This window comes from Melanerpes formicivorus, unplaced genomic scaffold (genome assembly GCF_026170545.1).
Source record: "Melanerpes formicivorus ecotype bairdi unplaced genomic scaffold, bMelFor1.0.p_v2 SCAF_45, whole genome shotgun sequence".
NCBI classification, from domain to species: domain Eukaryota; kingdom Metazoa; phylum Chordata; class Aves; order Piciformes; family Picidae; genus Melanerpes; species Melanerpes formicivorus.
In genome coordinates, this window is record NW_027142397.1 from 2,234,524 (window position 1) to 2,368,646 (window position 134,123).

Below are 134,123 nucleotides of genomic sequence, written 5' to 3' on the forward strand. Positions count from 1 at the left end.
TGCTGAGACCTTGGGGTCCCACTCTGCGTCTGTAGGGATGTAGGGAGATGCCTCTGGTGCCGACCAGCAGCACATGGCTCTGCTCCAGGATTTGTCCCCTCTCCCTCATTAAAACCTTCCCCCAGCCGAAACCTGCCTTTCCCCTGACTTTTGATAAATTATTCATCTCCCAGGAGTTGTTTTTCCCCCTCTCCGAGGCAGAGAGGAGCTGCAGACGCTGCTGGAGGCTCCCGGCACATCCGGGGCTGTGGGAGCAGTGGGAGCTGCGGGAGCTGCAGGAGATGGGAGCTCAGCCGCTCCCCGGGCCCCAGCTCCTGCCCCTGTGCAGCTCAGGTTTGTAGGAGAATGGGAATGGGGGAGCTGAGAGGAAGAGACTCTGCCGGGAACGCAGCCGGGGAGCGATGCGAGCGCTGCCCTCACCAGCTCCTGCCCGGTGGGGACCTCCCCGTCCAGCCCAGCCCAGCCCAGCCTAGGTGCCTGCCACGCAACCAAGATGTGGCTGTGCCCCACATCAAAGGAATGACGAAAAGCAAACAGTGGAACACAAACGTGGCTCTACCAGACACTGGAAAGGGAACCAACCTCGTTCAGGGCTCCGTGGTGAGCTGCCTGGAGGAGCTGAGGATGCTCCAAATCCCTTTTGCCTGCAGGAGCTCAGCTGGGATCATCAGATCCATTTTTGATTCACTTCTGCTCTGCCAGAGCTTCAGCCACAGCCTCCTCCTGCCAGCGCTGGGAGGTCTTTCTTTTTATCTCCATCAAATTGATTGTTTTCATCAGGTCTTTGGTCATTTTCCTTGTGGGCTGAGAGATCTGACAGAGCTTTTAACTACCACACAGCGATCAGCTCCTCCCAGTCCCTGCTGCTCACCCTTGGCTGCGTTAACAACCAGCGCCAGAACAATTAGATTTTGGCTGGGTCTGAAGAGCCCCTCGGGAGGCAGAAGTGCTTGAGAGACACTTGAACGTTTCCTCTCCACGAGATGAGTCACTCTTGACACCACCGAGTTGTTGGGTGTTTTGCTGAGCCCTTTTCCCCCCACCCCCCTCTCTCCTCGGGAAAGCAAAACCCTTCCCTTTCGCAGCCTGCTTGGCTCTGGGGGTTGTTTTTATCCCCACTCAGCAATTCCTGGGACTGGGAGCTTGGTGCTGCAGCCTGCTCATGAGAGCTTTGCCATACTGGACCTGTTCCTGTTCCTGGCCTGGCCAAGGTGATCCTGCTCTGGCAGGAGCCTTGGACTCCATGGTCTCCAGGGGTCCCTTCCAACCCTCATCGTTCTCTGGTTCTGAGCTGCTGTCACAGTGCAGCTGCCACCAAAAGAATCGTTCCCAGGGACAGCCTTGGGAGCCTGCTGCCTCCCCACAGCCACCTCTGTGGTGCACAACACCTCTGGGGGAAGAGGGGAGGGTAATTAGTTGTCCCCCATAATGAGTGACTGCAAGGCAGAGGGAGGCAGGCACCAGGACTCGCACAGGTTTGACCTCCTGGCTGCTGCCACTCCACAGCTTTCCATCCTTGGTTTCAAACAAATTCTTCCCAGTGAGGGTGGTGAGGCATTGGCACAGGCTGCCCAAGGAGGTCAGGGATGTCCCCTCCCTGGAGGTGTTCAAGGCTGGGTGAGGCCTTGAGCAGCCTGGGCTGGTGGGAGGTGCCCCTGCCCGTGGCAGGGGTTGGAACTGGCTGAGCCTTGAGGTCCCTTCCAACCAAACCCCTTCTGTGATCTATGAATCTATGAAATCCAGAGGCTGACCCTGGGAAAACTGAGGTCTGGCTGTGTGGGCAAACAGCTCCTGACACAGCAGCCCATGGGCTGGGGGTGCTTCCCAGCACACTGGCACAGCTCAGCCCTGCTTGCCTGCAGTCCTTGTGCCCCACAGCCCTAGCCCCTCTGCTCTCCCCAGAGCCCCCATGGACAGCTCTCCGCTGCAGCTCCCACTCTCCAACCAGCAGCTCCTGTGGCATGGCTCCAGCTCTACCCCAGCCTGGTTTTCCCCTCTCTGTCCATCATTTATTAGCTCTGGTGGCTCCAGCACCCAACCCCTGTTCCAGGAGCCTCCAAAGAGGTTTCCCCCCCCCAACCCATCCCCATTTCTGCCCACTTCTCCACTCTGCTCTCCCACCCTCCTGGTGTTTCCCTCCACTGCTGCCCATGGAGCTCCCCCTCGGCAGCTTCAGAGCCAGGACACTGTGACCCACCCGGGGCTGGCATCCTTATGGAAGCTCTCTGCCAGGGAATAACCTCCACAGCTGAGAGCACCAACTCAGCCCCTTAGACACACACAGGGAGAGCAGCTCCCCATCACCAGCAGCTTGAGGACTGATTGAACCTGGCTTTTGGGGCTCTCTGATGCCACCCTCCCCCCAGTGCCTGCTCCTGCCAGGCAAGGACGTGGCTCTGACGGCAGCCCTGAATCAGCCTGAGCGGAGGGAACCCATCTGGGCCGTAGTAATGCATCCATCTGGGCCTGGGGGAAGGGAGAAGCCTCCTGGCAGCACTTGGAAAAGCTGCTTCAGAAGGAACTGCAGGAGAAGAGCTTGGTGAGGAGCAGCAGCAGCCCCAGAAAGGCCAAATCCTGCTGGCACAGCACCTGCAAGACATCAGTGCCACGGCCCCTGGGGGACGGAGGTGAAATCCAGGGCAGCTCCTTCCAGGGTGGCACAAGGACAGCACAGAGAGCCTCAGAGACACAGCACCCAGCTGTGGCACCCAAGGGGGCTGCTCTGCCAGGGCCTGTGCCCAGAGTCAGGGCACCCAGGAGGGATCCAGGTGCCCACTGAGAGGGGATGTGATCACTGCTCAGCAAGACAAAGGGTGGGGGGCAAGAGGCTGGGGCCAGGCTCTGCTCAGTGATGTCCAGGGGAAAGGGACAAGGGGCACAAGCTGGCACCCAGGAGGTTCCACCTGAACAGGAGGAGAAACTCCTTTGGTGTGAGGCTGCTGGAGGCCTGGAACAGGCTGCACAGAGAGGTTGTGGAGTCTCCTTCTCTGGGGAGCTTCCAACCCCCCCTGGCTGTTTTGCTCCTGGGCAAGCTGCTGTGGGGGCCCTTTTGGAGCAGGGGCTTGGGCTGGGTGAGCTCCAGAGGCCCTTTCCAGCTCCACCCTGCTGGGACTCTGGGATCCTTTGGCACCTTTGAAACCCTCCAACTTCAGGCATTCAGCATCTCCACTCAGACCACTCCAACCACTGCTCCTCCCCCACCCAGTTAATCATTCACAAGGTGAAGAGGAGCTCAGCCACCACTGCTGTGTGGCCTGAGAGGCAGGACAGGGAAAAGCTTCCTGGCTGGCTGGAGCCAGACACAGAGGTGCACACCCCAAATCCTGAGCCCTGGACAAAGGCACTGCTGGGGCAGGAGTCAGAGACCTGTGGTCTGCAGCCAGGAGCAACCACCCCACACAGCCCCCAGGGGCAGCTCTGCCTCTCCTCCTGCTGCAGGTCACAGCAGGCTGGGATCAGCCTTTGTCATCCCAGCAGAGGGATTTGCCAGGATCAGGGAACCCAGAGGCTCCACCTGCACCAAAGATTAAGCATTAAAGCCCCAATGAACAGCATGAAAAGCAAGGATTAAAGCTCAGACCTGTCCCCTCACCCCTGCCAGGCACTCACCTGACTCCCCCCTTACAAAACCACCCTGGGTTTGGAGGGGACAGGGGGGAAACCCCCACCCTGGGATGGGGGAGCAGCACAGGCAGGTCCTGCTGCTAGGAGGGGACAGAGTGCCCCAGGGCCACCCACCAGCTGCCATCAGCAAGGCCCAGTGCCTGCTGCAGGGATCCTGCTGACTCAGAGGGTTCCAAAGCAAAGCCCCCAGCCAGGAGATCTGCCTCCCACACACTGGAAAGGCAGGAGAGGCACAAATCCCTCCAGCAGAGAGTGGTGTGAGCTGGGTCTGCACCTCACACACTGCCAACTGGAGGGTGACTGGGGGCAGCCCAGCACCAGTCCAGTGCTGCCTGTAACTGGGGATGAAGTCTGGCAGCACAAGCTTGGACTGGACTCTTTCAGGACACTCCAGCAGTGATCACAGCCTGGGAGGCCTGGCTTGGTGAGGCCTCCCTCAGGAGCTGTAAGTACCAAGGGAGAAGTCAGCACCAGCTCCCTCCAGCTCCAGGAGGGTTTGACCTCCCCAGGGGCACATCCCCAGCACCACTGCTGTGGTTTTGGTGTCTCAGAAGCTCCCTGGGCAGTGCTGCTGAGCAGAGAGAACCTCAGGCTGTGCTTTACTCGGGAGAAGAAGAGACAAGACAGAGCCAAAGGCCATTGCAAAGGAGACATTTACTTGTTCAAGTGATGCCCAAAGTGGTGTCAACCCCCTCAGCAGGGGCAGGGCTCCACTGCAGAGGCCCCCTAGAGCTCCAGCACAATGCAGCTGTGTCCTTGGTTTTCTTCCCAGAGGAGTCTCCCACCATGGCTCCACAGGTGACTGGTGGCCACCTCCCTCAGGGTTCAAGGCCGTGGCTCCTCCTTGCCCTTGTGGTAGTCAGGAGGAGTGTACTTCCCTTCCTTGATCAGCTTGTCCCTCTGGGCCAGGATGGTTTTCAGCCTCATAGCCTGGGGAAGCACACACAGGAGGGATGGAGCAGGCACACAACAGGGTCACAGCAGTCAGGGAAGAGCTTGGATGGTTCCCAGCGCAGGTCCTGGCAGCCCCCCAGAAGCTGTGTGCATGTGGCACCCACACTAACCCTGCCCTGGGGCTCCTCATGTGGGCTTCAGCCTCCTGCCAAAGGCTTTTTGGGCTTTCAGGCTGTCACAACACATTTTGCTGCTGCTGGCACCTGGGGTTTCAGCCCACAGCTGACCAGGCAGCAGCTGCTCCCGTGGCTGCTGCAGCTGAGGACTGGCTGTGGCTGCTGGAGAGGAGGAGGGCCATGAAGGCAGGGAGGAAGGCTCTGCAGAGCTCTGCTTCTGCTACACCCCACACCACCCCTGGGGCAAAGGGCTGCTGCAGGACCAAGCCTCCCCCCGCAAGCTGAGAGCTGACAGCTGGGAGGCTGCCCCCAGCAGCACTCCTGGCAGCTACTCCCATCCCCTGCCCCTCTCCCCAGCCTGCACCAGAGCCCCAGAACACTCTCAGGTGCTTGGCCTGGGCCCTCAGCCCAGCCTGCCCCAGCACCTGGGGGGCTCCCAGCACCGCCCCGGTGCCCCCCTGCCTTCCTCCCGCAGCCCTCCAGCGCCCTGCCCCCTGCCTTCCTCCCGCCTCCCGCAGCCTCCAGCGCCCTGCCCCTGCCTTCCTCCCGCAGCCTCCAGCGCCCTGCCCCCTGCCTTCCCCCCGCAGCCCTCCAGCGCCCTGCCCCCTGCCTTCCCCCCGCAGCCCTCCAGCGCCCTGCCCCTGCCTTCCTCCCGCAGCCCTCCAGCGCCCTGCCCCTGCCTTCCTCCCGCAGCCCTCCAGCGCCCTGCCCCCTGCCTTCCTCCCGCAGCCCTCCAGCGCCCTGCCCCTGCCTTCCTCCCGCAGCCTCCAGCGCCCTGCCCCTGCCTTCCTCCCGCAGCCTCCAGCGCCCTGCCCCTGCCTTCCTCCCGCAGCCTCCAGCGCCCTGCCCCTGCCTTCCCCCCGCAGCCCTCCAGCGCCCTGCCCCTGCCTTCCTCCCGCAGCCCTCCAGCGCCCTGCCCCTGCCTTCCTCCCGCAGCCTCCAGCGCCCTGCCCCTGCCCGGCCCCGGGCCTGAGGCGCTCGCAGCGCCTGCCCTCGGTGTGAGCTGCACCCGGCCGTGCCCCCGGCCCTCACCAGCTTGGTGCGGTGCATGCACTCCATGAAGTCCTCGTACTCGGGCTGGCACTCGCGGCGGGCGCGGGTCTGGCCCAGGCCGTGCCCGCACTCGATCCACTCGCGCTCGAAGGCGTGGCAGGCGCCGGCGATGCCGTAGGGCTGCGGCATGCTCTGCCGCACCAGCCAGCGGTCCACGTCGATGCCCAGCTGCCGCTGCAGGTCCCAGAAGGGCATGGCTGCGCGCTCGGCCCCGCGCTCGGCGCCGCACGGACGCTGTCACGACCCCGACACGCTCCGGGCCGAGCCCCGCGCCCGCCGCCGTCCTTCAGGAGCCTGCCGCGACGCCGTCAAGAGCGCCGCAGCCGCGACAGCGCCGCGCTTTACGGCGCCGCCGCCGGGACCGGCGCCTCGGGAGCCCTTGCTCGCTGCACCGCCCTCTAGCGGCCTGGAGGAGAGGCCTCCTGCCGCGCCCCGACGACCCCTGCCGGCTGCTGCGGCAGCCCACCCAAGCTTCCCCAGTGCTGCCGGCCTCTTCCCAGAGCTCCCAGTGCATTCCCAGACCTCCCGGTGTCCTCCAGAGCTCCCAGTGTCCTCCCAGTGTGCTCCCAGTGCTCCCAGTGTCCTCCCAGAGCTCCCGGTGTCCTCCCAGAGCTCCCAGTGTCCTCCCAGAGCTCCCGGTGTCCTCCCAGAGCTCCCAGTGTCCTCCCAGTGTGCTCCCAGTGTCCTCCCAGTGTGCTCCCAGTGCTCCCAGTGTCCTCCCAGAGCTCCCGGTGTCCTCCCAGAGCTCCCAGTGCACTCCTACACCTCCCGGTGTCCTCCCACAGCTCCCAGTGTCCCCCCAGTGCTCCCAGTGTCCTCCCACAGCTCCCAGTGTCCTCCACAGCTCCCAGTGTCCTCCCAGAGCTCCCAGTGCACTCCTACACCTCCCAGTGTCCTCCTACACCTCCCGGTGTCCTCCCAGTGCTCCCAGCGTCCTCCATAGCTCCCAGTGTCCTCCCAGTGTCCTCCCATAGCTCCCAGTGTCCTCCCATAGCTTCCAGTGTCCTCCCAGTGTCCTCCCAGTGTCCTCCCAGTGTCCTCCCAGTGCTCCCAGCGTCCTCCCAGTGCTCCCAGTGTCCTCCCAGAGCTTCCAGTGTCCTCCCAGTGTCCTCCCAGAGCTCCCAGTGTCCTCCCAATGTCCTCCCAGGGCTCGTCTTACCCCAGGGCTCCCAGTGCCCCGCTCCAGTGCTGCCAGTGCCCCCACTCCAGTGTCCCAGCACCCCCCTGCTTCAGGGTCCTCCCAGTTCCCCCAGTCCCTGGTTTTCAGGGTCTCACAGTGTCCCCATTCTTTGCCTCTGTGATCTGCTGATGCCCATTGCCCCCCACCACAGAGCAGGACCCCTGCCCACACGCCCAGGGCAGTCTGGGGACAAGAACTCAGGGACTGGGAGAACCCAATCAATCCCCAAATCCCAGGGCTCCATCCAGATGCCTGAGCACCGTCCGAGGTTTGGCTGAAGGATTTCCCCATCCCTAACGAGCAAAGCCTCATTAGGCAGCCAATTGCTTATCCCAGACAGACTCTCCATCACCTCCAGCATGGGGTAGGGGAGGAAGAGCCAGGAGGGCTCCTCACAGGACAGCCCTCAAAAGAGGCACCCAAACCTGCTCTGTAATCCCGCCCCCCAGGCCCACCAAACCCCTCCGGTCGGCACAGGCACCGCAGGAGCAGGAGGAACAGGATCAGGATTTATGCAGCACACTTCAAAGCCCTGGCTGTGGGCTCCCCCTGCCGCGGGGCGAGGCCAGGGGCAGGTTGTAGCCCGCCCCCAGCCCCCAGGAGCGGAGCTGCTCAGATGATGCTGGCTGGAGCGCAGACCGGCGACACGCAGAGGCTCTCGGCCATCTCCCAGCCGCAGGACAGCGGCGTGCAGATGCTCTCCCCGCTCGTCTTCTGTCTGGGGTGGCTTCCCCTGGAAGAGCTGCAGGGTTTTCCTGCAACAGGAGACACCCAAGTGGGGAGCAATGGGGGAGCAACAGGGGAGCACCCCCTCGGGCAGCGCTGCAGGGCAGCTCAGGGGAGCTCAGGGGCTCCGGGGTCCCCCCAGTCCCACCTGCAAGGCCAGGAAGGGGCTGCCGAGGCTTCCCCAGGCACAAACCAGCTCAGGTCTGCCAGTGCTTAAAATCCAGGAGTCTGGCCCCCAAGGCTGGGGTTTTATGGACACCTGGAGATCATCCAGTCCAGCCCAGACTCCATGTGGCCCTGGGCAGCCTGATCTAGTTGGAGGTGTCCCTGCCCACTGCAGAGGGGTTGGACAGGATGACTTTCCAGGCTCCCTTACAACCCAGTGCAATCTGTGAGCCTGTGAACAGCCTGCTCCAGCAGGGCACCTGCAGCAGCTTGCCCAGGGGCACAAGGGCCAGGAGGGTTTGGAAGCTTTTCACAGAAGGAGACTCCACAACCTCTCTGTGCAGCCTGTTCCAGGCCTCCAGCACCCTCACACCAAAGGAGTTTCTCCTCCTGTTCAGGTGGAACCTCCTGGGTTCCAGTTTGTGCCCCTTGTCCTGTCCCTGGACATCACTGAGCAGAGCCTGGCCCCAGCCTCTTGCCCCCCACCCTTTATCTCTTGCTGAGCATCGATCAGATTCTCTCTGGGGCAGCTCTTCTCCAGGCTCAGCAGTCCCAGGGCTCTCAGCCTCTACTCTGAGGCCAGGTCTTCACCCCGAATCTCCAGGTTCTGGGACTTTCAATTTGATCCTTTCCCTTGGGCCAAGAGGCCAGGTGGAGGGGAAGACCCCATGGCACGGGGCTGAGCCCTGTCCCCTCCCCCTGCTCCGGCAGGAGCATCTCTTACCAGGCCAGGCGGGACATGGCGTAGGTGGTGTGCGGCTGGGGCCAGCCCGCGGGCAGGGCCGCGGCTGTGCTGTAGGCTCCCATGCCCTCGAAGATGAGCCACTCCCCCACCTGCAGCTCAGGCAGCTCCAGGCCATCAGCGATGCGATCCTCTGGGTGGCCTGGGGGGCCCCAGAGGCTGCTGCTGTGTAATGGGAGCTCTGGGCAGGGTCTCTGCAGGGGAGAGACACGATCAGAGAATCCTCTCGGTTGGGAGAGACCTTTCAGACCATGAGTCCAGCCATCAACCCAGCACTGCCAGGGCACCACTGAACCATGGCACTCAGCACCACTTCTACACAGCTTTACAATCCCTCCAGGGATGGGGACTCCATCACTGCCCTGGGCAGCCTGGGCCAGGCTTTGGCAACCCTTCTGGGGAAGAAATTGTTCCTCATGTCCAACCTAAACCTCCTCTGCTGCAACTTGAGGCCATTTCCTCTTGTCCCATCATTTGTTCCTTGGGAGATGAGACCAAGCCTCACCTGGCTCCAGCCTCCTTTCAGGGAGTTGCAGAGAGCCAGGAGGTCTCCCCTTAGTCTCCTTGTCTCAAGCTAAACAGTCTCAGTTCCCTCAGCTGCTCCTCCCCAGCCCTATTCTCCAGACCCTTCCCCAGCTTTGTTGCCCTTCTCTGGACCTGCTCCAGCTCCTCAATGTCCTTCTCGGAGTGAGGGGCCCAAAACCAAACCAAATACTCAAGGTGTGGCCTCCCCAGTGCCCAATGCAGGGAGACAATCACTTCCCTTCTCCTCCTGGCCACACTATTGCTGTTCCAAGCCAGGATGCTGGTGGCCTTTTTGGCCACCTGGCCACAGAGTGGCTCACATTCAGCCACCTGTCAACCAGCACCCTCAGCTCCTTTTCCACTGGCAGCTTTTCAGTCCCTCTGGCCAAGCCTGGAGCACTGTAGCAGGTCATTGTGACCCAGCACAGGGTGGTTGTGACCTGAAGAAATTTAAGATGGAGCAGCCACAGGCCTAAAGGCTGTCCCATTGTCACAGTGGCCTGCTACACCTCCACCTGCTTTGAAGGTTTCACCTCAGGAACCCAGGGATTCCAGCTACAGCTTTCCTGGGGCATGACTGGTAGGTTGGCTGTAGGTTAGCTGGCAGGTTGGCTGCTTTCACAACAGTGCTGTGCAAGTACCAAGCTGGTCCTTCTGCCTTCTTCCAGGCTCAGTCTGGATGGGTAGCTTGCTTGGTGTTCTGGTGGTGGGCTTGTCTTCGTCATTTCTCCATGCTATTCCTGGCAGAATGAACCCAGGACTGCAGGTTATCCTCTGAGATGCTGTGCCACTCACTGTGCAGTGCTCAATGCACTCACCTCCCATCAGACAGCAACTGAAACAGCCTCTGCTCACAAAGGAGAGGGGTTGAGGGGGATCTACTTGTCCAACTTGAGGAGGAAATGGCCTGAAATTGTGCCAGGGAAGGTTTAGGTTGGAGTTAGGAAGAATTTCTTTGCTGCAAGAGTGGTCAGGCACTGGAACAGGCTGCCCAGGGAGGTGGTGGAATCACCATCCCTGGAGGCATTCAAGAAAAGTGTGGACATGGCATTTTGGGACATGGATTGGTGACCATGGTGGTGTTGGGTTGATGGACTCGATGATCTTAGAGGTCTTCTCCAGCCCAAACAATCCTATGATTCTATGACCATAGCCCCACAGCCCCACAGCTTCTGCTCTCCTCTGGCATGGAACCTGGGGCCAGCCACGATGGAAGGAAGAGCAGGGTTGGCTGAGGGAATGCAGCACAGTATGAAGGACCCACTGGGGTCTCCTCAAGCTGGGCCAGACCCTCACTCACCTTGTGCAGCCGAGGTGTGGGGCAGGGGCTGTCGAACAGGAGGCAGCTGAAGGCGCCGTAGATGCCATCGCTGAGGTGATACATGAGGCTCTTCTTGCTGCTGGACTCCTCCTCTGGAGGGGAGCATGGAGAGGGCTTAGGGGGGCTCAGGTACCTGGTCAGGCCTATCCCACTATCCCACCTACCATCAGAGCCAGGCTGCTCTGCAGGAGCCTCTTCCCTGGCAGTGATGCTGGCAGCCAGGGTGAAGGCAGAGCTGACGTAGAACCTCCCGGGGGTCGCAATGACCTCCACCCCGCAGCCCTCCGGGAAGTACAAGTCCAGGGCAGAGTTGATCGTGGCAGTGACCTGGATGGGAAGAAGATGTTCCCTCTTGGTTAACTTTACCCCTCTGTAGGGAGCCAGGCCCAGGGAGACCCTCCAGCCTCGCTTTCTGCCTGCTGAGTGCAGGTGGTGGGAGCTGTGGTACCTCTTCAAAGCGAGCTCTGGTGTCCTCGGTGCCAGGGAATCCCCCTCCGATGTCCAGGAGGTGCATCTGGTGGCCCAGCTCTGTGCCGATCTCAAAGGCCACCTGTGCTGCAGCTACAGACTGAGTGATGGCTTGGGGCTCCAGCCCACAGCTCCCAAGGTGAAAGCTGGAGGCACAGTCCCTGTATCAGCAGGGTCCCCTTGTCCCCAGAGAGCAGTGCAGGGACACGGCCCTGGGGTGGTGCTCACCGGTGGCAGCTCTGAGCCTCCCAGACACCATCCCAAGCCACCCTGCTTGGCCCTCTGCGCTCCCCAGACCCAGGAAGAAATCTTTTACACTGAGGACAATGAGACCCTGGCCTAGGTTGCCCAGAGAAGTGGTAGATGCCATATCCCTGGAACCATTCCAGGTCAGGTTGTTTGGGGCTCTGAGCAACTTGCTCTAGCTGCTGATGTCCCTGCTGGCTGCAGTGGGATTGGACTGCAGGACCTTTGAAGGTCCCTTCCAAGCCAAACCAGTTGGGGATTCTGTGTCTCTACCATTCTATGACCCCTGTGTTGTTCCAGCAAAGCAGAGCTCCCCCCAGTCCCCTCCACCAGGGTCTGAGCACCCCTATGGAACAAGGCCCATGTGCTGTACCTGACTCCCACCACCTCCACCGCCTGCTCCTTCGCTGTCTCGAGCAGCTGCCGGCAGGACCCGAGCGTGGTGCCAAAGGCCATGGGATGGGCAGAAGGGCAGGAGTCAGCAGTGACACCCAGCAACATCCTGCAGAGCAAAGCCATGCTGTGTTCACCCTACAGCCACCTCCCCAGCTTCGACATCATCTCCCCCATTGCAGTGAGGCTGCTGGACACCAACCTGGCATGAGGGTGGCTCCTGGCCACCTTGCTCAGCTCCACCTCATTGTCAAAGGTCATCAGCTGCACCCCGTGGCTGGCTGCATGTTTGATGTGGGCAACCTGCTTGCAGGGGCTGCTGTAGAAGATCTTGTCAGCAGGGACACCAAGGCTTAGAACCCGTGTGAGCTCTGCCTGCAGGGACACCACGTGTGTGTGGGCAGGTCCTCAGCAGCTGCTCAGCACCGGCCCTGGGCCTCAGCCAGCTTGCAGCACTGCTGAGGGCAAACCGCCAGCGGTGCAGCCTGCCCTCTTCCAGGGACAACCTGCAGGAGCTCAAAGGGATCACAGTGGACTTTGTCCTGGCAAGGGGCAGGCTCCAGCAAGATATTTATGAGCAGCAAGAGAGCAGGAGGAGAGACAAGAAGTAGGTTAGCAGGTGTGGGAGACGGACACACAGACAGCTGAGCTGTCACAACTCTTTGCACTTTCTCCTCCTGGTGACATGTCCTGGCTGATTAGGAGCTCAACTTTGGCTCCTGCCTGGAAGTCTGGCAGGAAATCACAACCAGGAAGGAGCAGGGAGCTTTAGGCTCAGCCTTCAAGCTGCCAAGAGCTGCCAAGAGTTGGAAGGTTGTGGCAGTGGCACCCCAGGGATGCACCTTGCCCAGCCTGCCAGCTAGGACACCACTTCCAGAGAAAGGAATGCTGGTCACAGGGAGCAACCTGAGCCACCAGAGAAGGCAGAGATTTCTCTCAGCAAGGAGCAGAGGGAGACTCCTGCCCCTGTGAATGTCAGTTTGGGGGCAATGGTCTCCTGAGGTGCACTAAGAAGAGTGTGACCAGCAGGATGAGGGAGGCTGTGGAGTCTCCTTCTCAGGAGGCTTTCAAAACCCATGTGGCTGTGTTCATGTGTCACCTGCTGGAGGTGACCCTTGAGCAGGGGGTTTGACTAGATGATCTCCAGACGTCCCTTCCAACCCTCACCATTCTGTGATTCTGGGAACTTAGGGAAGGAGGCTCAGCTCTGCCACTCTCCCACAGATGCCCAAAAGATGCTCACCCCAAGCTGTGCTCCCACAGCCCTACCTTGTTGGCACAGGCAAAGCCTGTCCCCAGCTCAGCCAGCAGCCGGATCACTCCTTCGCTGCTGTTGCACTTGACTGGGAAGTAGGGTTTCACCCTGGGCAGGGCCTTCAGGAAGAGCAGGTGTTTCTTCACAATGTCACCAAGGTCTGCCACGAAGAAGGCTTGCTGGTCATTCTAGGAGACAGCCAGAGTGAGCAGAAGTGTCCTCACCACCACCTCTGTCAAGGGGGCAAGCAGAGCACCGTGCCCTTACCGCCTGGCACAGCTCCACCAGCAGGTTCTCCAGGAGGTCTCTGGTGGTGAAGCCCTCCTCCACCATCATGAAGTTAGATTCCTTCAGGTACCCATTCATGGTTGAGGTGTGATAATGTCAGGTTAAAGCTTCCCTGTGTCAGGTATAGCTTCTAAGTATGCAACACACTGGAAAAAGAAAGGGGCTATTAGAGGCAGGGCCCAGAAGCTCCACCAGCATTCACCACCCCCAGGTGCTCCTCACTCCTCTCATGGCAGCATGGCAGGAGGGCTGCATCTGGATGAGCTTTCAGGTCTCTTCCAACCCAAACTGTTCTATGAGTCTATGGCAGCACTGCAGTGGGTTCAGCTCTTTGCTGCTCTCCTGCCAACCAGCATCTGAGCTGGGAACCCTGCTGTGGATCAAAGCATCTTTTCCAGGGGGAGGAGGCACATTTCTCTGCAGCTCAGAGCTTTGTTTTGGCACAGAGCAGCCCTGGCTTCTTCAGCAGCAGCTCAGGCACCAAAACAGTTAACAACAGAGCCAACTTCACTGCAAAGCAGATGGCCTATATGTGCCAGAAGATGGTCCTTCAGGCTCTGGCATGTAGCTGCATCTGCTCTGTGTTGCATGGGGTGAAGTTATCTCATGGTTTCCAAATAGCTGAAGTCTCCTGGATCCACCCTCCCAGCAACACAAGCCTCAAGAGAAGGGAGACACCTTTAAAGAGCACAGCACAGGCCATTTGCCAACCTGGGGATAGACTGATCTGTGCTGTGGTTGCAGTTTCACCTCTCTCCTGTGACACAAGGTGTTGTGGGGCAAGGGGACAAGTGGAGCCACAGGGTGTTCCCTGGCTCACACACTTAGCAGAGCTTTAGCTTGAAGCTCACACAGTTAACTTTAACTATCTCCTCCCCTGAATCCACACCATCCATAGCCCAGGGAGATGATGACCCAGCACAGGATCTCAGGAAACATTTCCACTCTAGTAGCCCAGATCTAGCTCCAGGGCTCTTACAGGAACATGGTCTGTCTGATCTGAAGTGAGCTGGAGACAGAGGTTTCATTTCTGGCCCATCACTTGCTCCTCTGCAGAGACCTACTTACAACATCTCGATGGGCACCAGGGGAAAGACCACACTTGGGTGTTGTAATGCATTGAGCAAGCACCACCAGTGATCTCCAGAGATGGGGAAGGGGGAGAAAAGCTGAGCTCTTGAAGCTCTTATTGCTTCATACCCAGGAAAGGAAAGCAGCTCCTCCAGCCTCATCCTCCCCTCCCCGAGGACATCACAAACCAGCACCCAGCCTGCAATGGCTGGGCACGAAAACGATGAGGCATTAAGTGGGTCATTCCTGCCAGCCCCAGCCTGGGCCACCCCCTCCTTACCCAGGCCCAGTGCCTCCCTCCTGGGTGACTAGATGTGCTGCCAGGGGGGCACCCCGAGGGGGGCTGAGCTCCTGCAGCACCCCGAGGCGCAGCTGTGGCTGGGGGTCCGAGGTCTCTGGGGAGAGGCCATGCAAGGGGTTACGAGGGGAGAGGGGCACTGACAGCAAGATGCCCTCCACCCAGCACCCCCAAAACTCAGCATCTGCAGGCATTCCTCAGGCCAGCCAGCCCCCCCAGCAGCCCGCATGCCCCCCCCCCCCCCCCCCCAGTACCTTAGGAAGCATTTAAACGGAGTATGCCCATGGGTCTCTGAGAGAAGGAACCGGTCCCAGCAGCAGCCGTTCGTCCTGCCCCGGTTCCCTGCCTGCCCTGAGCCCTTCAGCTACCCCTGCAGAGGCTGGGGGGGGGCGCTCCGCACCCCTTGCATCCCAGCACTCCTCTTCCTGCTCTGCCTCACAACCGTGGCCATGGCAACTAAACCAAACCACTCCATTGGCTGAGCTGCCTCTGACCATCCTTCATCCCTTTTGGGGACTGCTCTCCCCCTTTTCAACCCCTCCCAGGGCCCCCGGCGGATACCCCAGGTTCTCACCGAGTCCCCACCGTGCCGGCAGCCCATCCCCAGGCTGACAGGGATGTTGTGAGCCTGCCTGCAGCCTGGGCCTGCGCAGGGACCCTCAGGGGGGAGAGAGCCAAAAATACCTCAGCGAGGCTGCTGCCAGGGAAACGAAGCTTTCTGCAGATGAAAGGCTGAGCAGCTCCTGGATGGCTGGGACACAGGCCAGGGGAAGTATTTGGGAAGACATCAGGGATTCATTCTGTCCTTGCTGTCCCACTGCCAGTGTCAGTGGGTTCCCTAGCAGCAGAACCACCCCTGCCATACATGCAGATGCCCTGTCTGGTCAAGCAGTTCTCTCTCTGCCTGCATTTATGCACTTGGAAACAGTTCCACTGCTTCATCTCACAAAGCACAGGCTGGGCAGGGGAGTTATTTTCTCCTTGTTAATTTGCACCCTCTCACATGTTACACGCTCCATGTGTGGAAGGCTGGCAGCCCCCACTGTGGAGGTGAGAAGGACCAATTTATCCTGTACTCAGCACTGTGGTTTTGGCTCTGCCATTGGCTCTCCTGGCAACCAGGGCCAGCAAAGCTCTTGTCTCCTGTGAGATCTTGGCCTGTTTTCCTGGTTCTCTGGCCCAGCACTCTAACAGAACAGAATAGAATAGAATAGAATAGAATAGAATAGAATAGAATAGAATAGAATAGAATAGAATAGAATAGAATAGAATAGAATAGAATAGAATAGAATAGAATAGAATAGAATAGAATTTACCAGGTTGGAAAAGACCTTCGAGATCATCGAGTCCAACCTATCATCCAGCACTATCTAATCAACACTATCTAATCACCACTGTGCTGTGCAGGATTGGAGGGAGCTGTGCAGAGAGCACTACAGCGGGAGGAGGGGAGAGCGGTACCAGGCTCTGGCAGTGCGGGGCAAAGCACGGCAGCGCTTGCTTGCTCCTCCGCCCACTGACAGTGACCCACGCCCTCGCTCCGCCCACCCCGCCGAAGCCCCGCCCACCCCGCTCTAACCCGGCCCATCGCCACATGACTCCGCCCACGGGATTCGCGGTCCCGCCCACGAGAAGTGCGTCCCCGGCGTCACCGCCCGTTGGCCGTAGGTGGGGCGGGGCGCGGCAGCGCGCAGACGGCGGCGGCCATGGCTCCGAGCGCACAGGCAGGGGGTGGCCGTGGGCAGGCCCCCGGACCGGGGCTCCGGCAGGGTATCCGCGCTGTTCTGTTGGGGCCACCGGGCGCCGGCAAGGGCACGCAGGTGAGAGGAGCACTGAGGAGAGGGAACGTGTCTATGCTGGGGCTTTTCCCAGCAGACCTGCGGGCGGCCCGGGCCACCTCCCGGTAGCGGCCGGCGGGACCGGGCCGCCTGGTCCTCACTGCCCTTGGGCCAGCGTCTGAGCCAAGGCCTGACGGGCCGCGGGAGGCCGGCCTCACTTTCCCCGATGAGGGACTAGTGTGTGCGGTTTGGCCCTGCTCCGGAGGACCCCGAGGCTCAGGCCTGTGGTTTCGTCGTCCGCAGAGCCCCGTATGCCGGGGCCCTTTGTCCCGACTGCCTTTCCTCGGGTCTTCTGCGGGGCTCACATGCCCTAGCCCCGCTCCCGAAGCAGCCGGCCCTCGGGGCTGCCCACCGGGCCCTGCCACGTGCTGACCAGTCACTGACCATGGCGTTGCTGCGAGGGGGCGACGAGGCCTTACCGTGGCGGGGGGTCCTGGCTCCGGAATCGTTCCGGCGAACTCACCTCGTGTCTGTCCTCTCCTACAGGCTCCGAAGCTGGCCGAGACCTATTGCGTTTGCCACCTGGCCACTGGGGACATGCTGCGGGCCATGGTGGCCTCAGGGTCCGAGCTGGGCAAGCGGCTGAAAGAGACGATGGATTCGGGGAAGCTGGTGGGTAGTGGGGAGATGTGCTGGGGGGTGGAGATGGTCTGGCAGCACCTGGAACGAGAACAGGCGAAATCCACCTTGCAATGAGAAGCCTCAATGACAAAACTCAGGCAGTGGAGGAAGAAGGATTTCAGGGTGAGGGTTTCCTGCAGGAGAAACATCCCATAGAAACATCTCTCCTGTTCAAAACTGCTCCTTACCAGCAGCCTGTGTCCCTGGGTTGTTGTCTTTTCTGCCACAGGGTGGGATCTAGCTGCCTCTTCTGTGGCTCCTGGACACTTGAGGTGAATGTTTATCCTTCCATCAGCCTCAATATCCTCATTTCACCTCCTCAAAGCCAAAGCTCCTCACATGATGTTTGGACTCCTGTGGGGTGGAAAACTTTGCTCAGATGGTTCATCTGTGCTCCAGCTCTTGAATAAGTGGTGTTTACCTGTAACTGCAAGGTGAACACAGAGTCAGTGTCGCTGTGAGAGTTACAGAGGGTGAGAGAGGACATTTTGGATCCCCAAGAGACAAGAGTTGGGACCTCTGGCACAATTATCTTGCCAAAAAGGACTGAAACATCTTGAGGAAATTTGAGGGCCAGTGAGTGGCAGTGACTTGCCCCACAGCTGAGCAGCCTGGGGCAGACTTTTGGCAGTGTTTCCAGCTGTCGTGGGCTTGTAACACCCCACAGAGAATCCACAGGCCCTGGGCAGGGAAAGCAGCCTGGCTCATCTCCAGCATTTTACTCAAAAGTTGGCATTGCAACACCAAGCCTGCAATATCCCAGCTGGTTGTGAAAGATAGGGACCTTATCTGGTGAGGCTGGTGGTGTCTGCCACGTGTGTGTGTGGCAGGCAGCGCCAGGGCTGCTCCACAGGTACCTCCTCACAGCCTCCTCTGGTGCTGTGATAACTCAGCTGGGAGCACAGCAGCTTCAGGATGGGGTTTTATGCTTGGTGATGAAGAAATAATCAAGAAAGCACAGCAGTGCCTTGGTTCTTCACCCAAACTACCCCCTCCCAGCCCATTTGCTTCCTGCTGCAGGGCTCCTGTTTACGTCTGCTGGTGCCAGTCTGGTCCCAGATCCTGCTGGGTCCCAGCTGCGTGTGCTGGAGAGAAACAGCACTGCTGGGGAGAGCTGCTCTGGAATAAACAACAACTGTTGGGGCTGCAGCATCTGTGAGGACTTCTCCAAATGCTGCAGTGTAGAAAAGGAGCTAATCCCAGTGGTGTGCTGAAATGGGGATACAGGGAAAACCAACCAACCAGCCAGGCCAGAGCTTGTCAGCAGCTTTTGGGCAGTTACCTTCATGCAAGGTTTATGAGAGTGGAGGAGCTGCTCGCTTGCTTTGCCCTTCCTGGCCAAGCCTGCCTGCTGAGAGGGAGCTGTGGGTGAAAGTACAAAGTAACAGATGATGTTGATATTTTGTCTTCTGATTTGGTTGGAAAAGAAAATGCAATAACCTAAGGAAGTTGCCCTCTTTCAGTCATCTTTGCAACCTTTGTAACGCTGAGGTTACAGTGTCGGTCCAAGTCCTGGCCAGGTGGAGTGTTCCAGGGGTGAAATGTCTCACTAGCTACCTCTTGGTGTTAACACCCAGGGCAGGGAGTGTTTCCCTGGCACGGGCAGGTCCAGGCATGCAGCTTTCACCCTGTTGGAGCCATGCCCTGCGCTGTGGCTCTGCCCCTGCAGCTGGGAACTGCTGTACCAAGGGGTCTGACGCAGCCTGGGCACTGCTGGCGGGGGGGAAAGCCTGTGTGTAAAACTGGGGTGTCCCTCCTGACCCTGTGGCTGTCTCTCCTCTCTGCAGGTGAGTGATGAGATGGTGGTGGAGCTGATTGAGAACAACCTCGACTCCCCTCCCTGCAAGAATGGCTTCCTCCTGGACGGCTTCCCACGCACGGTGAAGCAGGCTGAAATGGTACCTGAGCTCTGCTTTGGGGGCTGCTCTGACTTCTTCTGCCCCTCCCCTGGGGATGGGGGAATCCCTTGGTTGTGCCTCTTCCCTCTGAGCTGTGTGTTTTCTGTTGCAGCTGGATGAGCTCCTGGAGAAGAGGAGGGAGAAGCTGGACTCAGTTGTCGAGTTCAGCATCCCTGACTCCTTGCTGATCAGGAGGATCACTGGCCGGTACATTCTCCTCCCCCAACCCCTTGGTGCACAGGGTGGGCTTCCCTAGTTTAGCAGAGGGCATCCTAATTCTGGACCCTTGTGTCCTCCTCAGTGCTGTGCTGGTCTCTGTTAGATTTCTACTCTGCCTGCCAGCCTGGAACAGAGATCCTTTGTTGCCCTGTGAATAGGGGTTGTTGATAGGAAGCAGCGTCCTTGGTGACCCAGCTTAGCCTTTAAGCCTGGTGTTGACCACTGATGTCTTGGTGTTCTTGCTTCTCTGGAGCTATTGCTGCTCTCTTGGCAGGATATCACATGTTGGGGCACTGCTGAGCACCCTGCCCAGGGTCAGTTGTGGCTATGCAGGCACACAGACCTCTCTCCTGTTGATATCTGTTACCCTTGCACCTCCAAGATCCAACCTGCTTCCCCAGTAAAAGGGTGAAGTAAAAAGCCTTTCCCCAGCTCTTCTTTAGTCTGGAGAAAAGGAGGCTGAGGGCAAACCACCTGGCGCTCTACAGCTCCCGGAAAGGAGGCTGGAGCCAGGTGGGGGGTGGGCTCTTCTTGCAAGGAACAGGAGACAGGACAAGAGCAAATGGCCTCCAGCTGCTCCAGGGGAGGTTTAAGCTGGGCATTAGAAGGAACCACTGAAAGGGTTCTCAAAGCCTGGCACAGGCTGCCCAGGGAGGTGGTTGAATCCCCATCACTGGAGGTGTTTCAGAGGCAGAGCTGTGGTGCTGAGGGCCATGGTTTAGCCCCAGCCTTGGTAGAGTTAGAGAATGGTTGTTCAATGATCTGAAAGGTCTGTCTTTGCCAACCAGAACGATTCTGTGATCCCTGGTGCAGCTGCCTTTTTCAAGTGCCTGAAGAGGCTCTTGGCACAGAAATAGCCACAAGAGATAGTGGGGTTTTTTGGGTCTTAATGGAGGCTGATTGGGTTGTTGCTACTGCAGATGTTTCTGTGCTGCTGAGTGGCAGGTTCAGGAGATCTTGTCCTGGCACTGGGCTACTTTGCTGACATTTGCTTTCTGTCCCAGGCTGATTCACCCAGCGAGTGGCCGCTCTTACCACGAGGAGTTCCGGCCCCCCAAAGAGCACATGAAGGACGATGTATGTGAGCTCCCCAGGCCACAGCCTGGCCTTGCTTTGGGTCTAGCTTGATGCTTTGCAGCATCCCTGAGGAAACTCCTTCCCTTTCTTCTCTCCCTGCTTTCTGGGGAGCGTGGGGAGCTGCCTGGACAGCCAGCGGCGCTATGGGGAGTGAGGCCTGGAGGGCTGAGTGAAGGGCATGGCCCTTCTGCGGAGCCAGCCCAGGCTCTGCCATTCTCAGAACTTGCTGGCCTCTGTCCACAGCTGAACCTGTGGTGTGTTGTGACCTGTTTCCCTCCTGGGAAGCAGCTGTAGCTGGTGTCTGCTCTCAGGGCTCCTTGGGCACTCTTCAGCAGGCAGAGTGGTGCATGGGGGGATGCCCACGTCGCTGAAACCTTCTCTCTTCAGTGGCTGCCCTGGGCTTGCTCTGCTCTCCTTTGCAAATCACCTCTGCAGGTCCTTGCTGGAGAGAAGAGGGGCTGGGGGAGTGTGCCAGGCTGCAGCTAGCTGTTGACTGTCCCCTTGCCTGTCCCAGGTCACCGGAGAGCCCCTGATCCGCCGCTCGGACGACAATGAGACAGCCCTGAAGACTCGGCTCAAGGCCTACCACACCCAGACCTCGCCCCTGGTCTCCTACTACAGCAAGCGTGGGATCCACACGGCGGTGGATGCCTCCCAGTCTCCTGACGTGGTGTTTGCCAGCATCCTGGCAGCCTTCTCAAGAGCAACATGTAAAGACCTGGTTATGTTCATTTAGGGCTCTGTCCCAGGATGGGGCTCTCCCTTTTCTCTCTGTCTCTCCATCTCTGTCTCTCTGGGGTCGAGGGAGGGTGAAGAGCTAAGCAGAGTAGAGGAGGGGCCGCGGCCCGAGGCAGGGCCGTGCTGATTGTCCATTAAAGAAGCTGTTAACGGTCTCTCGGTACCTGTGAACGTCAGTCTGTCTGCCCGTGCTGGAGATTTGGCCTCTAGAGGTCGCGGCGAGCCCAAGCACCAGCAGCCCGCTGCCAGAAATGAGCTTCTGCACTCCCTTGGGTGCAGATTCTTTTGTTTTATTCTCTCCTGAAAGAAGCTGTGCTTGCACCTCCTCCTGCTTGCTCCACACAGGACTTGGGAGTACTCTGGAGACAGGGACTGAGCAGTGTGGGAGGGGGAAGGACCTTCAGAGGGTGCTGGATAGGTGAATCAGGAGATGAAAGGGGAGGTTGCTCGTGGGAAGCATGTGAAGGGCTCTGTGTGTGTGAGAGAGAGAGCTGTGGGAGGCACAGCCTGGCTGTGCTGCTGCTGCTCAGGGCTGGGTGAGAATTTGATCTCAGTTGGATGTGTTTTATTCTCTGTGGGATGGCAGGTGAGAGCTGAGCACTGCCTGGCTTCCTCCTGTTCTGATGGGGCTTGTGGGGCAGAAAGGGTGGGTGAGAGCTGGGGGGTTTCAGTCTCTCCTCATCTGTAGGCCTCCAATATGGTAAATATTAGAGAGATGCTTTTGTGCCTTTCTTTTTCTAACATGAAGTCTCTGGTCAGAGTCTGACAGTCTCTCTGTGTGGCAAGTTGAGCTCTCCTGAGGGCAAGGAAGAGACTTGGGGTTTTCCTCTTTACTTTTTGCCTTGGCTTTTCCAACTAGGTGAAGACAATGTTGAGCTTCTCCTGATTCTCAAGGTCTAAATAAAGCCTTACTGGAACACAAATGATTTTTCTCAAGGCCTGAGAGGCAGCAGCATTAACCACTGGCTTCATGTGCCCTTGAGCCAACGACCTTCCTGCTGAGCTCATGGAAATGTACTTGTTTCTTGAGCAAACCAAGCTGCTCTGCCAGGCTGCCCCTTGGAGCACACCCTGTGCAGGGTGGTTTGTGCCCCAGCTTCTTGGCCTTGCTTGCTCTGTGCTGACCCTGGAAAGCTGGTGGTGACCTTTGCCCATGCTGGATTTCAGCCCTTCCTAGAGGACCCTGCTGTACATGCAGATTGGTCCTGATGAAACTTTGTCCTTTGGCCTTCTGTGTGTGTTTACTGACTTGGTGTTACTGAGTGGCCTGCCCCTGTGCCCTGAGCTGCTGTGGGCTGCACATCCAGAGCAGATGCCTAATCCTCAGCAATCCCTTGCTCTTTTAATCATTTCTCTTTTGTCTGAAAGTCTCCTTCTGTCCTCCTACATCCTCTCCGAGGAAACAACCTCTTCCCTTCCAGCCAACACCAGGAACTGAAAGCAGTTGACTTGTTGCTGTTGGAAGCAGGTGACTGTGGGGAGAGAGGGGTTGAAAGCAGATGGTGCTGCTTCTGCCAGCAGCCCTCTGAGACAGTCCCCAGATGGTCCTTGCCTTGTCCATGGTTTACCTGCAGCAGGGTAGCCCCAGGAGATGGGGATGGGATTGAGCTGCCGTGCTCCAGGGTAGTGGGGAGGACTGTGTGTGTTAGAGCTGCCCCAGCATCTCAGTGACTGTAAAATGGAGTGGAAGCAGCTTTCATTTTGGCTGCTTGAGAGAGTCAGAGCTGCAGCCTTCCCCCTGCACTTTGCCATCCTGGCAGGAGAGCTTCCTGCCCTGGTGGTGTGCCTGCATTTGGTCAGTCCTTTACTCCACAGCAAGAACAGTTTGTTCTGCCACTCTCCATTTCTTTCCCCTCCTTGTGCTCCCCTGGCATTCAGCTCACCAGCCTTTTTCTGCCATGAAACCATCATTCATTTTGGGTTTTTTTTCCCCCTAAATATTTTTTTCTCTCTCTCTTTGTTCCCATTTATTCCAGCTGAGTGACTCCGTGATCCAGATGAGACACCACCAAATGCTGCACACTGCTACATCACCCACTGCAGCCCTCCCCTGGGTGCAGGGGAGGAAGGGAGGGGGCAACTGGGATGGGGAGATGATTGATGGGAGAGGGGGGGAGGAAAAAAGGGAAGTGGTAGACAAGGGGCTTGGGGGCTGATTTGGTTGGGTTTTGTTTGGCTTTTTGTACTCAGCAGAATCATTGTGAAGAGGAGATGACCTCCCTTGGAATCGCTGCTTGGGAGAGGCAAAACAATCGCAGAGAGCTGAAACTTGAGCAGCTGCAGGCTGTTGACCTGTCAGGGTAGGGCTGAATGCCATTGCAGGCTTCTCTGGGCCTTTCAGGGCTTGCCTGGTGGGCTCCTGGTACTCTGAGGCCACTGCAGGGTTTGCTGTGATTAATGAGTGGTGGTGGTGTTGTGTGTCTGAAGCTGTTTCCTGTAAGCCAGGACCAAAATGAACAAATGACTCACGGCTGAAATGGAAAGGGAAGAGATGCCATGCTCCTTTCCTGGAAGTTTTGTTTTTCTTGTTCTGCTGCATTCCTAAACCCAGCACAGAGACTTCTTCAGGTTTCTTTGCTGCTGAACAGTGGGGGCCACAGCTCTAGTCCAAGCCTGCCTTACTTGGCAGAGGAGTGGCTGCCTCTGTGATCTTGACCAAGCTGGAATTCACACTGAATGCTGGAGCAATGCAAAAGAGACTTTCTTAACCAAAAAAACCTAATAATCAACCAACACTTACCTGGGGTGGGGTGGGTTTTGCATTTCTTTTTAGATCAAATGGTGCCTTGTCTAACCTCTGAATCAATAAAATAACCCTTTTTACATTTTGTCTGTTGCTGTGTCCTCTTTGACCTGCAGACAGCATTGGGAGATGAAGAGGCAGATGACAGACAGCCTAAGCCAACTAGCAGTGGAGCTGGGTGGATCCTCAGGCCTGATCCTATCTCAAGGATGTTGTTCTGTGCAGTTGGAAATGTGCCTTGTAATTCCTTTTTATCTCTCCTTTTTTCCCCTTGCTGAGTGTGTCCCAATGCTTTCTGTCACCATAGCAATGGTGTCTTGCTGCTTTTCTCTTTCCTGTTTCTTCCTGTGTGATGTTGAAAGCACTGAGCCCCTGCCTAGCCTGATCCTTTCTGGCCACAGCTCCTTTCAGGTGTTTTTTACTGATATCATTCCCAGCCTTCTCCCCCTCCACCTCACCAGTGCTTGCAGGAGCTGATGTCATTTGATTCTCTCCTCCTGCAGAAACTGGAAGCCACATCTTGTGCCTTCTTTTCTGCTCCTTTGCTTCCTGCCTTTTGTACCTCGTTGCTTCCTGCCCCTTCTCTCTAAGGTACACAGGGCAAAAATCTGCCCTAGCACAGGGAGCAGAACCATTCCCTGGCCTCCATTCATCCTCCTGCACAGGGATCCTGCTCTGAGGTGCTCAGAGGAGGGCTGCTCTCAATATCCTGATGGAGGCTCATTTTTCTGCAGTGCCCTTGGTACCACCCTTGCAGCCCTGCTTTGCTTTGGGTGTTGTGGGCCAGGCTCAGAAAGGGTCAGGCTGCATCTGCCCATTTCCTCCAGAAATGACTGCTTCCTTAGCATAATTGGGCTCTCCTCCTCCTCAGCCATTCAGTCTCTCTGTGTTCTGGTGGTTTTATTACCTCCTTGTACCTCTCATTAGCATTCTCTCTCTTGATGGCAAGCTTGTGCCTCTCTGCTGCTTCTGATGTTCTTTCCTTCTTTCTTTTGATGGTGGATGTTCAGCTCCACTCTTCCTCGTTGTTTGGCTTTGTGTCCTCTGCTGCTTGCCTGCTATTGTCTTAAAAACCTGTTCTGCCTGCTCCTCCTGGCTTTCTAGAATGTGGGATGGGAGAAGTCTTGGCTCCTCTGAGCTGGGCCTCTCCTGTTTGATCCTTACCTAAGTGTGGAGTCTAGAATATGGGATGGAGAGATCTTGGCCTCTCCAGGCTGGGCTTCTGTTTGATCCTTAGCTAAGTGTGGAGTGTGAAATGGATGGCTGGGCTGCTGTGGGGAGGCTGCTGTGGGGAGGCTGTTTAGCTCTGAGCCTGTATCCTCTGTAGCTGGATCTGTTCTGTGACCCATCTCTGTGATGTTGCCCTTGAATGTTTTCCACAGCATGTGATGCTCTGCAGGTGCTCTAAGTTCCTTCTGTTCAATGATTTCACTCCAGCAAGCTGCTTATCAGGCACTCTTTTGAAAACTGTTCATATTTCATACACACAATTATCCAGCAACTATAAAAGGAGGGGAAAAAAAAATGCCTATTTATAGCACAAGGACCAGCATCAACTAGGACACTGAATCCTCCCTGCTAGAGGAAGTGACCTGTTCTGTAATGCAGCAATATTTCTGCTGAAAAGAGAAGAGCATCTTGGAGGGGGGGGAAGGGAGGAAGGGATGAAAAGCCCTGGGCCATCTCTTTCCATTTAAACCAACACTGTGCTGCAGTCCTACAACTCCTGTATCTGCCCTTCTGCCTTCCTGCTGAAGCCATCTGCAAAAGAGAGATTGCAGGAAAAAACCTTTCACTGTGGGTTTGTGGTTGGTGGTAATGAATCCACTGACTCCTGATGGTCTGGTTGGGAGCTGAGCTTGGGTTTCTGATCGATGCCTGATCTCTGACCTTGAGCTGGGAGAGAGGAGAAGCCACTCCAGAGTCCTGGCTGTGGGCAAACAGCACAGACCCTTCGTGTGCAGAGGGTTTGTACCATGCTGGTGCATGTACCCAGCCCTGAAACAAAGAGCACGTGGGGCTGAGGAACAAAGAACAGGCTGAGAGCAATGAATGGAAGGGGTGGGAAGGTGGGAAGGGCGCTGGTACAGCACCGGGGAGGGTGGTGGTGCCTGCTGCTGAGAAGCTGAGTGCTTGCATCCCATGACTGCCTCTGCTCTCCCTTCCAGGTATGAGCCACAGCTTCCCCTAGGGCCATACTGGTATCGCTGGCCCTTGCCTGCTGCTATTTCCAGTCGTCACCTTGTCCTTCCCATGGTCTCCAGGCTCTCTAGGAAGAGCTGCAGTGGAGGAGCAGAGGATGGGATTCCCTCTCCTTGTCGCTGTGGCAACCGTCGGGCTGGGGAGCAGCAGAGGGGGTGCTGGGGAGGCTGCGTGGCCGCGGAGGGCTGTGCTGGGCGGCTGCGGAGGCAGGGCCGCGCTGACATCACAGCGAGGAGGTGGTGCAGAGGGAAGGGGAGTGGGAAAGGGAGAGTCGGGAGACTGCGGAGGGAAGAGAGCTGCATCGGGAGTGGGCTCCAGAGAGAGGTAAGAGATGCTGTGGGATCAGGGTGGGCTCCCTGGTGGCCTCTGCATCCTCATAGCCAACGTGCTGGAGTGGGCTGGCTCCTGGGCAGCAGCAATGTTATACAATGCCTTGGGAGCCTGGCACAGCAGGGATTGGTTCTTGGACAGTGGGATCGGGTCGGAACCTGGCAGGCTGGTGTAGAAACTGCAGGTGTGTCCCTGACACTGCTGGGAAGAGCCAGGAGTACCTGCAGCTGCAGCAGGGGCTCAGGAGATGGGGAGCAGCTCTGGTGCCTCTCTGGGGAAGGGGACCAGAGTTCCCTCTTGGGATTAGAGCAGGAATCATGGAGGGAATGAATCAGAAGTTTGCAGACCCAGTCCCCTGAGCTGCATCTGGCTAACAGGAGGCTGTAAGCAGAGCTGGTGCACTGGGGCTGAGCCCAGCAGCCTGCATTTGGGGTGGGAATCCTGAGCTGCACATCTCCAGCAGCCTCTCCACTTACCCTGCCCATGTGGCAAGCGATGGTTCTGGGGGAGGCAGCCAGGAGCACCATCACTGCTGGGAGCTCTCTGCATGTGGATCCTGGGGATCTGCAGACCTGGAAGGCAAAAAAAAGTCCTTGAAACAGCTCTGGATGTCATATTGCCTTTTGGCATCGTGGTTGCATAACAGGATCCCAGCTGCTAGCAGAGAGAGCGAGGGGTGACGGTCACCTCTGTGCCCTGCAGCATCCCAGCAGCACCCAGGAGCTCTGCTGGCCCCGGGCTGGGGCTGGGAGGTGAGGGGGTAGCATCTCTTCCTAATCCCAAAGCTGGGGTCCCTCTCTAATGCTTGCAGAAGCTGGTGGCTTTACAGCTGGATTCCACAGCAGGGGGTTGTAGGCACTCACTCCACACCTCCAGGCAGGCTGGGCAGCAGGGCCCTGCAGCACGTTGGCAATCTAGGAGCTCACAGAATGCCAGGTTGGAAGGGACCCCAAGGGTCATCTGCTCCAACCTTTCTAGGTGATAGTGGAGTTGAAATGAGCTGGCTCAGCACCCTGTCAAGCTGAGTCTTAAAACTGGCCAATGTAGGGGAATCCACTGCTTCCCCTGGGAGATGATTCCCTTCTCTGACTCTTCCCATGGGAAAAAAAGATGTTCTGGAGTCCAGTGGGAATCTCCTCAGCAGTAATTTTGTAGCTATTGTCTCTTCCATGGCACTCCTTGTAAAAAGGGAGTCTCCATCCTCTGGGTAGCCACTAAGCCTTCTCTTCTCAAGGCTGAACAAAGCCAGCTCTCCCAGCCTCAATCCATGCCAGCCTCTTGCCCCTTGGGATCCTTGATGTGTATCTGAAAGCACATCTGGGATCCAGAAGCCCATTACTGGTAACCCCTGAGGGTGTCAGCAAGCAGTGCTGGAGTGGAGGGGGAAGAAAGACAAAGCAGAAGCTCAGTAGGGCTGAAGAAACCTAGTTTGAAATCTGTGGCCAAGGAGAGGCCAAGGGTCCTGTCACAACCATTTTGCTGAAATGACTCTCAGACGTTTCTGGTTGGCATTTACAGGGCTGGGGGCAGCAGTGGGGCCAGGGAGCAGTGCAGCCAGGAATTCCTCAGAGGACATGAGAGAGCAGCATAAATAAGCTTTCATTAGAGAAGGCTGTTGCAGTGAGCTGCACCAACCTCTCCAAGGCAAGGCAGGCACCGATGCAGGGGCTACAGAGGGTGTTTGGGAGTGGCCCAGGGTGGCCATGCTGCTGCTGCTTCCGTGCTAACCCTGCAAACAGCAGCAGCTTGTGCTGCTGTGGAGACTTCTGTGGGAGCCAGAAGCACTTGGAGGCTTTGAGGAGCAGGCTGTGGTGTCATCACCCAGGTGGCTGTGTGGCCAGCTGTGTTTGTGCCTCTGACAGGGGCAGGGGAGGTGAGGACCTGGCAGCAGCTCTCGGGGCTGCACAGGGCAGCTGTGCTGGGAAGGAGTCAGCTCTGGATGGGCCTAGGTGCTCCTGAGTGAGACCTTGCTGGGCACTGCCTGATCCAGGCTCCCAAGGGCAGTTTGGGAAGGTGCAGGGAGGAGTTAATGCTGCAGATTCTGTCCCTGGTTCTGCATGACCAGCACCTAGCTGCTGGGGCTGCTTCTAAGTCCTGTTTGCACTTGATTCATTCAAGGTTATTTGAACTTTAGTAGGGAATGGCACCAGAACCTCCTGCAAGCAGAAAGGCCAAGCCAACCCCCCTAGCCATTGAGCTTCTCCACTGCTCAGCTGCCTCTCCTTTCTGTTCCCCCTGTACTTGCCTACACTGCAAAAGGGATGATCATGTGAATGTTACACAGCCTGGCATCTGCACATCAGCTGAAGCAGCTGAGCCTCTGCCATGTTCCTTGTGCCTTTCTGTGGCCCCCACTCCACAGCCATGCTGCTCTATCTCTGCCTTTGGTCCCTGCCACAGCAGATCACTGCTAGACAGACAAAAAACCCAGACACACAACACAGGGGAACTTGTGCTCTGTGGAGTGTTGGTGCCTGCCTGCAGCGCACACCTTCCTAGGAGAAGAGGGCCAGGGACCTTGTGAACCTCTGCAGAGCCCTGGGACACCAGGAGGAGCTGCCCTTGTGCCAGTGTCCAGAAAGGGCTCTGGGAGCTGAGCCAAGTCCTGTGAGATATTTAATCCTTCCTATTCCACAGTCTGTGTTGGCCATGACTCCACTGCAGTGAATGTTTTCCTTTTGCTTTGGTACTCAGAGGTGCCTACCTTGTGTTTGTTTTCACTCCTTATCTGGTACCACTGAATGCAGGCAGGGCAGGCAGCACAGCAGCTGAGTCAAGGACAACGGGTTGCCGTGTTCCCCCTGCTGCCTGGGCCTCCCTGGAGTCCCCTCTAGCCTCTCCCTAAACACAGGCTGAAATTTCCTTGTGCTGAGGTAGCTGTTTGCTCAGTAGTTGAGGTTACTTTGAGTAATCAATAGTTCCCTGCTTCCCAACGGAAATATCCCTTCGGCCAAATCAGCTTTTCCATCCTTGCTGGAAACCTGGCCTTAACTCTCAGCTCTGGGGACATCCAGGTGTGTTCCCAACCTACCTGTGCAGAGCTCTCCTCCTTGTCTCCTGCCAATGCTGCTTTCTCTCTGAAGCTGAGCAAGAAGGGCTGGAAGCACTTGGTGACATTTCTGGAGGAGTTTGGCTCTCTTCAGTCTCAGCAGCTCTCGGCTCTGCCCCAACAGCTCACTCTGTGCTTGCTTCTCTAAGGAGGGCAGTGAGGACAGAGGCAGTGGGATCCTCCTGGCCAAAGGCATTGCTGATATAAATCCCAGTCCACAGGTTCCAGGAGGACTTGGCTCAGCTGCTCTTCCCAGCAGAAGATAAAGTGCCCCTCACACAGCAGGTCCTGTAGCCCAGAGACCCAGGGCTGGCAGACAAGCTGCCCCCAGCAAGGCTCCCTGGCTGCAAAGAAATTTTCCTTGCAAACAGGCAGAGGCATCAACTCCCCAGAGCTGCATTTGCACTGGTTCCACCCCAGCAGCCAAAAGCTGGGCTGTGGCTCCAGTTTCCTCTGGCTGAAGAAGGCCACAGGGTTTGCTCTGCTGCTGGGGCAGCTGAAACGCCCTCAGTGTGCATTGTTAGAGTCTCTGCACCATCCCTGTTATTTCCAAACCCGAAAAGGTCACAGAGACCCAAGAGAAACCCACTTCCCTCCTTCACTGGAGCTCCTCTTGCTGCCTCACACATGCTTTTGTTGCCATCTCTGGCTTGCCAAAGGCAGGAACAAACACTGGGGTTTGGCAGGGTTCAAAGCCTTGGCTTGTCGGATGGGAAAGAGACATTCTTGGTCCTCAGCCCGGGGACAGGGCTGTGCTCCGTGGCCACTGCCAGGTTCTCCAGCTGCAGTTTTGGTGCTCATCCCATGCTAAGAGCACTTTCTTACGTGTCTGGGGATGGGCAGCACCTCTGGGTGCATCCTGCAGGAGATCCAGGGAGAGTGGGTGGGAAGAGCTGGAGCAGGACCCAGAGCTACGTGAAGCCCAGCATGTGGCTGTGGTTGAGCTGCACGTACGGTGGGAAGGGCACCGCAGGCTCCTGCCCTTCCCACATAAGCAGGGGGGCAGGGGAAGGCAGAGGGAGGGCAGGGGTGCAGGGGCAGGCAAAGGAGAAGTTAGACTGTCTCTGCTCTGCTTGAACAGGACTGCTGTTGCCCCCTGAGAGACTGCAGGACTTATGCTGGGGAAGGATTCTGTAAGTGGGAGATGGGTGGGAGGCACTTGGCAGCTCCTGCTGTTCCAGGGGCAGGCACTGGACTTCTCCTGGTGCTCAGGGGAACTGGCAGGGCAGCCTGGATCAGAGTGGGCAGGGCTGGAAAGAGCAGAGATGGTCAAAGCTGCTGCCTCCCTGTTAGCATGATGCTATAGAGCAACAGCAGGACCTGATTTCAGAGAAGCATTTGAGGTCTCAGCACATGCTGCACACCCCAGAAACCTCCTACTTGATGTTCTGCTGTGCACAGTCCAGCCCTCTCAGGCAGCACAGGGGCTAGGTCTGCTTGAATCCTGGCTAAGGAAACCCACAGGAGGCATCAGCCCCAGGGAGGGAAGAAGGTTTCTCATGGTGGTGAAGGGATGAGGGAGAGGAGGGAGGGAGAGGAGGGATTTCCTGGCTGTGGTAAAGGGGGGCTCTGCTAGAAGAAAAGTCAGAGAGAATGGGCTTGTGGTCATGGTCACAGGCTGGGGGATGGAAGGGTTAGTGGCAAACCCTGGCAGAACCCAGGAATGAAGGATGCACCAAACTGCAGCCCCCTTCTCAGGTCAGCCAACTCGTTCTGCTGCAGGGGCAACAGCCCTGGACTGAACCAGGCTGAGGGCAGGGGCTAGGCTGCCAAGGGCCAGGCTGGGGAAAGATTTCACCTGAGACAAGGAAACCCTGCTCAAGCTGATTTTCAAAGTGAGACACTCATCCCTTTCCCACCTGCTTAGTGCTGGCTCAGCCCTCTGGAAAATGACAGAGGTTTTCCTTGCTGTGGGGCCAAAGGGCTGTGCTGGGAGCACTCTGCTGCTCTCCCATCCTGGCTGCAGCAGGAGGTGCTGCTGGCAGGCTCCAGATCACTCTTCTTCCCCCTGCTGACAGCTGTTGCTGGTTATGAAAATGGGAACGTTCCCCAGGCCGTTCTCAGCAGGAACTGCCCTTTCCAGGGCTGACCACATGGGGCTGTTTCTTCCTCTTCCCACCTCCCAGCAGTAGTCACAGATCTGGGTACATTCTAGTCTTGGCAAAGCACTCCTCTTCCCTGCTCCTCTTCCTCACACAGCACACAGGAGAGGCCAGTGGCCTGTGAAGCAGGGGGGGACATGTTTGTTCCTTGGCCTCAGATCAGTCCAATTTTTGAGTCAACTCTCTTCCCAAAGCACAAAGGGGAAAAGAAGAAACACTGGGCCCAGTCCTGCTGTGGGGGTTATACCCCAAGCAAGTAAACCTTGTTCCTAGCACAGATCCTGACAGCAGGCAGGCACCATCCCCTCTCCCTGCAGAGCAGGTGGAGGTCTCACAGCAGAGCCTGAGGGACATCATGACTCCTCACAAGAGGGACGTGAGTTCTTGTCACATCTGATGCAAAGTGTCCACAGCATGGACAAGGGAAGACTGGGCAGAGCTTAGTGAAGACAGGAAGGAGGCAGCTGGGCTCAGTGATACTGGCAGCTGTGGGTGTCCCAGTCTTGGTGGAGGGGTCAAGCACCTCTGCAGTCAGCGAGAGACTGTGCAGGAGTTACCCCAGACTGCAGCTGCAGGGTAGGAAACCTCAGGGTTCAGAGCTCGAGGCAGCTGCTAAGAGAAAAGAGCAGAACTAGCAGGAAAGGGAAATGACTCCACAGCGGCATTCTTGCGCTGGCCTCGCAGCAGCCAGCCCCGGCCACTCCCAGAGCACCGACGGCACAGGAGGGGGTGGATCCTACCCGGCAGGTCGAGACTTCCCCGGAAAGCCCAAATGGTGCAACTGAGCTCATTCAGAAAGAAGTTTGCTGGCTAATGCCAAGGTCAGTGCAGGAAACCTATTCCACTTTTGTTGTGAGCTAAGGCAGGAAACTGAAAACTCCCCAGCTGGTTTTAGGAGCCCAGGCAATGAGCAGCAACTGCCCTGGTTCTGAGTAAGTGATGAGTGTGCTAGCACCAAGCTCCCTGCACCCAGTTCCCTCCCCGACCCCTAATGGGTTTTGTTTCAGAGCTCAGGGAAATTTTCTGTCACCAGCCCCGAGTGAAAAAGTTGGTGAATTGAGGAGGAAATGCAGCTTCTAGAGGTGCTGACCTTTGGAATTGCTTTAAGAGTTGGTTAAGTCAAATATAACTGGTTTGGAAATATCCTGATGGTTTTATGAGCTTCAATAACGTCTGTACTTCTGTACCCAGTCAAGGGTCACCAGACTGCCTCAAGACATGGCCAGATCCCCTCAGACAGATAAAGAAAGAATTCTCTTCCTGTCTTTCCCTCTCCTGATGTGATTGACACTGCTCAGTTTCGGTCAAGCACAGAACTACCCCAGGCCAGAGCGGCGCAGCTGACGTTCTGGGCGCACCACAGCCCTGTTCCGTGAAGCCCACGTTGATGTGAGAGTGAGCTCTGTGTCTGGCACTCCTGGAGGTGCTGAGGTGGTGCTCTGGAGACTTTGCCTCCAAGACAGAGGCAAAGTCAGAGAAAGAATCACCACATCTGTGTGGAGCAGACACAGGGTGAATGTCTCAGGTTTCTCCCCACCATGGCAGTAACCTCCTGGCAAGTGAGGGAGTGTGGATGAGTCTCTTGCCCTGCCAAGATGAAAGCAGGCCCTTTAACTTGTCTTATCCCACTTCTCCTGTCCTCAGCCCCAGTGCAGAGCTATGAAGCCTGGGTGGTGGCTCTGAGAAGGTTTCACAGGGAGCACCCCATGGCCATTGCTGGAGGGGCTCCAGGTAAGGAGAGGCTCTGCTGAGGATAGCTGTGCTCTTGTTCCTGGAGGCCAAGCAGCCTTAGGGACAGGTCACCACCTGCCCATGACAGCAGGTCCCTCTGGTGCTCTGTTCACTGGAGCCTTCTCCCACCAGCAGGTCACTGTGAGCCACGGATTAGACCCTGGCAACAGGGACACTGCAACATGCAAGCCCCCAGACTGCCTGCTCCACTACCCAGCAAAATAGGTCGTGCATCAGCAAATGAAAGAGGACAGATGGTGTCTGCTAATGCAGCTTAGTTTATGGCCTGCAGGATTAACTCACTGCTTGTCATGGCTGCAGAAAATAGGAAATGGGTGGGTTGGGAGGAGGAAACGTGTGGTGTGCCCAGCCCCACCTGTGCTTGTAGGATGCAGCAGCTGGAAAGGATGGCAGAGGTGCTGGGAGGTTTTGAGGGGCTGCTGAAGTGCTGCCAGTGTCTCTTTGGAGGTCTGGCCACTACAGCCAGTTTCTCATACTGAGCCTTCCAGCTTCCACACCCCCACTACAAAGGGCAGCGCTGGAGGGAGAAGGATGCTGAGCCATGCAGGGATCTCCAGCAGGGACAGGGACACTGGCTGTGGTCTACACACCAACAAGAGCTGTGCCAGCTGCAGGGCAGCTCCAGTTCAGCCTTTTGAACTCCCAAGCACCCACGTGTCTGCCAGAGTGAGACACAAAGCTGAGGCAGAAGCCTCAGGTCTTTTCAATGCCTTCTCTGTGACACACTGTTCTCCTTTCCTGGAAACCAGGCCAGTGCATCACTCTGTTCTCCTTGCAGAAATCAAACCCTGTGCCAGTGCTCTCCTAGCTTCTCTGTGTCTGCTTTCTGGAGGGCAGAACAAACCTCCCTCAGTCCTCCACAAATAGATCTCTTGAAGATTTCGCCTTGTTCCTTGCTGGCCAGGTTTGCTCACAGCCTGCAAGATGCTGAGCACCCCAGAAACCCACTGCCATCAGGGGAATGAGGAGAGAGGAGAGGCTCCAGAGCCAGTTCCTGCCCTGTCATGCCATCTCCATGCCTCTTGCTGATGGCACCTGGCTCTCCTGCCCATTGCTGTCAGAGGTGTTTGTCCCCTCAACTTTCTTCTAGCCACAAGCAGCTGTCACAGACACTGGGGTTTTCTCCAGTGACTAATTTGCCTGTGTCTATGCCAACACCAAACACACAATTGTCTGTTTAACAGCTCAGGTGAGGAGGGAGCCCTGGCTGCTTCCTCACATTGTAAAGGCTCAGCCCAGCACTTTCCCTGATGGCAGCACCCTACTGCTCTAAACCTTCTCAGTTACAAATCCCCTGGCATTAAGGCTGGCAGGTCACCAGGAAGAGTGAATTGAGAGTGGGGATCGTTGGTAACTCCTCTCCCCGAAGCTGCAGAGGACAGCAGGTGGAGAAAGAAACCAGAACAGCCTGTGCTTTTATTACAAAAGGAAATGCTGCTTTTGTGGAGGGGCAAAGCCTGGCAGGTTGCTATTCTAAGTAGTTGCTTAACTCTCCCTACCTTTACGTCACCGCTGAAGTCCGTGGCAGATCTCTCTGCGCCTCCTTGCACTGCGAGCGTGGCAGCAGCCAGGCCAAGGCTGTGGCCCTCCTGGCTGGCTGAGCCCTGGGGGAGACAGGATGGGGAGCTCCATGGGCACACACAAGCCTCCAAGTTCTCCCCCCTCACAATCTCCCCACCTCCCACCCCTTTCCTTCAGCTGCTGACAAGATTTGCCGTGTGTGTAGGCAGCTCCCAGGCTTACAAGATGATTCCCTGCTCCCCCACTTCCATCCACAGGCACGTTCGGGATCTCAAGGGGGGGGAGCAGAGCATTCCTCTGTCTTCAGAGGATGCTTTCAGAGAGCTCCATGTGGGAACTCTCTCCCAGGATTTCACATGCCAGCATCTTCCTCGGAAAGCCACAGCAGGGAGTGGAAGATGGCTGTGCTGTGCCTTGTGGGTGTTAGGAGGGAGCAGAGTGGGATGGGGAGGTGGCGATGCAGCCACAGAGTCAACCAGAACAAGCCTGGCAAAGCTTTGCATTCCTGATCCCAGGGCTCCCTTCTCCTGCCTTTTGCTCTTCATTTAAGAGAATGTCAATCCTTGTTAAGTCCAGCAGAGGAAAAGGGAGTCAAGCAGAGTCATCCCTTCCTTCCCTGAGCACATCTCAGAGGGAGCAGGAGAAGCAAACAGCACATGAACTAACCAGATCAGGCCAGAAAGCGTGTGCAGAGCTGCACACTGGGGAGAGCCCTCCCCAGCCACTGCTGTCCTCCCTGGAGAGACATAACCAGCCCTTAATGACATCTCCATCTGAGAAGTGATCAGAGTGCATGTCATTACAAACCAGGGCTTCCCCAAGGCCCTGGCAGAAAATGACCCCAATGAGCTTCAGCTCTTGGCTACACAGCTGCTGCCTCCTGAATGCAAAGCGTCTCTCACCCACAGAGCTCAAAGCTCTCAGGGCTAAGCTTCACTGAATCTCTGACAGACCAAAATGCCATCCCAGCTCTGCACAGGGGAGCTGGAGCTGCTAGAGGAGGAATTAAGGGAGGTCTGCATGCTCCTGGCCATGACTTTGCAAGGCAGGAAGCTGGGAGTGCAGGAAGCAGAGATGCTCACACTGCATCTCTGGGAGGTTTTGTGCTGCTTGGGTCTGTCTATCCTTCTCACCTTCATCTGGATGCTGTGTCTACAGCAACCTCTCAGGTTGTCAGCCTGTATTTGGCTGTGCCCCTGCCCCTCAGGTCACAGACCCTTGAAGCTATCATTGCATTTTGGCACTGGTGAATCCTGGTGCATCTGGGTCCCTTTAACAGCCCTGGCTGTCCCACAAGAGCAGGACCAAAGGTCTCAACCTGCCCAGCAAGACCAGAGCTGAGTCATTGCAGAGTGCCCCTGCCCTGCAACAAGGAACAATCCCTGGTGGAAAGCTGTTCCCCTCCTTCCCCCATTTCATGGTGGCTGTGGCTATTTCAGAAAGCAGCAGCATGAGCTGCTCCAAACTCCATCTGCTCTGCAATGCCTCCTGTGACCCATGAGCAACCACTGGCCCAGCCCTGCCTGGGTAAAGAGGGAGAAATCCCCAAGAAACCTGTGTACTTCTGGAGAAAACAGCCTGTTCCAGGGAGGGGTTCACACCTTGGTGCCAGAATAACCTGGAGCTTTCAGGCAAATCGAATCTGTGTGTGTCCTGAAATAGCTCTTTCAACATCCTCCTGCATCCTGGAGGGCAGTGGGCAGTTTTTACCATATTTGTGCTAGCTGGGTAACCAGGAAAGGGCAGGGAAGGGCAAAGAGGACATGCTAGGACCCAGAGTTTCTATTTTATCAGCTGCAAGCCAAAACCACCAGGCCTGGCAGCACCCCACCACAGCAATATCCCTGGCCACAGCACGCCCCGGTCCCTCCATGCAAATGCTCCCAGTCTGAGCACTGAGTTTCGCAATCCCTTTCCCGGCAGTCAGCCTCTGCTTTCACTCTCTGAATTACCGAGGGGAGTTTTTGTTACATCACCAGAGGCTCTTCCTCCTTGCAGGCTGTCACTCTGCTGTGCAGGGGGATTTTGGGGTGTGGGTGGCTGGGGTGTTTCTCTGGAAAGTGTCCTTGTGCCTCCCAAAGGCAGGTTCAGCCCAGCCCAACCTCCTCAGCCGCTCGGTCCAGGCTGGGGACAGCGCTGGGCAGCGTGGGTCGGCTCCAGCTGGTGCCATGCCCCACACCACCGCTGGAAGCCTTGCTGGGAGGCAGCACTTTCAGGCAGCTTGCAAAGTTGCCTCTGCCAAATCCTGCTTCCATTTAAGCGGTGGGGTTGGAAGTCAGCAGCCTTGCAGCTTTCTGCCAGCGTAAGCAGAAGCAAACTTGCCTCTGGGAGCTGGGATTTGTGGAGCAGCTCACTGAAGCGTTTGAATTCCCCTCCCTTTCCTAGCTGTTTTTTCCCCCCTCCTGCTGTTCTCTATTGTTTATCTTTTCAAATATCCCCTCAGATAAACGGTCAGACTGGTGACAGTTTCCCTGCAGCCCTAGGGAGGGGCTGAGTTAATCTCATTCCCCAACCAATGACTTTCCAAGAAACCTATTTCCTGCCCTCCCTGGCAGCTCCCTTCCCTGCCCTCTCCTTCCCAGCTCCAGGTCCTGACTGGTTTGCTGGGATATTTTTTTCCCCCAGTTTGAATCAAAACAAACTACTGGATTCAAACTGAACATGCTGAGCAGGAGCCTCTGCTCCTGGCAGGGGCTGTGGAAACTCACCACAGAGCAACACCTCGGCCATGGAGAACTTGTTTTCAAGTAGCTGGTATGTCTGGACCACAGTGGGGGCAGGACAGTTAGAAGCCTGTGTTTCTAAGCTCCATCACAGCACTGAAGTCCCTCAAATATAGAATCATGGAATTGTTTTGCTTGACAAAGCCTTCTAAGATCATGGAGTCCACTCAACAACCCAAACCCACCATGGTCATTAAACCACATCCAAAAGTGCCATGGCCACAGGCTTCTTGAACACCTCCAGGCACTGGGACTCCACCACCTCCCTGGGCAGCCTCTGCCAGTCCCTGGCCACCCTTGCAGGAAAGAAAATTTTCCTAATATCCAACCTGAACTTCCCCTGGCACAATTGGAGGCTCTTTCCTCTCATTCTATCACCTGATACCAGGGAGAAGAGACCAACCCCCACCTCTCTCTAACCCCCTTTCAGGGAGTTGTAGAGAGCAAGGAGGTCTCCTTTCAGCCTCCTCTTCTCCAGACTAAACAACCCCAGTTCGCTCAGCCATTCCTCACAAGACTTCTTCTGCAGACCCTTCACCAGCTTTGTTGCCCTGCTGACTTGTTCTCCAGACCCTTCACCAGCTTTGTTGCCCTGCTGACTTGTTCTCCAGACCCTTCACCAGCTTTGTTGCCCTTCTCACTCATCTCCAGACCCTTCACCAGCTTTGTTGCCCTGCTGACTCCTTCTCCAGACCCTTCACCAGCTTTGTTGCCCTGCTGACTTGTTCTCCAGACCCTTCACCAGCTTTGTTGCCCTTCTCACTCATCTCCAGACCCTTCACCAGCTTTGTTGCCCTTCTCACTCATCTCCAGACCCTTCACCAGCTTTGTTCCCTTCTCACTCATCTCCAGACCCTTCACCAGCTTTGTTGCCCTTCTCACTCATCTCCAGACCCTTCACCAGCTTTGTTGCCCTGCTGACTTGTTCTCTAGACCCTTCACCAGCTTTGTTGCCCTTCTCACTCATCTCCAGACCCTTCACCAGCTTTGTTGCCCTTCTCACTCATCTCCAGACCCTTCACCAGCTTTGTTGCCCTACTGCCAAGACTGCACAGCTCAGGAGCAGGGAAGATGGCTCTGAGGATGGCTCTGCAGTCATTGTGAGCCCCCTCAGACTTCCTCTGGCCTCCTCCAGCCCTGTTTGTGTGACGATTCCTCATCTAAGGGAATGAAGAGTCATTTCTGCCCCGTCAGCAGGTTGTGAGCTGATGCCTTTCCCAGGGACTCCAGATGGTTTTGCTCTCTGCCTCTCTGTTTGTGTCGGCACTACTGGTAATTCAGGCCTGTCTCACATTAGCTTTGGAGCTGAAACCTTCCCACAATTAGTTACAGTCTGTGCTCTTGCGCTGCAGAGGACGCAGGGCTGAGCTGTCAGAGAGCTTGTCTGGGGGATCCATCCCACACACAAGTCCTGTTCAGGTTTCTCTGTTTCAGTCAGGAGTGTGGTTTTTTTGAGTGAAGTCATCAGCCCAAGATGGTCCTCTGCCACAGATGGGGAGTGACAGCCATTTGAAGACGCCACATACCTGCCTCATCACAGACTGGAGCAGCTTGTTTCAGTCTCATCTTGCTTTACACCAGCACAACATCTTTCCTTTCCTTCTCTGGGCTTCCATTCCCTCCAGTGAAACAGGGAGAGGATCTTTCCACTCACACCACAAAGTGGCAGAGGAATGCTAAGCATCTTCCCACCTGCCCATGACCTGCTAGGGACCAGAGCTCAGCGACTCAAACTGCCCACAGACACCCTGGTATCATCCCTGCCTCTCCTGGAGCAGAACTATTTGGCTCCCTTGCTAAATTAGCTTGCTAATGACAGGGTTCTTTGTCCCAGGAAGGAACTTAACGTTCTGAGGCCAGTTCTAAACATGATCCCAAACTTCCAGCTGGGCCAAAGCCGTGTGTATCATGGAGCACAGCAGAGGTGAGAGAGAGCTGACAAATATCTGAGGAACATAAGCTCTAGGGAAGGACTTGGGTGCAGCAGGCACCAAGCAGGGAGGGGGCAAGCAGACACAGAATTAATGAAGGTAACAGGAGAGCTGAAGGGTGTTAGGAGAGGAGGAAGCTTCATCTGTGTGCTCTTATGCAGGTGATTTACTCCCTCTGTACCTTCATTCAGCAGTCCATCAAAGGGGGAAGCGTCATCATTATCTCAGCTGCACAGACAGGCACGGGGGCTTTGCCTACAGCAAGTCAGGCAGTGAAACCCAGGTGCTTCCGACTGTCAGCCTGGGTTTGCTTTGCTAAACCTTGTTCTCCATCCCAGAGGCACCCAACGGGGCCCTCAGCAGCCAGGAAGGAGCCTGCTAATAACTATGCTAATGGATTTTGCTGAGAGGAATGATTTCAGGAATGGTGATAGCTGGGAGACAGTGATGAAGCCACACTTGTCACATGAATAGCTACAGTCTGTCCAGTCGGGAGCTGAGAGTCTTCAGGGAAAGCAGCCCCTTCTGTGCTGATTTAACATGCGCTTCACAGAGCCGGCAGATCTTTCTGCTTCGCCTCCCCTGCATAATAAGCAGCAGCGTCCTTCCCCTTTGCTTATCTGCCTCTGAAGGGGAGATGAGGCTGGCAGACCCCTGTGGGCATGGGGGATCCCGGGAAGGAAATGCAGGCTTTCAAATTTCTGCATGACTGCAGCAAGAATGTGGGTTATAGTTTCAGTGCCTGGGTGTAAAAGAGGCTAAAGCCTGCAGCAGGGGTGAGTAAATCACACAGCTCCTCGCAGATACTGCCAAGGAGAGGCAGGGACAAGACAGGGATGAGTGAATTTAGAGGGGCTTCCCGTGGTTACAGACCCCCTTCTTCAACAAGAGACTCATTAAAAACCAGACTGCCCCAGGCAAGAGCCATCCACCCTCCCCAGGAGAGCACCAGGGTCTTTCACAACTCACCAGTAGTGCCAGGCATGGGACTGGGTGAAGCCTCTGGCAGGGCTGAGGGCAGGTTGCTGAGGGCAGGTTGCTGAGGGCAGGATGCTGAGGGCAGGATGCTGAGGGCAGGATGCTCAGGGGATCTGATGCACTGAGGGGGATCCAAGGCACTGAGGGGGATCGGAGGCACTGAGGGGAGCCAGGCTGTGGAGCAGGGCTGCATCCATCCACCCCAGGGGAGCACCAGCGCCCATCACAACCCACCAGAAAGCGCCAGGCCTAGCACTGGGTGAAGCCTCTGGCAGTGCTGAGGGCAGAAAGCTGAGGGGGATCCGAGGCACTGAGGGGGATCCAAGGCACTGAGTGGGATCTGATGCACGGAGGGGGATCCAAGGCACTGAGTGGGATCTGATGCACGGAGGGGGATCTGAGGCACGGAGGGGGAGCTGAGGCACTGAGGGGGATCCGAGGCACTGAGGGGGATCCGAGGCACTGAGGGGGGGATCGAGGCTGTGGAGCGAGGCTGCAGCACGGCCGCGCCTCCTCACACCGCTGAGACGCTTCAGAGCCCCTCGGGGCCCTGCTGCTGCCGGACGGGGCCGGCGCCGGCCACCGCCTCAGTGAACGCCGCAGGCCTCTGGCCTTGCCCTGGGGGCGCTGCCCGGAACCAAAATGGCGGCGCCGGCGGCCGCTGACGGACGGGGCGGGGCGGGGCGGGGCGGGGCGGGCGCGCAGGGGGCGGGCGGGGCGGGAGCGGTGCTGCACTCACTCGGCTCCGGGGCCGCTGTCATTACAGCACAGTGGAGGTAACGTCCAGAGCCCCGGAGCCTCCCGGAACGGCCCTCGCACAGCACTGCTCTGCCGCCCGGACCCCCGCCGCGGCTGGACATCGTTGAGTGGCAACCGTTGCCTCGCCAGCTCGCCAGCCCGCTAGCCATGGGCTCGGAACGGGACTCCGAGTCGCCGCGTTCCTCCTCCATCCACTCGGCCGCCGCCAAGTGCCCGAAACCCGGTCGCCGCCGCCGCCTCTCCTTCCAGAGCGTCTTCTCCGCCGCCGCCGCCTCCGCCGCGGGCGGCCGCCGCCGCGCTAAGGCAGAGCCGCCTCCCGCAGCCCCGCTGCCGCCTCCCGCCGCTCCACCGGCCCCGCCGCCGCCGCCGCCGCCGCCTCCTCCTCCGCCTCCTCCTCCCGAAGAAGCGCCGGTGGTCCCGGAGGCTGGCGGCGAAGAGGAGCTGGAATGCCCTCTGTGCCTGGTGCGGCAGCCGGCCGAGAACGCCCCGCGGTTGCTGTCGTGCCCGCACCGGTCGTGCGGCGCCTGCCTGCGGCAGTACCTCCGCATCGAGATCACCGAGTCCCGCGTCAACATCTGCTGCCCCGAGTGCAGCGAACGCCTCAACCCCGCTGACATCCGCCGCCTGCTCCGCGACTCCCCGCACCTCGTCGCCAAGTACGAGGAGTTCATGCTCCGCCGCTGCCTCGCCGCCGACCCCGACTGCCGCTGGTGCCCGGCCCCCGACTGCGGGTGAGTACCGGGAGGGACACGGGGTGCCGCTGGGGTGCTGCTCTGTGGACGGTCTTGGGGATGACTCTGTGTCTCCGTAGGGTGCTGCCCCCTCCATCCTCAGAAGGTTGGGACTCCCCGTTCCCCTGGGGTGCTGCCCTCTCTATCCTGGGACAGCCTGAGGAAGTGAGGGACTTGCTGTCCCTATAGAGCCATGCCTCATCCATCCATCCTGGGATGGCACCGACCTAGCGGGGTGCTGCTCATCCCCAGCAAGTCCTGGGGCAGCTGGGTAAGGTGGGACCCAGTGTGCCCATGGAGTGTCACTTAGAATAGAAGAGCACTTGTCCTTGGCAAGACAGCTGAAGATGGCATTCCAGGTGGGGATGGTTCTGGACCAACCATCCCAGTAGGATTCTCCTCATCCCCAACAGGTTCTGGGGATGAGATCCCATCCACTATCCTACTGGGGTGCTGTCTGTCCCCACCTGGGTGCCAGGACAGTGCAGGGAAGGGTGGCTCACCTGCAGTGGAGTGTTGCTGATAGACACTCCTGGTCCTGCTGAGCCCCGTGAAGAGCCCTCACTGCAGGTGTTCCTTTTAGCTGCTTGTCAGCAGCCTCTTCAGGACAACTGATGTCCTAAACGACCGTCCACCTATCCCAACTACCTCACTGGAGCACCAGGGTTTGACCTTGGACAGTGTGGAAAGACAGACAAATCAAGTCCGAGTGACAGGACCCGCAGGGGGGGTTTAGCTGATCCATTGTTTCCCCACTTTCAAAGAAGGCTTCTTTCTTTCTGCACAAATGGGAAGCGTGGAGTTTCCCGCCCGTGTGTGTCACTGTGAGCCCTGGGGACAGCGCAAGGGGACACCCTACAGCTTCCGTGGAGTGGGATAAGGAACTGTAAAAGGCTCACTTCTTCCCAGTGAGGACGTGAGTGCGTGGCACAGGGGAGTGATGTTGACTCACTCTTCGTTCCTTAAGTGAGGAAATGTCTGTCTGGCCAGAGTCAGCCCAGCCAAGCTCCATGACTTGGTAGTTATCTGTGTCTTGCTTTCATTTTCTCTTCTCTTTTCCTTCAAACGAACTCTTTTGGGTTTCTGTTTGAGCACAAGCCAAAGCTGCCTGGAAAAGGGCTTTGTTCAGGGAACCGAGGGAAGTGCTGTGAAGTTTCAGCTTAGAGCTGGGCTTGGATGGCACTTTTGGGTAGCAAGGACATGAAAGGAAAGTCTGACCTGGTAGTGAGAGCAGAAAGCGTGGTGGGAGGGCTGTGAAGATTTAATCAGAGTATGTAATAACCTTCCTATGCAAATGGGAGAACCTGGGTACCCACCTCTGAGCATCTCTGGGGAAGGGCTGGTCTCTTTAGATGGCAGCCTCCGTAATGAACAGCAGCTTTGTTCCTTTCTGAAGCAAAATTGCCTGCTGGATCTCGATATTTCGGTAGGGCAGGGAGGTAGAGCAGGTTGCACTGGCCACAGGATACAATGCCAGAGGGAATGCCCCTGCTGTTAACCAGCTAGAGAAAATCCGGTTCCTGCTGACTGAATCTCAGTTCTTTGGCTGCTGTGATCCTTATCTGTGCCCAGGATAAGGTGTCAATGCCACCTACGTCACCCAGGCTCGTCTGGTTGGAAGGAGCCAGCCCCGGCACGGCCCGGAGGGCGTTGCCTCTTTGACAGCCGCCCAGCCTGAGCCTGATCCCACCGTTGGTTTGGGCAGGCCGGTGTCCCACAGCACTTTGTGCAAGCAAAAGCCTCCTCCCAGTCTAGCCAGTTTGTAGGGTGAGGTCAGGTGGGCATGGTGGGTGAGATCAACCCTTGGACTCGATGATCTTAGAGGTCTTTTCCCAAGCAAACAATCGTCTGATCCTCTGTCAGATGCCAGAAGTGAGAGCAGGGCTGTCGGAGAGCAGGCAGCTCGGGTGGACTGGTGCTGCTGGTGTGTTTGTAGCAGTGGAACAAAGGCTGTTGGAAGCAGCCCTCCGGCAGAGTGAGGAATTAATCACCCTGCCCATTCTTCCCAGCCAGCTCCCGCTTCTGTAAAGTCAGGCCATGAATTATTTACAATGGGCTTCCCCTCGTAGTAGTGCTGGTGTACGCAGCCTGAATGGGGCTGGGGAGGTGGCTGTGCTCAGTGCTGGCTGTCACCCTCCACCCAGGGGGTGACAGCATACAAACACAGAATTGTTTTGCTTGGAAGCAAGCTCTAAGGTCTTCGAGTCCAACCTTCAACCTAAGACCACAATGGCCATTAAAGCATGGCCTGAGGTGCCATGTCCCACGTGTTTCCTCACCACCTCCAGGGAGCTCTGCCTGTCTGTGTGGCTGGGAAAGCCCTGGTCCCCCTGGATGAGGCTATGGGTGGAGTTTAAGGGGGTGAGGTAGCTGCAGGTGATGGACATGGTTTAGTAGTCATGAGGTCTTGGGTGACAGGTTGGACTTGATGATCTTTCAGGTCTCTTCCTACCTTATTGAGTCTATGATTCTATGAGATCCATGTCTTAAAAGGGTCACTCAGTTCTTATTGTGCAAACACATGCTAATAAAGTCATAGAGTCATAGAATGGTTTGGGTTGGAAGGGACCTCAGAGATCATCCATTCCAACCTCCCTGCCATGAGCAGGGACACCTCTCAACTAGACTCAGCTGCTCAAAGCCTCATCCAGCCTGGCCTTGACCAGCCCCAGGGAGGAGGTATCTGCAACCTCTCTGGACAACCTATTGCAGAGTCTCACCACCCTCCTACTGAAGAACTTCTTCCTCAGCTCCAGTCAGACCCTGCTCTACCTCAGCTTCAAACCATTCCTTCTTGTGCTGCCTTTAGACACCCTCAGAAAAAGTCCCTCTGCAGCCATCCTAGGATCCCTTCAGGTATTGGAAGGCAGCTCTAAGGTCCCCCCTGGAGCCTTCTCTTCTCCATGCTGATCAAGCCCAGCGCTCTCACCCTATCCTCATAGGTGCTCCAACCATCTGCCTGAGATGTGGAATGAATGAGGAAAAGAAAATCCAAGCCACCCAGCGTTAACAGAGAGCAGCCTTCGGAGGTGCTACACCCTGAAAGCATTCCCATTTTTGTTTGTGTTTCCCCCCCCCCAAAGCAGGACATTTTAATGCCTTTCACTTATGACCTCTGTCATCAGAGCCCAACATCAAGGAGCTGCTGGGCTGTGGTGGCTCAGCCCCCTGGGCGTGTGGCACGCAGCATCCTGCGCCTTCCGCGCTCCTACCGCAGTCTTTCGTAAATGAAAGAGCTGCTGGGGAGGAGGAGGAGGATCAACACCAGCCCAGTGCGTGTTGCCATGGAAACCCTGGTCAATTGATGCGCCATCAGGCACAAGACAAATGGGTTCCTATGTTTGCAGCGATTTTTCCCTTTCCTTTTCTTGGTGTTGTGCTTTGCTCTGCTCCTCGCTACGCGCGGCGGCGGCGGAGCTGCGCAGCGTCTGTCGCACGCAAGCGCCGGGGAGAGGAACAGAGCCTTGAAAGGAGCAGGAGCTGTGTAGGTTGAGCTTGGTGAATGAGGCTGGAGGCAACTGGTGAGGCTCTGGACACCCACAGAGTGGCAGGAGGACGGCCATCTGAAAGGGTGGGCTGGAAGTGGGGCTCGGTGGAGTCCTGGGGCGCTGGGGAGATGCTCGCTGTTGTCACTGAGCAGGGAAAGAGTGTCACAGGATCACAGAATGGTTTGGGGTGGAAGGGACCCTAGAGATCATAGAATCAGCCAGCTTGGAAGAGACCTCCAAGATCATCCAGTTCAACCTATCACCCAGCCCTATCCCATCAACCAGACCATGGACTAGATCATCTCCTCCAACCTTGCTGCCATGGGCAGGGACACCTCTCCGCTAGACTCAGCTGCTCAAGGCCTTCAACCAACCTGGCCTTGAACATCCCCAGGAAGGAGGCATCCACAGCCTTCCTGGGCAACCCATTCCAGAGTCTCACAACCCCTGCACTGAAGAACTTCTTAAGTTTCCCTTTTTCACTGCTGGGGTTGAGCCTGGAAGCAGCTGTTTAATGCAGCAGTGAGTCCAAGCTCACCTTGGTCATCCATCTGGGCAGATGGAGCTGCTGGGTCTTTGGTGGTGTGGTGGTGGCAGGGTGAGGATGCTGAGTTGGATCTTCCCTGGACAAAGTGTGCAGGAGCCAATGTGGGCAAATTTGTCCCTCCCAAATCCCCAGGCTGGTGAAGGATCTGGAGAAGAGGTCTGGTGAAGAGCAGCTGAGGGAGCTGGGGGTGCTCAGCCTGGAGAAGAGGAGGCTGAGGGGAGACCTCATGGTTCTCTACAGCTCCCTGAAAGGAGGTTGGAGTCAGGTGGGGTTGGTCTCTTCTCTCCAGTATCAGGTGATGGAAGGAGAGGAACTGGCCTGAAACTGGGTCAAGGAAGGGTTAGGTTGGAGATGAGGAAAAATTTCCTTGCTGCAGGAGTGGTCAGGCACTGGCACAGGCTGCACAGGGAGGTGGTGGAGTCACCACCCCTGGAGGGGTTCAAGAACCCTATGGCCATGGTGGTGTTGGGTTGATGGTTGGACTGGATGATCTTGGAGACCTTTTCCATCCCAAACAACTCTCTGATTCTACCCCATCTGTCCTCCAAAACTGACCTCCCAAGCAGGAGCTTGCAGCTGTTGGTGCAGAAGGAGCCCCTGTGGTCGTGGGTCCTGGGCTGGGTGCAGGGCTGTTGTGTCTTTGGCCATTCTGTTGTACCCTGGCAGGATGAAGTTGCTCAGACTCCCACGGGGTATGAATCACTCCGGTATGACACACTCGGCGGTTCTCACGCTGCTGCCTCTCAGAAGCAGCCATACAACCAGAGCTGCTCAAGCTCTAAATATAAAACCTTAACTGGGAGGTTTTCTTCTCTGACCACTAACAAAAACACTGAGGATGAGCAGCAGAAGTACCCTTGGCCGTGCTGGTGTTGCAGAACTGGAAGGCACTGCTGGAGTCACTCAGTTCAGCCCCTGCCAGTGGAAACAACCTCATCTGAGGTGGCTGTAAGTCAGCTTGCAGAGATTGCATGGGGTTGGAAGGGACCCTCAAAGGGCATCTTGTCCAACCACCCTGCACTCAACAGGGACACCTCCGACTAGAGCAGGCTCCCAGGGCCACATCCAGTCTGACCTTGAATGTCTCCAGGGATGGGGCCTCAACCACATCTCAGCACTGCATCTCCACAGCTTTGAAACCCCTCCAGGGATGGGGACTCCACCACTGCCATGGGCAGCCTGGGCCAGGCCTTGACAATGCTTTTTGTTAATGTCCAACCTAAACCTCCCCTGCTGCAACTTGAGGCTGTTTCCTCTCATCCTACCACTTACTCCTTGGGAGAAGAGACCAATCCCCACCTAGCTGTAGCTCCTTTCAGGGATCTGTAGTGAGAGTGAAAAGGTCTCCCTTGAGCCTCATTTTCTCCAGGTTAAACAACCCCAGTTCCCTCAGAGCTGCCAGCTGTTAGGAGGACACCCTGGGTGAGACAGATCTGGTCTGTCTAAACTGAGCTGCCAGTGGTTGCTGGAGAGGAAACTCCTGCAAGCTGTCCCTGTAGGAGGAATCGGCCCCAGTTATAACCCAGTTAGCACTGCTCATGTCAGGCCACAGGACTGGGGCAAGCAGGAATTTGACTGGCATGCAGGTGGCTGCATGGAGAGTGAGCAGCAGTGAGATGGCAGAGGTGGGCTTAAGCCACTTTTTAAGAGCTGTCAGTGAGGGTGGGGAGACACTGGAACAGGTTGCCCAGGGAGGCTGTGGATGCCTCCTTCCTAGAGGTGTTCAGGGCCAGGTTGGATGAGACCTTGAGCAATCTGGGCTGGTGGAAGGTGTCCCTGCCTGTGGCAGGAGGGTTGGGACTGGATGGTCTTTGAGGTCCCTTCCAACCCAACCCATTCCATGGCTCTGTGAGTCTCAGATTGAGTAATGAATAGAGCAAAGCATCGCTGCAGGCTCCAGGAGCAAAGGCGCGGGTTGCTCAGCGCAGCCTGCGAGCTCCCTGCCAGCTCATGGCCGTGGCTCTTCCACCAGCAGATGGCCACAGCTCTGCCACCGGCAGCAGCATCCTCCCGTGCCACCCTGGGCAGGCCGAGCCAAGAGGATCCCTGAGCCCCCGGCCTCGCTAACCTCGCCTCTTTGCCTTCCTTCCGCAGCTACGCGGTGATCGCCTACGGCTGCGCCAGCTGCCCCAAGCTGACCTGCGAGAGGGAGGGCTGCCAGACCGAGTTCTGCTACCACTGCAAGCAGATCTGGCACCCCAACCAGACCTGCGACATGGCGCGGCAGCAGCGGGCGCAGAGCCTGCGCGTCCGCACCAAGCACACCTCGGGCCTCAGCTACGGGCAGGAGTCCGGGCCAGGTACGGAGCCCCTCGCTCGGCGCTGCCCGGCCGAGGGGCAGCAGCTGCGGGCTGGGACGCAGCAGGTTCCACCTCTGCAGGAGGAGAAACTTGCTTGGTGTGAGGGTGCTGGAGCCCTGGAGCAGGCTGCCCAGAGAGGTTGTGGAGTCTCCTTCTCTGGAGAGCTTCCAACCCCACCTGGCTGTTGTGATCCCGGGCAAGCTGCTGCAGGTGCCCCTGCTCCAGCAGGGGGATTCACAGGTTGCATTGGGTTGGGAGGGATCCTCCAAGGGCATCTTGTCCAACCCCCCTGCAGTCAGCAGGGACACCTCCAACTAGATCAGGCTGCTCAGGTTCACATTGAGCCTGGCTTGGACTGGGTTTTCAGAATCCATCTGGATGCAGTCCTGTGTGACCTGGACTGGATGATCCTGGACTGGGTGATCTCCAGAGGTCCCTTCCAGCCCCTGACATTCTGTTTGGCTTTGGTCACCCAGTGCTGCTGTTATGCTTGTGAAGCAATTAGCCCAGGTTGTGTAGGGGACACCTCTTATATTGGCCTTTGTCTGGATCTGTCTCTGCTTGATGTGAAGAAGTCAAAATGAGGCCTTGCCTGCAAAAGCTGAGAGAATTTAGCTGTCTTTAGGTCTCTCAGTTTCTGGTTCTTTTCACCTTGGAGGTCATTCTGTCCTTTACTCTTGGAGCCCTTCCATTGTTGTTAGCCTGGTTTCAGACCAGTTCATTATCTGCTTATTCAGCCTGAATGTTTTTAACTCCATCCCTCCACTGTCAACCATCAAAGCAGGGAGATGTTGGTGCCCTGGGAGGGGGCATCAATGTTGAAGAGGCTCCAGCAGCCAGGCCTTGCTTCTTGCTGATCTAAACAGCCTCTTTCTACTTAACCTTGTCTTTGGAGATGTTATTTCCTTCCCTGATAGCCATGCAGCTTTCTGTCCCCACAGCTGGGGGCTTGTTCATGAGATGTTTGTCATTTCAGCCCTAGGAATGAAGCATAAATAATGAGGGTTTGGATTTCTCATTGGATTTGCTCTCAGAAACCCTTTACACCTCCAGTCAGGGCTTCATTAGGAGCAGGGGATGAGACTGGCCATGACTCTCAGAGTCATTTCCCCTCCTCCTGTGCTTCAGAACAAATCCTGATGGGCTTCTGCAAAACTCAAAGCAGATCAGGAGGTGACAGCCTGCTTGGAGTCCTTCAGGATCGCAGCAGCTCATCTGCCCTGGCCAGGCTTTCTGCTTCTTTTCATCTTGGGTGTTCTTGCTTCTTGCTGATTTAAGCCTTGAACCTTTCTACCCTTGCAGCTTCAAACTTGCCTGCTGTGGTAGGGAAGAAAATCAAGCAAGTAGCATTCATGCTGCTGCTAGGTGTTAATAGTGTCAGGCACAGAAAAATTGCCGACCCAGAGGCTCCTGTGCTGCCCTGGGAGGAGCTTCTGGGGCTGCTGAGTTAGGGTTTGTGAAACACCACTGCACTGGCTCTGGAAGTGGCCACTGTGGCCATTTCATGGCTCTCCCCACCCCCTCCCCAAAACAAAACAGCCTGGGTTTGCTGCTCTGTCTGGAGCTGAAATGTTAACGTGCTTGCTTACAATCCCTGGGTGGTTCCCAGGTGGCTAAGTTATGTGTGGAGGTTCAGCATGCCCTGGTTAAAGGACCCTGATCATGGACAACAAGCCAGCAAGCCAAATAAAACCCCAAAAGAGTAGTTTCTGAGGTTGGTTTCTTCCTTTTTTTCATCCTTTTAAAGGAGATTCCTGCCAGGAAGAGCTTAGCATTTAGCCACTGAAAGGGAGGTTCTGGAGCTGGTGGTTCTTCCCCCACCCTGTTCTTGCTGGGTTCAATATAGTGATTAATAAGGTGCAAGCTTGGTCTCAGCAGCTGGATTTCATACTGTGGAGGGTTGCAGAGGCTGCCAGCAAAGCCCTGAACCACCCTGCAGCCATTGCATAACTGTGATCAGATGACACTTGAGTTAAGGAAGAGATGAAGGACCCTTATCCTGCTGTGCCAGCAGCACCCTGGGAAGCCTCTGCACTGGGTTCCCAGGCATGGCTGAAAATCCCCTGCCCCTTTCTGGCTGCTCTTGAAGGCCAGGCTTGGAGTTTCTCCTGAGTATTCTGTCATTCTTGGCTCATGAATCACCTCAGTGGAGCAATTTAGTAATGGTTGGTTCTTAGGCTGCTGCCTTGGCTGGCATGGGGCAGGTATGACTGGTTTCCAGTGTCTAAGCATGTTCTGGAGTCCATCCCTGTCATGCTTTAACCCCAAAACCATCACAGTCCTCTTCAGAGCTAGAATAAACTGTTAAAAGGGACTCAGCCACTGCTGCCCAAGCAAATGGCTTTGGAGAAGGCTCCAGGGAGACCTTCTGGTGGCCTTTCAGGACTTAAAGACAGATGGAAACAGACTTCTGAGCAGGGCCTGTTGTGACAGGACAAGGGGTGATGGTTTGAACTGAAAGAGGGAGATCTAGACTGGAGAGGAGGAGGAAATTTTTCACCATGAGGGTAGTGAGACCCTGTCCCAGGTTGCCCAGATTGGTGGGAGATGCCTGGAACCATTCCAGACCAGGTCATTTGGGGCTCTGAGGAACCTCCTCAAGATGCAGATCATAGAATGGTCAGGGTTGGAAGGGACCTCAAGGATCAGCCAGTTCCAACCTCCCTGCCATGGGCAGGGACACCTCACACTAAATCAGGTTGCTCAGAGCCACATCCAGCCTGGCCTTAAATACTTCCAGGGATGAGGCTGCCACCACCTCCCTGCTGACTGTAGGGGGGTTACATTAGATGACCTTGAAAGGTCCCTTCCAAAGGATCCCAGGATGTTAGGGATTGAAAGGGACCTCTGGAGATCATCAAGTCCAACCCCCTGCCAGAGCAGGACCATAGAATCCAGCACAAGTCACTCAGGAATGCATCCAGATGGGGCTGGAAAGTCTCCAGAGGAGACTCCACAGCCTCTCTGGGCAGCCTGCTCCAGGGCTCTGGGAGCCTCACAGTGAAGTTCCTCCTCATGCTGAGGTCCTGTGCTGGAGTTTCTATCCACTGCCCCTTGTTCTATCAACCCAAACCAGTCTGGGATTCTGAAATCCATCTCATCAACAGGGTCCTGCTTTGGCAGGGGGATTGGAGTCCAAGATCTCCAGAGTCCCTTCCAACCCCTGCCATCCTGTGACCCTCTGTGATCTCACTCTGTGCATTTGCACAACCAGCCCCACGCTGGGATTAGCCTGCATAGAAATGAAGGGTTTCAACCCATAGTGAGCCCCCCCAGCCCTGATTCTTCACACCCAGAGCAGGTGGTCCAACTGAATGCCCTTCTTCCCCCCCTGCAGCTGATGACATCAAGCCTTGCCCACGCTGCAGTGCCTACATCATCAAGATGAACGATGGCAGCTGTAACCACATGACCTGCGCCGTCTGCGGCTGCGAGTTCTGCTGGCTCTGCATGAAGGAGATCTCAGACCTGCATTACCTCAGGTGAGGAGGGGAACAGCCTGGCTGGGGGTAGCACAGGCTTCTCTGAGCCTGCTTCCTGGGTTTGTGGATTCAGAGAATGGTTTGGGTCGGAAGGGAGCTCGAAGGTCGTCCAGTTCCAGCCTCCCTGCCGTGAGCAGGGACAGCTTCCCTCAGTCACTGAATAAAGGTTGGAAAAGAGCTTTAAGGTCATCACTGAGCCATCATCCAACCATAACCCAGCTCCCATGAACACTCAGCTATACCCTGGACCACCACATCTACAGCTTCTTCAACACCTCCAGGGATGGGCACTCCACCACCTCCCCGGGCAGCCTGTTGCAATCCAGGACCACTCTTACAGCAAAGGAATTTTTCCTCATCTCCCCTGGCACAATTGCAGGCCATTTCCTCTCATTCTATCACCTGAGACTAGGCAGAAGAGACCAAGAGGCAGCAGGAAAGGGCTGGAAAGGGGCAAGCTCCTCCTGGGGCACTGCAAAAGTATTATAAGGAGCCAGAGCATGGCTGCATTGGGCACCCAGTTCTCTCCTGAACCCCCACAGTGAGCACTGCTTGCACCATTCCCTCTCTCCAGACCATGCTGGCTGGATCTTGTCCCCAGGTATCACTCACCTTCCACTAGACCTTCTTGCTCAAGGCCTCATCCAACCTGGCCCTGAACACCTGGGTTGGAGGAGCTGACTGCCTGGGGTAGCCTTTCATCTCCTATCAGTCAGATTTTCTTTCTCCCTGACCCAAAGGGCTGAACTTTCTCCCCAAGTCATAGCAGGAGGATGTTCTTCACACCCAGCAAAGCTTCTGAGGGAGTTGCATTTGGGAGCTCTTAGCATGCTGGATGTTAAACACAGTGCTTGTAATGTGATAATCACCCTGAGGAGCAGATTAATGCTGGTGAGACAAAAAAGGAGGGGAGGGGTTGGAGCCTCTTTTTGTGTTGTCTGTCTGGAGAAGGCCTTGAGCAACCTGCTGGGGTGGAAGGTGGCCCTGCCCTTGGTGATGTCCCTTCCAACCCAAACCATTCTGTGATCTGCTCCCTAACTTTGGGGTCTGTTCATGCTGAAGTTGAACTTGGGGTTTTCAGGAAGACTTAGGAAGCTGATGTGATGTTCATAGCGCTTTTTGTTTGGTTTTTCCCTCCCCTGAAGCCCCTCTGGCTGCACATTCTGGGGCAAAAAGCCATGGAGCCGTAAAAAGAAGATCCTCTGGCAGCTGGGCACACTGATTGGTGCTCCTGTGGGCATCTCCCTCATTGCTGGCATTGCCATCCCTGCTATGGTCATTGGCATCCCAGTGTATGTTGGGAGGAAGGTGAGTGTGGAGGGGGCAAGGCTGGAGCTGAGGGATCTGGGGTTTCTGGGGCTTTCTCTCTCCCCAGGGCATCTGAGCCAAAATTTGGGGGCTGATAGGCAGGGTGGAGCTCTTCCCAGAACCAAGAGGCAGTTGTCTCTTCCAAACCTTGGCTGATTATCTTCTGGGCATTGTGTGGGGAGAGGGAAGGTGGTGGCTGATAGCTTTTCAGGCTGAAGTCCTCTCAAATGCCTTTTGCATTGCTCTTGTGCCTTTCCCTGGAGCCAAGAGCAGCTGAGGAGGAGCCTGGTGCCTTCTGAACACACCCTGTGGTGATGGGCCCCGGGGGACAGTGGGCACTTTGCTTGGCATACATCACTTGTGTGTTTTGATGCTGACCTGCTGCCCTGAGCTGTGGTGTGCCTGTGCTGAGAGGGAAGAAGTGAGATCTCAGCAGTGAGGTGTAGATGCTGCTGCTGCTGCTGCTTAAACACAGAGCCAGCTGCTGGGTCTGACCTGTGAGGAGGTCTCTGGTCAAGAGGAAGCTCTTCAGGGGCTTGTGCAGCTTGTGAATGTCTGCTGCTGGTGCTTGCTCAGGGCCAAGCTCTGCCCTCACCTGCTGCTTCTCCTTCCTTCAGATCCACAGCAGGTATGAGGGAAAGAAAACCTCGAAGCACAAGAGGAACTTGGCCATCACTGGGGGGGTCACCTTGTCCGTGATTGCCTCTCCAGTCATCGCTGCTGTCAGTGTTGGTAAGTGGGCACAGGCCCTTCCCCTTCTGGTGGGCCAACAGTCACTGAGCCAGGTGGGTGGCCCAGCCCTGGGAGATGAGGGTGGGCAAAGGGCACTCTGCAGGTTGCTGCTGTGAGTTCCCTTGGGCACACCCCTGTGTTTCACACCCAGGCTGCACGTCCTCCTGTGCTCCAGCTGGCCTGGAGCCAGCACAGGGCTTGTCTGGAGCATCAGCTGCCTGTGCCACAGCCCATAGTGGAGACTCTGGACACACAGAGCTGTCTCTTACTCACAGGGTGGTTTGGTGGCTGATAGCTTGGGGGTTCAGCTGAGGCTGGCTGTGCTCTTGGAGCTCCCTCATCCTGCACAGCAGCGGCGCAGACAAAGGGTCCTCCTCTCTCTGTCTGCAAAGCTGTGAGCTGGCACTTTTACAAGCAGCATAAACACCACTGAAAGAGTCACTGCCTGTCAAAAGAGTCTTCTCTGCCCACCACAGCTCAGCCTTAAGCTCCTCTTAACTCAGCACATCCTGCTCCCAGGTATTGGAGTCCCCATCATGCTGGCTTACGTCTACGGCGTGGTGCCCATCTCGCTGTGCCGGGGAGGGGGCTGTGGAGTCAGCACTGCCAATGGAAAGGGAGTGAAGATCGAGTTTGATGAAGATGATGGACCAATCACAGGTAAGGGGGCGCCTGGGGAAGTGAGAGCCTGGCAGGGCCTCTTGTCATGAGATGGTGAAGGGCCTTAACATCTTCCAAATCTGAATAAGGATCTAAAGGGTAGGGACAGCTACTGGAGAGAGCCCAGTGGGGGTTCCAGAGATGCTGAGGGGCCTGGAGCATCTCTGTGAGGAGGAAAGGCTGAGAGCCCTGGCCCTGTTGAGCCTGGAGAAGAGCAGCCCCAGAGGGGAGTTTGTCAGTGCTCAGCAAAAGCCTCAAGGGTAGGGGGGAAGAGAATGGGGCCAGGCTCTTTGCACTGGTGCCCAGGGACAGGACTAGGGACAATGGGCACAAACTGGAACCCAGGAGGAGACATTTCTTTGTGGTGAGGATGCTGGAGCCCTGGAGCAGGCTGCCCAGAGAGGTTGTGGAATCTTCTTCTGTGGAGAGCTTCCAACCCTCCCCTCCCTGGCCTTTGTGATCCTGGGCAAGCTGCTGTGGCTGCCTCTGCCCCTTCCAACCCCCACCATGTAGAATGCTGGGATTCTGTGGACATCTCTCCCTGGGTTTGGCTAGAAGCAGTTATTTCCTTCAGTCTTTTGCTGGTGACCAGCTCTCAAAGCAGCATCTCAGCTGCTCCTTGCCCTGCATGAGCCACATTCTGCCAGCTGTCTCACCCCAGCTCTGCCAACCCTTCCCTCGCTGATTCCCATTCCTGTGCTCCTCTTCCCCGCAGTGGCTGACGCCTGGCGAGCCCTGAAGAACCCCAGCATCGGTGAGAGCAGCATTGAGGGCCTGACCAGCGTGCTGAGCACCAGTGGCAGCCCCACTGATGGGCTCAGTGTCATGCAGGGCAACTACAGCGAGACTGCCAGCTTCGCTGCCCTCTCGGGGGGCACCCTGAGTGGGGGAGTCCTCTCAGGAGGCAAGGGGAAGTACAGCAGGTAAGTGAAGTGCTGGGCACAGCAAGAAAAAGGCTTGAAGCTCCCCAGGGTTGTATTGGTTGAGCAGGTTTCTTTCCAAGGAGCCCTCTGGGACAGCCCTTCTCCCTGTTAACCAGCGCTAGGACAATGGGAAATGGCCTCAGGCTGCACCAGGAGAGGTTTGGGTTGGAGAGCAGAAGAAACTTCTTCACTGGAAGGGTCCTCAAAGACTGGAGCAGGCTGCTCAGGGAGATGGTTGGATGCTCATCCCTGGAGAGGTTTAAAAGACAGATGAGGTGCTGAGAGGTTTAGCACCAGCCTTGGTAGAGTTAGAGAATGGTTGAGCTCAATCTTCAAGGCCTTTTCCCACCGAATCCATTCCCTGATTCTACAGTTCTGTGACTGTGAGTGACCTTTCTTTGGCTTGGGACTCGTGGCCTAGTGTTTTGGCACCTTGGTTTGTTGTAGCACAACCAGTCCCAGCAGACCAGGCTGCTTGTGGAGGCAGTGCTAGGCTGGCTCTTGCAAGGACAAAAGATAAGGCTGTGTCCCTGCTGAGCTCCTTGAAGCCTCAGCTCTGCAGCTTCAAGTTAATTTGGAACAGCACAGAGATGTCTGCATGGCCTCCTTTAGAGACCTCTGCTATGAGGACAGGCTGAGGGAGCTGGGGTTGTTCATCATGGAAAAGAGAAGGCTCCAGGGAGACCTTAGAGCTGCTGCCTTCCAGTACCTGAAGGGGGCTACAAGCAGGCTGCACAGGGACTGTTCCCAAGGGCCTGCAGTGACAGGATGAGGAAAAATAGTTTGAAATGAGAGCAGAGGAGGATTAGATTGGATGTGAGGAACAAGTTCTGCACCATGAGGGTGCTGGAACACCACAACAGGTTGCCCAGGGAGGTAGTTGAGGCCCCATCCCTGGAGATACTCAAGGTTGGACAAGGCTCTGAGCAGCCTGCTCTAGGGGAGGATGTCCCTGCTGACTGCAGGGGGTTTGGACTGGATGACCTTTGGAGATCCCTTCCAACCCAAACCATTCTATGATCTTCCAGTCCTCTTAACCCAGCCTAGAGGCTTTGCTGCCTCTTCTCCTGTGGGCTGTAGCCAGCAGGGGCACTGCTTCCCAAGCCAGGAGGGTTGCATCACAGTTTTCCTCTGAACTTGCCCATGAGTCAGTGTGGTGGATAATTAGAGCCACGTGTTGATGCAGCAGCCAGGACACAGTGATGGCTCTGTGCTGGAGCTGTGCAGATCAGTTCTTTGTAGGCATAAGGGTGAGTCACAGACAGCAGCACAACTTCACCTTTGTCATGGGAAACAGAATGGATTTGCCTAAAGGGAGCCCAAAATGAGACTACCTCAGAGCAGCCCTTGGGAGCTGCACCAGCAGAGGGGCCTGCCTGCTTCCCCACAACAAACCAGCACTTGGCTGGTGCCCCTTGGGGAACCACCTAAAGCATTCCTGAGGAATCCTTCTCTTTCCTGCAGGCTGGAAGTGCAGGCAGATGTCCAGAAGGAGATTTTCCCCAAGGACTCGGTCAGCCTGGGGGCTATCAGCGACAACGCCAGCACTCGAGCCATGGCTGGTTCCATCATCAGCTCCTACAACCCCCAGGACAGGTAGGAGGACATGTGCTGGTGCAAAGGCTGTTGGTAGTGGGTGTCCTGGGAAAACCTCGTGCTGCTGTGGGTGGTGGGCTGAGTGTGGTCACACCAGCCCTGCTCTTCAGTAGCTGGCAAGTGGATCGATCCTTTTACTTGCACAGAAGGACAGCTGGGAGCAGCTTTCCTGTGTAGTTTAGAGGCTGAGGAGGGGATCTGCAGCCCAGGACCCTCAAGGTCTGTTCCAGGCTGCTCACAGGGATTCTGGTTCAATTCCTCCTCAACCTGGGGGCTGATCCTGGCTGCTGTTGGGAGGACTCAAGGAGTCCATCAGCGAGTGCTGGCCTTTCCCAGGTGCTCCGCAGCATCTCCCTCGTGTTTGGGAAAGATAATCCTCCTGCCACAGGGATTCAGCTCCCAGTGCTGACCCAGCCAAACCCAGTAACTCCACCCAGTCACCTAGGGGTGCTTGTTTCTGCAGGGAGTGCAATAACATGGAGATCCAGGTGGACATCGAAGCCAAACCAAGTCACTACCAGCTGGCCAGCGGCAGCAGCACAGAGGACTCCCTGCACGTCCACACCCAGATGGCAGAGAACGAGGAGGAAGAGGAGGAGGAGGAAGAAGAGGAGGAAGAGGAAGATGGTGAGCAGGAGCAGACGTGCCAACACCAAAACTGTGAGCAAAAGGACTGCATTGGCAGCAAAACCTGGGACATCACCTTGGCCCAGCCCGAGAGCATCCGGAGCGACCTGGAGAGCTCGGACAGCCAGTCGGACGATGTGCCGGACATTACCTCGGACGAGTGCGACTCCCCCCACCCTCAGACTGCAGCAGCCTGCCCACACACCCCCAAAGCCAGAGGTGCTGAGAGCCCAAGTGCCCCTCTGAGCCACTGTGCCCAAGCTGAGGGCTGCAGGTTGGATGAAATGGTCAAACTGGAGTGCATCGAAGCCAGGGTATGAGGCTGCCTCCTGCTGAAGAGCACAGTTGCTGTCCTTGCATCTTTTTTTAGGGGGGGACCAGCTTGTGTCCATGTTGGCTTCTGTTTGCCCTCCTCCAGCTGGCTCCCCCCCTGCCAAGCCTTGCCTTGGGGAGTTGCTGTTTCTTATGTGACAAAAAAAAAAAAAAGGAAAGAAAGAAAGGGAGAAAAAAAGGAAAGAGAAAATAAAAAGGGGGAAAAGAAAGAAAAAGGAGGGGAAAAAAGGGAAAGACAAAATAAAAAGGGGAGGGGGGAAAGGAGGGAAGAAGGGGAGGGGAAAGGAAAGACAAAAAGGGGGAAAGGAGGAAAAAAGGGGAATAAATAAAGGGGGGAAAAGGGAAAGACAAAAAGGGGGAAAGGAGGAAAAAAGGGGAATAAATAAAGGGGGGAAAAGGGAAAGACCAAAAGGGGGAAAAGAGGAAAAGAGGAATAAATAAAGGGGGAAAAGGGAAAGACCAAAAGGGGGAAAAGAGGAAAAGGGGAATAAATAAAGGGGGGAAAAGGGGAAGACCAAACGGGGGAAAAGAGGAAAAGGGGAATAAATAAAGGGGGGAAAAGGGGAAGACCAAAAGGGGGAAAAGAGGAAAAGGGGAATAAATAAAGGGGGGAAAAGGGGAAGACCAAAAGGGGGAAAGGAGGGAAAAAGGGGGGGAAAAGGAAAGACAAAATAAAAAGGGGGGGAAAGGAAAGACAAGGAAAAGGGGAAAAAAAGGAGGGGAAATAAAGGGGAAAAAATGAAAGACAAAATAAAAAGGGGGAAAATAAAGGGGGGGAAGGGAAAGACAAGGAAAGGGGGAAAAAAGGGAAAGAAAAAGGGGGGGAAAGGAGAAAAAAGGGAAAAACAAAATAAAAAGGGAAAAATAAAGGGGGGGAAGGAAAGAAAATAGGGGGAAAAAGGGGAAAGAGAAAAAGGAAAAAGGGAAAGCCAAGAAAAGAAAAAGAAAGGGAAAATAAAGAAAGAAAAAAGGCAAAGACAAAAAAAGGGAAAAAAGGCAAAGCAAACCACACAGTCTCCTCCTTTCCCCCCCCCCCTCCCCCCACCTCTCTCTCTTTGTTTTTAATTTATTGGTCCAAGCTCTGTGAGGTGTGTAAGAGTGTAAATATGTGTGTCTGTATGTCTGCCACCATCCTAAGGGACTCTTTGAATAAAGGCTCTGGTTGTCATTCCACTTGCTTCCAGCTCCTCCTTTCCCCAGCTGCAAGCCAGAGAGCTGCCGAGGCTGGAAGAGAGCTGCAGAGCTCCTCAAGGCCAAGCCCTCGCCTGCAGCTCGCAGCCCTCGTCCCTCGGCACCACAAGGCTCCTCAATACCTCCAGGGATGGGGGCTCCACCACCTCCCTGGGCAGCCTGGGACCCTGCCTGACAAGCCTTTCTGGGAAGAAATGTTTCCAACCTGAACCTTCCCCTGACACAGCCTGGGGCCATTCCCTCTTCTCCTTTCACTTGGCTGCCTCTGAGAAGAGACCAAACCCCACCTTGCTCCAACCTCCTCTGGCTGCAGAGGGCAATGAGGCTGCCCCTCAGCCTCCTCTTCTGAAGACTCAACCACCCCAGGTCCCTCAGCTGCTCCTCACAAGGCTTCTGTGCTGCTTTTGCCCAATCCTTTGTGGGCTCTGCCCTAGCCCAAGGCGTGAGGGAAACGCAGACATCTCTGCCACCTCTAGCAAGTGGATTGTGAGAGCCTTGCTCTGTCTGCAGTGGCCATGGGGACAGTGTATGCTGGCTGCAGGGGCCAGACCTGCTCTGTCCTGGAGCTGTGGCAGGGAGAGGTCTCCTCCCCCTGCAGCAGGGCTGTGTGCTGCTTAGAAGGAAGGAAGCATGGAGGCTGACCCTGTGCTGAGCCCAGTTCCCAGCACTGCTGGGTGGGGAGGACCTGAGGAGGGTGAGGGCTGGGCTGATGGCTCAGGCAGGATCTTACCATTATGGTGAGAAGTTAGGAGCCAGTCCTGGGCCAAACCCTTCCCCAGACCAGTCCTGGAAGCCAGGGCTGCCTTGGTGTCCTTGTGGGTGCCTCATGTCTGCAATGAGCTCTGCAGAGAATGCTGCTCGGTGAGGATCCCCTGTGAGCAGGGGAGGGCTTCCCAGAGCACTTCTGGGCTGCCCTTCCCACAGCCACCTCAGCAAGCTCTTGTCCTCAGCCTGCCTCTCTGTCTCTTGCCATCAGTAACCTTCCTGGAACCTTCATTAGCCACCAAAGTGGCTCCTCTGAGTCATCCCCTGGGCACTCAGCACCAGCCCTGACCTCTCTGTTTTCCTCTCTCCCTGCAGGTTGATCCCAAGTGCTTGATGGTTCTCATCTGTGGTCCAGCAGCATCCCACCCCGAGGGGCTGCCCCTTCCCAAACCCTCAGCCTGTGCCCTTGGACCTGTCTGGCCAGACCCCAGCCTGCTGCCCTTGGTCTAGGGTGGACAGAGCTCAGTGTGCTGGGGAGATGGGGAAGGGGACGAGGCAGCATGGTGTGGTGCCTTGGCACGGGGTGGCATCGGGGCATGGCCCAGCATGCCAGAGCACGGCTGAGGGAGCAGCAGCGAGAGGAGCACAGGGGTGGGGACAGGGTTGTGCTTCCCCTTGGTGGAGGCAGGTGGAGGTGGAGCTGTCCCTTTGTTCATCCTGGGGAGCTGGTCTGACAGGAACTGGAGTGGCACTGGGGTGCAGCAGGCAAGAGGCTGCAGTGGCCTGGTCCTTGTCCCCCTCCTGCTTGGCCATCTGGGGACCCTGATGGATCCTGGGGCAGAGGGCAGGGCAGGCTGTGGGGTCAGGGAACGTTGAGGGGCTCTGATGGCCTGATCCTGCCCTAGTGAAGATGTGTCAAGTGGGTGAGTCCAGCTCTGGTGTGGTGATCGAGGCGGGGGGATGTGTCCCAGCCCTGCTTGTGCCTCCAGCACTGCCCTCCTGTGGGGAAACTGAGGCAGGCAGGGAGGAGAACCGAGGGGCTGGGCTGGGGTCAGGGATGGAGCAGGGATGAGCATGTGGATGCATGAGGAGGGTGGTCCTGGGGTGGGTCCCGCTGGGGGAAGTGTCCCCACGGCTGCTGCAGCCACCCCTCACACTGCCCTGTGCTGAGAGCCAGCACTGGAGCCCTGCTCATGGGCAGCTGCTCTCCCCAGAACCTCCTCAGCGTTCCAGGGAGCCCTGGCCCTTCCCAGCCCCATCAGGGCTGCCTGGCCCCGTGGCCACCGGCCCCACACCACCGCCACAGAGCCAGGAGAGCCGGCTGGGCGGTGGTTTGCATACCAGGGCTGCCGGTATCAGCTCCTGCCTCATCCCCCTGCCAGCATGGGGCATGGCCTCTGATGCTGTCCCCAGATGCCTCAGGCCTGTGCTGAGTGAGGTGCAAAGGCAGGAGGGGCAGCTTGGGGGCAGCCATCCCACCCCTCGCAGCCCCCATGCCCGGTTCTCCTCTGCCTTCCTTTTCAGGCATCCTTGATCCCAGCAGCCACCAAAGGGTCCTGATGAAAACTGGCCTCATCCTCCTCATTATTGGGCACCTCAACTTCATTACTGGTGCCCTGGTCCATGGCACCGTTCTCCGCTTCGTGGTCAGCCTCCAGGATGTCACCTCCCTGCTGTATGCCGTCGCCAACACTGCCTCTGTCATCTCTGCCCTGCTGGTACCACGGGGTAGGGGTACTGGGGGGCATCTGGGGGGATGCAGGAGGGATGTGGTGTGGATGAAAAGGAGGATGCAGGAGGGATGTGGTGTGGATGAAAAGGAGGATGCAGGAGGGATGTGGTGTGGATGCAGGGTGGGATGCAGGATGGATTTGGCGTGGATGCAGGATGGCTGTGGTGTGGATGCAGGGCAGGATGCAGGAGGGATGTGGTGTGGATGCAGGGTGGGATGCAGGATGGATGTGGTGTGGATGAAAGGAGGATGCAGGAGGGATGTGGTGTGGATGAAAGGAGGATGCAGGAGGGATGTGGTGTGGATGAAAAGGAGGATGCAGGAGGGATGTGGTGTGGATGCAGGGTGGGATGCAGGGTGGATGTGGTGTGGATGCAGGGTGGATGTGGTGTGGATGCAGGCGGGCACGGGATGGACACTGCTCTGTCTCCCCTTCCCTGCTCCGAATTAGCCTTTCCAGCACAAAGCCAGGGGGCGTTAAATGCTCAAGGATCTGTAGCTGGGGGGAGGCTGGAGATGAAGCACCGCCCCCTGAGATGCCAAGCTGGCCTGGAGAGCGGTCAGGGACGATGCCAGCAGGGAGAGGGGACCCGGTCTGCCTGGGGTGGGCAAGCACCGCGTGTCACTGACCGCCCCACTCTTCCTCACAGACCATCTCCTGTGGCATAGCTGTCCTCATGCTGTCTCGCTACCTCGCCCCCACTGCCCTGGTAAGCACCCCGTGCCCGGCACCCAGCAGGATGTGGCCATCCCACGGAGCATGCACAGCCACATCTCCTCACCTGGGGACCGTCCCCTGGGAGGGAGCCTGGCTGGGTGGCTGTGCATGGTCCTGTCTCCCACGCTGCCTCTTCTCCCCCCTGCTGCAGAAGTGGTTGGTTTTCACCCTGAGCACCAGCAGCTGCCTGGGCTGCCTGTCCTGCCTGCTGGGCACGGCCACCTCCATCGGGCTGACGCTGGGCAGCCAGGGCCGGGCACTTCTGGCCCCCTGCTCCCTCACCAGCGTCGCCCTCCCCCCGGTCTCCCGCGAGTGCCCCTTCGATCCCACCCGTGTCTATGTGAGTGCCCAGCGGGCTGTGGGCTGGGGCTGGGTGAAGCATCGAGGAGCTGATGCCCCATGTCTCCCCAGAGCTCCACGCTGTCCCTCTGGGCCATCTCCCTCCTGCTTGACTCCGTGGAGATCATCTTCAGCGTCCGCTGCCTCCTGCTCACCAGCGACCTCCTCCAGCTCGGCTGCTGCTGCCGCGGGACACACCGCAGGAAGGTGACTCCTGCTCCCTGGGCTCGGCAGGGCTGGGGTGGACTGCTTGGGCTGGGGGGCTCTGGGGTGACCTAAGGTTTATTAACCCAAATCCCACCTCCTGCTTGTCTCATCCTCCTCATCCTCTCTGGCCTGCAGGTCTCCCTGCAGGCAGCCCCTGCAGACAGCCCCGACCCCGGGCAGTGCCTGAGCTTGCTGAGGTTGGACAGTGTGGAAAGTGCCCAGCTCTGAGCAGGACCTGAGGCATGACCCTGTGGCTATGCTCCAGCCAGCCCTGCCCCATAGACAGCCCTGTGACTGGATCCAGCTGCCCCCCAGCCCAGCTCTGGGGCAGACACATCCCCTGGATGCCACCAGCCAGAAGATGTGAACCCATCCCTGTGGTCCTGGGTGACCTGGGGCTGCAGTGAGGGAGGTGACAAGGCTGAGCCTGGACCCTGTGGGGAGCAACCTTCCCCTCGGTGTGGATGGTCCTTTCCTCACCACTGGCTGCACAGACACAAACTTTATTCTGCAGGTATTAAAAGACCAGAAGCAGGTCCCCTCCCTGTGGCCCCTGGCCGTGGGGAAGGGGCTGGCCTGGCCCCATGACCCTGGCAGTGTGTTCATGCATGGAGGGTGCTGGGAGGCCCCAGAGCCGCTGGGGCTTTGTGCCCTGGGCCGTGTCCCTGCCCCCATGGGAGGTGCAGCAGTGGTTTCACCACCAGCCTTTCCCACTGAGCTGGGTTGTCCCCTCGCTCCCAGTCCCACCAGGGACTGTCCTTGCTTGGGGCAGACCCTGCCTTCGTCCTTCCCCCATCCAAACTAGTGCAGGACCCCCCCCAGAGATGGGGACCTTCCCCTTCCCCCCCAGCCTCAGCCAAGCTCCGGCTCTCTCCCCATGGGGGCACGGTGGTGGGGACCACAGGGGCTGGGCAAGGGACAGTGGCAGTGGTCAGGGGGTGGCACAGGACCATGGGGGGGCTGCAGCAGGGGAGCTGTGGGGGTCAGCAGGGCTCAGAGCTGTGCAGCACCGCTGGGGTCGCACTGCAGCAGGCGCACGATGGAAGGGTCGCTCTTGGCACCTATGATGAACTCCTCCAGCGAGAGCTTCCCTGCAGGGGGGGAGCAAAGCTCAGTCTGGGGGTCACAGCTCAGCCTGGGGGGTCACAGTTCAGCCTGGGAGCCACCACCCCATCCTAGCTGTGCACACAGCACCAGAGACCTCCCAGTACCCACCCTGGACACTCACCCAGTGGGGATGAGCACCTTTGGGGTCAGATCCCTGGGACCCTCCAGCTGCTGGGGACCCCCCCCTGGTCACCCTGGCGGCCATGAGCCATTTAATCATGGTGTGTGCAGCTCCTTCTAAGACCCCTGGATTTAGCCATGAGACCTTTCCCTTAATCCCCTCCCAGCTCCTCTCATTTACCATCGTTATTGGTATCCATCTGTCGGAAGATTTTCTCCGTCCTTTTCTCCGGGGTGGATTCGTCCTCAGGCATGTTCATCACAGAGGAGACCATTTTGTAGATGGCCTGAGGCAGAGAGCTGGAGGTGAGGCTGGGAGCCTGCCCATTGCCCACCCAAGGTGAGGGGCAGAGCTCACTGCCCTGGGGCTGGGGCTGGTGTCGAACACCCTCCCTGCGCCAGCTGTCCCAGCACAGCCCTGGGTGCCAGCAAGGAAATCTGGCCACAGGAGGCAGCTGGAGCTGCTCCTGCATGCAGGAGGTGCCCACGGGGATGCCACCACAACGGCCTCATGAGTCACATTCCAATGCTGTTGCTGCTGGGCTGGGATTTGGGCGAGGAGAACATCTCCTCCTTGGTCTGTTGATTGCGCATCCCCCTGCCTCCTGGTGCTCAGGGACGGCTGTGTGCACCCAGCCCTCCTCGGGAGCACCAGGACCAGGGATGGGGTGACACAGGAGTGTCCCCAGGACAGGGAAGGACCAGGGAATGCCCTGGGGCAGACTGGGTGCCTGCAGCTGCAGATCTCAGCGAGTGGCTCTCTGCAGGCTCCATCCCAGGCACGATCAACCCTTGTGCCAGGGCTAGCACAGGGTCCTTGTCCCCAGCCTGCTCCATCCCAGGAGGGGACAGCCACTTTTATGCCAGCATGACACCCAGGCCCCCACCCCACAGAATCACACAGGGTGTTAGGGATTGGAAGGGACCTCGAAAGATCATCCACAGAATCAGCCAGGTTGGAAGAGACCTCCATCAAGTCCAGCTGATCACCCAGCCCTAACGAACCAACCAGACCATGGCACCAAGTGCCTCATTCAGTCTCTTCTTAAGCACCCCCAGGGACGCTGCCCCTGGGCAGCCCATTCCAATGTGCAATCTCTCTGTCTGTGAAGAACTTATTTCTAACATCCAGCCTAAACTTCCTCCTCCTGCACAGCCTGAAACTGTGTCCTCTTGTTCTGGTGCTGCTTGCCTGGGAGAAGAGACCAACCCCCACCTGGCTCCAGCCTCCCTTCAGGTATCTGTAGAGAGCAATGAGGTCTCCCCTGAGCCTCCTCTTCTCCAGGCTAAAGACCCCCAACTCCCTCAGCCTCTCCTCACAGGGTTCTGCTCCACACCTCTCACCCCCTCTGCCAGAGCAGGATCACCTCGAGCAGATCCCACAGGAGCCCCTCCAGGCAGGTTCAGAACCTCTCCAGAGGGGGCAGGGAGGGAGAAGCCGCAGGAAGGAGGAGGGACCCCTAATACCTGCACGATCTCCAGCATCTCCTCCCGGCTGATGTAGCCGTTGCCGTCCAGGTCGTACATGCTGAACGCCCACATCAGCTTCTGCTCCAGCTTGCCGCGGGAGGTGACGCTGAGGGCGATGATGAACTCCCTGAAGTCGATGGTGCCGTCGCCGTTGGTGTCGAAGGTGCGGAAGACGTGCTCGGCGAACTTGGAGGCGTCGCCGTAGGGGAAGAAGTTGGCGTAGATCTTCTTGAACTCCTCCACGTTGAGGATGCCGGAGGGGCAGTCCTTCAGGAAGCCCTTGTACCAACCCTGCAGCTCCAGGTCGGAGAACTCGGTGTTTTCCCGCAGGTCCTGGAGCATCTCCGGCCGCAGTTTGCTGTTCTGCTTCCCCATGCCGCTGGGATTGCGCCGGCTGCACCCCCGGGGGGGATGAGCGCCGCTGTGGGACAGGTTCTGGTTCCCTCCCTGCTACAGGAGGGGAGAGGGATGGGGCAGAGCTCCCTGGCGGCCCCCGGACGGACGGGTGGGTGACGATGTGGTCCCTTCCATCCCCAGTGTCCCCTCTGAGCTTTGGTGGCTACCCAGCCCCGGGCAGTGCCAGCCCCTTCGTGTTTGCGTAATAAGCCCTTAGAGCTCATCGGCATAATATCTGGGTGGCATACAGCTGGCATCGGGAGGGCAGAGCAGCCTGGAGAAGGGGGACGGGCTGGATTTGGCCCCCCAGCAGCCTGCTTGTGGGCTCTGGGTCCAGCCCAGCCTTGGGGCTGGCAGGATCTGGGTCAGCTCCCTTGGAGGAAGGGCTATTTTCAGCTCCTTTGCTGCCACCGTTAATATTTGATGCCTCTGGCTGGCACTGGAAGCCCCAGGAAGGGCCGGGGGCTGCAGATCTCTCCTCAGGGCCCTCACCCTCGCTTCGAGGTGCCCACACTCCCCGGTGAGCCCTCCTGCCAGGGTCACCCCTGAGGAGTGCAAAGCAGCTAGGAGGGGGTCAGGATGGGTGCCCAGCATCTGGCCGCACACCCCAGGTCCCCACACCCAGGGGTTTTGGAAGGACCACGACCCACTGCCCCCACCCCAGGCTCTGTTGTGACCCCTGCACGAGGAGGTGGAGGGCTTGGGGGGCTGCATTCTGTGCCTGGAGCAGCCCCTGTCTTGCCCAAAGTGGGGAGGGGTCCCAGCACCCCCAAGCCCCCCATCCTTTGGCATCACAGGGCAAACAGGATACCCCGGGAGCAGCAGCCCAGGAGTGCTGGACGCCCCCAGTTAGGGGGGCTGGGACCCCACCGTGTCTCCTCATCACCCCCACCCCAGCTCCATTCCCACTCCAGCAGCCAGGATGAGGATCTGCCTGTCCCCACCCCGCGCGGGGGTCCCAGCAGGTCCCCCCGGGGCTGACCCCCCCACACCCCCACCCCCGTCCCGCTGCCCGGGGGGCGCTGTGCCCCCTCCTCGCTCCCCGAGGCAGATCACAGTTCTGGAAGGGGAGATTGTGTGTGAGGCTCAGCACCCCGAGAGGGGTTTACAAGTCCGTCCTCCCCCTCCCCTTCCCCCTCCCATTCCCCCTCCCCTCGCCCCCCCGAAAGCAGGCATGTCCAGAAGGGTCGTTGGGCACCCCCAGGGTGCTCGAGGAGGGGAGCTACAGGGGCTTCCCCCCAAACCGGACACCCCCGGAGAGAGGGGGGCTGCTGGGGACACACCCAAGGAAAGACCCCCCTGGGGGGATCGGATTACCCCGAGCCGGGGTGGCGGAGCGGGAGGGGGGCACCGGGCACCCCTGGCAAGATGCGGCGGGGCTGGGGAGGGCTCTGCAGCCGCCGGCGGAGAGGGACGTGCCCGGGGGCTGACTCCCTGCCCGTGCCCATACCCTGGTCTCTCCGGTCCCTCAGTGCCCCCCACTCCCCGTGTCCCACACCCGGCGTCCTCCTGTCCCCTTCCACCTCCTACCTGCCCGGGGACGAGCTGCCGCCGCCGCCGTTCACCAGCGCAGCCCGGGAGCGCCCGCCGGTAGTGCCCGCCGCAGCGCCGGGCGGCGGGGGGGCACCAGCACGGGGGGCACCGGGTGGGGCACCGGGTGGGGCACCGCGGGCACCGGCAGTCTCTGCCCCGAATCTCTCCGCGATTCTCCACCCATCCCGCGGTCCTACACAGTGCCCCCCGGGACACTGCCCCACGGCAGCTTCCGTGTCCCCTCCCGCCCTAGAGGAGAGCTCAAATGCACGGGAAAGAGCTGGGGTGGCACCGGCAGCACTGGGATTGCTGGGAGGTCTGGGGGCATCAGGAGGACTGGGAGGTGTGAGGGCATCAGGAGCACTGGGAGGTGTGGGGGCACCTGGAGCACTGGGAGGTGTGGGGGCATCTGGAGCACTGGGAGGTCTTGGGGTCCCAGGGACACTGGGAGGTCTGGGGGCACTGGGGACCTGCTGACATTGCTGCCTGGGCACACAGACATGGAAGTTGGGGTCCCAAGCTGCCCACAGAGCCAAGCAGACCCCCAGTGCTGCAGCGTGCCCCCGGTCACATCTTTGAGGACTCCACTATCGATGTCCCTCCTGTGGGGGGACCCTGCCCCAGGCAGCCATGAGAGAGCTGAGACTGGGAAGCCCAGGGGGGTGTGAATACACATCCCCCACCCTGTGCACACACCAAACTGGGGACCACTCCCTCCACGTGGCCACCCCACCTCCCTGTCCCCACTCTGTCCCCTTGGGAAGAGGGACGTGGGCCAGGGTGGTCCTTGCAGGGCCAGGTGAGCCAGGGGCTCAGCTCTCCTTTGGACATCCCCAGCTTCTGGGCACAGGCTCAGCCATCACCTTCCTGTTGGCCCAAGGAGGTGCCAAGGAAGAGTTCTGGGGGCTAGAAGAGGACAATTTTGGGTTGAGTGCCCTCAGCATGCAGCCAGGGCCTGGCCTGTGGCATCACAGCACCCTTGGTCCTCCCAGGGGCTGCAGCAGAGCAGCTTTCAGCAGCTGCTCCAAGCACCAGGGAAAGGCTCTGGTGGGGAGACAGATGCTCCTTGGAAGGAAGTTTCTTTCCAGGCAGGTTTCCCAGAGCTCCTGCACCAGCTCCAAGGGTTTGCCAAGCCCAGAATTGTTGAGCAGTGCCACGGGGAGCAGATGGCAGGGGCAGATGGGAGGAAGAGGCACTCTCCTCCAAATTACACAAATAAATGTGCATAAAGTGATTAAACTCATCACCAGGCTGGGGGGGGGCACAGGGAGAGGGCTGGGGTGGCTGCTGCAGAACGAGGAGCTGTGGGGAAGAACCACTTGAGAGACACAGGATGGGGCTAAGTCAGCCCAGCAAGCTGAGACCAGCGAGGCTGAGGGGTTGCAGATGCCCATCGAGGGTCAGCTGGCACCTCCAGGCCTAAAATGCCAACCTGAAGCTGGGCAGGACGCAGGGACTGGCCCTGGGCAAGCCATCAGGATTCCTGGGCATGCTGTGAAACGCCAGTGGGGTGGGTGGCACTTGGCCCAAAGGCTGCCAGAGCAGGGAGGGGACCCAGGCCATGCTGCTGGGCTGTGAGGCCCTCCTTGGTCCACGAGAAGCAGCAGCTATGGACCCTGAAGGCTTTGCTGCTCTCCTGTGGGGGTTTCCTCCCCCCCTGTTTAATAGCCTCACGGTGTTGCCATCTCCCTGCCTGTGGCTGGAGGGCTCTGGAGGACCAGAGACCTGCAGAGGCTCCTTCCTGCCCTTCACCAGCACCTTTTGGTGCTGAACCTCCCCCTTGGTGCTGTCATCTCCTCATCAGTTCCTTCTCATCCTCCACACTGCAGCAGCCATCTCCCTGCCCCAGCCCAGCTGAGGGAGCAATGGCTCCATGGGGTTGGGGACCCCTCAAGGAGCTGGGATCCCTACACAGGGTTGGGAACCCTCCATGGAGCTGGGATCCCTACATGGGGTTGGGAACCCTCCTTGGAGCTGGGATCCCTACATGGGGCTGGGAACCCTCCATGGAGCTGGGACCCCTAGAAGGGGCTGGGAACCCTCCTTGGAGCTGGGATCCCTAGAAGGGGCTGGGAACCCTCCATGGAGCTGGGATCCCTACATGGGGCTGGGAACCCTCCTTGGAGCTGGGATCCCTACATGGGGCTGGGAACCCTCCATGGAGCTGGGACCCCTAGAAGGGGCTGGGAACCCTCCATGGAGCTGGGATCCCTAGAAGGGGCTGGGAACCCTCCATGGAGCTGGGATCCCTACATGGGGCTGGGAACCCTCCTTGGAGCTGGGATCCCTACATGGGGCTGGGAACCCTCCATGGAGCTGGGATCCCTAGAAGGGGCTGGGAACCCTCCTTGGAGCTGGGATCCCCACATGGGGCTGGGAACCCTCCATGGAGCTGGGATCCCCACATGGGGCTGGGAACCCTCCTTGGAGCTGGGATCCCCACATGGGGCTGGGAACTCTCCACAGGGTCTGGACAGGGGTCGCATGCAGGAGCAGCCTCAAGCTCCAGGTGTTGTTTGGGAGTGGGACTGGCCTGGAAGCAAGGGAGGTGGTGGTGAGAGCTGCTGCCATGGTGTCTGCCCCCCCATCCCACACGGGAAAGGTGTTGGGAGAGGGATGTGGGATGGGGACTGGAAGTGGGATGTGCAGAAAGGGGAGGAAGAGGCAGACTTTGGTGCCATGGGGAGGGCTGGAGCTGGGCACCCCCTGTGTGTGGGGGCTGGGGAGAAGAGTTGGGCCCCCCAAGGTGGGGGCAGGGTGTGGGGGGGTGCCAGTTCCACTCTGATAATCTTCATATCTATTTTAATCCCCTGGGCAGGGGTGGCAGTGGGCACCACTGACGCAGGCTGATTTGAAAGCATCCATCTCTGCCTCAACCCTGGCCCTAAACCCACCTAATCCCCACGCTGCAGTGGATTGCAGGAGGGGGAGAGAGGATAATGCAGGGCACAGGGGGCACAGGCAGGGTCCTGCTTTGCCACCAAATACTCACTGATTAACAGGGTCCCTGGGCTTGGGGACAAACGGCCCCCAGAACATCTCTCACATCCTCCACCCCAAAGCTCTGTGGGTTTCAGCCCCCTCCATCACCTCCTGCTCCTTGCAGCAGGGTGAAGCACCACAGCTCATGCTCCCACACACCAGGCTGGGGGGTCAAGCATGTCATGGGGAGCAGGACAATCTCCTGGGGGTGCCAGGGCCCCAGCACAGCCAAGGAAAGTGGTAGGACTGGCTCAGGGGCGGCTTCCACTGGCTCCAGCCTAGAGGCCAAGCTGAGGATGCTGCCAGGAGGAGGCTGCAGTGGGCACCTTCACCATGCCTTCCCCACCAGCAGGGAGAGATGCAGGGTGTTGGCATACCCTGGCTAGCAGATTCCTCCTCCTTCTTCTCCTCCTCCTCTTCATCCTCCTTCTCCTCCCTCTCCTACTTCTTCTCTTCTTTCTCCTCCTTCTCCTCCTCCTTCTCCTCCTCCTTCTCCTCCTCCTCCTCCTTCTCCTCCTCCTTCTCCTCCTCCTCCTCCTTCTCCTCCTCCTCCTTCTTCTCCTCCTCCTCCTTCTTCTCCTCCTCCTCCTTCTTCTCCTCCCCCTCCTCCTCGCAGGAATTTCCTGCGTTGTCATAGCAGCTGCGGAGTCCTCCCCTACCCCCCCTCCACCCCGAGGCTTCTCCGAAGCAGGGCAGGGTGGGAAGGGGCTGCGGGGGAGACCCCTCCCCGGGGCGGAGGGCGACATCACCGTGTCCCTGCAGGTAGTGTGTGTTGGTGTCGGCTCTGGCACGGCCCTGGCTGCTGTCCCCAGGCTGGTGGTGCCCAGTATGCCAGGGCTTGGTAGGGCTAGGTAGGCTCAGGGTGCCAGGGCTCAGCACCACACTGGGACATTCAGTGGCTTTAACAGTATGGGCACTGGCATCACCCCCTCAGAGCCTTGCCAGTGCCATGTGCCCACAGGAGCATCCTCACCTGCCCACGCAGCCAGGGTGGCACAGGAGGAGCCCAGGCACGCTCAGGGTGGCATAGGAGGAACCCAGGCATGGCCAGAGTGACACAGGAGGAGCCCAGGCATGGCTGGGGTGGCTGTGGGTGCCTAGGGACCGTGCCCAAAGGAGGGTTAGTGCCTGGCAGACAAATGGGCACTGTCCCACAGCCTGCTGGGGCACTGGGACAAGCTGGGAGGGCAAAGCACAAGAGGTTGTATCAGCAAATCCAACCAGGGTCGCCACAGGAGCCTGCAGCCTCCTGCCAAGGGGCCCACACCGAGCCCAGAGGCTGTCCCCGCTGGGGAGGACGCAGAGGGGAAGGGAGCAGGGCCAGAGCGGGGCCCAGGGCAGGGCAGGGGCTGCAGGAGTAGCTGAGGATTAAAGGCAAATGCCCAGATAATGAGGATCTCTGGGAAAAAGCCCGTTTGGATCATTTAAACCTCTAATAGGCTTCCTGGAATACAAAGCCCTTTGTGATGCCTCAGCTCATCTGGATCAGGAGCTGCTGGCTCACTAAATCTGCCCTCAGCAGCGCAGGGATGCAGGGAGCTTTCGTAACAGGGTGGCTCCAGCCCATGTCCCCATGTCCCCATGCAGCCACATCCCCATGTCCCTATGCCCCCACATCCCCACACTCCTGTGTCCCCACATCTCCATATTCCCATGTCCTCAAGTCCCTATGTCCCCATGTCCCTGTATTCCTATGTCCCCATATCCCCACTTCCCTATGTCTCCATGTCCCCACATCCCTATGTCCCCTTGTCCCCCCATCCCCCTGTCCCTATGTCCCCACATCGCCATGTCCCCTTGTCCCCCTATCCCCCTGTCCCTCTATCCCCACATCCCCACACCTCCATGTCCCCACATCCCTTTGTCCCTATGTCCCCATGTCCCTATGTCCCTATATTCCTATGTCCCTACATCCCCACATCCCCTTGTCCCCCCATCCCCCTGTCCCTATGTCCCCACATCCCTATGTCCCTATGTCCCCATGTCCCTTTGTCCCTATATTCCTACGTCCCCACATCCCCATGTCCCCACATCCCCATGTCCCCTTGTCCCCCTATCCCTCTGTCCCTATGTCCCCACACCCCCACGTGCCCATGCTGCCCACGCTGCCACCCTGAAGCACAGGCAGCCAAGGCTGGGGGCTCCTGGGGACACAAGTTCTGGTCCCCAAGGGACACACAGGAGTTGGCACCCGGGCTGTGTGTGCTCAGCAGGGCCCTGGCTCACGTTTGGGGGCAGTTTGGGCACAGGAGGATCCTCAGCTATAAGGAGGGGGTGGCTGTGGAAGAGCTGAGGGCATTTTGGTGCCCACTTCTCTGTGCCACCTCCCTGGCAGGGAAGTGCAGAGCCCCAAGGAGCTTCCCTGACGTGGGAGCAGTTTGTCACTGTCCCAGGTCACCACCAGCCTTTGTCCAGAGGGTCACAGGGTTCCCCAAACTGTGCTGGGGATGCCCCATGGCTGGGAGCTGCCCCAGCTTGTCTTGCCCGGGGAGTTGTGGCTGCCACACATGCCCAGAGCTGGCTGGGGAGCTGCTGCTTGTCCCTGCTGTGTCCCACGGTGGTGACATCGCTGCCCCACGGAGGTCACAGCCCCACTGAGGTGGGCACGAGTGAGTCTGGCACTGGAGAGAGCTCCCAGAGGGGTCTGGACGCAGCCTTGTCCCCCCTGCATTCCCCTAGGGCCGGAGGGGTTCAGCTCCACCGCCACTGACATCAGTGCCACCAGCGCCATCAGTGCCACCAGCGCCATCAGTGCCACCAGTGCCATCAGTGCCACCACAGGCGAGCCCCGGGCTCCCTCTCGTGGCATCTCTCCTGTCTCATCGGGTGACCGAAGAGACACCGGGGGAGTGGCACCGACCAGGGGGCTCGGAGCCAGGGGGGGCCGGAGCGGTGAGGGGGGGGACAGGGTCCCGGCGCTGTGCGGGGAGTCGGCAGATGGCAGCAGCGACCTTCGGCAGCGCCGGTCCGCGAGTGGCACCGGGCACGGACCTGCATCGCTGCGCCCTGCCAGCCTGGCACCCAGCACCCCTGCATCCCCTGTACCCTCTCCACACTGCCAGCCTGGCACTCAGCACCCCTGCATCCCCTGTACCCTCTGCACACTGCCAGCTTGGTACCCAGCACCCCTGCACCCCCTGCACCCTCTGCACACTGCCAGCTTGGTACCCAGCACCCCTGCACCCCCTGCACCCTCTGCACACTGCCAGCTTGGTACCCAGCACCCCTGCACCCCCTGCACCCTCTGCACACTGCCAGCTTGGTGCCCAGCACCCCTGCACCCCCTGCACCCTCTGCACACTGCCAGCTTGGTGCCCAGCACCCCTGCACCCCCTGCACCCTCTGCACACTGCCAGCCTGGTACCCAGCACCCCTGCACCCCCTGCACCCTCTGCACACTGCCAGCTTGGTACCCAGCACCCCTGCACCCCCTGTACCCTCTGCACACTGCCAGCCTGGTACCCAGCACCCCCTGCACCCTCTGCACACTGCCAGCCTGGTACCCAGCACCCCTGCACCCCCTGTACCCTCTGCACACTGCCAGCCTGGTACCCAGCACCCCTGCACCCCCTGCACCCTCTCAGCCTGACACCCAGCACTGCAGAGCTGGGGGGCAGTGATCTCTTGGGGAAGAGCAGCCTCAGGGTCCCTCAGGTCTGCCAACATCCCTGTGTCCCACCCCAGGGCTGGGGATACCTCACTTGGGGACCACAGGAGCACCTCTCACACCACCTCCCTTTCCCTCATGAGCTGTGCAAGAGGCAGCCCAGGTCAAAAAGGATCTCTTGCAACGGCCTTGCCCCCATGGCCTTGATTTGGGGACAGTTTTCCACGTCATGGGGACATGGTCTTGGTCTTCATCTCCTGCCAGAGCCCAACAGAGAATGTTTAGGGTGAGGTGGGAGGGAAGAGGGGCTGGGTGCAAGGAAGGGGACAGCTGGCGGCTCCCAGGTGTCCATCTGGTGATGCAGGGGGAAGCAGAGGGACTGGCAAGCCTGGCTGTGTAATTAGAGCTGGGACTTAATTGGCAAACTGGGAATGCTCAGTGGGAGCTGTGTGACTTGAATGGTGATGTGCTGGTGTGGACTGGGGGGGGGGAGGAGGCTCCACACCACACAGGGAGCCCAGAGGGGACCAGAGCAGGCAGGACACCCTGAAGGGTTTTGCCTGGTGGAAGGAAAGCAGAGGGGACAGGGAAGGAGCAAGCAGTGTGGCCCACCCTGGGCACCTGGGGGCAGGAGGGATGTGAGCTCCCAGAGGGGACCTCGGTGCAGTGTCACTGTCCCCAGGAACCAGACATCCTGGGGGAGGAAAAGAGCAGAAGTTTGCCCTTCATTTGGGAAGGGGGGAAAGAAAACCCAGGGAATGAGTGTTAGCTGTGTTCAGCCTCTGGAAAAACCCCACCAGAAGACATCAGAAACCCTCTTGGGGGGTGGCTGGGAAGGCAGTGGGTGGCAGGGACCAGTCCTCTCACATCTGCCACAGAAAGAGTGGGGCACAACACTGAGCACCACACATCCTGGGGCCCAGCCTTGGCTCTCTGGTGGGATCCAGCCCAGGCAGCAGCTTCGTGGGGCTGCTTGAGCTGCAGGGAGTTATTGTTTGGTTTGTGACAACCACTCCACCTCATGGCTGCTGGGGGACTTGGGGCTCCCACTACAGAAGCAGCACATCCCCAGCTTTGTGTTTCTGCTGGCAGCTGCAGCTGCTTCCCCTGTGCCTGCCTCAGAGCCAGGGGCTCTGGTCCTGCTCTGGGTGTGCAGCCCATGGAGGGAACCCCAACAGGAGCCCAGAGCCTGGCAGGCTCCACTGCTCAGCCTCATCCTCCAGGAAAGGAAGGTGCAGAGGCAGCAGAAGCCCAGCCTGTGGCCACCCCTGCACGGCTGTGCCCAAATCCCAGCTCCACCAGCTGGGCTGAGCCAGCCCCAGCCACGTGCAGACGGACTTGGAGTGGGCACCAAGCTCAGGAGAGGGGCTGAGCCCTCCCACCCCACCCCCAGCACCAGCCTCGGGCTCCTGCTCCTCCCCTGAACCTTCTCCAGAGCTGGAGTGATGAAATTTTAATCTGCTGCCAGGCAGGAGATGAAGAGGAGGCACCGCAGGAGCTCCCCTGGGAAGCAGCCTGCTGCAACCAGGCCCCTGGCAGTGCCATGGGCTGGGCATGGGCATGGCCCTGGCACCACCACGGTGCTGATGCCACACTGGGAATTGTCGTTGTCTCAGGCTGAGGAAAGAGAGGGGTGGAATGGTGCAGGGCTGGGGGGTGGCAGTACAGGGCTGTCTGCTGGCTCTGCTGGAGGGGTTTGGAGTCTCTCTGGGATGATTGGAGCCTCTCTCTCCCCTGGGAGGGGGCTTTGGTTCCTGGGGAGACACTGAGAGCTCTGGGGGGAGCTTCTGCCTGTGAGGGAACCACTCGGCTGTGATCCACAAGCACAGCCATGGTCTGTGCGTGGCTGAGGTGTCCCAGGATCCACTGTGGGGGGCAGGGAGGGGAGGGGAAGGTGGCAGAGGCTGCCAGAGCTGAGCCCCTCACACCCAATTCCCTCCCCACTTTGTCCAGCACAGCTCTGCTGGCTCTGATGGTGCAGAGCAAAGAGAACCTCCCAGTCCATAAACCAAACCACGGGGTCCAGGCTGGGTGTCAGCAAGAGGACCCCACTGGTGCTGCTGGGAGCCCACAGACCACTCCCCACTCCCTGGCAGGAGAAGCAAATAAATACCCAGGTCAGACCCAGAGCAAGGGATGCTGCCTGGACCCACAGTCTGGCTGAATGCTCCCAGCTGGACCCCTCCATGAACGCTGGGACCTGCAGCCCCTGCCCACTGGCACCCTGTGGCTGCCACAACGGGACCCTGGCAGGGGCAGGACCCTGGCAGGGGCAGGACTCCCATTTCTGGTGGGGTTGGCAGAGGGGGCAGTGGGCAGAGCAGGATGCTCTCATCCAGCACCACACAGGTTGGCAGCTGGTAGCTGAATTGGGGAAACAGCCTCTGCCCCCTCCAGACGGGCACCACAGCCCGGAGTGCTGCCAGCTCCGCCACCGGGGGTACGGCTAGTGCCCGCCGCTCCTTTCACCCCCAGCAGCTCCCAGTCAGAGCCCGGGGCTCTCGGGGGCTGAGTGAAGCCCCCGCGGTAAAATGTCACGGGGGAGTTGGTCACGGGTGGGAGCTCATCTCCTTCCCCTGCTGTCCCGGGGGGGGCCCCGGGGGGGGGAGCAGCATTCCCCCGCCCACCCAGGAGGGCTGGACCGGCGATGTGCCGGGAGGGGCGGGACGGGAAAACCGAGGCAGGTAACGGAGCCGGGCTGGGGGGCCCGAGCCGCCCCCGTCCTGCCACCCCCGGGACCGGGGGAGGGACCGGAGCGGGGCTGCCCGGCTCTGCAGCGGGCGGAGCCGGGGCTCGGCGGGGCTGCGCCTGCCCCCGCCTCCCGGTCGAACCCAGCCGTACCGTACCGAACCGAGCCGTACCGGGCGCTCCAGGGCTGTGCTGAGCGCAGCCGAGCCGTGCCGAGCCGTGCCAGCGGCCAGCCACACCGGGCGGCTCCGGGCGGTACCGGGCGGTACCAGGGGCAGTACCGGGCCCCGGCGCTCTCCGCGGTGCTGAACGGAGCCGCCGCGCCCGCAGGACGCGCCGCCGGCGGGGGCCCGGCTCGGCCCGGCCCGGAGCGGCTCGGCTCGGCGCGGCGGCGGGGGATGGAGCCCTTCCTCGGTTGTACCGGTGCCGCGCTCCTGCTCTGCTTCAGCTACGCCGGTCTGCGCCCGGTGGAGGCAGGTAAGGGCCGCCGGGCCCCGGGGAGAGGCTGCCCCGGGGTGCTGGAGGGGGGGATCCTGCAAGGGAAGTGCCCCGGTCAGCACGGGTGGGAGCAAAGGGGGAGGCGAGGACGGGGCAGGGGATGGGGTCTGGGGGCATCGCCGGTCGGGACTCGGGCTGGGAACTTCGGACCCGCAGCCCTGGGGCACCGGTTTGGGGAAGCACTGAGGTCTGGTCCCTGCCGGTGTCCCCAGAGGCTGTCCCGGGGGAAGGAGGCTCGTGGCGACCTGGGGGGGAAAGGGGGGTCTGGGGACAGCAAACTGAGACCCTCGCCCAGCACCGGGCACGGGGGAGGCAGAGGCTCTGCTGCCCCTGTGCCGCAGCGTCTGCTCAAGTCGGACTGGAGCAGAGGCGGCAAAACCAGCTTGGCTCTGCCAACACCATGGCACAGGAGCCTTGGCCATCCCCCTCCCTGACTCCTGCTCACCCCCTGGCTGACCAGGGCCCAGCCGGGCACTGCCAGAGCCTGGTGAGCTCCACTGCCCCGAGGGCACCGAGCAACCCCTGCCCCTCTGAGCTGAGCGGCTCCTCGGAAGCGGGGGGGATCCTTTGGCAGGGTGAAAGTCCCCAGGAGCCAGCTCACGTTTTGGAGAGACCAGGACACGCTCAGGTCCACTCTGCTCCTCCTCAGCTGAGCCAAACCTTCACCTGAGCACCCTGCACATGGGTGCCACATCTCGGTGCCGGTGGGTGCCCTCCAGGAGCCCACCCCAGCAGGCAGCACCAGCCTGAGCCAGACGCTCGGTGCGGTCGGCCCAAGGGCTTGTCTCCAGCCCTGGCTGGCTGCAAGACGTCGGTGGAACAGCTGCTTTGATCTGCAAAACGCTGATTGCCAGGATATCTCACATTCCAGGAGGCAGAGGGTTGACTTTTAGGGATGTAGAGCTCCAGGGAGTGGGAAATTCCTGAGCCCGAGGAGTTGCTGGAGTTACATTTGCCCCGGTCCTGCCTGCGCTGGGGCTGCAGCCACCCCCCCCAACCCCCACCAAATGCCTTCAGCTCCATCACGTGTCCCCGGCCGGCCATCGGCACCTCTGAAGTTGCTGTTTCCACAACTGCCAGACCCTGGGGAGATTAATGAAACATTCCCAAGCGGAGGGAGCGGAGGGGGAAACACCGCAGCCCAGCGGGGGTGGCTGCAGCTCCAGCAGCCCTCCCGATTTTTGGTAAACTAGGCCACGTCCCTGCTCCTCCTTATCCTTGAATCACCTCAGCCGGCAACAGAGAGTAAACATGGAGCTGTGTCCCTGCCCAGAGCTGCTCCTGTCTCACCAGGCAGGCTTGGAGGGCTGGAAGGTGCCCGTGCCACGTTCAGAGCCTGGCAGCTTGGTAAACACGGAGAGCAGCCCTGCCCTGTGGGCACAGCGTGTGGTGGGGAGGCAGGAGGCTTGGTCCTGGGCTCTGAGGGAGCTGAGTGACCTTGGTGCTGTGCCACACAGCCCTCTGCCTCCTCTGGCCCTGCTCCCTTTTGCCAAAGGCTGTGCTGGGCTCTGCCTGCACCCCGGTGAGGCAGCAAACTTGTGATGCTCTGATGTTTCAGAGAGGGAAAAGGGGAATGAGGGCACAGAGTGATCTTCCCAAGGTCACACTGAAGGAGCATCAGATTCATCACCCCAGCTGTGTCCCCAGCTCTACCTCACCCTGTGGCCATGAGGCCACCAAGATGTGCAAGCCAAGAGTCACTGGAAGAGAACATGGAGAGGAAATCATCCCCAGCAGGGCCAGGCAGGGCTGGAGGCTCGGTGGTCCCTCCTCTCTGGACCCTGAGCTCGTGTGAGGGGGTTTAAAGTAATGCTTAAAGTCAAAGCTGCTGTCCCCAGGCTGGTGCCAGCTCCCCCTGTGCTGATGCAGTGGCTAAGGGGGTGGTGACTGAGCAGCACCCAGTGCAGGCCCTGCTCTGGCAAGGGTTTGGCCAGTCAGGACCATTTTTTTGGCAAGGTGATGCCAAGGTGAGCAGGAAGGGGAAGCAGGACTGGGAGGATAAGGCAGCTCTGGGTAGCCCCCAGCATCCCACCAGTGCCATGTGGGCAAGGCCCTTTGACTCACCCCACTGCTGCCTGCTCGAGAGGGTCCCTGGGACAGCACTGGAGGTGGCTGGCAGCTCAGAAAGACAATTTCATTTTGCTCCAACCCTTGCTCTGGCAGTGGACTGCTCCAGCCTGCCCAGCCTGCGTGGCCTGAGCTTCCAGCAGCCCCCTCCTCGTTAGGCAGAGTTAATGAGGCAGGAGGTGAGCAGTGCTGGGCTCATTGTCTGCTGTTAAGGGCTGTAGGAGCAGCAGGATGGTGCTGAGTAACGATGATGAAAGACCCCAAAATAGGTCATGGTCCCTGCAACTTGTTAGGGCAAACAGCATCCCTGTGAGGTGCCTACTTGTAGAGCAACTCAAGTCAGGTCTGTTCCTGTGAGATGAAGGGGGAAGGGGACACAGTGTGCAGGAGGAGGTAGAACTTCCCCCTCCAGCACCAATCTGGGCCCATCCAGCTCTCGGCCTTCACAGGACCTGGACTGGCCTCCCATCCACAGAGCCCTTTAGCAGCTCCTCCACCACCCCAAAGGGGATCAAACCCACCTGGCTGGAGTCTGGTCACTGCTCAGCTTCAAAGGATGGTCTCACCCCCTGAGCCACTCTGCAAACCAGGCTCCTCTGCCTCTGCTGAGCTGGATCCCCATCCTCACATCCTCCCCAAGCAGCCCCAGCAGCTGCAGGTTGGGGAAGGAGAGCAAACCAGAGGTGACAGCCAGACTGCAGACACTCTTCCTTCTCTGAGCCAGGGGAGCTGAGCTCAGCCTTGCTCTGGCAGGCTCCAGACCTGCGCTGGGCTCAGCAGGGATGAGAAAGCAGTGAAGGGTCTGGCAGCTGTGTGGAGACAGCAAAGGGACCTGCTGCAGCCCCTTCCTGCCTCACAGAGGCCGTGGAGATTCCTGGGCAGCTGACGGATGGCGTAAGCACCTTATTGATTTCTGCATCCAGTGTGGGAGAGATTTAATTGAAATATGGAGGTTTCTAACCTCAGTGTCAGCCTCTCAGCAGGGATGGAGCTGTGCAAAGCAGATGAGGTTGTGCTATCCTCTTCCAAAGGCTGTTTCCCTCTGGGAACAACGGGGATGCCTCCCAGCCAGGGACACTTTGACCATGGGCTCCGTGGCAGGGTCCAAAAGCAGCTCCCTCGGAGTGGTGCCCTGAACTTGGCCTCATTCTCTGGGGTTTTATTGTTAAATAAACCCCTCCTGCTCTATAGAGCACCCAGAGGCCAAATGAAGGCCCTGACTCCAGTGTAAGTCAGTGAGAAGCAGAAATGTGTTGAGCAGCAAAGCATAAAAGTCTTTATGTGTGCACTGAAAAGCGGAGTGCTGGGCACGGAGCGAAGCTGGGCTGGGGTCAGGCAGCAAATGCCCAGGAGAGGGCTGGATACTGGTGCCCAGATCCTGGTTGGGAAGCTCCAGGGTTTCCTCCCCTGACAGATTTCACTCTCTTTTCTCTGGTATGGCAGAGGGGAGGGCTGAGGAGGGCACACAGCACACAGCTGCCCCTGGACATGCAGACCCTGGGTAAAACATGGCCATGATTGGGGCAGTGAGGCCTTGAGCAGTCTGGGCTGGTGGGAGGTGTCCCTGCCCACGGCAGGGGGCTTGGGAGTAGATGATCTTTAAGATCCCTTCCAACCCAGTCTGTGATTCCATGCCCCTGCTCTTGGCTGGGTTGCAACCCAAGTGGTGGCTTGGTGAGACCCAGGTGAATCCTGCCCAGCTTTGGTCTCCAGGACTTGGCAGCTGGGGATGTTCTCCAGAGTACAAATAACCTTTCCTTCTGCCCCACAGAATTCCCAGAGGCTGGGCTGGGCACAGTGAGCATCTCTATGCTGCCTGACAAGGCTCCATCCTCCATCCCTCACAGCATTTCCATCCTTGGCAGCGTCTCCATCCCCACGTTCAGGCACCCACCCCCTGGGGACTCAGCGCTAGAGCCGAGAGTGGGGGGCTGGGGGTGGCTAGGAGGGGGCTGTCCTATTAATATCCCATTTGCAGAGGGGAGTGGGCGGTCAGCAGGAAATAATTGCCTCTTTCTCAGCCCGAGGAACCACCAGTTGGTCTTTGTGCTCTCCTGAAACGCCGAGAGCTCAGCACACAGCCCTGCTTCGCGGGATGGGATGGGACGGCAGCGAGCGCCGAGCCCTGCTCCCTCCCACTCCCCTGCGGGCTCCCTTCATTAGAGCACTCTCGGGGAAGAGGAGTGACGTGCCAGCCCTTCCTCCACACCCCAGAAAGCTGCCAAGCAATTACAGCCTCATGCTGGGAGAGCAAAGAAAGGCTCCAGCAGGCAGCGAGAGGCAGCTCTTTTGTGTCCCCACGCTTCGGGAGTGGGCAGCAGTGCTCCGTGGGGGACATCACACGGGACCGTACGTGGTGCTCCTTCCCCTTGCAGGTCACGTCCCCCCCCGGCTCCTGCATCCTCATGGAAGGATGCAGGGCAGGAATAAAGAGCTGCTGGGCTTTGAGGCTGACATTGGCTGCTTCCCGCGGGAAAGGGCAGGGAGCTCGCAGGTGGATGGTGCTGAAGGAGCTGCTTCAGAGCCTGGGCAGGAACTCTGCTTGCTGGACCATGTCCTGGGGCTTCTAAAGCAGCTGAGCCCTTCACAGCAGGAAAGGAGCTGCCTGTGGGAGAGGAGCTAACTGAACTGGAAAGTGTTGCTGCAGCGTAGCCTTAGCCGTGTAGGAAGCAACCGGATTGCACTCCAGGCACTTCCAAGTGGTTTGGGTTTCCAGGGCAGCTGAATTCAGAAGGAGAAGGTTTGGAGCTAGGCTGAGCCCCTCGGCTGGCTCTGACCCCCCAGCCCCACTGTAAGAGCTCATGGCAGAAGGTGCAAATCCAGAGTGGCTTCCAAAGAGGGAGACAACCATGAGGAGAGAGACCTCAGCAGAGCAACCAGGAGCTCTGAGCAGCTCCCACCGAGGTCTCTGTGGCCAAGGCACCTCCCTGACCCCTGAGGTGTCTCAGACAGCCTCTCTGTCATCTCACCAACCTCACAGGTGACAGCAGCAGTGGCATGGAGACAAACCTGGGCCTCTCTCTTCTCCCTCCCCATCCCATCCCCACCCCAGCTCGGATGGGGAAGCCACCAGAAGGAGCAGACGTGTGGTTCCCTCTCCCTCGTGCCAGCAGCTGCTGTGTTGACAATGACAAGGCAGGGAGGAACCAGCTCAAAGCTGTGAAGTGTGGGTGGGGTTGTTGATGTTGCTGGTTTGATTTTTTTTCCCCCTCTCTCCCTCAAATAAAACTCCATAAATAATCAGCAAAGCATTTAATGAGCAGCTAGGAGGAGTTCTCAGTGTTAAGAGGGGATGAAGGGTAATCTTCATCACTCTTGCTCCTCACTCTGCCCAGGCAGCTCTGACTGGCTCTGCCAGAAATGTCCAAGGTGGGCTGGGGTGAGATGGGGCTGGGACATGCAGCTCTGGGGGCTGCAGGCTTGGGGCTCAGCTGAGGAAGGCTCTCTGTGGGCAGGATGGGTCCAGCAGGTTCTGATTTCAAGCAGCCATTCACATTGAAAGATCCTGGCTTCAGCTCATCAGGGCCTCCCCTTCACCAGGGGGCTGCAGCCTCTGCTGCCAGGAGAGTGAGAGCATCTCCTGAGCCAAGCACAAAGCTCTGGCCAGAGCTGGCCAGGCAGATCCTCTGCCAGGTTGTGATGTGGGATCTGCTCTGACACTGCTCAACCAGGAACCTCATCCCATGTGGGTGCTGTAGAGCCCAGCCAGGGGATGTGCTGTGTCTGGAGGAAATGCCTATGATGAGCAAGGTTTGATGCACAGCATCTTCCCTGCTCTCTCACCTGCAGCCCCTGGGGCCATCCCACCCTTTCCCCCTCTGCCAGAACACCAGGGTGAAAAACCAGCTGAGGGCCAGGCCCAGAGAGTGGTGGACAATGGAGTTAGATCCAGGTGGTTGGATGCCCGTCCCTGGAGGGGTTTCAGAGAGGCAGAGATGTGCTGCTGAGGGCCATGGTCTAGCACCAGGCTTGGTAGAGTTAGAGGCTGGTTGGACTGGGTGAGCTTAAAGGGCTTTGCCAACCATGGTTCTGCCAGCAGCCTCCCTGCCTGCCACGGCCACAGAAGCAGAGTTTCCAGCAGCTCTGTGTGACTCCAGAAGGAACCAAACACTGGCACTTGGCACTTCAAGGCCCTGCTAGAGATGCTGACCCCCTGCAGCCAGCCAGGAAACAGAAACTGCATCTTCTCTCTACCTTGGCTCAGCCAGGCTGGCACCACAAAGAGCCACAACTGCCCCAGGGAGCCCAAAGTGCTGGGGAACATCTTGGGGTTTTAGAAATGCTCATCATAAAACATCCCTGTGGATTAGAACTGCACTTCCAAAGCATCCACTCCGTGCTGGGAGCAGGAAGCTAATTTTCCTGGCTTTGTGCTTCTGGATCTCCAAGCTTAATCCTCTTCTCCTATCCCTTTGACTCTGCTTGGACCCCACTGAGGAGCAGGCAGCTGCCTCTAAGCTGTGGTAGAGAAAGGCTCTGCTGGCCCAGATTTCACTCTGGTCTCTGTTGACTTTGTCCACTCCACCTCTCTCTCAGGTGCCACTGGGAAGGCTGTTTGCTGGAGGGCTCTGGACCAGCCCCACCAGCTGATCCCTCCCCTGCCAGCACCCCCAGTCCTGCTTTGCAGGCTCCAAGCCCTGGGTTGCAGCTCTGCTGAGTGCTTCCCTTGTGCCTTGCAGCCCTCCTCCCTCTCTCCCCACTTCCCAGAGAGGTGTTGGCTTTGCCCTTGCCCAGCTCTGCCAGGTCTTCCCAGCTCCCCCATGGAGGAACCTCAGTCAGGTTTGCTGCTCTCCCTCTCTCAAGGTCACAGCTTGGAAAGGGGCCTCAGGCACCACGTGTGGTGTGCTCCACATTCCCTCTTCCCAGCCTGAAGCCTCCACCCTGACGCTCTGCTCTCTGCCTGCTGCTGGGGGGGGTTGATTCCTCCCTTTTCCAAGGGCCTAAGCTGGGCAAGTCAGTGGCAGCTCCTAAAATAAATAAATAAATAAAGTATGCAGCTCCTAAAAATACCCAGAGAAGACACCCAGCCAGGCCAGGGCTGAGCTGTGCAGCTGTACCCCGAGAAGGGTGAAGTGCCTGGCTGCAGCTGGGGACTGTTTTGTCTCCCATCACTCAGCCCTGTCCTGTCCTCCCTGTGTTCTAGCAGATTCATCAGGCATGACTCACAGACCTTCCCTGATGCATTCCCATCTGCTGACTGCCCCTTCCTAAAATTAGCCCCCACTCTGCCTTGCCACACGGCTCCAGTCGTGGGGGGAAGGTGAGGAGCTGCAGAGCCAGGGCCCTTCCTTGTGCCACAGCAGGCAGCTGAGTCCTGAAGGTGCTGGTGTCCAGGCTGAGGAGGATGATCTCCTCTGCTCTGTTTGTCCTTGGCCCTGCAGTGGAGAGTGTGAGGATGAGAAATGTTTCTGCTCTCTGGGAGCTGGAGATCACTGCTTCGTCCCACAAGGGCCAGCCCTGGAGAGGTGAGGTCAACACCAACCTGAGCATCTTCTCCAGGGAGGAATGACACTGCCCACTCTGACACCCTGCAGCCCAGCACTGCTTGCACCTCATCACCTTCTCCAGGGAGGAATGACACTGCCCACTCTGACACCCTGCAGCCCAGCTCTGCTTGAACCTCATCACCTTCTCCAGGGAGGAATGACACTGCCCACTCTGACACCCTGCAGCCCAGCTCTGCTTGCTGCTCCTCCTTCTGAAGTCCCAAATCCCTCAGAACTTAGCCATGCAGCTTTTGGCTGACTGAAGGACTCCACTAGAATCAGTTTGGGTCAGCTTGTCCAGACCTCCTGTTCCTCCAGGTCCCACTGCTGGGTTTGGGTCTCCCACCTGTTAGAAGGGGGAGCTCTGGGTGCTGTTTGAGGAGGAGAGAAAGGATTAAGGTGCAGCTCAGCACTGACCTTCAGCTGGGGAATTCCATGCTCCTGTTATTTTCTGCATTCCCAGGGGGAACATTCCCTGGGAGTGAGGTCAGTTGGTAGGAGACACTGACACCACAGGCAGAATATTTTCAGCCACATGCAGGCAGCTGGGAGTGACTGCAGCCCCAACCAGTGTCATTGGAGACCTGCACAGATGCATCCTGCTGACCTCAGCCCCAGCCCATGGCCAGGGTCATGCAGGGGTTCTAAAGCTGCAGGTTGTGAGTTCAGTTTTGATCAGGGAGAGGACACAGGAGGTCTAACCTGCTGCAGGCAGCACTGGGAGGACTGTGCCAAGCCCACGAGGTGAAACCTTTCCCCCTGAGGGGCCAAGAAGGGCTTTGCACTGTGAAGCTCCCTTGGGAAGCAGCTTCCAGTGAGGGGGTGCAGGAGAGCAGCTCCATCAGAGCAGCTCCATCAGAGCCCAGCTCTCCTTGGTAAGGCTGCATGGATCCATCCTGCAGCAGGCAACTCAGCTGGGCTCTGGAGCTGGGAATAACCACAGCTGCTGCCTTGCTGGGCCTGCCCTTTGCCCACAGCAATGGTCCCTCGGTGCTGCTGCAGCCTCTTCCGCCCTGGTAGCTGTAAGGAGATAGCTGCTGGATGTCCTCTGCCCACCTGAGAGCCCAGCCCATCAGCCACAACACGTCTGTGAAAGATTTTGTGTCAAACTGGCAGGGAAAAGCCAAAGGAACACTCCCCATGCACTGCTGCTGAGTGTCAAACCTCAGGAGTGCTCCTCAAAACCTTCTGGTTTCATCCTTCCCAGGCAGGTTCTGCATTTCCTCCCAGCTGTCACTGTCAGACCATGACAGGAAACAGCAGAGAGAATGTGGCACATGGCTGGGAGGGCTGAGATGAATGAGCTGCTCAGAGGTCTGCTGTGTTGGCCCAAGCAGCTCTTCCCAAGGGTCACTTACTTCCCACAGGTCTAACCCAGCTCACATTCTGGCAGGGTTCTCACTGGCTCTTCACAGTGGGGCAGGTGGAACACTGGAGCAGGTTGCCCAGAGATATGGTTGAGGCTCCATCCCTGGAGACATCCAAAGCTGAGGTGGCCCTGAGCCATCTGCTCTGGCTGGAGGTGTCCCTGCTGCCTGCAGAGGGCTTGGGCAAGGAGACCTTGGAGGCTCCCTGGAGGACCTGCACTTTCCAGGTCCCATATCCAGAACCACACACAGGGAGGACCTGGAGCAATGTCCTCTCCCACTCCTTCCCTGGCTCTCTCTCCTGCCCATGGCTGTGGTGTGCCTCAGTAAAGGCTCTGCTCTCCCTCCTTGCAGACAGCCCTTCGGCTCCAGTCAATGTCACAGTCAAACACCTGAAAGCCAACTCAGCTGTTGTCACCTGGGACGTGCTGGAAGATGAAGTTGTCATTGGATTTGCTATTTCCCAACAGGTATGGTGCCTGCAGCCACCTGCTCTTGGTCATGACCCTCTTCACCCCAGCTCCTCTCAGTTTCCAAACCCTCTTGCTGCAGTTCCAGCTCATTCCTCCTCGTCCTGTCCCTCGTGGTCCGGGAGGGGACTTGGCTCCCTGCCCCCTCCGCAGCGGTGCCTCCTGCGTTGGCAGCTGCAGAGAGGGGAAGGGTTCAGTGGCCTCCACCTCCATGGTGGACTGGGCAGAGAGCAATGGCCTTAGGTGAGAGCAGTGCCCACGGGAGGCCTCTCCCCCACTCTGTGCTCTCCTCTCTCGGCTTCCAGAAGAAGGACGTGCGGATGCTGCGCTTCATCCAGGAGGTGAACACCACCACCCGCTCCTGTGCCCTCTGGGACCTAGAGGAGGACACTGAGTACATTGTGCATGTCCAGTCCATCAGCATCCAAGGCCAGAGCCCTGCCAGTGAGCCAGTCCTCTTCAAGACCCCCAGGGAAGCTGAGAAACTAGCCTCTAAAAATAAAGGCAAGTGTGGGTGAGTTCCTCTGTGCCCCCCGGGGACAGCCAGGCAGCGGCAGGGTCCTGCAGAGAGGACAGCAGCAGTGTCCTGTGCAAGGAGAGGAGCTGGGTTCAAGGCAGGTAGGGCTGAGTGGTCTCTCACAGCCTCCTGTGGACAGGTGGGGATGCCCTGGGTGTGCCCAGCAGACAAGGCTGATGGCTACCCAAGGCTGGTTGTGCAGTTCTCCTCTTTCAGGTGAGGTTTAACAGGCAAAAAGTGAGGAGGAGGAGGAGGAGATTTCCAGCCTGGGAGTTGTGTGTCCAACAAGCAGAGAATAGTGCCAGGGGATAATCTTGAGCACCCTGTGAGCTCATCTGGAATTAGACACCTGGTTGGTACTCAGGCCCCACACAGGGGAGGGATTCCCTGAGCCTCCTGTGCTTGGATTCCAGGACAGCAGGGGGGAAAACACTACCCAGAGACTCCCACTTGGCTTACATTGCAAACAGCTCTGCCAAACCACAGACAGATGAGGTGGGAAGGAACCTGTTGAGATGACCTAGCCCAAACCCCTGCTCAAGCAGGGTCAGCTGGAGCAGGTTGTCCCAGGATTGTGTCCGGCTGGGTTTGGAATATCTCCATGGAGCACACCAGGCGATTCCTCACTGGCAAATCCTTCACTGGTTCCTCTGAAGCCAAACCAGGTTGATGAAGGTTTTGTGTCAGCCAAGAATCTGCTACCCAAAGGCCTTGGGAGCTGTGGGGAATGGAGGGTCACTGCCTGCCTGCTGAGGACCCAGCCTGTTGCAGGGCTTTGTGGCTGTGGTTCCTGGGATGTTGTGAGCTCTTGGCTCTGTCAGCTAAACTGATTTGGTGTCTGTAAGCACTGAGCTGCTGTTCAGCTGAAAGCAGGCAGAGGAGCACTGCTCCCATCCCCAGGGGCCTGCACTGTAATCTTCTTAGTGCTTTTGAAGCCAAGGAGCCAAGTTGTGCCCTGCAAAAGGGCTCAACTCCTCCCCAGATCCCATGGCTCCACTGGCAAACACCACAGCAGGCTCCACACTCTGAGGCTGGGAGAGGAACTGCTGAAGCGTGCAGGGCTTTGTGACAGGAGCAGACAGCACCAAGAGACCCCAGAGCCCAAGCAGAGAGAGCCCAGGACTGAGCCCATGGAGCTCAGAGCCTGAGCAGAGAGAGCCACCATGGGGCCAGAGCACCTGGACTGAGCCCATGGAGCTCCTCTGGGGAAGCTGCCCCTCAATCCCACCTCGCTGCCCCTCAATCTTACCTCACTGCCCCTCAATCCCACCTCGCTGCTCCTCAATCCCACCTCGCTGCCCCTCCCTCACCCCACCTCCTGTGGGTTGTTTGGGGCAGCTGCTGCAGAGCAGTTCACAGAGCTGCTGGTGGGATTGATGCCACCTGAAAGGAGGTCGAGGTGGTGGAGTGAGGTGGGGGCTGCTCTCTCTAACATCAGGTGATAGAAGGAGAGGTAATGGCCTGAAGTTGTGCCAGGGGAGGTTTAGGTTGGAGATGAGGAACAATTTCTTTGCTGCAGGAGTGGTCAGGGATTGGCACAGGCTGCCCAGGGAGGTGGTGGAGTCCCCATCCCTGGAGGGGTTCAAGAAACCTGTGGCCATGGCACCTGGGGCCATGCTTTGGTGGCAGTGGCTGTGTTGGGTTGCTGGCTGGACTGGATGCTTTTGGGAGACCTTTTCCAACCCAAACCATTCTGTGATTCTAGGATAGGTGAGGACTCTGTGGCCCTGGTTAGAGCCAAGTGGTGCAGGCTGAGCTGGGCACTTGGGCTTTCATGCTCTCTCTTTCCCCTTGTGCAGATGAGGTGACAATGAAGGAGATGGAGAAGAAAAACCAACAGCTGCGAGCAGGGGAGGTTCTCATCATTGTGGTGGTGTTGTTTATGTGGGCAGGTCAGTGCTGGCTGCCTGGCAGAGGCAGCAAACCTCCCTGGGGCCTGCTGCCTTGCTTGGTTTGTGTGTTTAATGGTGTAAGAGCTGCAAAGGAAGCCTTCCTCCCCTAGGAGCACTGCACAGTATACTGCATGTACTCTACAGCTGCCTGAGAGGAGGGGGGAGCCAGCTGGGGGTTGGGATCTTCCCCCGAGGAGCAAGGGACAGGATGAGGGGAAATGGCCTCAAGTTGTGCCAAGGGAGGTTTGGGTTGGACAGGAGGAACAATTTCTGCCCCCAAAGGGTTGTCAAGCCCTGGACCAGGCTGCCCCACATACTTAGTTCAGGTTTGGGCCTCTTACTCCAAGGACACTGCGGGGGTGGAGCAGGTCCAGAGAAGGGCAATGAAGCAGGGAAAGAGTCTGGAGAACAGGGCTGGGGAGGAGCAGCTGAGGGAGCTGGGGGTGGTGAGTCTGGAGAAGAGAAGGCTGAGAGGAGACCTCATTGCTCTCTGCAGCTCCCTGAAAGGAGCCTGGAGCCAGGTGGGGGTTGGTCTCTCCTTCCAAGGAACAAGTGACAGGACAAGAGGGAATGGCCTCAGGTTGCAGCAGGGGAGGGTTAGGTTGGACATCAGAAGAAATTCCTTCACTGGAAGGGTTCTCAAAGCCTGGCCCAGGCTGCCCAGGGGGGTGGCTGAATCCCCATCCCCGGAGGTGTTTCCAGGAGGCAGAGCTGTGGTGCTGAGGGCCATGGCTTAGCCCCAGATTTGATGGAGACTCAATGATCTTAAAGTATTTTCCACCCCCATCTACTGCTGGAAGATTTTATCCTAAAGGGCTCTTTGGAGCCACACTTTTCACCACCTTTTGAAATCCCATCCAGCCTCTGATCCTTTACATCTGAGCAGTGTCTCTGCTGCAAGAAGCCTTTGACCAGCCTGGGCTGGGGGGAGGTGTCCCTGCCCATGGCAGGGGGTTGGAGCTGGATGGTCTTTAAGGTCCCTTCCAACCCAACCCATTCTGGAATCTCTTGCCCCAGTCGAAGCACTTTTCCACACACAGGAACCCACCACAACCACACTGAGTGGCTGAGGATTTGGACAACTCCTTCCACTGCTGAGCCCAACACTGGCCTCAGAAGCTGGTGGTGGGCTGCAGCCTCTCTGCTGCTGCAAACTGCAGTGGCCCTGAGCTGGCAGAGTTACACCAGGTTACTCCAGCAGCAGGTTTGTCCCATCTAGACCAGACTGTGGCCAGATGAGACACCTCCAGGCAGAGATGTGAGAGGGAAAGCAATCACTGCTCTGAGATCTGACACAGCAGAGGAGGGAGGGGGGGAAAGGATTAACTGTGTCCTGTGCAGCTCTGCAAGGCTCCTCACAACCTGAATCCAGGTGACACAGCATCAGATCCACGTGGAAGAAGTTTTTCTGCCCTGGGAAGTCCTGAGTTTCCAATCTGCTCTTTGCATGTCAGCAATTATTGCAGCAGATGACAATGGAAATGCAAACTGGAAGGGAAATGGAAAGCTTTCCCCGGGCCCTTCCCAGCGTTTGCTGTCAAGTTTCAGCGGTGCACATTGGAATTTCAATGCCCTGCCAGTAACAACCATCCTGGGTGAGAGCTGCAGGAAGGAGTGCACAACTGATTCATCTCCTGCCCCGAGTTTTAATCTCCAACTCAGATCAGCCTGGGAACAAAGACTTTGCTAATACCACAATTTCCCTCCTAGACAGATGACTTAATGTTTAAAAAGGGAGCAGTGGGGGTGTGGGGGAGAAACAAAAACCCCCTCCCCAGCTCTTCACCTGACCTGAACCCACTGAGGATGTGTCAGCAAACTGCAAGCAGTCTGTGCCCTGAGCCAAGAGCAGCCTCAAGTTCTTGTGCTGCCTTCCTGCCTACAGCTCAGAGCATTTTGCTGCCCCAGAGCTCTGAACCAAGAGGAGCCTCAGGCCCTGGTGCTGCCTCTCTGGGCATTTTGCTCCCCCACGCCCCAGCAGGCAGCAGGGGAGGTCTGACTGTGGCAGATGTGGAGCAGCTCTCCTAGGGTCAGCCATTTGCTCACACATGCAAGGAAGGATTTGGCCTCCTGTCCTTAGCAGCAGCACCCAGGGGCAGCTGCCACACCACCACCTCTCTTTCTGAAGCAGTTGGTGATGCTCTGCTGAAAGCTCCACACGTGTTGGGCTGTTGGGGGGGGGAGGGGGCTGGAATACCTTTGAGGCAGGCACAGGAGCATCTGCCTGCCTCTGCTCCAAGCCTCCATCTTTGCAGTCTGCAGGCAGGCAGGGAAGTAATTTGGTCACAAAGTCACACACACACAAGCTTCCTTGGAAGGCATTTGCAGTCTTCCTACGTGCCATGGCTGCCCCTGCTTTTTTTTTCTCCTCCTGTGCCTGCATGTGTGGGAGGAAATTTCCACTGGCAGCCTCTGCTGCCGTCACTGTTGCATATTTGCAGATGTTGTCCTGCTGCTCCAAGGACCCTGGCTCCTATCACACGTGGGCAGGTATGGGACCTGCCTTTCCTCTTGCCAGCTCCAGCTCTCTCTCTTCACCCCAGAGGACAAAGAACGTTTTTCACTCCCCAGCAATTCCTGCATCCAAAGCAGTGCTGACCAGCAGGGTGAGGCAGGGGCCTCTGCCCCTCTGCTCTGCTGGGACTACAACTGCAGCACTGCTTCCAGTCCTGGGGCCCCCAGCAAAAGGGGGACATGGAACTGCTGGAGGAGGTCCACAGGAGGTCACCAAGATGATCAGAGGGCTGGAGAACCTCCCCTATGGGGCCAGGCTGGGAGAGTTAGGTTTGTTCAGCCTGGAGAAGGCTCCAGGGAGACCTCAGAGCAGCCTTCCAGTAGCTGAAGGGGCTCCAGGAGAGCTGGGCAGGGACTTTGGACAAGGGCTGGAAGGGATAGGAGGAGAGGGAAGGGATTGAAGCTTGAGGAGGGCAGATTTAGACTGGAGGAACAAATTCTTCACAGTGAGGGTGGTGAGGCACTGGCACAGGTTGCCCAGGGAGGATGTGGATGTCTCCTCCCTGGAGGTGTTCAAGGCCAGGCTGGATGAGACCTTGAGCAACCTGGGCTGGTGGGAGGTGTCCCTGCCCACGGCAGGGGGCTTGGGACCGAATGATCTTTAAGGTCCCTTCCAACCCAACCCATTCCATGAATCCAGGACTTCCAGCGGCTCCTGTGTTTGCAGAGCAAAGATCCCATTTAACCACAGGGCTTAGCGCGGGGCGGGGCTGCCCCCACGTAGGGCTTAAAACACTCGTGCCAATTAGTGACAGAGAAGTTGGAAGGTAATTAACCTTCTGTCTTTTTGGCCAGCCAGTTTAGCACGGAACCAGGCAGCGAGAAGCAAAGAGCCAGAGGGCTGAGGAGCTGCGCTGGAAAATGAGCTCGGGAGGAATGCTGCAAGCTGCAGAGATTCCCTCTCAGAAGGGCACAAAGCAGAGGGAAAAATCTCTGATCTCTGCAGGCTCCAGGGGGGCTCAGCTCCTTTGTGTGATCACTAAAGGCTTTTCTTTCCCTGCCAGGGGTGATCGCCCTGTTTTGCAGGCAGTACGACATCATCAAAGACAATGAACCAAACAACAGCAAGGAGAAAGCCAAGAGCGCCTCGGAGAACAGCACCCCCGAGCACCAGAGCGGAGGCCTCCTCCGCAGCAAGGTGAGGAGCTGCTGGGACCTGCCGGGGGACAGGGCAGGCGATGGCATCCAGCCGGGAAGCAGATCAATCGCCCTCAGTAACCCCCAGCCTCGGCTAAACAGCCTCAGCCCAGCCTCAGCCCAGCCTCAGCCCAGCCTCCTCCCTCCAGCTGGGTGCTGAAAGGAAAGGTGGTGAGGCACCGGCACAGGCTGCCCAGGGAGGCTGTGGATGTCCTCTCCCTGCAGGTGCTCAAGGCCAGGCTGGATGAGACCTTGAGCAACCTGGGCTGGTGGGAGGTGTCCCTGCCCCCCCAAAACTGAGCGGCTGGCCCTCAGCCCCGGGCAGCAGCACCCTGCACTCATCCCTGGTGTGGGTTTTCCTCTCTTCAGTAATTGGTTTCTTTCTTCCCTCCCTCCCTTCTTCTTCCATTCCTCCCTCCCTTCCTCCTCCTTCCCCCCTTCCTCCTCCTTCCCCCCTTCCTCCTCCTTCCCCGCTTTCTCCTCCTTCCCTCCCTTCCTCCTCCTTCCCCCCCTTCCTCTTCTTTCCCTCCCTTCCTCCTCCTTCCCTCCCTTCCTCCTCCTTCCCTCCCTTCCTCCTTCCCTCCTCCTTCCCTCTGTTCCTTCCTCCCTCCTACCCTTCCTCCTTCCTTCCCTTCTTCCCTCATACCCTTCCTTCTTCCCTTTTACCCCTCCCTCCCTCCCTCCCTTCTTCCCTTTTTTCCCTTCCAGTACCCAAAAAACAAGCCCTCAGTGAACATCATCGAGGCATGACAGCTGATGGATGGACTCCATTCCTCACTCTCCCTCTCTGCCTCCAAGCCCTGATGATGAGGGAGGTGAAATATTTCACTGGAGCCATTTGGGAAGAGAGTTTAGTGCTTGTCACTTGCTGGCATCCACCTCCTGCTCTGTGCTCTGCAAAACATCTGGCCAGGAAGGAAAACAAACCCCCAAACCCTGCAAGACTGCCCTGAGCCCCAAACCAACCAAAGGAGGATGGAAAAGCAGCAGTGAGGTGACTGCTGCTGGTGATCCCAGGCTGGCCTCACGAATCACCTGGGCTGGAGCAACTTCTCACCTCCTCCTCCTCCTCTCCACCCTCACACTCCATCTTCTGGAACTGTTTTGGAGGTGTAGGAGGCTTTGTTGTGTCTTTATTTCATCTCACTGTCACCACACCCTCAGGCATCAGTCACTGTCACTGCTCTCCCAGCAAAGCAAGGGAGGGAAGCTCAGCACAGGCACCACCAGCAAGCAGCTGCAGGCTGCTGAGTGCTCCCAGCTTGCTCTGCTCCCCTTGATGTGTGTCGTGCTACCAAGGCTTGCAGGGGGCTCTTTACACCACCACCACCACACAACCAGGACAGAAAGGCAGCCCCCAGCTTCCATTCCCACTGTGAGAACTTCCCTGGTGGTTCTCCAGCTGGCCTGCAGCACATCCTCACTGCTGCTCTCTCTCCTATCTCACACTTGGTGCTCTTCACCTCAGCTCACTGGGGGCACAGCAGCCCCTGAGGCACAGACCAACGGTGAGGGGGACACCAGGAGTTGTTGTTTAGCTTCCAGGAGATCATCTCCACTGTTTTCTTCATGCTGTTCTCACAGCTGGGCCTGAGACCACCACCATGTGTGACTAACAAAGGGCCAGCAAAATGTAGCCAGCCAGCAAAAAAAAGAGGAGAAAACCCCCAAGAGGACAAAACCCTCTCCTGATACTGGTTGCTATGCAAGGTCTCCAGGGGCAAGAGCTGCTTAGTGGGAAGGGTCTTGCCCAAGAGACCTTTTCTTGAGGGCTGAAGTTCTTCAACTGATTCTTTAGGTAGGGGTCCTGTGGGAAGGTCTGGTTCAGGTCCTGTCTGCACTGCCTTGGTGATGCTGGACTAGCAGGGATCTGCTGGAGGCACTCCTCCATCAGCAGGAGCTGGGGTTCCTCTCTCTCTTCCTGAGGGGATGAGGTTTGTAGGCTGCCAGGATCCTCCCTGGCATTGCTGGTGCCCTGGAAGCCAAGTCCAGCAGGTGGAAAAGGTTTACTCTCTGTAGCCTGCCATGGGGGGATCTGCATTTAGTTACCTGCTCCACAAGACCACTCCATATGCACTAGGGGATGAGGCAAGATCCTACCTGTTCCATCAAAGACCAGGAGAGGTTGGCCTGAGGAGGGTTTGGGTCTGGTTCCCACAAACCAGGAGAGCTTGGATTCAAAGTCCCTGCAGAGAAGCAGGCTGGCAGTAGGAGAGAGCTCAGCCACTTCTCCTCCTCCACTGTCCCCAGCCCTCCCCACAGCTCCTGTGGGAGAAAGGCACCAGGAGGTCTGCTTGCAGCTGTGGTGGTGAAGAGGCAACCAGCAGCCTTGTGCTGGCTGCAGCAGGCAGGCCAAGCTCAAAGGCTTCTTCAGTGGATCCCCTGCCAAAACACACTCCTCCATCACCAAGAGGGAGAGGTCAACACCTCTGGTACAGACAGAGCAATAAACATTTTATAATGTCCAATAAAGGATTAAAGGCCTCAAATGTGTCCTTGGGAGTCTGAATTCAGCAGCATTGCCTCTGCCCCTGCCTGCAGCAGCACACACAGGGCAGGGCAGGGCAGGCTGGGTGTGCCCCAGGGGCTGCAGCAGGAGATGTTTCCTCAAAGGCTGGCTGCAGAGCATCCCAGAATGGCTCAGGTCAGAAGGGACCTCAGAGATCATCCACTCCAACCTCCCTGCCATGCCCAGGGACACCTCTCCCCTAGACTTGGTTGCTGAAGCCTTGAACACCCCCAGGGAAGAGCCTCTCTGGGCAGCCTGTGCCGGAGTCTCACCACCCTCCTACTGAAGAGCTTCTATCCTCAGCTCCAGTCTCACCCTGCTCTCCCTCAGCTTCAAACCATTCCCCCTTGTGCTGTCTCCAGACACCCTCAGGAAAAGTCTCTCTGTAGCCTTCTGTGGGCTTCCCTCAGGTCCTGGCAGGCAGCTCTGAGGTCCCCCTGGAGCCTTCTCTTCTCCAGGCTGAACACCCCCAGCTCCCCCAGCCTGTGCTCACAGCAGAGGATAGAAACCAGAAAGATTCACCAGAGCTCTCTGGCTGCAAGACAAGAGGGGAGAGAGAGAAAAAAAACCCCAAGCCTGCAGCATAAATAGCACCAGAGCCATACCTAGCAAGATCCTCCAGGCACTTCTGTTATCTCCTAAGAAAGAAATGTCCTTGGGAATCCACACCCCTGGGAAGGGAGACTTAGGACAGATGGTCCAGCATGTGCAAAGTGATAAGGGAGATGCTCTCTCCTAATCCTAGAGCAGCCAGCCAAGCCAAGCCAAGGCAGCAGCCCCCAGAAGCCTGCCAGGGAGGAAATTCAGCCTGGTCACTCGGCAGGTTTGGGGGGGAGGGTTGTGTGCCTTGTATTTAAATGCAGTTGTCCCTGGGAGCTCAGCCCCTTTGCTACAGCAACTGTTGGTCCCCTAGAGACAGGTTCAAACTGTTCCTTTCCCACCAGCCCCAAGTGCTGCCTCCTTGTTTGGTGGAAAAGGATTAAAGTGTGAAGTGTTGGCGTTGGAGCAGAGTTAATTCCTCACACCCTGACGTGGCAGGAGCTGGAGGGGTTGGTTATCATTATGGTCCAGAGCTGCAGGCTGCCAGAGGAAGGGAATGGTGCCACCAGCCAGCAGAAACAAATGCAGGCTGGCAGCAGCTCAGCCCAGCAGAGCTCAGCTCAGCTCTCCAATTCAAGCCATTCTCTGAGAGGAAATGGATTCAGCAGCTCTGAATCGCTGTGAGAAGTCCTCAATTAAGGAAGGAAAAAAACCTCTCCCATTGTAGGAAAAGTGACTAAAGATCTTAGCTCTCTGAGGGCCATAAGCATCAAAGTGTGGGTGCTGGCTGACAGCAGCTGAACTGGAGCCAGGGGGTGCCCAGGGGGCCAAGGAGGCCACCAGCACCCTGGCCTGGCTCAGCAATGGTGTGGCCAGCAGGAGCAGGGCAGGGATTGTCCCCCCCTGGACTCAGCATTGGGGAGGCCACAGCTCAAATCCTGGCTTCAGTTTTGGGCTCCTCACTCCAAAAAGGACATTGAGGAGCTGGAGTGGGTCCAGAGAGGGCAATGAAGCTGGGGAAGGGTCTGGAGGTCTCTTCCAACCTGGTTTATTCTGTTCTATTACTTTACAGTGAGGAGCAGCTGAGGGAGCTGGGGGTGTGCAGCCTGGAGAAGAGGAGGCTGAGGAGAGACCTTCTGGCTCTCTACAACTCCCTGAGAGGAGGCTGGAGCCAGGTGGGGGTTGGGTTCTTCTCCCAAGGAACAAGGGATGAGAGGAAATGGCCTCCAGTTGCACCAAGGGAGGTTTAGGTTGGACATCAGAAGAAACTTGCCTGAGAGGGAAGGTTTCAGGAAACCCTACAAAGCAGCAGGCAAGGAGGGGGCTGACATCCCTGAGAGCCCTGCAAGGACTGCTCTCCACTGTCTGAGAAGCAAAGGGGAGCAGCCCTCCAGCCTCAGCCCCTTGAGCTCCAAGAAGGAGCTGAGCTGAGCCCAGGGGCAGGAGAAGGAGCTGCAAGCAGAACCCTCAGCAGACACAGGCTGCTGCCTTTGAAGCTAAGCACCACTTGCCTCCAGGCTCTCAAGCCTGTAATGTTATGCCTACAAGTACAATTTAGCCAAGAGAGTCCTCCCCCACGAGTTGAGTAAAGTGGAGCTGCAGGAGGTGGTGTGGAGCAAACAATCCTGCACAGCATGTCCTTGCAACTCACAACACAGCACCGTGTGCTCCCTTCCCCACCTCCCTCCCTCCCTCCCCTCAGCTCTGTTCTGCTGCTCCTCCAACGGGAGGGGAAAAAAAAGCCCCAAACCGAGAACAGGAGGCAGCTGATTCCCTGACACTTCAATAGCATCAGAGGAGGAAACACCTACACGACATGGAAGTGTTAGTATCATCTCAGCTGGTAATGACTCTGTGGAGGAGATGCAAATGGGGAGGAACAGGCTGCTGATGCCAGGATCTGCCAGAGGGATGCAAGGTGCCCTGGCTCAGGAGAGGATGTCCCAGCTGCACACCCATCCTGCTGAGCAACATGGGGGGGTTCAGGGGCTGAGGAGGCAGACTCTGCTTCCCCAGGGATGCACAGAATCAACCACGTTGGAAAAGACCTCAGAGGTCATCAAGTGCAAGCTGTCACCCAGCACCTCCTGACAACTAACCCATGGCTCCAGGTGCCACATCCAATCCCCTCTTGAACACCTCCAGGGATGGGGACTCCACCACCTCCCTGGGCAGCACATCCCAATGGCCAATCTCTCTTGCTGGGAAGAACTTTCTCCTCACCTCCAGCCTAAACTTCCCCTGGTACAGCTTGAGACTGTGTCCTCTTGTTCTGGTGCTGGAGAAGAGCCCAACCCCCACCTGGCTCCAACCTCCCTTCAGGGAGTTGGAGAGAGCAATGAGGTCTCCCCTGAGCCTCCTCTTCTCCAGGCTGAACACCCCCAGCCCCCTCAGCCTCTCCTCACAGGGCTTGTGGCAGAGCTGAAGCTGAGTCCATCTGGAAGATGCCCAGCTTTGCAGGAGCAGCTTCCTGGCTGGGCTGGGAGCAGAAGCCTGGCTGACCACACTCCAGCAGCTTCCCAGGCTCTGGGAACAAGCTGCCTGAGCAAGATGCTTGTTGTGCTTGAAACATCTTCTGTTTCCTCACACAAATCTGGTGTCTATTAAACCATCTGATGACCTCCCAGATTAAAAATGATTATCTCCCTCCTCAGTGCTCTTAGCCCACATGTCTGGAGGAGAGGGAGCTGGAGTCTCCTTGCAAGCTCATGCAGCAGCATCAATTCTGTTAACTAAGCTCCAAATGAAGAATCTTTATTATTAGTGACAGAGCCAAGAAAGGCACAGCTTGGATTTTAGATCCCAGATGGAGGCAGCAAAGTTGGCAGCCAGAAAAGCCTTTTTGGGGCTTTTTTTGTCCTCTCTCCCCTGGGGGATTTGCAAGCTGGCTGAGGAGTCACTGAGAGGCAGTAATGGCACAGCCCCACGGTGCCATTTGACACTCCACAGCACACTGCAGGCCTTTGCAAACCGACCAAGAAAAGGCCTCAAGCCTTAGCACCCCCAGCTGCTGAACAGGAGCCCACTGCTGCCAGCCAGCCCTGACTCTGCAGCACAGCAGCCAGCCTCTCACACCAAAGGCAGAAGATCATCAGCCCTGCATCTGGGGAGGAGTAACAAACTGCACCCCTACAGAACAGACCAGGTTGGAACAGACCTTTGAGATCATTGAGTCCAACCTATCACCCAGCACCCTCTGATCAACTCAATCATGGCACCAAGGGCCTCATCCAGGCTCTTCTTAAACACCTCCAGGGATGGGGACTCCACCACCTCCCTGGGCAGCACATCCCCATGGCCAATCTCTCTTGCTGGGAAGAATTTCTTCCTCACACCCAGCCCAAACCTCCCCTGGCACAGCTTGAGACTGTGTCCTCTTGTTCTGGTGCTGAGTGCCTGGGAGAAGAGCCCAACCCCCACCTGGCTACAGCCTCCCTTCAGGGAGTTGTAGAGAGCAAGAAGGTCTCCCCTGAGCCTCCTCTTCTCCAGGCTAAGCAACCCCAGCTCCCTCAGCCTCTCCTCACAGGGCTGTGCTCCAGACCCCTCCCCAGCTTCGTTGCCCTTCTCTGGACACCTTCAAGTGTCTCAGTTGGCCACTGGGATGTGCTGCCCAGGGAGATGGTGGAGTCCCCACCCCTGGAGGTGTTCACAAAAGGCTTGGATGTGGCCCTTGGAGCCATGGGTTAGTTGTCAGGAGGTGCTGGGTGCTAGGTTGGACTTGATGACCTCTGAGGTCTTTTCCAACCTGGTTGATTCTGTGACACTGCTCTGTGCTGGGAGCACTGTGGAGCAGTGGAGTTAAAGGCAGAGAATCAGCTCAGCACAGAATGGGTTGGAAGGCATCGTTCAAGGTCATCCAGTCCAACCCTCCTGCAGCCAGCAGGGACATCTGCAGCTAGAGCAGGTTGCTCAGAGCCCCAGCCAGCCTGGCCTGGCCTGGTTCCAGGGGTGGGACATCTCCCACCTCTTTGGGCAGCCTGTGCCAGTGTCTCATCACCATCACTGGAAAGAATTCCTTCCTCATCTCCAGTCTGAATCTGCCCTCCTCAAGCTTCAATCCCTTCCCTCTCCTCCTACCACTCCCAGCCCTTGTCAGAATTCCCTCCCCAGCTCTCCTGGAGCCCCTTCAGCTACTGGAAGGCTGCTCTGAGGCCCCAGCCTGCCCCTATAGGATTGGTCCTTGCCCAGGGGAAACTCAGAGAGGTTTTTCCACCCTGCCACTGCAGCCATGTGACAAATGTGAATCAGGGCTCTCCCCTTGCAGGGAACATCCAGGCCCTTGAGCAAACCCAGGGCTCCTTCATAAACTGCACTAGCAGCTTTTATTTCCCCAAAGGAATCATTTCTTGTCAGGAACTAAACCTCACCACTTCCAGGAGAGATGTCAGAAGTGTTCCTGGGGAAAACCAAACCAAAGCAAAGCAAAGCAGCTCCCTGGGTTTGTGCTGCATGGGGCAGGGGGCAGGCAGCCACTCCAAGACAGCTCACAAAAGGCAAACTCAGAGACTCATGGAATGGGTTGGGTTGGAAGGGACCTTCAAGGTCATCCAGTTCCACCCCCCCTGCCATGGGCAGGGACAGCTCCCACCAGCCCAGGCTTTAAGAACACAGAATAGACCAGGTTGGAACAGACCTTTGAGATCAAGTGCAAGCTATCCCCCAGCACCATCTGATCAGCTCAACCATGGCACCAAGGGCCTCATCCAGGCTCTTTCTAAACACCCCCAGTGATGGGGACTCCACCACCTCCCTGGGCAGCACATCCCAATGGCCAATCTCTCTTTCTGGGAAGGATTTCTTCCTTACATCCAGCCCAAATCTCCCCTGGTACAGCTTGAGACTGTGTCCTCTTGTTCTGGTGCTGCTTGCCTGGGAGAAGAGCCCAACCCCCACCTGGCTCCAACCTCCCTTCAGGTAGTTGTAGAGAGCAATGAGGTCTCCCCTGAGCCTCCTCTTCTCCAGGCTGAACACCCCAGGCCACTTCATGGCCCCCTCTGAACCCACTCCCTCAGGTCCACAGCCTTCCTGTGTTGAGGGCTCCAGAGCTGGATGCAGCACTGCAGGTGAGGTCTCACCAGAGCAGGGCTGGGTGGCAGACCCTGAGAAGCTTCATGTGAGCAGCAGCACAGCCCTGCAGGCACATTGCTGGCCTGTGCAAGCAGATCTCCTCAGGTCCAGATGCCTGGGTGGAAAGCAAGAGGAGGAAGGTGCAGCTTCTGCCAAGCTTGACCTTCCTCTGCTCGTGTCCTGCTATGGACCTCGCTGAGGACAGGACTGAGCAGCAGAGTGCCAGCAGTCACAGCTCAAAGAGCAGCAGCCTGCTTGCTCCTGTGGCCTGATGCAGGCAGAATTGCCTAGGAGGATCTCATCAAGGAGGAGATGATTCTATTTAGTGCTGGCTAAAGGGCAATAATGAAGTGTGAAGGCTAACAAACGGTCAGCTGGCAGAAGTCTTTTGTGGTCAATTATCAGTGCCAGCCACCCATTTCCAAGCAGATGTTCACATCACATCTCAGTTGTACATCTGCTCCAGCACAGCCTCAGCAGCATTTCAATTCCTCTGGGAAGCTGCAAGCAAATTTCTCTGCTCAGACTGAATGAATCCTCCAGGAACTGGAAGGAGCAGCAGCACAGCCATAAGCCACCAGGGCCAGCTCCAGACTCACTCCGTGGTCACACAGGTGGTGGTTCCTCTTTCCTCACCCAGCCTGGAGGGAGGGAAGCTCTGCTGGTACAGAACCTGCAGCTGCAGGTTGGGTTGGGAAGGACCTTTAAAGGTCATCCAGTCCAACCCCCTGCACTCAGAGCCCCAAGCAACCTGACCTGGAATGGTCCCAGGGATGTGCTCCCTCCCACCTCTCTGGGCAGCCTCTCCCCACCCTCAGTGGTAAAAATTCTTCCTTCTCTCCAGTCTGAATCCCTCTCTTTCAGTTCAAACCATCCCCTTCCCCTTGTCCTGTCACAGCAGACCCTGCTCAAAAGTCTGTCCCCAGCTTCCTGCTCACTCCCTTTAAGCACTCAAAGGCCACCAGAAGGTCTCCCTGGAGCTTTCTCTTCTCCAGGCTGAACAAACCCAACTCTCTCAGCCTGGCTTCACAGCAGAGGGCCTCCAGCCCTCCCAGCACTGTTGTGAGCTCCTCTGGACTCACTCCAACAGGTTAATGTCCTTGTGCTGAAGACTCCAGAGCTGAGCAAAGTGATAAGTGAAAAGATAAAACCTCTGCTGCAGTCTGTAATTCACCCAAACAAGCCAGGAGCAAGAGGAAGGACACAAGGAAGAGCAGACAAATCATGTCAGAGGGGACAGTAAAGGCCACAGAGAAAGCTGGGGAAGGACCTTTGACAAGGGCAGGACAAGAGGGAATGGATTGAAGCTTGAGGAGGGGAGATTGAGACTGGAGATGAGGAAGAAATTCTTCCCAGTGAGGCTGGGGAGACTCTGGCACAGGCTGCCCAAGGAGGCTGTGGATGTCCCCTCCCTGGAGGTGTTGAAGGCCAGGCTGGATGAGGCTGGTGGGAGGTGACTCTGAAGCTCCTGCCCCCAGCTTGGTGCCATCTGCACATTCACTGCTGATGGACTCAATCCCCTCCTCCAGGTCATCAATGAAGATATTGAGCAGGCTGGGGCCCAGCACTGCTCCCTGGGGCACACCACTGGTGCCTGGCTGCCAGCTGGCTGTGGCACCATTCACCACCACTCCCTGGGCTCAGCCTCCAGCCAGTTCCTCACCCAGCTCAGAGTGCTGCTGTCCCAGCCAGGGGCTGCCAGCTTGGCCAGGAGTTTCTGGGGATCACTCTGCAGCTCTGCCATCTCCCACAGGAATGATCCCCCCAGACATGGCAGCAGAGCCAGGGGCCCAGAACAACCACGGGGAGGAGGGATGGAAGCCAAGCCCCTGAGCCTTGGTGGTTGTGTGACAAGTGGGAAGGCTCAGGCTGGCTCTGCCAGGCTGAATCCCAAGCCTGCAGCTCTTTGGAAGAAGAAAGAGCATTGCACTAATGAGACAAAAGGGGAGGGGGAATCCAATTGTGTGTGGCAGAGGGAAGGTTGTGCCCCAGCAAATCCAGAGCTCTGCTTCCATTCAGCAGCCTGCCTCATCTGGAGCTGCTGCTGCTGCCTCATTCTCTGGGACTCACAACAGAAGTCTTGCATTTTTAATTGGAAAGGGAAGAGGGGGGAAAAGAGGCCATTTGAAGCTTCCCTTGCACAGTCCCCTCCTCCTGCTGCTGTATTCAGAGGCTGGAAAGCAGCCCTGTGGCTATGCAGCTGTTGGTGCTGCCCAGATAAGTGCAGGCTCTGTGGAATGTGCCACAGCAGCCTCAGATCCTTCCAAGAAATGACAATTATTGCACCCAATGATTGCAGCCAGGCTGGGAGGGCAGCTCTGGAAGCTACCAGAACACTCTCTGCCCTTCAGCATCTCCCAGCTCCAGCCATCAACCTGCCAGATATTGCTCTTCAGTTGATAGCCAGGCCTGCTCCTCACAGGCACCTGCCTTCAAAGCTCAGCAGCTGATAGGAAATTGGCTGACACTGCTGAGAAGGGCAACGTGCAGAAGCTGGCAGGAGGAAACCCAAATCCTGGCCTTCAAGCTGAAGATTCCCTGAGCTCACAGCTGGAGGCTGACAGGAAGTTGCCTCCCAACACAAGCCAGAGCTCAGGGATCACAGGGGTTGGAAGGGACCTCCAGAGATCATCCAGCCCTACCCCCTGCCAGAGCAGGAGCACCCAGGGCAGGGCACACAGGAACACATCCAGGTGGCTTTGGAGGCTCTCCAGAGGAGACTCCACAGCCTCTCTGGGCAGCCTGCCCCAGGGCTCAGCACCCTCACAGGGACAAAGCTTTCCCTTCTGTCCCCTCCTCTGCTCCAGCTTGCCCCCAGTGCCCCTGGTGCTGTGCTTGGCCATCCCTGAGCAGAGCCTGGCTCCAGCCCTGCACATCTTTAGCCCCAGCAATGAGGGCAGCCCTCAGGCTCCTCTGCTCCCAGCCCCAGCTCTCAGCCTGGCCTCACAGGGAGATGTTCCACTGCCTGCAGCAGCTCTGTGCCTCTGGGCTGGACTCTTTCAAGCAGTTCTCTGATTGTCTTCTAGGTGTTAATTCCCTTTTTCCTTCCCTTTCTAGTTAAGTGACACAGTTGTACAGCAGATTGGGAAGGAAGAACAAAGCAGTGGGAAGAAGCCTGGCCAAGGTATTCCTGTGCCACAGGAAGAGGAAGAAAGAACCTTCCTAGGCAAAGAAGCTCTGAGGAGGAGGAAGAAGGAGTTCTTCCTCTTGTCCTATCACTCATTTCAACCCCCACCTGGCTGAAACTTCCTTTCAGGGAGCTGTAGAGAGCCAGAGGGTCTCCCCTCAGCTTCCTTTGCTCCAGACTGAACACCCCCAGCCCCCTCAGCTGCTCCTGACCAGCCCTGCTCTCCATCCCCCTCCACCTCCTGAAGGCCAAGGTCAAAGCTGCAGATCCTTCTCCTTACTCAAAGCCACACTGGGAGCGGCCAGGCAGGCACAGAACATCTGACTGCAGCAGGTCTGCAGCAGCCACAGGGATGAACCAACCCAGGGACAACTCCTGGAGCACGGGAGAGCAGAAGGCAACCGGCACCGATCGCTGCCAGGAGCTGCTCGGCTGCTGCCATCTGCTGGAAACCTCTCCAGAGAGACAGCCACCAGAGCAGGGCAAACCTCTCCTCTCCTGCCCTGCTGAACACCTCCCAGGGCTGCCTCACAACCTCCTTTCCCACTCGGCCCAGCCCTGTACTCTTCCCCCTCTCACAGGCTGAAGTCTTGAAGTATTTCCCCCCCCAAACACCTCCTTCGGTGCAGCTCAAGAAAGAAACCAACCCAGCAGCACACAACCAACCCAACTGCTTCAGGAGTTTATTTAGAGTTCAAAGGCATCCCAGAGGCTCCTGAGAAGCCTCCTTTTGTCCTCCTGCCGTGGTACAGGGATAACTTGGCTCAGGTTTCTTGCCACTGCTTGGCTCTCCCTGCTTCATCTGGGCTGGAGCTGTGGCACTCAGCTGGAAAGATAAGGAAGAAGGAGGTTAAGACCTGAGAGAAAAGGATTCCCTTGAACCTAGCTTCTGCAGTTCTACAAACCCCACACCTCCCCCCAGCTGGAAAGCCCTTCCCTGGCAGTGTGAGAACACCACAGTGCTGGGCACCTGGACACCACTGCAAGGGCAAGTCAAAAGGGATGGAGCTCAAACCAGTTTAGTTACAGGAACTGGAGATGTCCTTCACTCTAAAGCTGCCTGGAGGCTGCTTCCCCCTCAGCATCCTGTGGAGTGGTCAAGTTCCTCGGGAAACTGCTCCTGGCTGCTTTGGTTTCTGGCCTCAGCTGGGGTGGGACACCTTGGCCATGCTGGTGCTGAGCTCTGCTCAGCTGCACTCTGGCTGTGGGGAGAAGAGGATCTGGATCTTCCCCACAGGATCATCAGAGATGTTGGACACATCCCTGCTGCTTAAGGGAGTCTCTGCCAGGAAATCCACACCCAGGCTCTGCTGCCCAGCAGACATCAGCCCCCTCTGAGGGCTCTTGGGGCAGGCAGCTCCTCACAGCCTGATCATCAGCCAGGCAACCATTTGTGAGGGCTTCTGGAGCTCCTCCTTCAGCTCCCTCCAAACAATTGCCCCCCAGAGGCTGATCCAGAGAGTCAGCACCAATGGGGCTAAGGCTCAGCAGCTCCTGAATGTCAAGGTCAAAGGAGGGACTTGTGCTGACTGCAGATGGTTCTCATCCCAATTAGCAGCACCTCGACTGCAAAGCCCTTCAGAACTGCCTGGGGAGGACCCTGGGCCCCTGCCCCTTGGTTTCTCAGGGATCTCTGAGGCTGCACTTGCAGTGCTGCTGGTGAGTGATGCCCCAGAGGAGCTGCTCTCATCCTTGTCAGTCTCTCCATTAACATTTTGGCTCAGAGTCCTTTATCTACTTAGGTTCCATGCACCCACCTGCCAAGATTTCCTGGATCTCTTCCTCAGTGCCACTGAGAGCAGAATTCCTTCCTTCAGTGCCTGACAGCTCCAACAAGCAGTCACCCATCCCAGCCTCATCAAGACAGCTCATTATGTCTAGAGAAATGACAAGCTCATCATCCCTGGAGGCAGGAGAGCCGGCAGCAAGGTCCCCACGGGCAGGAGCAGCCAGGTCAGGGCATCCTGGGTGGGTCTGGAGTGCTACAGTGATGACTCAACACAAAGGCTCTCTGAGGGGCCTGCAGGGCCTGAACCTGCTCTGAACCCCAGCACCAGACAGCAGCACTCACACATCACATCCTTTGCAACCTCACCCTGAGAGCACACAGCACACTCCAGGGATGAAATGAAGCCTCACAGCCCCTCTCCCAGCATCTCACCCCCACCACCTCCAGCCCCCAAAGACACCAAACAAATCAAAAAGCCTTCTTTATTTTTCTCTTTTCAGGGTGAGGAAAAACTGAGCAAGGGAAGAGCAGCTCTGCCAGGGAGCTGGGAGGGCATTCAGCTGCAGATCAGTCACTGCCACACTCCCACAGCACACACATCGTGGTGAAAGAGCAGAAGGGAAGGAACCTGCCCCTAAACCTCATCAGCCCAAAAGCAGTCCCCAAGCTGCTCTTCCTCTCAGGGAGGACTCACAGACACGTGAACCGTTGGAAGCTTGGCAGCCCTGCCTTTGACCCTCACCCAGCAGGAGAGTTTGGCTTAAGGAGAGCTATTTCCTGCCCTCTCTGACCGACAGGGTGAGAGGAATACCTTTTGTCCTGCTGCTTTCAAACACAAGGAGGTGGGGGGTGGAGGTGGTTTCACCCACTCCAGGAATAAACCCCAGGCAGTTCTGCTGCTTCCTTTTGTCCTTCTGGCCAAACAATGACAAACACAACAATAAACCCCAGCACTTCCAGGCCAGTCCTCTGACCACAGCGAGGGGAAACAAAACAAACCAACCACCTCAAGAATGACCTCCCCAGGTACAAAGCCTGCACAAGAAGTTAAGGAGCCAGGGGCAGTCCTCAGGAGGTGACATTCTGCCTGGAGTTCGGCCGTTCAGGCAGTGCCTAAGGGGTTCAAGGAGAAACAAAAGGCAAATTGAACCCAATTAAACATGGATTCAATCCCCCAGAGGGGAGCAGCCTAATAAACTGACTCCTAACCAGTGAGGGCTGGAACAGGAACCAACCACTTTCGAGCCTGTTTGCTGGAACCAGCTTACAAAGAGTACATCTGGAGATGTTCTCATGCTCAGCTTGCAGGCAAGGAAATGGTTTTACTGCCATGGTAATGATAGGACTGAGGGGGGTGGAGCAAAACTAGACATGGGGAGATTCAGACTGGATGGGAGGAAGAAGTTCTTCCCCACCAGGGTGGTGAGAGCCTGGCACAGGCTGCCCAGGGAGGTGGTGAAAGCCTCATCCCTGGAGGTGTTTGCAGCCAGGCTGGAGGTGGCTGTAAGCAACCTGCTGTGGTGTTAGGTGTCCCTGCCCATGGCAGGGGGGTTTGAACTGGCTGAGCCTTGAGCTCCCTTCCAACCCTGACAATTCTGTGACCTTCCCAACTTACCTAACTGCAGCCTGTGCTGGGTCCTCTCAGCCTTACATCAACTGATTCTGGAGGCAGAGCTCAAATGACTGTGTGATGGGTGATGCATGGGCCCAGGCAGAGCCTCCTGCCAAACCTCCAGGCATGGGGAGGTGGTGGAAGCCTAATCCCTGGAGGTTTTTAAGGCCAGGCTGGATGTGGCTCTGGGCAACCTGATCTAGTGTGAGGGGAGGTGGAACTAGATGAACCTTGAGGTCCTTTCTAACCCTAACAATTCTATCATTCCTCACTGGAGTGTGGAATTCAGGGGCTCTTCAAAGATTTGCACCAGGGTAACACTCCCTAACAGCTTAAATGGCTCCTAAAGTGATGCTGCCTGCTGCTGCCTGCTCACCCTGTCCCTTGTGCCAGCACTGGTGAGACCAAACTGGAGCCAGCTCAGCCCTGACTGCAAAGGCAGCAGCAGCAGCGCCAGGGTGGGCAGTCAGAGGCTCTTCAGCAGCTGCAGAGACTCTCTGTGGCTTTCTAGCACAGCTTCAGTGACTAGGGGAATCAGAAGAGAAAGCCACCAAGAGAGAGCTGTCAAGAGGGCCGGACCAGACGATCTTTAAAGGTCCCTTCCCAGCCAAGCCATTCCCTGATCCCCTGGAGGCTCAGCGGCCACTTTGCCTTCCCTGCTGCCAGACACAGCTCTCACAGGCCTTCAGCGCTCTGGGATGTGCTCCCTGAAGACAAAGGGGCACGTACTAGAGAAAAGAGTGGGAAGCCGGCGGGTGGCAGTCCCCAGCACCACGAGAGAGCTGCGGAAAGGCAAACTCGGGAGCTGCGGCTGCTGCGCCCCGGCACTCACAGCACCAAGAGCAGCGCTCCACCTCCGCAGCTCCCAGCCTTCACCCTCTCACTCACACCTGCCACAGGGCTGCTGCTCCCTCAGCACTCCCTTTACCTGCCCCGTCCCTCCGGAGCTCCCAAACGGAGCCCGGCAGCGCCGCGCGGCGCCGAGACCGCCCCGGGGGAGGAGTCCTTCCAGTCCCCGGCTCTTCCTCCCGGGCAGGCCCAAGGTCCGAGCGTCCTCCCCGAGCATTGCACCGGGGAGAGGAGCAAATAATCACCCAAACCGCCTCGATAAGACACCAGACCTGCCCGGGTCCGGCCCGGGCCCCGCAGCGGCTGCACTGCACTGCACTGCACTGCACTGCGCCGCGCTCGCCCGCGGCCATCCCAAAGCCGCGAGCCGCTCAGCCCCGCCCAGCCCAGCCCAAGGCTGCAAATGATTGGCGGAGCGCGGCCCCGCCCCCTCCCTGCGACAGCTCGGCGCTCGGGCGGCGGAAGTGACGGCCAGGCGCGGCCAGCCGAGCGCCGAGCGCCCAGCGGAGCTGATGCAACCCGGCGGAGGTCGGTGGGGCTGGGCCGGGGGGAACCGGAGCGCCCCAGGAGCGGGCGGGGCCTCGGGGGCCTCCCGCGGGGCTGGTGTCTCCGGTAAACGCTGTCTCGTTCCCTTTAGCCGCCGCCATGGAGCCTGCGCCCGGCCCGCAGGAGAAGTATCACCTCATCACTCGGAACCTGCAGGTACTGGGGCGGGGGCACCGGGGCCGAGGCAGGCCCGAGGTGGGGGGGATCGAGGTCAGGGCGAGCCCTGGGCGTAGCGGAGTGGGCCCGCGTCTGCCTCTGCACCCAGCGGGAGCCCGGGGACGCGCTGCATGCGGGGCGGGCCCCACGTCCTCCCCGAGCCATGCCGGCGCGTTCCCGGGGAGACCCAGCCGAGCCAGGTGTGTGTCTTGTCGCCTGCACAGGAGGTGCTGGGGGAGGATAAGCTCATGGCCATCCTGAAGGAGCGGGAGCTGAAGATCTACTGGGGAACCGCCACCACCGGCAAGCCACACGTGGCCTACTTCGTGCCCATGTCCAAGATCGCAGACTTCCTGAAGGCAGGGTGCGAGGTACGGGGCCGGGCTGGGAGCCTTGTCAGCACGCTGATGAATGGGCACCTGGAGCTCCCTTGACTCCTGGCTCTGTGCCCCTCTGTCCCAGGTGACAATACTCTTTGCTGACCTCCACGCTTACCTGGACAACATGAAGGCTCCCTGGGAGCTGCTGGAGCTGCGCACCTGCTACTACGAGAACGTGATCAAAGCCATGCTGGAGAGCATTGGGGTGCCCCTGGAAAAGCTCAAGTTTGTCCGGGGCACTGACTACCAGCTCAGCAAGTGAGTCCTGAGGCACTTGGGCCTCTCAGGGAGGAGAAGGCCTGACCTGGGGCTCTGCTCTTCCTGAGCTTCTCCCATCCCTGAGCCTGCTCCCCGGCGCCGTCATTCGGGGGTGAAAGCCAAGGTGCCTCTGAGCTTTGGCTCCTCTGAGCTTTGGCTCCTCTTGAAGTGGCCAGAGCTGGTGTGAAGCACCTCTGGAAGATGTGCTCTTCCCAGTGCTGAGAGTGCTGTCCCTCCCCTCAGGGAGTACACGCTGGACGTGTACCGCCTCTCCTCCTTGATGACGCAGCACGACGCCAAGAAGGCAGGAGCGGAGGTGGTGAAGCAGGTGGAGCATCCCTTGCTGAGTGGTTTGCTCTACCCAGGCCTGCAGGTATGTCATGCTGAGGCAGAGCCCCCTGGCCAGGGAGCTGCTGGATGAAGGCAGCACCACAGGGACGTGGGAGAGTGAATGGCAGGCTCAGAGAATTGGTTGGGCTGGAAGAGATCTTTAAGATCATCAAGGCCAACCCTCAGCCCAGCACTGCCCTGTCTGCTCTAAACCAGGTCCCTCAGCACCACATCTGCATGGCTTTGAAAGCCCTCCAGGGGTGGGGATGCCAACACTGGCCTGGGCAGCCTGTTCCAGGGCTTGGCAACCCCTTCCTAATAAACCTAAGCCTCCCCTGGGGCAACTTGAGGCCATTTCCTCTCTTTCCATCTCTTGTTCCCTGGGAGCAGAGCCCAACTGCCACCTGGCCCCAGACCTCTTTGAGTTGTAGAGAGCCAAAAGGTCTCCCCTCAGCCTTCTTTTCTCCAGTCTAAACAACCCCAGCTGCTCCTCACCAGCCCTGTTCTCCACACCCTTCCCCAGCTTCATTGCCCTTCTCTGGACCCTCTCCAGCCCTTCAATGTCTTTCTTGGAGTGAGGGCCTCAAAACTAAGCCCAGTGTCTGAGGTGTGGCCTCACCAGTGCCAAGGTTGTTCCACTCCACCCCAATATTGCCCCTGGCAGCAGCACAAAGCATAGCACCAGCACAGAGCTGCTTCCCCAGCCAGCTGCACAGCAGGAAAGCCAGAGGGCTCCCATCCTTCCCAAGGGTGGGAGTGCCCCAGCAGAGGGGAAGCTTGAAGCACAGCTGGAGTGTGGAGTCTTGGGCCCAGTCTCAGGGCTGTGGGTATCTCTCTGCAGGCCCTGGATGAGGAGTACCTCAAGGTTGATGCACAGTTTGGAGGAGTTGATCAGAGGAAGATTTTCACCTTTGCAGAGAAGGTGAGGAATGAGGAATCTGGGAGGCCTCTGTGGTGCTGCTGTGGCTCAGGGCTCAAGCACTTCATAATCCATTGGGAGAAGCAGCTGGCACCACCACAGGGCCTGCTGCTGCTGCTGCTCTCCATGCCTGTGGGGCTCTGCCACACATCCCTGGCTGGGGCTGCCAGGGCTTTGTGAGCCTGTGACAGCTTTCTGGGTGCTGTTGTTCTGGGTCCCCAAGCTATCTGGAGCTAGGAGCAGACAGGGAGTGTGAGTTAAAGCTCCTCTTTAGAAGGAGATTGTCCCCAACTTGCCTCTTTGCTTTTCTTCCCCCCAGTACCTTCCTTCCCTAGGCTATGCCAAGCGAATCCATTTGATGAACCCAATGGTTCCTGGGCTGACAGGCAGCAAGATGAGCTCCTCAGAAGAGGTTGGTGCCTGAGTGCTGGCTGTGGGCAGGGGTTCTGCAGGAGGGTTGATGGATGGAGGCAGAGAGGCTGCACCCCAGGAGGTGACCTCTCTCTCCACCCACACTTGGGCCTGAGGAGAAGCTGCAGCACCTCCTGCTGTGAGTTCCTTGAGCAAGAGGCTGGGCTGAAGGGGCTACAGAGAGCCTCCTCCTGCAGGACTCCAAGATTGACCTTCTGGACCGCAAGGAGGATGTGAAGAAGAAGCTGAGGAAGGCTTTCTGTGAGCCAGGGAATGTGGAGAACAATGGAGTCCTCTCCTTCATCAAGCATGTCCTCTTTCCCCTCAAGTCAGGTGAGGCTCTCGCCATGCTCAGCTGCTGGCTCTGGGGTCTGCTGGAGGGGACAGGAGCGTGCTGCCCCTGAGTGTCCTCTGCCCAGCCCCTGCTGCAGGCCCTCTCAGCTGCTGGGCTGTGTGGGGTGGGTGCCCTGCCTGGCTGAGCAAGGTGTGAGTCACTGCTTGGGTTCATCTGAGCCTTGGAATCTGTGTCCCAGAGTTCGTGGTGCTGCGAGAAGAGAAATGGGGAGGAAACAAAACCTACACAGATTATGAGGGCCTGGAGAAGGACTTTGCTGAGCAGGTGAGCACTGGGGTGGGCTGAACCCTCTCCCTGTCCCTTCTGGAAGCTCCCTGGGAGGGCTGTGAGCAGCAGTGGGAGATGGGAATGCACACCAGGAGGAGGTGCGGGGCACAGTGTGGCCCAGTAGCTGTAGGGTGGCTGCAGGCTGCTCCCAGCCGGGAGAGCCTGGAGGTGAGAGGAGGGGAGGTGAAGGTTGTGGGGGGCACCTGCTGTGGGAAGGAGCCACATCAGCCACATCCTGGCACAGAGCAGCAGTTTGTTTTCAGCTGTTCCCATTTAAGGCTGCAGCCTTAGGGTGTCCAGGGGAAGGGCTTTGCTTTCCAAGGGGGAATCAGGCCAAGGGTTGGGATTTACCTCTCCACTTTCCTTGGTCTCCACTTCCTACCTCTGTGGCCTCAGGGCAGTGACTCAAATTCTGCTGCTTCCCCTGCCTGGGAGGAAACCACACAGGAACCTGTCTGTCATGATACAGGTTGTGCATCCTGGAGACCTGAAGAACTCCGTGGAAGTGGCCCTGAACAAACTGCTTGACCCCATCAGAGAGAAGTTCAACAGCCCAGAACTGAAGAAGCTGAGCCAGGCAGCCTATCCCAAAGCCAGTAAGGAGGTGCTGGGAGCTCAGGGAAGTGGGGTCCTGGCCATGCAGGCTGGGTGGGAGAAAATCCCTCCAGAGAATGAGGCTAGGGAGAAGTTCTGATGCTTCAGTCTCAGGAGCAGTCCTGGAGAGTGCTAGGAAGGGGGAGGAGAGGCCAGTGGGGGAGGGCTCTGCCTACCCTGGCGAGGACAGACACCACTACAGTTCTCTGATGCACAGTGTGCCCCAGAGCCAGCATCTGGGGGGTCACTGAGTGCTGCCCAGGGCCTGGCCAGCTCCCTGGCATTGTGCTGGGTGGCACAGCTGTTGCCTTTGCACTGCAGAGCCTGCAGAGAAGCACACCAAGAACTCGGAGCCGGAGAACACAGTGGTGCCGTCCCAGCTGGACATGCGAGTGGGCAAAGTGATCAGCGTGGAGAAGGTACAGGGACAGCAGGGAGAGGGCAGCCACCCTCCCACCCTGCCATGGGCACCTGCTGGGGGCTGCCTCTCTCTTCTGTGCCAGCCCAGTCCCCTTTCTCTGCTCCTCACCTGGCTTTGCCTGGCAGCACCCAGACGCCGACAGCCTGTACGTGGAGCAGATCGATGTGGGGGAGCCGGAGCCCCGCACGGTGGTCAGTGGCCTGGTGCAGTTTGTCCCCAAGGAGCAGCTGCAGGACAGGCTGGTGGTGCTGCTCTGCAACATGAAGCCCAAGGCCATGAGGGGGGTGGAGTCGAAGGGCATGGTGCTGTGTGCCTCCAGGTGAGGGAGGGGAGCCTTGGGGTACCCCCTCCTCCTGCCTCAGAGCCCAGTGGTGCTGAGGGGCAGTGGGACCCGCTTTGGGGTGACTCTGCCTCCTCCACAGCCTGGGGGAGCCTCGGCAAGTGGAGCTCCTGGACCCCCCCGCGGGGTGCTGCGCTGGGGAGCGAGTCTACGTGGAGGGCTATGAGGATGGGGACCCTGAGGATGAGCTCAAGCCCAAGAAGAAGGTCTTTGAGAAGCTGCAGGTGAGGGGCTGTGCCACAGCAGTGCTTAGGGACGTCTGGAAGCCACTGTCCCCACCTCTGGGTGACCCCAGATGAGCTGTTAGCCCCTGGGTGCCTGCATTTGCTGCTGGGAGCAAGGCTGTGGAGGAGAGCAAGCTCCCCACTGGCTGAGCAGGGTGTTGATGGCAGCCCAGGTCTGACCTTGCCCCCCCTGCTCTGCTCCCCAGGCTGACTTCCGTGTCTCTGAGGACTGTGTGGCCCAGTGGAAGCAGAGGAACTTCCTGACCAAGCTGGGGACAGTCTCCTGTAAAAGCCTGAAGGGTGGCAGCATCGGCTAATGCCACCAGAGCCTCTGCTCGTGCCTCCTGCCTGGCCCTCTCCACTGCCTCAGCCCTCCCTGGGCTCTGCCATCTCCTCCCTGGCACCCTGAGCTGGGGGGGCTCAGTCCTTGGGGGGCTCTGGGACTCAATTTGCAGCTCTGCCCCCTCAGGAGCTGGCTCTGACACTCCTCCGGGCCTGCTCAGCCAGCGCCTGTGCCTCAGCCGTGGGCCAGCTCTGGGGACTGGCGGTGGCACCGTACCCAAGGCACCTGTGTGACTTCTGCCCCTGGGCTCAGGCTCTGTGCTGGGGCCTCCAGCTCCCAGCTGTGCCAGGGACTGGCTGCCCTGCCTGCTGGTCCTGACTGGGATGCCATATGCTGTGGGGAGGGCAGGAAGGGAAGGCTGCTTGCTCAAACCTGTGTTGCTGCTAACAGAGCTGGGGACAGCCAGGCAGACCCTGCCCCCTGCTCGGCCCAGTGCCACTGCTGGTGCTGCTCTTTGCCCAGGAGCCCACAGGCAGCCATGGTGGGCCTGCCCTTGAGCCCATGGGAGGCACAGGCCTTGAACACTGACTCGGGAACCCCTCTCTGTCTGTTGTAAACCCCAATAAAACATGGAGCTGGCTGCAGCCACAGCTGTCTGTCTGTCTGTCTGTCCTGGGGCTGGTGGCTGAGCTGGGCAGCCAGCCCTGCTTCTGTGTTCTAGTGCTGCCCAAGCCCTCTGCCCACCCTGGGCAGGGGCTGTGCCTGCCCCAGAGCCTGGCAGCGCTGGGAGGGGCAGCTGGCACTGCGTGGCCAGGCTGTGGCCAGGAAGCACAGGAGGCAGCAAGCTTCAGTCATCAGGTTTTGTTGTTTGGTTCTTTTTTTACCAGCCAGGTACAGAGCTTGGAGCAGCTACTCAGCAGCAGAGGGGTGGTTGCTTTTGGTTGGGTTGGGTTGGGTTTTGTGGTTTGGTTTGGTTATTGTTATTATTTTCTCCTTTCCTTTTTCCTCTTTACAATCAAAGAAATCAAAGATGGGAGCCAGGTTTTACAGAAACAGGAACTCGAGGCTCTACCTCCCCCCAGAGCCCAGGGCTTGGAGTCCCAGCTCGTGGGGCAGCCAGGCTCACCCTGTGGCCAGTGGGCAAGTGCCCAGAGCCTGTGCTGCTGTGGGCAAGAGGGGTGCTGGCCAAGATGCCCTTCTTGCCTTTCCCTCAAGAGCTGAGGCTCAGATTCCTCCATCCCATCCTGCTCCTTCTGCCCGTGGGCACTGCCATGGCCCAAGCCTTCCCCTTCCTTTGTCCAAAGTGCTTTGATTCCCCACGGGCCCAGCTGCCTGGGAGCAGGGTGGCTCCAGCTCCAGTGGCTCCAGCTCCCTCTCTGCCCTGCTGCTCTGCTCTGCACCCACAAGCCAAGCAGCAGCTGGCAGGGAGAGGCCTGGGCACAGACCTCTGAGGTGGCTCTGGGCACAGGCCTCTGAGGTGGCCCTGGGCACAGACCTCTGAGGTGGCCCTGGGCACAGACCTCTGAGGTGGATCTGGGCACAGACCTCTGAGGTGGATCTGGGCACAGGCCTCTGAGGTGGCCCTGGGCACAGACCTCTGAGGTGGCTCTGGGCACAGGCCTCTGAGGTGGCCCTGGGCACAGACCTCTGAGGTGGCCCTGGGCACAGACCTCTGAGGTGGATCTGGGCACAGGCCTCTGAGGTGGCCCTGGGCACAGACCTCTGAGGTGGCCCTGGGCACAGGCCTCTGAGTCCAGTACTTAAAAAAAAAAGAGCAAAATAAAAGCTGCAGTACTTAGGAAAGTGAAACCAACACCATTTTTGCATAAATATCATCAAGGCCATGGAGGCTAAGGCTGTTTGCTTCCTGTATTAAGTTAGTTGCCAGTTCCACACTCGTCCATTGACCTGCCCAGGTCCCTGAGAGATTTGGATTCCTGTCCGTGGGGGCACCAGTCCTGCAGCTTTGACCTTCAGGCTGTCTCTCCCCGGCCATCTGCAAGGCAGGAGGGAAGAGTTCATCAGTCCCCCTGAACCCTCCTGTGCCACAGCTCTGCCCCCAGCCGCCCCATTGCCACCCAGGTGCCATCCCAGCCCCACTTCAGCCTGTGTGCTGCACTGGGAGCCAACAGCTCAAGAGGAACATCCAAGGGAGAACTTCTGGCTCTCTCTAACTGCTTCACAGGCAGTTGGAGCCAGGTGGGGGTTGGTCTCTTCTCCCAGGGAACAAGAGATGGGACAAGAGGACATGGCCTCAAGTTGCACCAGGGGAGGGTTAGGTTGGACATTAGAAGAAGCTTCTTCGCTGGAAGGGTTCTCAAAGCCTGGCCCAGGCTGCCCAGGGAGGTGGTTGAATTCCCATCTCTGGAGGTGTTTAAAAGCCACAGAGCTGTGGTGCTGAGGGCCATGGCTTAGCACCAGGCTAAGCAGAGTTGGAGAAGGGTTGGACTGGCTGAGCTTAAAGAGCTTTGCCCACCAAAACCCTTCTACTGACATAGCTCAGGAGCCCAAGCTCCTCAGTGGCATCGTCCCACAGTGTGGCTGAACTCAGCCCTCATCCCACATACCTTGTGGGCTCTGAGCTGGTGGCTCCGTGGTGCTCCTGCCCTCCATCGCCAAGGCCACCGTCCCTGCCGGCTCGCTCTTAGTCCTGCTCTCATCTGCTGGCACTGCCTTGGCTTTCCCATCCGGCACAGCGGAGCCCAGCGCCTCTGCCCCCGGGACCTTTGGGCTCAGAGAGGAAGGAGCCAGCCCCGGGCCAAGGGAAGGCTTCTTGGCTACTGGAGGTGGAACCTTGCCAGGTTTCCGGTGAGTTTGTGGTTTGCCAGGACCCTGCTGGGGGGCAGCAGGGGCTGCCGAGCGCTGCCCGGAGAGATTCATCAGCTCGGCCACCAAGTTCCTCTTCAGGTCAGCCTGGGCCTCGGGGGACGAGGCCGTCTCGATCACCAGCTTCTTGGAGCTCTTGGCAAAGATGAAGCTGGCGGTGGAGGCCGGCGACTTGCTCCTGGGGGAGAGCTGCCCATCCCCGGGGGGCCCCTCGGCGCCGGGCGGGGACGCTCCGGGGCGCGGCGGCGGCTTCTCGGCAGCCTCGTCGGAGCAGAGGGCTGCAGCCTTGAGGTGCACGGCGTGGTGGAGCTGGTTTGAAGGCACCGCGTCTTTGGCAGGGGGGGGCTGCCGTGTGGACAGGGAGCGGCGGACAGGTTTTTGGGGGGCCAGCCGCTCCTCGGCCCCGGCCCCGGCCGCGCCCCCGGCGGCCGGCTCCACGCTGACGGAGCGCAACCGAACCATCTGCAGCAGCGAGGGGGTGACGATGGGCAGGCTGGCATCCTCCTTGGCCACCGGGCTGCTCTTGCTCCGCGACGCCGGCTCCTTCTTGGGGTCTGCCCGGGGGCCGTTGGCCGCCTTCTTAAGGCTGGTTTGGAGCGGTGGAGCCGGAGCTGCTGGAGGGGGCAGGGGTGGTGGCGGTGGTGGCAGGGGCACGGTGGCTTGGGGAAGGGGTTCAGCAGGGGCAGGTGGCTGCGGTGCCCCGGCCGGGGGGGCTGGCTGCTGGCTGCGGGAGGTGACGGCAGCTGAGAAGGAGGACGCAGCCCCCAGGCTTGGTGCCGCCTTCTGCCCGGCCGCCGGAGCCGGGGCAGCATCGGGCAGGCTGGAGAAGTAGGTTTCATCTGGAGGGGGGAAGTCTGCCATGGACAGGTCGTGTTCCTCAGGAGCCGGCGGGGGCGGGGGGGGCCAGGTGGTGTCAGGGGAGGCTTCGCCCGTGCCCTGGGGGCTCCCTTCCATCTTCTTTACCGGTGGGGGAGGCGGGTGGTAGGCAGGCGGTGGTGATGGTGGTGGAGACTTGCCGCTGGGCTTGGCCGAGGGCTCCTGGCAGGCAGTGCTGGGCACTGGTGGGTCTGGCGAGGGGAGGAGGGGGCCAGGGGGGGCCGCGGGCTGCTGGGGTTTGGTGGGTGGTGGAGAGAAGGGAGCAGGCACCTTGGGGTGCGGTGGGATGATGAACCGGTCTGAGCGGCAGGGAAGAGTCTCAGGGGGCGCTGGGTCTGAGGCTGAGGAGGAAATGGAGGTGAGGGAGGAAGACACGGAGAGCGCAGGGGACTGCAGGGTGCAGACCCGGTCCAGCTTTGGGGGCTGAGCCCTGCCCGGGGACACAGATGGGGGTCCCAGCCCCTTGGTGGGCAGCGTGGGCGTCCCACTCTGACTGGAGTAGCCGCTGGAAGGGGACATGGTGCGGTCGGACCCATCCAGGCAGCTCCACTTGGGCTGAGCCTGGGGCTCCCTCAGCACCACTGTCACCCCGGGGCTGCCCCGCGAGGCCTCGGGGGAGCTGGCACCAGCCAGGCTCTCGGAGCGGAGGCTGCTGGTCTCGCTCAGTGACGATGGGGAGAAGACCTCATCCTCGGCCGTGGGGCTGAAGGGCTCGGGATGCGGGGACCAGGTCTCCCGCTGGGCTCGCCGGTCGGGCTTGGGGGGCAGCCCCAGCACTTTGAGCTCCCCCTCGGCCTTCTGGTGCAGTGAGTAGGTCCTGCGAGGGGGAGCTGGGGGCTTCTTCATCTTCCTGAGGGAGACGCTGCGGGTGGAGGAGCGCTCGCTCGCCAGGCTGCCCGTGTCCGAGCCCTCGGCCTGGCTGCTTGTGCTGTAGGTGGGAGACGCTCGGCCGCTGCTGTTCCCCACGGCCAGGAGCCCGGGGACCACAGGCGTGGGGCTGGAGACAGGCTTGGAGCAGGAGCTGGCGAAGCTGGCAGAGCTGTAGACACTGACTTGGTCGGCATCGGAGCGAGCCGAGGCATCGACCTCAGCACACGGCCCCGCCTCGGGCTGCCGGCGGTCGGAGCCCCCCTGGGAGGAGATGGTGGAGCTGTTGGAGACGATGGTCTCCGTGGACTGCGAGTGGCTCCAGTTGTCGCTGGAGGAGGAGGGCTGGCGGCTGCGGGCGCCGCGCTCCGAGAAGCGGGCGAGGGAGCGCACCGAGGCCGGGCTGGAGGACACCAGGCTGCAGCGGCTCAGCGTCCGCACGCTGCTCCGTGTCAGGGCCACCACATCCACCATGGGCGGCAGGATGGCGTTGGGGATGATCTTGGACATGTAGGTGCCCTGGGGCGAGATGGACATGACTGGGCTCAGCAGCTCCGGGGGGCTGGCGTTGGTGGTCATGCCCGGCACGGCCAACGACTTTGGCCTCACCATGGGGGACAGCTTGGCCGCCGTCTTCCTGCCCAGCAAGCTGTCGTCGTAGTAAACCTGGTTGATGTGCTTCTGCAGGGCCATGTCTGCCTCCTCCAAGGCTCCCAGGCAGACACGAGCCCCCCCGGGGGCAGCCTGCGGCTCCAGCTTCCCGTCGATGGTGGGGATGCGGACGGCGTCGCCAGGGACCTGCCCACCGTTCAGCAAGGGCTGCGGAGCCTGGCTGCCCCCCAGCTCCCCCTGCCCTTGCCCATCCACCTCAGCATGGCCCTTGGCTTCCCGGCTGCTCCTGAGACCTGGCGGCAGGGAGAGACAAACCCAGTGTGAGCCCGAGGCAGAGGCACCAAGATGAGGCAAACGGAGGCAGAGCAATAGGACCATAGCCTAAAACTGCCCCCTCAGGCCTGACGCTCACCCAGCTCCTTCTGGACATGCTGGGGGATGCCCAGCACCGTTGTCCTCCTGTCCTTCCTCTTCTTGCCAGCCCTCTCTGAGGACTTGGGGAAGGAGTCGTGCGGTCGGAAGGTGGAACCTGCAAGAGGCGTGAAGCGTGTCCGTGGCCAGGGCATCCCCAGCACAGGTGCTGCAAGGCAGGCTGGGCTCAGGTGCTGGGCACAGCCCAGAGAGGCACCAGCAGCTGCTGGCACAGTCTGAGCAGGGAGGAGCCGCTGTCTGTCCATCCGTCCGTCCCCTCGCCCAGCCCCAACGCTCTGACTCAGACGGAGCTGCTCTCTTCTCCCAAGGGCCCCAACACATCCTCCTGCTGGCTCCTGGCCACGCCAAGGCTGAGTCCTGCTCCCCTGCCGTGCACCCCAACCCCCCTTGCGCCCCCTCAGCTCGCAGCCCCCAGCCCCACAGCCCCCCCGGGCAGGCACCTTTCCGCTGGATCATCTCGGAGCGGATGGAGAGGGCGTCCTCAGAGGCGGTGTCCGTGGCACAGGAGGCCGCCCGGCTCCGGAAGGAGAGGCTCTCATCCTCCGAGGATGCGCAGGACTGGGTGGGCAGAGAGTGAGCTCAGGTGGAGGACCCTGGTCTGCGGGGAGGGACGGAGCTGCCCCGGCCCCCACCAGGTCCTTTCTCCACCGCAAACTGACTCCGCAGCCCAGCGCTGCCGAGACAAAAGCTGCTCCCGGGGCCAAAGGCTGAGTCAGCCACGCCGGCATCCAGAGTCCTCCCACCAGGAGAGGGGCTGGGAGCAGCCCCAGGGACCCCAGATGGCCTCGCAGCCCCCCCTGGAGTGCAGGCGAGCCGGGATCCAGCTGGCTGGAGGAGCATCTGAAGGAATCACCAGAGCAAGCCCAGGATGGCCCCGTGCTGTGCCCAACCCTGCTGTGCCCCACAGCCTGAGGCTGGAGAGCTGCCGTGGCTGCGAAAGGGGTGTGGGGCTGAGGTGGTGGGGGACAGGGACAGACAGACAGCATCATGGCCATGGTGGGGACCCAGGACATGGGAATATACCCCTGGGCACTGCCAGTGGCACAACCCCATGACAGGCACAGCTTGCAGCGCCCCCCAGTTCCTCCAGAGCATCTCCTGGCACAGGCAGAGGTTGGGATGAGCCACATCAGTGCGAGCCACCACCCAATGCCTCTGCTATGCCACCCTAAGCCAGCCCTGCTTGCCCAGGGGCTCCTGGCCCCCTGCTTCCAAGGGGTTAAGGGGGCTGAGAGCCAGCTGGAGGCAGCAGCTTTGAGCAAACAGGGGCGGGTGAGGTGCTGGCAGCGGGGTCAGAGCCCAGGGACAGGCAGAGCCTGGCTCAGCCAAGGGAGAGGGAGTTTGTCCTGTCAGCAGCCAGGGAGGAGCCCAGCCGTGGGGCTGGATACGGCTGATGGTCGCTGTCCTGCCTCCACGTCACCCCACCTCACTTGGGGCTGCCAGGAGGGGGACAACAGAGGAATGCAGGCACAGGGGGGGTCCCCAGACAAAGCTCCAAAAGGCAGGGCAGGACATGCCAAGGATGGGGATGAGAACAGTGAGAGTGGCTTATCATGGGGCAAAGGTGATAACACTGAGGGATATGCAGCCCCTTCCTGCCCCACAAACCTCCCAGCCATGGTCCTGCATGCTCAGCTGGTTCCCCAGGCACTCCCAGCCCCTAAACACTAACCAGGGGGCACAGAGGGACCACCCTGTGTCCCCTCACCCCCAGGGCACCCCTAGAGCACTGTGGGACGGAGCCATCTCCCCGACAGGACTCACCTGGAGGCTGCTGGTGTCCCCGTGGTCCCAGGCACTTTTGGTCTGCTTCTGCTTCTCTGTGGAGGGAAGGCAGAGGGTAAATCCCTCCAGGGGAGCTGGGGGAGCCACCAGCCACCCACAGAGCTGCCGAGTCCAGCAGTGCTGCCCACACACCCCCTGGGCACCACTGCCAGCCCAGCACTGGACTCTGATCAGCCTCACCGCACCGCCCACCCCATCCACACAGCCAGCTGGGAGCTGGGGGCCGTCCAGCTGTACCCTTCTCTGGCGTCCCCAGGGCCACCCTGGGGTTGGGGACACCTACCCTGGTGCTGCAGGGACTTCAGTCCTTGCTGAGCCTGGTTGTGGAGCTCCTCCAGGTGCGGGGGCCGGGTGCTGGGGAAGAAGACATTGTCGGGGCACTCCTCGGCCGCCGTGTACTGCACGCTCAGCCGCTTCTCCCCCTCGCCCTTGGCAGTGCCTGTGGAGACAGAGAGGGGTCAGCTGGCACGGGGGACAACCCCCCTCAAGGCACCTCCACCCACAGGATGTGAACCCCAAGGAGCTGGGTGAAGACAGCCAGCCCAGGATGATGTGATCCTGCTCATCTCTGGACTGGGAATGCCATGGGAGACATCATCCCCCGGCCGGTTGATGGGCTGGAGTCAGGCTGTCTCCATTGCACCTCACAGGTTTTCTCCAGCACCTTCCTTAGGAGCAAAGGAGGCAGGGAGTCGTGTGGGGCTGTGGGCAGCAGCTGAGCAGAGAAAGGGCAGCATGGAGGGGGTTAAAGGACAACAGAAAGATGCTGACTTCGCCTCTGGAGTGTTGCGTCATCCCCAGGCCTTGCAAAGCACCCCAACAGCAGGGACTCACCCTGTGCCCAGCTGAGGGAAACTGAGGCACAGAGACCCCAGAGGACCCAAATCCTCCCTGCGAGCCACCTGGGTGCTGCAGACCCTGCCTGTGATGTCAGGGCCAGCACAGGGCCCTCCATGCTCTGTTTTACAGCTCCCTCCTCACAAACCACCAGCAGCACCCTGGGGTGCCCATGACCAGCTCAGGGCACTTGCCAGGGGCTGCACTGGCATCACCCAGCCAGGACACCATGGGCACAGCCCTGCCTTCTCCTGCCGGCATGCTGCTGCCTGCTGCGACGCCTCAAACTCTTCCTGCCCGGAACAGAACACAATTTCAAGCTGGGGAAGGGAAGGGAAGGGCGAGCACAGGAAACCGGTGGGGCAGGCAGCAGCACCCAGGGGACTCGGGCACCTGCTGCTCAGCATCGCCGGCGCCGTGCACCCACCCCCGGTTCCCAGTGTCCCCTGTCCCCTCCCGGCCAGCCCAGCCGGGCAGCGAGGCGGCCATGCTCCGGCTCCGGCACACAAAGGAACAGGCTGGGAACAATGGAGCCGGCCCGCCCTGCCGCGCCATGGCCGTGCCGCCGCACCGGCCCCGGCGCCCACCGGCACCCACCGCACGCCCAGCGGGCACCGGGGGCACGGCCAGGCAGGGAGCGCGGCTGATGGCGCAGGGGACCCCCTGAGCTGCAGCAGGGTCCCTGAAGGGGACGCAAGTCACTCGTAGCTCCCCCACCGCCTCCCACCAGCAGCTTCTCCTTCCCCTAAGCCCTTTTCTCCCCCAGTTTTGGCAGCCCCTCGTCTGGCAGCCCCCTGGCACGTTCGCAGCTGCCTTCCGGCCAGGGGAGCGCAGTGATTTATTCCCTTCGCTTCCCGGCAGACAAGGCCAGGGCTGTGGTGACCCTCCCTGCCCTTCCCCCGGGGATGGCAGCTCCCTTATCTCTGCCCACTGCGGGTGGGCAAGTGCCCGGTGCTGGGCAGGAGGGTCCTGGCGAGCAGGGGTTGTGTAAGGACAAGGCTCCTTCCCTCCCTCCTCCCCTCCCTCCCTGCCTGCCTCTCACTCACCCTTCTTCTTGAAGAAAGCCAGAAAGGAGGAGAGGTTCCTGCCCATGAAAACCACCATGGTGTCCGGGGAGAGGGTCTGGTCCCCACAGAGGCTCTGCCTATTGTGCCAGGGGGGCTGTCACCCGGTTGTGTGCCAGGTCGGCAGACGCTGGTGGTCCCCAGCTCCCTCCCTCCGTCCTCATCCGCACGGTGGGAGGATGCTCCACTGGACGAAGAGGCTCCGGCGCAGCTGCCTGCGTGCGGGGAGCAGCCTGACCCCGCGGACGGCTGCGCGGAGGCAGGAGGGGACAGCCCCAGCTGCGCCCACCGCGCTCCTCAGTCACGGCAGAAGGAGAGCAGGGGCCCCTCCTCTGGCCTCCCCTGCTCGCCCCCGGCCCTCCTGCCTCCTCCCACGCACAGCAGAGCTGGCAGGGATCCCTTCTGCTGGGCTCAGGGCCAGCACTTCCTCAACTCCTCCTCCTTGCACTCCTGAGACCCCCTCCCCAGGACCCTCCTCGCCTGCTCCCCTCTGGGCACACCATCCCTGCAAACCAGTTGCTGGCTTCCTCCACAGTGTGGCCAGCTGGGAGAAGCTCTTTCCCTCTGGCAACCACCAGCCCTTGGGATATGGCACAGCACAGCCAGCATTGCCCCTCCTCAACCATCCCCAATGCCCACTGCAGCACCCCCCAGCCCCACCAGAGCCCTTCTCCCTGCCCACATCGAGGGGACAGGAGCCACCCTGGGGCTAAGGGCTTTTGTCCTCAGGAACAGGACATCCAGCACAGCCACGTCACAGTCACAAGAGCTGGTGGCACTGGGGGAGAACGAAGTCCCAGACCAGTCTAACCAGTAGCTCCAGCTGCTGGCACAGGGGCACGTGAGGGAAGGGGCAGAAATGCCAGCAGTCAGGCACTGGCACAGACTGAGGCATTGACAGCCACCTGTCCCCACCTCACGAGGTGCTGCATGCTCCTGGGGTGCTAGGAGGCCCTGTGCCATCTGGAGCAGGTGCCCAAGCAGAAGGGGAATTGGCTCTGTCCAGAAGCCCCAGGTGCCCAATGCCTCAGGGAATCAGAGGATGGGTTTAATTGGAAGAGACCTTTCAGAGCATCCAGCCCAAACACTAACCCAGCACTGCCAGGCCAGCACTAGCACCACACCCCCACATCTTTGAAACCCCTCCAGGGATGGGGACTCCACCACCGCTCTGGGCATGCAGGGAGCTCCATCCCTCCCTTCCCTCGGCATTTTGCCCCAAAAGAGGACAAGCTGCCAGTATTTACTGAGTGGGCAGGGCTGTCCTCATGCCAGCTGGGAGCAAACATGTCAAACCCTCCTCCTCCTCCTGCCCTGTCAGCTCCCCACAGGCCATGCCCAGGGTTTCCTGTGGCAGGGCAGAGGTTGGGCTGCAGACGGAGCCAGCAGGGAGCGAAGGTCCCACCAGGCCTCACGGTGCAGCCCAAGGGACAGCTTGACCTTGCAAAGGACATCTCTGCGTCTCCAGCTGGGCAAGGATTTCTCCCCCTGCATCTCCTCAGTGCCCCTCACAGCAAAGAGAAGCAGCACCCTGCAGCCCTTGCCACACCACAGCCCAGCACCCTGCCTGCAGCAGGGGCAGGATCGGCCCCGCTGCCCACACAGCTCACCCAGAAGGTGCCGGCGGCTGCAGGCAGAGGCTCCCAGGCTCTTTTCACAGCACAAGTGGGAAAAAAGGGACATAATTAAAGGGCTGAGGATGCACAAAGCAGGCAGCCACGTGCAGTGCTGGACTCTGCCCTCTCCTCTCTGGGCAGCTCATCACGAGCCCCAGCGAGGGGCACGGCTGGTGGTGGGCACACGCAGCCCGGAGTGGCAGCCCTGCCAGCTCAGCAGGGAAGGATCTCATCTAGTTCAAGGTGTCCCTGCTCGCTGCAGGGGGGTTGGGATGACCTTCAAGGGTCCCTTCCAACCCAGTGCATTCTATGATTCTGTGATCCAGCTCTCCAGCATGGCACAGGCAGTTCTGCCCACATGGATGGGGTGTATCTGGGAACCCTTTACATGGCACCCAGAGCTCTGGGAGCCACCACAGGTGAAAGGGGACACTCACAGAATCACAGAATTGTTAGGGTTGGAAGGAACCTCAAGGATCAGCCAGTTCCAACCCCCCTGCTGTGGGCAGGGACACCTCACAGGTTGCTCAGGGCCACATCCAGCCTGGCCTTCAAAACCTCCAGGGATGAGGCTTCCACCACCTCCCTGGGCAACCTGTGCCAGTCTCTCACCACCCTCATGGGGAAGAATTTCTTCCTAAAGTCCTTCCTTGTGCTGCCAGTCCAGGGCCCAGGCACAGCATGAGCTTCAGCCCCTCAGGTCTGCTGATGGGACTGCTGCTTCCTGGCACTGTGAGGACATTCCCAGGTGCCAGCAGACAGCTTGTGCCAGTTCATCCTCCCTGTAACGTGGTTCATCACATGCAAGGACCCAAAGGGCCTCAAGGGTGTCTTTTGCTGCTGGAGATGCGTCCCTCTCTTGTGCATGACACCTCTGTGGCTCTTGGCAGGAGCTCAGCATTGCTGGCTGCAATCACCCAAAGGGTAATCCAGGCAGGGCACCATGGCCACCACCCAGCCAGGCCAGGACCATTGCCTGTCTGTGGAAGAGCCTCGTGCCATGGGCTGGGAAGCCTGGCAGTGCACGAGGAGCCACCTCTGCCTCTCCTCCCACTCCCTGCAGCCTTCACTATTGTGCCCTCCTTGCCTGGATAGCTTCATTCCAGCTCTGAAACTGGAGAGGGGAAAAGGTGGGGAAGGCAGGAGGGAGCATGGCCCGACCCTGCAGCAGAGACTGAAGGTCTTGGTGGGCTGAGGAAGCTGCTGCAGCTGCAGCTGGTGCTGGTAGCAACATGCCCGGTCAGAGCTGGCATCCTGTCCCTTGTGCATTCCTCCCCATGCACCCTGTCCCCTCCAGCGCTCATCTGGCACACGTGGCTCATCTGCACATGGCAGGATCCTTCCAGAGAAGAAGCCAGAGGCTTTCATGGGGCTGGGCACTCTCTCAAGGCTGGCCACCCTGTCTCAGAACTGGTAGCTGCCACTACTGGTGCCAGGGATGCTTTGGAGGGAGGGAAGCATCTCCACGGCAAGACAAATGCACAGGGAAGGGCAGGGAACTCCAGGCACCTTCAGCTCTGCCTGCTCCACTCTGTGCCAGCAGAGAGGGACTGGAGGGCACAGGGGTAGGGGTTGGAATGGGAATGAGAATTGTTACACAAGGGGGAGACCAGAGCTGAGACCCCAAAGGAACATGGCTGAGGTGTAAAGCCCTGGAGCAGTGATGCTGCCAGTGGGACACGGTGCCAGCCCAGCTTCCTCCTGGAGCTGGCTTAGCCACAACGCTGCTCTTCACTCTGGCAGAGCTGGAGGAGAAACTCCTGGCTCCTGTCCCCCTCCTCACCAGGCCTGTGCCTCCTGCAAGCAGCAGGTTTGGCCAGACTCAGCTGCAAACATCCATCTCTGCCTGCGAGGCACTGCCTCGACTTGCCTCCTCTCTGCTCAGGTCCTGTGGCAGGAGGCAGGGAACAGGCAGCAGCTCCCTGCCCACCCCTTCCACCACCACTGACTCACCGCAGAAGAATGGGGAGGAGGGGGAACTGCAAGGTCCCCAGGGGAGGAAGGGGAAGAGAACCTGTCTGTGTGTGTCCTCCTGCTCAGCAGGATGGAGACCTCTCCTCCCTTCTCCCAGCAGCCAGGGAGGTGCAGAGCAGTGAGAAAGCAGCAAGAGTGCCTCTGCCCCGTGGGGTTGATGCTCTCCCACCCTTTAAGGCTCCTTTCCACCACCATCCAGGCATGCATGCAGGCTCAGGAACTGCTCTGCTCCCTGTGCTGTAGAGGAGTAAAGCAGCACTCATCTGCTGGATAACACCAATGGGGTGTACCATGAACCCCAGTCCCAAGAGCTCCATGGCTCTGAGCTGTCAGCTGTGGACCCTGCCACATCTGCAAGAGCTTCCATGCTCTGCTCCAGCATCCTGCCCCTCTGCCCTAGTGTCCAGTCCCTGTCCCAGTATCCAGCTTCTCTGCTCCCTCCCATCAGTCTCTCCCAGGGCCAGTTCCCTGCCTGGTGGGATGGTGCCTGTTTAGGAGCCTGACCCTCTCCATCTTTCCCTTGGGGCCACCACTTCTGCTTGGGCAGCTCTGTGGCCCCAGGTAGGACCTGGCACCCATCTGTACCACCCTGCTCTGTCTCTCTGCTCCAACTTTCCACTGGTGAGGGAGGCTGGTGGCCACAGCCTCACTGGAGGCAACCAGCCCAGCCTGACTCACTCCCTGAGCTCTTGTTGTCCCTGCACAGGATCCATGCTCCAGGACACGCCGCAGGACTGTGCTCTCTCCAGGCAGGAGGAGAGCACAATAATATTTACTGTGGCTTTGGCCATGCAGACCCCCAGCTGCCAGCCTGGGGTGCAGCCTGCCCTCGGCCTCGCCTCGGGGCTGCTGCTTCTGCCAGGAAAACATCTCCAGGAAGCAAACAAACCTGACCCTATGGGCGCTGCTGGCTCTGCTCCTCAAGCACGACCCCACGCAGAGGCAGGATCCAAACTCATTTCGAGTGGCAAAACAAACTTGGATGTTGTCTTTTTTGTTCTTCTAAATCACAGCACAGAGAACTGTCCTGCAGTCACCTCGGCGAGCCAATGGGCAAAGGAGCCAGAGCAGGAGGAAACCCTCCCTGGAGGAGAACCGTCACCCAGCCAGCCCGGCCGGCTGCCTCCAGCCCTGGCTGCTGTCGTGGCAGGACCCTGCTGGGTTGTGCAAGGAGCTGCGCCTGCCCTCGCCGCTGCCCCGCAGGCAGCCCGTGCGGAGACGTGCAATGTCTTCTGCTCCTTGTTACCAGAGACCTTGTTACCGGCCTGGCAGCAGCCCATGGTGAGGGTCCCAGCACCAGGGAGGGAGGCAGGACCGCAGTGCCACCCAAGTGTGCCTCACTCCTATCCCCAGCCCCTGTTCCAGCCCAGCGAGCCTCCATCCCACCACATCCCCACCCCGCGCTCCCCAGGAGAAGCCACCAAACAGGTTTGAAGGTAAATAACAACCTTCCTGGGCCAGGAGCTGGATCCGGGTGGGAACAGCCCAGATGGGGAGCACGGGGCGGCAGAGGGCGGCGGGCGGAGCGGCATGGGGCCGCGGAGGCGCCGCCGGTGACACCCATAGACGGGGACGGGCCACCAGCACCTCCTCCCTCCCCACAGCTATGCCAAAGTCCACGGCTTTACGACATCCCTGCTTCACCTTCCCTCGGTGTCCTCTCCTCTGCCCTCCCACGCAGGGTGCCGCGGCGCCTGCGCCGTTGCCTGCCGCGGTGCCAGGAGCTGGCTGCGTCCCCACGGCGCGTGCCGTCATGCCCGGGCACCGAGGGCACGGCGCTGGAGATGGCAGCCCTGCCTGTCACGGCAGGTAGCTGGCTCCACGCAGGAGCAAATCCAGGGGAGGGATTAGGGACAAGACCTTGCAGGTTTTGCCGTGCAGGGATCCACCGTCCTGCAAGCAGCACCCAAGCCTGCTCCTGCCCACGGGCAGCTTGGCAGCGCTGGCAGGGGATGGCAAGGATGTACCAAGGAGCTGCAGATCCTTCAGCAGGGATTGAGAGGAATGCAGCCAGCGATGCAGGATCAGGGGAGGAACTGGGAGAGGAGCCGTCGGATGGAGTCGGAGCTGTCACTAAAAACGGTGCAGGGGGCACAACCAGCAGCACAAAGGCAGGTCCCATCCCTGCCTCCTCGCGTTGGTGTCTCTGCCAAGCGGGCACGGCCCGGCATGTCGGGGCTGAGCGTTGGAAGCAGTTGCCTGGCCGGGACACCCGCAGATCACCTCCTCCTCCGCTGCTCCAGGAGCAGCAGCAGGCAGCGGGAAGGGCTGAGCCCTCCCAGGCAGCAGCGGGATACCGGCAGGCGAGGCCGGGCTGGCGGTGCCTGGCGAGGGCGGCTGTGTAAATCTCGGCACGGCGGGGTGGGCCCCAGCCCTTATCTGCTCCCCCCGGCTGTTTGCGGAGCCGGCGCAGCGTGGGGCTGGCACCAAGAGCAGCTGCGAAGGAAAAAGACGCCCAAGGCTGCTCAGCCCACCCTGGAGCTCCACAGCAATAGCCAGGGCTGCCAAGGGGCTCCACCACAAGTCATCCAGCTAGGATGGGCACTGGCGCCCACTGCCAGGGATCCTCACAGTTATGGACTACCCCTCGTCCTAAATCTGCCTCCTCCTGGGGTGTTTCCCCCTGAAACCTACCCACTGGTGCCCACCAATATGGACGTGGGTGCCAGGGGATGTGGGTGCCAGGGAAATCCAGCAGCCGGGGAGCCCCACGCCGACGGTGGCCACATCCCCGCTGAGTCCGCGGGGTGCAGCCTGGCCGGGCGCCACGTTCTTCCACCCTGACTCAGTAGGGCCCGGCGGGGCCCATCCCGATAAGAAGGTGATAAGAGACTTCAGTCTCTCTGGTGCTCAAGGACCTTCTCTGGCAGCTCCCACCGCAGACAAACCCGAGGAGGAGAGGCAGGGGACATGTCCCTGAGCAAGTCAGACCCTGCTCCAGCGTGGGGATGGGTTTGGCACTGGTGAAGCAGAGTGGGGAAGTCCAGGCAGAGACCAAGGCAGCAGGGAGCAGGGTTCAGGCAGCTGCCTGCGGCAGGTAGAGCGACCCCAGCCGCGTTCCGCCAGGCTCCCATCCCCAGTCCCTTCAGGGTCACAAGGAAGATGGTGCCCAGCTCACCCCGCACACAGCAGAGGCACAAAGGCAGCTGCGGCTGTCTGCCCGCGCCTGGCTGGCCGGCGGTGGGCACAGCGGGGCCAAAACGGTGCTCCCAAGCAGCTGGGACGGAGAGATGAGAGCTGGGAGACACCGGTGCAGTTGCCCACAGCGCACAAACTCATCTCTGATCTGAAACCCAGAAGCACTCAGGGTGAGAGGAGAGCGGCCGCGGGGGCCCGGCCGGCAGGCGCTGGCACACCCAGCCCCCAGCCGGTGATCCCGGCTGCGCCCTCCGAAACGCTGAAGCCACACAATGCAAATTCTTTCGCTTTGTGGCCGCCGCACCGTTGCCATGGAGCCGCAGCAGAGAACAAACACAACTCGCCCCATGTTTTCTCAGCACCTTCCACCCCACGGCCTTCGGCCCCAGCGCCTCGCGGGCTCTGCCCAGCCTCTGTTGCGCGGTCCCAACGCGGTGCCCATCTCAAGGTGTCTGCAGTGGAGCTGGCCCTCTCCCAGCATGCACCCCCTGACAGCCCCACCGTCCTGGTTCAGACGGGCAAAGAGCATCCAAGCCTGGCAGGGGGATGGAGAGGAGTTGAAGTTCTGGGTTGGGATGGCACAAGGAAAACGTGAGGACAGCAGCAGGGATGCTCAACGAGCCCCTGAAGCACGTCTCCAGGGTGAGGCTCAGCTCAGTCACCTACAGCAGGGCAGAGGCAAAGGGACAGCATCCAGCAGAGCCAGAGAAGAGCAGGAGCCTTCTGCTGCTGACACCTTCCCAAGACCACAAGGAGAGGATGACTTCAGTGAAGAAGAAACTGCAACCAGCCAGTGAGGAGCCTGCAGTGAAGGAGATGCCACCCCTGCACAGCCAGGGGTGACTGGTGTAACCACCCCTGCCTCAGTTTCCCCAGGTGCTGCTGGCCAGGGCATTTTGGCACCCTCTCCCCCTGCATTTGCAGGGTCTCCCCTCCCTGGCCCCCACCTCTTTATGCTGTTTTGCTTGGCATGCTCACTCCCTAAACCTGTAAGGAGTTGACTCCAGACCCTGTTTACCCTGTGGAGAGTTCTGCAGACAGAAGGAAACAGAGCAGCCAAGGGCAGAAGGGATGCTGGGGCTTGGGGATCTCACAGGGCTGGCAGAAGAAAACAACCCAGACCTGCTAACCCCACTGTACCAACCCCAGACCCCCACCCATGTCCCCTCCCTGACTCGGGGGCATGCAGGGGCAGTTTAACAAGAGCAGTGAGGCAGCTCTGGGATGGGGGCAACATTACTGGGAGAGACCTTCCCCACTCACATCATCCTACTCTGACTGAGGAACCAAAACTGTGCAGGCAGCTCATCAGGACCAAGCACCCCACAGGGCTGACGGTTCAATATGTGGGTCCAGGCTGACCCGGGACCCTTTCCCTTCCTCCTCTTCCCCAAACAAAAGGTCCCTCTCGGCCCCATGCCTCCTCCTGGGCTTTTCAGCTGCACCCATGGAGCTGGAGCATAAAGCAGCAGAGCAATGGGTGCAGGGACAGACAGGCAGAGAGCAGGGTGGGCAAGCTGTGCAGGCAGGGAGCAGCCTGATGCTCTCTGCAACACACACCACACCACACCACCCCCATCCCTCCCCAAGACCCACTTCTACCAGGGATGCAGCGAGGGAAGCTGAAGTGACGGCAGCAGCCCCGGGTCCCTGCTCTGGCTGCTGGGACACCACTAGAAAAACAAACTGGTAACCAGTTCGGCAGATGATCGCCGTCCTGACAGCCCGGGCGAGCTGGTCCCCAGCGTGTCGGCACAGCCAGAGGTTCTTCCCCAGGGGAAAAAGGAGTCAGAAGGTCTGATTCTGCCTTCCCCACCCCATCCCCCCCTCCCATCTCATGGAGAGCAGAGGAGAGAGAAACCTCCACCCCCAGCATCTCGGGTCCTGCCCAGCCCCACATCGCGGTGAGGAGCGAAGCAGCAACCAACTTTCCCTGCACAATAGTCCCCCAAAAGTCAGAGCCAGGACCGCTGCGAGCCCTCCCCGAGCACCACCCCTCCCGGCTCCTACCTGCCGCTGGCTTCCCGGCGCGGCCGAAGGGCCATGGGGGTCCGGCCTTGACGCCCCCCGGGCTCCTCTTGCGGTGCGCGTTGCCCATGCGGCCGCTCTCGCCCTCCACCGCGGCCGGGTGGAGGAGGCCGGGACGCTACATGGCGGAGCCGAACGGGCTCCGGCGTGGCCCCCGGGTGGCCACGGGAGACGAGGATGGCTTCTCTCAACCGCCAGCTCCCATCCCCTCCAGCCTCGGCGGAGCTCAGCTCTGGCAGGCGGCGGTGCCGGAGCCAATGGCTCGGGCAGGGAGAGGAGGGGCCTGCCGGAATCATCCCTCGGATCCCAGAGCACCCTCCCAGCCCCATCCCTCCGGCAGGCACGCGTGGGTGCTCCAGGAAAGCTGAGCAGGGAAAAGGGAGACCCTCGGGTCCCCAGACGCCCCCAAGCAGTGGGACAAGGTGGGCACTGTCCTCGCCTCCAGCCCTGTTCCCACCTCCCCCGCGAGTTTGCTGCGCTCCACCGAGCCATCACCATTTTTGCCCGTCAACAAGTGAGGGAACGAGCCCCCCCATCCCAGGTTTTAGGGGGTCCTAGTGCCACGGGGACATCCCAGCCGAGCCTGGCACGGCACAGCCAAGGCTGAACAGGATTTACGAGGCGGCAGCACAGTGCCAAGGATGCAGCTGCTGCCCAACCTCAGGGCAAGCACCCACACGCCCGTAGGTGGATGGTAACCCCCTGCCACCCTCCCCGCGGTCCCTCCTGGCTCTGGGGCAAGTCACAGCTGGGCAAACCCGGAGAACACCTGCATTTATGTCACCCCCCACTGCTGGCACCTCTTTCCCTTGCCCTCCTTTGGTGGAGCCCTGCTTCAGACCCTGCTCCAGCTGCCTGTGGGTTTTGCAAGCAGCCACCAGGGGAAGGGCAGCTTGGGGCGTGGGCAGCGCTGCTCAAACAGCTGCCTACAGCTCATGGGCAAGCTCCACCACTGCCCATCCAGAGAGAGGCTCACCAGCCTGCCCCCTCCAAAGCCTGCCCCCTCCAAAGCCTGCCTTTCCCTCCTGATTTTTAATTAGAACATGAAATGCTGTGAGGGCAGGGAAGGGTCAGCCAGCCAGGCAGGCAGTGGGCAATTCCTGCTGGCAACGTTTATGTTCCTTAGGTGATTCACCCAAGAGTGGGATAAATAGGAAGGAGGGGGCTGTGGGAAAGGCACAAAACTGGGGAGGTGATGAGATAGATAGAGAAATAAATAAATAACATTAAAGATCAACCAGCAGCTTTGTCCTGACCTCTCCCCAAGGTGATCAGCAAGAAATTAATCTTTGGACTTCACTTTCCTTCCCTGCAATAGAAATTGTGATGGTTCTGCCCCTCAGCAGCTTGGTTTGCTGCCCCAAAGGCACACTCAGCTGGGCAGAGACCAACCTGTGCCACGCAGGGTGCCTGGCACCAGGGTGGCTGCACCAGTGTCCCTGTGCCCCATCTGCTGTGTGAGCTGCTAAGGGTTGGGGGATCTGCTGTCAAACTATTCCCTGCTTCCCACTAGTAGCCTGATCAAGGCACAGCCTTCCCAGCTCAGGGCAGCTGGGATCAAATAAGGTCATGGCTACAAGTGCAGGAGATCAGAGGTCTCTGCCCAGTGACTTGGGGAGATGATTTTCTCCCTGGGCTGTAGGAGTCAGGTCAGCCAGAGGCATCTCCAGCCTGGAACAGGGCTTCCACCTGCTGCCCAGCACCTCCTGGACCTCCCTGGGGCATACTTTTGGGAACTGGGGATGTTCAGCCTGGAGAAAAGAAGGCTGAGAGGAGACCTTCTGGCTCTCCACAACTCCCTGAAAGGAGGCTGGAGCCAGATGGGAGTCAGGCTCTTCTCCCAAGGAACAAGTGACAGGACAAGAGGAAATTGCCTCAAGTTGCACCAGGTCAGGTTTAGGTTGGACATTAAAGCCAATTTCTACCCCACAAAGCGTTGCCAAGCCCTGGCCCAGGCTGCCCAGGGCAGTGATGGAGTCCTCACCCCTGGAGAGGTTTCCAAGCTGCATAGATGTGGTGCTGAGGGCCATGGTTCAGTGGTGGCCTGGCAGTGCTGGGCTAATGGTTGGACTTGATCTCAAAGCTCTTTTCTAACCACAATGATTCCATGATCCCCTGACAGTGGCTCCAAAACAGGATGCATGGACCCCCTGTGGCCACTGCATCCCCCTCCCCAGTGACACAGGGGGCTCCTCTGCAAGCTCACACATCAGCTTTCCCAGAGGAGCACTTTGATTTCTCTCCCTGCAAGAAAGAGAGGCTGGAGGCTGCAACACTGCCCTAGATACAGTGAGACACTTCCCCCTCCACTCCCAAAACAGACACCCTCGGTGCCAGCACCTGCCTCAAGAACACAGCCACTGCTGGCACCAGCGCTGCACCGCCCCCAGCCACAGCATGCCACGGCCTTGGAGGTGCTGAGGGGGCTCCAACAGGGAGCTGAGCCCCAAAACCCAGCAAAGGCCAAGCTGGGAGGGATGCTGAGAGCAGCACAGGGCGGTCCAGCAGCCCCCACTTTAATGCTCTGGGACATGAACCCCTCTGAAAGCTGTGGCCAGCCAGCTGCTCTCAGCCTTCAGCCCAGACCTGGGCTGGAATTGCTGCATCCACAAATCTGCTTGGAAAGCCTGGCAGGTGGGGCAGCTTCCCTGGTACCTCATTGCCAGCATGGCAGGCAAGCTGGGCATGCCAGCTGTGGAGCAGCCAGGGAGAATGAGGAACTGGGGGCAAGAGATGCTGCCTCCAGTACTCCCTGGGCCAGAACCCCTGGGTTTA

At 58.8% G+C, this 134,123-nt stretch overlaps 9 protein-coding genes and 2 long non-coding RNA genes across 13 annotated transcripts in view; 5 read left to right on the forward strand and 6 right to left on the reverse strand.

Annotated features, from left to right (window-relative positions):
* Nucleotides 1–4,259: 4,259 nt before the first annotated feature.
* NDUFS5 (NADH:ubiquinone oxidoreductase subunit S5) lies at nt 4,260–6,070 on the reverse strand. Its single transcript, XM_068159211.1, has 2 exons — nt 5,727–6,070; nt 4,260–4,554 (listed from the first exon to the last, which is right to left on the reverse strand). Exons 1-2 carry the CDS (start codon nt 5,940–5,942, stop codon nt 4,450–4,452), a joined length of 321 nt encoding a protein of 106 aa, XP_068015312.1. The 5' UTR covers nt 5,943–6,070; the 3' UTR covers nt 4,260–4,449.
* Nucleotides 6,071–7,416: 1,346 nt separating this feature from the next.
* On the reverse strand, nt 7,417–14,946 carry AZIN2 (antizyme inhibitor 2). Its single transcript, XM_068159213.1, is given in 11 exon segments — nt 7,417–7,629; nt 7,631–7,682; nt 8,543–8,754; nt 10,386–10,498; nt 10,571–10,733; nt 10,855–11,020; nt 11,494–11,622; nt 11,716–11,888; nt 12,783–12,956; nt 13,036–13,202; nt 14,680–14,946. Coding segments are annotated over 10 exon segments (1,371 nt in total). The 5' UTR covers nt 13,135–13,202; nt 14,680–14,946; the 3' UTR covers nt 7,417–7,539.
* A 1,157-nt stretch (nt 14,947–16,103) lies between these two features.
* AK2 (adenylate kinase 2) lies at nt 16,104–23,641 on the forward strand. 2 transcript variants are annotated; one of them, XM_068159216.1, is made up of 7 exons: nt 16,104–16,245; nt 16,750–16,875; nt 18,672–18,782; nt 18,895–18,989; nt 20,006–20,078; nt 20,593–20,788; nt 22,793–23,641. In XM_068159216.1, the coding sequence occupies exons 1-7, from the start codon at nt 16,132–16,134 to the stop codon at nt 22,798–22,800; spliced, it is 723 nt and encodes a 240-aa protein (XP_068015317.1). In that variant the 5' UTR covers nt 16,104–16,131; the 3' UTR covers nt 22,801–23,641. The 2 variants fall into 2 exon arrangements, with proteins under 2 accessions (XP_068015317.1, XP_068015316.1); XM_068159215.1 differs by lacking the exon at nt 22,793–23,641 and having other exon boundaries at nt 20,593–20,971.
* Nucleotides 22,757–29,544, reverse strand: LOC137451597 (uncharacterized). Its single transcript, XR_010989865.1, has 3 exons — nt 29,123–29,544; nt 26,568–26,663; nt 22,757–25,320 (listed from the first exon to the last, which is right to left on the reverse strand). It is a non-coding gene; the product is annotated as an uncharacterized lncRNA (long non-coding RNA).
* An 11,383-nt stretch (nt 29,545–40,927) lies between these two features.
* On the forward strand, nt 40,928–57,883 carry RNF19B (ring finger protein 19B). The gene is made up of 9 exons (XM_068159212.1): nt 40,928–41,637; nt 47,767–47,972; nt 51,310–51,454; nt 52,600–52,762; nt 53,380–53,494; nt 54,014–54,154; nt 54,870–55,077; nt 56,542–56,673; nt 57,137–57,883. The coding sequence occupies exons 1-9, from the start codon at nt 41,054–41,056 to the stop codon at nt 57,618–57,620; spliced, it is 2,178 nt and encodes a 725-aa protein (XP_068015313.1). The 5' UTR covers nt 40,928–41,053; the 3' UTR covers nt 57,621–57,883.
* A 2,350-nt stretch (nt 57,884–60,233) lies between these two features.
* Nucleotides 60,234–63,113, forward strand: TMEM54 (transmembrane protein 54). The gene is made up of 6 exons (XM_068159217.1): nt 60,234–60,452; nt 61,054–61,247; nt 61,912–61,971; nt 62,131–62,319; nt 62,391–62,525; nt 62,661–63,113. The coding sequence occupies exons 1-6, from the start codon at nt 60,440–60,442 to the stop codon at nt 62,751–62,753; spliced, it is 684 nt and encodes a 227-aa protein (XP_068015318.1). The 5' UTR covers nt 60,234–60,439; the 3' UTR covers nt 62,754–63,113.
* On the reverse strand, nt 63,019–67,241 carry HPCA (hippocalcin). Of its 2 annotated transcripts, none has more exons than XM_068159219.1 (4): nt 67,149–67,241; nt 65,220–65,669; nt 63,934–64,039; nt 63,019–63,616 (listed from the first exon to the last, which is right to left on the reverse strand). In XM_068159219.1, the coding sequence occupies exons 2-4, from the start codon at nt 65,595–65,597 to the stop codon at nt 63,519–63,521; spliced, it is 582 nt and encodes a 193-aa protein (XP_068015320.1). In that variant the 5' UTR covers nt 65,598–65,669; nt 67,149–67,241; the 3' UTR covers nt 63,019–63,518. The 2 variants fall into 2 exon arrangements, with proteins under 2 accessions (XP_068015320.1, XP_068015319.1); XM_068159218.1 differs by having other exon boundaries at nt 65,220–65,672; nt 67,149–67,237.
* Nucleotides 67,242–76,471: 9,230 nt separating this feature from the next.
* FNDC5 (fibronectin type III domain containing 5) lies at nt 76,472–94,854 on the forward strand. The gene is made up of 6 exons (XM_068159220.1): nt 76,472–76,905; nt 86,201–86,316; nt 86,622–86,820; nt 88,633–88,725; nt 92,244–92,377; nt 93,085–94,854. The coding sequence occupies exons 1-6, from the start codon at nt 76,827–76,829 to the stop codon at nt 93,124–93,126; spliced, it is 663 nt and encodes a 220-aa protein (XP_068015321.1). The 5' UTR covers nt 76,472–76,826; the 3' UTR covers nt 93,127–94,854.
* A 9,407-nt stretch (nt 94,855–104,261) lies between these two features.
* LOC137451465 (uncharacterized) lies at nt 104,262–108,104 on the reverse strand. The gene is made up of 3 exons (XR_010989842.1): nt 107,889–108,104; nt 104,647–105,496; nt 104,262–104,445 (listed from the first exon to the last, which is right to left on the reverse strand). It is a non-coding gene; the product is annotated as an uncharacterized lncRNA (long non-coding RNA).
* A 149-nt stretch (nt 108,105–108,253) lies between these two features.
* Nucleotides 108,254–113,937, forward strand: YARS1 (tyrosyl-tRNA synthetase 1). The gene is made up of 14 exons (XM_068159223.1): nt 108,254–108,337; nt 108,447–108,511; nt 108,736–108,882; nt 108,974–109,149; nt 109,393–109,522; nt 110,321–110,401; nt 110,718–110,810; nt 111,007–111,142; nt 111,343–111,428; nt 111,901–112,027; nt 112,347–112,444; nt 112,572–112,765; nt 112,869–113,010; nt 113,217–113,937. The coding sequence occupies exons 1-14, from the start codon at nt 108,322–108,324 to the stop codon at nt 113,325–113,327; spliced, it is 1,602 nt and encodes a 533-aa protein (XP_068015324.1). The 5' UTR covers nt 108,254–108,321; the 3' UTR covers nt 113,328–113,937.
* A 1,156-nt stretch (nt 113,938–115,093) lies between these two features.
* The window catches only part of NHSL3 (NHS like 3), a 25,619-nt gene continuing 6,589 nt past the window's right edge, over nt 115,094–134,123 (reverse strand). The window contains 6 exon segments of the mRNA XM_068159221.1: nt 115,094–115,289; nt 115,861–118,767; nt 118,887–119,003; nt 119,347–119,464; nt 120,671–120,726; nt 120,975–121,130. Of these exon segments, the coding sequence (XP_068015322.1) occupies nt 115,267–115,289; nt 115,861–118,767; nt 118,887–119,003; nt 119,347–119,464; nt 120,671–120,726; nt 120,975–121,130 (3,377 nt within the window). The 3' untranslated portion in view covers nt 115,094–115,266.

Excerpts from the sequence above, each read along its gene's own strand:
- AK2 (XM_068159215.1), top strand. The coding sequence starts at position 16,132 with ATGGCTCCGAGCGCACAGGCAGGGGGTGGCCGTGGGCAGGCCCCCGGA. Across the intron at positions 16,246-16,749 it reads GCGCCGGCAAGGGCACGCAG|GCTCCGAAGCTGGCCGAGAC; the intron begins GTGAGAGGAGCA and ends CCTCTCCTACAG. Across the intron at positions 18,990-20,005 it reads ATCAGGAGGATCACTGGCCG|GCTGATTCACCCAGCGAGTG; the intron begins GTACATTCTCCT and ends TTTCTGTCCCAG.
- TMEM54 (XM_068159217.1), top strand. Across the intron at positions 61,248-61,911 it reads CTGTCATCTCTGCCCTGCTG|ACCATCTCCTGTGGCATAGC; the intron begins GTACCACGGGGT and ends TCTTCCTCACAG. Across the intron at positions 62,526-62,660 it reads GCGGGACACACCGCAGGAAG|GTCTCCCTGCAGGCAGCCCC; the intron begins GTGACTCCTGCT and ends TCTGGCCTGCAG.
- NDUFS5 (XM_068159211.1), bottom strand. The coding sequence starts at position 5,942 with ATGCCCTTCTGGGACCTGCAGCGGCAGCTGGGCATCGACGTGGACCGC. Across the intron at positions 4,555-5,726 it reads GCATGCACCGCACCAAGCTG|GCTATGAGGCTGAAAACCAT; the intron begins GTGAGGGCCGGG and ends GTGCTTCCCCAG.
- HPCA (XM_068159219.1), bottom strand. The coding sequence starts at position 65,597 with ATGGGGAAGCAGAACAGCAAACTGCGGCCGGAGATGCTCCAGGACCTG. Across the intron at positions 64,040-65,219 it reads AGATGCTGGAGATCGTGCAG|GCCATCTACAAAATGGTCTC; the intron begins GTATTAGGGGTC and ends TCTCTGCCTCAG. Across the intron at positions 63,617-63,933 it reads GATGGATACCAATAACGATG|GGAAGCTCTCGCTGGAGGAG; the intron begins GTAAATGAGAGG and ends CCCCCCCTGCAG.
- YARS1 (XM_068159223.1), top strand. Across the intron at positions 110,811-111,006 it reads AGATGAGCTCCTCAGAAGAG|GACTCCAAGATTGACCTTCT; the intron begins GTTGGTGCCTGA and ends CTCCTCCTGCAG. Across the intron at positions 111,143-111,342 it reads CCTCTTTCCCCTCAAGTCAG|AGTTCGTGGTGCTGCGAGAA; the intron begins GTGAGGCTCTCG and ends TCTGTGTCCCAG.
- FNDC5 (XM_068159220.1), top strand. The coding sequence starts at position 76,827 with ATGGAGCCCTTCCTCGGTTGTACCGGTGCCGCGCTCCTGCTCTGCTTC. Across the intron at positions 76,906-86,200 it reads TCTGCGCCCGGTGGAGGCAG|ACAGCCCTTCGGCTCCAGTC; the intron begins GTAAGGGCCGCC and ends CCCTCCTTGCAG. Across the intron at positions 88,726-92,243 it reads GGTGTTGTTTATGTGGGCAG|GGGTGATCGCCCTGTTTTGC; the intron begins GTCAGTGCTGGC and ends TTTCCCTGCCAG.
- RNF19B (XM_068159212.1), top strand. The coding sequence starts at position 41,054 with ATGGGCTCGGAACGGGACTCCGAGTCGCCGCGTTCCTCCTCCATCCAC. Across the intron at positions 41,638-47,766 it reads TGCCCGGCCCCCGACTGCGG|CTACGCGGTGATCGCCTACG; the intron begins GTGAGTACCGGG and ends TTCCTTCCGCAG. Across the intron at positions 53,495-54,013 it reads CATCGCTGCTGTCAGTGTTG|GTATTGGAGTCCCCATCATG; the intron begins GTAAGTGGGCAC and ends TCCTGCTCCCAG.